Below are 144,179 nucleotides of genomic sequence, written 5' to 3'. Positions count from 1 at the left end.
ACGAGAAGCCCTTCTTTGTACTTTTTCAATGTCATACGTCAGTCCCACCTAATGCGGATCCCACACCGCACAGCAATACTCCAGAATAGGGCGGACAAGCGTGGTGTAAGCAGTCTCTTTAGTAGACCTGTTGCACCTTCTAAGTGTTCTGCCAATGAATCGCAGTCTTTGGTTTGCTCTACCCACAATATTATATATGTGATCGTTCCAATTTAGGTTATTTATAATTGTAATCCCTAAGTATTTGGTTGAAATTACAGCCCTCCAATTTGTGTGACTTATTGCATAATCTAAATTTAGTGGATTTCTTTATTCAGGGTCAAGTGCCACTTTTCTCACCATACAGATATCTTATCTAAAGCATTTTGTAATTCGTTTTGGTCATCTGATGACTTTACAAGCCGGAAAATGACAGCATCATCTGCAAACAATCTAAGACAGCTACGAAGATTTCTCATGTCGCAGGAGGGAGTTAGATCGACACGTTTTATACTCGGGCGTCGTACGTTTATCGATGTTCTCGAAGAATGGAAGGAGGTACAGGCAGCTTCTGCAACTCCGACCTCTAGAAGGAGTATGCTATTGCTAAAGAGAAGGATACATAACTCAGTGAGGAGTGGTTACTTATTCAGGGCAGAATTCATAAAATTCCTATAGCTTGACATCTGAAAAGCCCTACTGGCACTGCCTTGTAATAATTTTATCAGTTGAACCCCTTTATCTGAAACGTATCTCCCTGAATGGTCCGGAGCTGAGGCTTACGAATTGTACTAAGTTCCCATGTCTGCAGTAGACCGACGCTGAGTTTGGATCGTTATGCTCAGCAGATCTCGACTGACTACAGGCTCCTCCTGACCCCCTATTTATATTGCTTTCGTGCGTCACAGAAAGCTTCTAGAACATACTGTATCTCCTGCCGAGAGACTGACCACTTGCTTGGTGTATTTACATCATCATGTGATGTGTGAAAGCTACTTGGATCCCTGTTTTGAGTCTGGCCACAGCGATCATTTAGCCACGTAACGTTATTTGTCTCCTGGCACCACTTCATCGACGCTGGTCAGTATCACCTACAAATACTGTTGCAATGCTTTCTGGAGCTTGAGCCTAGCTGCTTTTCCAGCTGAATAAGTCATAATACATTTAATTTATAATCGCTGCTGATCGCAACACCTCCCTCCCCCAGGGGAAATTTTATAAGCTCTGTCCTCAGAGGTTATAAAATTTCTGAAACATCTGTTTCAGTGCAAGTGCAACATTTCACTTTTGTTTATTAGCTTTATACATTCTTACAATACCCATCCATCAAAATACATAGCATCCATTAGCATTGATTGGACACATGAAAATTCACTCACACATAATTTTACAATGTTTAAAATTGAATTCTCTTTTTCATTCATCACTTTCCTTTACACATAATACAGCACTTACCATTTATTTTTAATTACACATCAATTTAATTTTTCATTTTACACATTTTACTTAATACTCTTTCACTTCCTTACACAATTCCTTTTATTACTACAATTTACAAGTTTATCTATTTTTTATCTATGCATATTCTCGGCGATCACACCATGGCGGTGGTTGCTCTTGATGCTATGGACATGTTTGGTGATTGATTTTTCTCTCTCCATGCTCTGTTAACTGGAGTGGTTCAGAAACTTATAGTGTTCGTCTTCTGACTCATACTCAGGTTCAGAGGCCTGTGTGTGCTTATACCTTAGTATTTCCCTTTTTAGGCTCCTGCTTATAACATTGTTTGTTACTCAAATTTTCGCACATCTTCCACTTATTTCACACATGTGTCATCCACATTTTCGATAACATTTGAAATATATACATAAACAACAGATATAAATAATTAAAATTGTTATTACAGATCACAAGTATCCCCACATGGAATATGTACTCATTTACTGTCCTTGGAAGGTGGTCCACTGTTGATATTCTATTTCGTTTTGCAGGTCATCTATCTTATGTCATGCTGCTTTTAATTTATCTAAATGAAGTACTATATGCTCCAGTGGTAACATCACTGGTATTTCTGACACCTTCTGTTTCCCATCTCCCAGTGTACAACAATCAATATCTATATTTAAGGGTAGGACTACATCTTCTACCCTATTATTGATAAGAATTATCCTCTCTGACTGTAACATTATCGGAGCACCATATCTTTTGCATTCACTCTTAAAACTTGATTTTCCTGTTCCTTTTATCATGAGACAGGTGGGTGGCAAGTCATTACACAGTATAGTCAACCCATCCTCTTTTGGGACTACGAATAACCATTCATTTCTCTATGTCTGCGTCCAGATACTTTCGTTCAGTATAATATATTTCAGTTTGCAATATTTCGGTTTTGTTCTAACTGATTGAAGCATTCTGGCTTCACAACTCTCATGGTCATATGTCGAAATTAATACAAAATTCTGTTTACATTTTTGGTGCTTCATGGTTATCGTTTCACACACAAGTTGGTCTCCTGCCATTTGTGAGTATTGCCTCTTTCAATCATCAATTATGAGAAACTCTTTCTCTGGGGTGATATATGTAAATAACCTCTTATTACTATCATAGTCTGCAGGTAAAGACCATATTTTATATAAAGAGTACTCATTGCTCTCCACTAATGGTACATTTAATACATTACTTAATGTACTGCCAGCTAAAAATACATCTAACTCTATTACACGTAATAGCTGATACCCATGGTCTTCAGTGAGTTCGATCGGAAACTTTTTATCTCTCAATTTATTCTTAATTAGCCCCAAACACTTTACCACTTGAATAGGATATATTAAGTGTGGCTCTAATAATGTTTTCCGTTCATTTACAACTGCCGATATGAACAGATCTTATTCTCTTCCTAACTCATTAAACATCATTGTCAGCTGAACTAACTGTTCTGTGATTGCTACTAAAATCAATGTTAGTGGTATTTTGTTATCCATGCTATTTTCGAACTCCTCTATACGTTTGCTCAACGTATGTATTCCACTTTCTATAATATCCTCACTTTTAGTTACCGCATTTATTGTCTGATTGAACCCCTCTAATGATGTCCTTTCGATCGTCACTTGTTCCTTTGATAGCCTTAACAATTCTCGCTGCTGTTCTTCCAGAGCATCTATCTTAGCTTTAAAAAATTGTGTGTCTTCCTCATCTAATGTATGCCCTTGTAGATGCCTGATCTGTGCTTTCAAACTTATCATGCATTGTCTGCAAATTAAAATAACTTACTATTCGCCACGTTGTGCTGTATAGGTGTACAGTTCCTTGATTATCGTTATATGTACCAGCTTCTGACTGGTATCTCCGCACCTGCATCTCCTGTGGAAGTATCTTGTTTTCTGTTACACTGGCCACTGCCAAGCTTCCGATTATTATTACTCTCCAGTCTTTGCTGCCATCATCTGTAATTAAAAGAACTCTTTTAGTCTATTTGCATGCACCTTTACGTACTTCTTCATTTGGCCTGTTTATATCTTCAACAGTGAATGGTCCTCTACATTGACCATCTAGTTTCCTAGAAAACCCTTTTCTTACACTTTCGTCAAATAAAAGTACTCTATCATGTCTTCTAAACACTTTCGGATTCTGTGTCTTATCACATTGTTCTTTGCGTTTCTGCATGTTAGCCCTGGCCTCTTGATGTAATATCTGCATCTTTTGCCTTATTTCTGTCGCATAATCATTGTAATTATATATTACATTCTCTGGCTTCTTCTGTAATATTCCCAGAATATTGCACTTTCTCGTAAAAAAAATTCAAAAGATGTATAACCCGTTGTACTGTGCGGCGTCGTGTTGAATACGAAAGTTGCAAACGGTATCTAATTATCCCAATCGGTCTGATCTTTTGCTATGAAATTTCTTAACATTTCTGTTAGCATACAATGTGTGTGCTCCAGAGCCCCATTCATTTGGGGATGGAAGCTGGTTGTATTTTCTCAATCTTTAATAATTTGTACACCCGCTTCATAGTCTCTCTTAAAAAGTTACTTCCCATACCACTTAGCAGTGATGTTGGTACTCCGAATTTCTAGATTACACTTTCTACTAGTTTTCTTGCAACTGTATCCGCATCTTGCCGTTCTATTGGCTTTGCTATAACAAATTCAGTCAGAGAATTTTGGAACGTCAGGATGTATTTGTCTCTTGCATTCGATAGCTCATAGGACCTACTATGTCAACGGCACAATTCTCAAAAATAAACTCTGGCGTTGGCGTTATCTCCAATGGCTTTGTCTTCGTCTGTGTTATCTTATTCTTCTGGCAACTCGCGCAAGAGCGTATAAATTTTTCGATATCTGCCTTCATTCCAGGCCAACTGTGGTACTGTTTCACTGGCTTATATGTCCTCTCATTTCTTTATGTCCCCCTATCGGTGACTCGTGCATCTGCTTTAAAATATCCATTTTCTCTTCGTGACTCTATGCAATCTCTCAGTCTATCGGTGGCGTCGCTTCTTGCTCTGCCTCTTCTATGTCTTTTTGTTCCTCTTGCGCCTCCCTGGTCGCAATTTCTGTTTCTTCCAGTGCTTCGTCTTCCGTCTTCGGCACTGCCTCTGTTTTTCCTTCTCGCATACTCCTAATCCACTACTTTATTTTGTTTGCCATCTTTGCACAGTATTTGGTAATCATATTCTTCTAGCTTCAACCGGAACTTCATAAATCTCGATCGTGGATCTTGTATACTTCCTAATCACACAAGTGTCTTGTGGTCGGTCACGATTTTAAACTTCCCACCAAATACATACGGCCTAAAATATTTCACAGCCCATACAACGGCGAGTAATTCTCGTTCCACTGTACTATAATTTTGTTCCACGTTATTTAATGTTCGTGATATGAATGCTATGGGTAAATCCTTTCCCATTTGTCCCTGGCTTCGATAAACCCCGACCGCATGATTACTGGTATCCTTGGTTACTATAAATCCTTTTCAAAAATCCGGGTATTGCAATATTGGTGGACTAATCAGTTTCTCCTTCCTGAAATGCCTCTTCTTGGCTCGATCCCTACTCATACGGCATTCCCTTCTTCAATAAATCATGTAGTGGTTTGGCCATTTTGCTAAAATTCCTTATAAAGCACCTGTATTATCCAGTGAGCCCCAGATATGATTTCAATTGCTTTGATGTGTTGGGCGGCGGTTACCTTTTGATGGCCTCTATCTTTGCGGGATCTGGCTGTAGTCTTGATGCAGTTAGGATGTGGCCCAGAAAAGTTACCTGTTTTCTTAGAAACTCATATTTCTCTACTTGTAATTTCAAGTTTCCTTGTCTTAGATGCTCAAATACTTCTTCCAGGTGTGCATTATGTTCCTCTAACGTTGCGCCCACTACCACAATATCATCGAGGTAAATAGAAACCCTGTTGCCTTGTACTCCACTGAGTGGACTGCACTCTCTTCTGTCGATGCTAAATCAATTGCTTCTGACAAAGTGATTCCCTCTCCCTGTGCTCGAACTATTGTCTTCATCCTTTCGCTAAATAGCCCCTGCATAAAAACAGCTCTCCCTAATCCTCCTATCAATGCACAACTGCCTGAAATTTCGTCCGCCGTCATTACCCTCCTCATGGCTTCTCTGAAATGAAACTGCATAGAATCTACTCGGGCTCCCTATTGCACCACACCTTCATCCCTTGTATGCTGGCTATTAAAGATTTTGCACGCATAGAAATCTAATGTCCTAATATTTGCGTAATTCTCCGTGAGAATCTCCCTCACTTCTGTTCATGTTTCAGTGTGATCTCTAGTGATAAGTTTACTGCGGGCAGAACCCGTTGTTTCACGTATAATATATTTAAGAAACAATCTTTTAGACTTTGGTTCTACTAGTTCGTAATCACTATTGCAATTGACTGTAAATTCAGAGAGTTGCTCCTATATCGTTAACATAGGTCAGGAACAATAGAGGCCCTATAACACATCCTTGGGGAATGCCGGATATTACTTCTATTTTACTTGATGACTTTCCATCTATTACTATGAACTGTGATCTTTCTGACAGGAAATCACGAATCCAGTAACATAAATGAGGCGCTATTCCATAGGCACACAGTTTGGTTAGAAGACGCTTGTGAGGAGCGGTGTCGAAAGCCTTCTGGAAATCTAAAAATATGGAATCAATCTGACATCCCTTGTCGATAGCACTCTTTACTTCATGAGTATAAAGAGGTAGTTGTGTTTTACAAGAACGATATTTTCTGAATCCATGCTAACTATGGGTCAATAAATCGTTTTCTTGAAGGTACTTCATAATGTTCGCATACAGTATATGTTCCAAAACCCTATTGCAAATCGACGTTAGTGGTATGAGCCTCTAATTCAGTGGATTACTCCTCCTTCACCTTTTGGGTATTGGTGTGACTTGAGCAATTTTCCAGTCTTTAGGTATGGATATTTCTCTGAGCGAGTGGTTGTATATAAATACTAAATATGGAGCTATTGAATCAGCAAGCACACTATGGGAGGAACCTGACTGGTATACAATATAGACCCTTGTCTTTATTAAGAGATTTAAGCTGCTTTGCGACGCTGAGGATATCTACTTCTCTGTTTCTCATCTTGGCAGTTGTTCTTGATTGGAATTCAGGAATATTTAGTTTGTCTTCTTTGGTGAAGGAGTTTCAGACACCAAGTTTAGTAACTCTGCTTTACTGCCACTGTCGTCAGTGACTCAACCATTATTATCGCGAAATGAACGTACTGATTGCGTCTTGCCACTGGTGTGCTTTATGTATGACCAAATCTCTTTGGGTTATTTGCAGATTATGAGACAGAGTTTCGTTATGCAAATTACTAAAAGCATCTCGCATTGAAGTACACACTATATTTCGAACTTCTGTAAAGCTCTGCCAGTCTTTGTGATTTTGCGTTCTTTTAAATTTGGCACGCTTTTTTCGCTGCTTCAGCAGCAGCGATATGACATGTTTTGTGCACCATGGGGCATCAGTACCATCACTTATTAATTTATGTGGTATATATCTCTCAACCGCTGTTGAAACTATCTCTATGAAATAATTACACAAGTTTTCTATGCTTACATGATCAGATCGGAAGGAGTGAAGACTGTCTCTTAAAACGGCGTTTAGAGCATCTTATCAGATTTTTAAACAGATATACTCGTACTTTGCATTTCTTTTTGCTGATAGTAGGTGTTGCGGCATTCAGCCTAGCAGCAACTGTTTCATGGTCGCTAATCCCTGTATTCATCGCGATACACACTATTTGTCCAGGATTATTTGTTGCTAAGAGGTCAAGTATGTTTTTGCAAGCATTTATGCTTCGAGTAGGCTCATGAACCAATTGTTCAAAATAAGTTTCTGAGAAATCATTCAGTGCAATTTTTGATGATGCTTTATGCCTACCACCAGCTTTAAACGTATAATTTTTCTAGCATATCGAGCGTAGATTGAAGTCACCTCCGACTATAACTGTATGAGTGGAGTACCTATTTGAAATGAGACTTAAGTTTTCTTTGAACTGTTCAGCAGCTATATCTTCTGAGCTGGGGTCTCGGTAAAACGATCCAATTAATAGTTTAGTCCGATTGTCAAGTGTAACCTTTACCCACACTATTTCGCAAGAACTGTCTACTTCAATTTCAGTACAAGGCAAACTACTTCTGATAGCAATAAATACTCCACCACCAACTGTATTTAATCTATCTTTTCTGAACACTGTTAGATCGTTTGAAAAATTGCGGCTGAACTTATTTCTGTCTTTAGCCAGCTTTCTGTACCTACAACCATTTCAGCTTCAGTGCTTTCTATTAGGGCCTGGAGCTCTGGTACTTTTCCGACACAGCTACGATCATTTACAACTACAATACCGATCGTTTCTACAACTAACGTACTGTGTTTTACCTGTCCCCTTTCAGACAGACGCCCTTTCTGTGGTTCCCTGAGACCTTCTAACCTAAAAAACCGCTCAGACCCTTCCACACAACCCCCGCTACCCATGTAGCCTCTTCCTGTGTGTAGTGGACTTCTGACCTATTGAGCGGAGACTGGAAACCCAACACCCGATGGTGCAAGTCAAGGAATCTGCTGTCTACAGGGTCACAGAACCGCCTGAGCCTCTGATTCAGGCCCTCCACTCGGGTCTGCACCAAAGGACCACAGTCGGTTCTGTCGACGATGCTGCAAACGGTGAGCTCCGCCTTAATCCCGCAAGCAAGACTGGCAGTCTTTACCATTTCCACTAGCTGCCCGAAACCAGAGAGAATCTCCTCTGCTCCAAAGAGACACACGTCATTGGTACCGACATAAGCTTATTAATGGCCAAAGCTAAATTCATAAAGGATGTTCTTTACAACGATTGCACATTAAATTACTGGGAACTGAATCACTAGAAAAAGTGTGGCCTAAACATTTCTGAACATTGACACTAAAATATGCTAAAGAAATTATAAATGTAGCAACATATCTAACAAAACTGGAATACTATGCAGTCTTTTCACCTTAGCCACTGTTTCTTTTCTTTCGATGTACTAAATAACGTAAAAAATATCTGAATTTTTTTCTTGAATAGAGCTGACTATTCACTGGTAAAATACTGATTCATAAATTTTTGTTCTTATTTACGGAACCACACACACACACACACACACACACACACACACACACACACACACACTCCGTGTTGATTTTTTTCATCTGTGCTGCTACTGAAAAACCTACCTTGTATTGTGCATTCAGATACCTAGCCCGTCTTATGGAAGAACATTCAATAAAAAACCAACTTACCATAGAAAGTTAGCAATGTGCCAAGAAAACAAAGTATAATAATAAAATAAGAACTAGGGAGACGCAGATGTATGAAATCCAATACTGTAACATGACTGAAGCATGGTGAATGTAGATTAACTTGTGGTATTAGCAGATGACGACAGCGTCTTCATCGTCATCATTGTGCCCTGCTCCCTCCACCCTGCATCAGTGTCAATAATTTCTTTCTAAGAAACCTTGACATTGCTGTAGTGTTCCATCCCATCCACACTCTTTATGGATGCCATCTTGAAATACATTGTTCTATTCTCTCATGTGTGAGTCGACCTTTATGACAGTGTGTCTAATGGCCATGTAGTATTTGAGTTCTGTGGGATGTTCCTTTAATTTTTACACTTCCTGACAACACACTAGATTATTTGCAATTTATCACTCTACGTTTTTCAACCTCAATCGATATTACTGAGATCCCCTGCTATACCCACAGGACAGGACAGATAGTTTAACTTCTGGAAAGCGGCCAAAATGAGTGGCTGTCAGTTGCAATCGAACATATTACTTTATTCATTTTACAAACATTACAAGAGGAAAGGAAACATTAAAAACAGAGCAAGCCAAATATTAATTTTAGACCTTAATCCCGGATAAATGCGCCATTCAATCTCACTCCTCAAGGGCAAAACAATTTTAATTTAAAACCAGCTGAAGGACAACCACTTAAGACTCAAAAACAAGAATTTGAATTTCAAAAGGCAGAAGGCCTCATCTTAAAACACTTCTCTAAATTAGGCTGAAGGCCCAAACAGTCTTACGCCATAAGGGCAAAATAACTTTAATTTAAAATCTGCTAGAAGCCATACATAAACAAACAACAAGGACAAATAATGGTTCAAATGGCTCTGAGCACTATGGGACTTAACATCTGTGGTCATTAGTCCCTTAGAACTTACAACTACTTAAACCTAACTAACCTAAGAACATCACACACATCCATGTCCGAAGCCGGATTCGATCCTGCGACCGTAGCAGTTCCGGACTGAGCGAAGGACAAATAAGAAGAGGCAGCACATCAAATGGCGCTCAGGAACTCAAACACTAATGTGAAATAGTGTTGGCAGCGGTAATGTTACGGCTCGGAAGGAGCCAAGTAAATCTGGAGAAAGCATCGATAATTACTAGCACATATCGATGACACTTCTTAGTACGAGGTAATGGTCCTAAATAATCAATGTGGAGCTTGCGTGTCGGACAAGACTCTCGTTCAGAACTCAACAAACCCTGTTGAAGAGCATTCTTGGGTTTGGCTACATTACACAGGCGACATTGGGATATCATCTCTCTCACATTCCAATCCATGGAGGGCCAAGTTAAATGCTCCTTGATTTTTTGGTGGGTATTATAAGTACCTAAGTGGCCACCCACCAACGAATCACGAAAATAACGAAAAACCGCGTGCACCAAAGCTACAGGCAAACAGATCTTGCACTGTTTAGCATCGCCCACCCTCTTACAGAGAATACCACTCTTAAAAACATTCTCATCCGACAGCTCTCCTGCTAACACACGTTGCTTAATCGGGGCGCAAACAGGGTCCTGATCCTGATGCTCAGCATCAATCTCAAACAAGATGGGAATTTCACCCAACACCATACAATTAAGACTGTCCCCCTCCACCTGCTGGTTTCCCTTACTAGGTGTAGTTTCGGCGAACATCCGGCTTAAGACATCTGCAAGGATATTTTCAGGGTCTCTCACATGTTTAACTTCAAACTGAAATGCCGAAATACGTACTGCCCACCTGGCAATACGCCCAGTTTTACGCGGCCTAGCCAATGCCCGATTGTCGATTTCTAACTGGAAACCCTGATGTTCAGAGTATAAGCAGTACTTCTCTAATGCAAATAAAATGGCAAAAGCCTCGCACTCATAGACAGAGTACTTAAGTTCAACATCAGTTAACCAACGAGATGCGTAGGCTAATGGCTGTCTCTTCTCCTCAAACTACTGGAGGAGAACGGCTGAAATACCAGCATTAGAAGCGTCAGTGTGAACAACAAACCCTTTATTAAAATCGGGTACTCAAAGAACCGGAGGATGGGTTGTTACTGCCTTAATGTGCTCAAAGGCAGCCTCATGGGCTGGTCACCATTCAAAACGCGCGCCCTTCTGGCGTCGGCCTAATTGATTCAAGGGTGTCGCCAACTGAGCAAAATTGGGAACGAAACGCCTAAAGTAGTTCGCCATGCCTATGAATTTAGCAATTCCCCGCTTATCAGTAGGCGGGGGCAAAGCCCATAAGGCTTTAGTTCTCTCTTGGTCAATGCAAATACTCTGACCCGACACTATGACCTAAGAAAGATACCTCCTGCTTGGCTAGCGTCATCTTACTAGGCTTAACGGTCAGCCCGGCTTCCTGTAATCTTAAAAGAACTTGCTGTATATGCTTCAAATGGTCCTGAAACGAACGGCTATAGATGACTAAGTCGCCCAAATAATTATACACATAGACTGGCTTCAAGATGCCAAGGATATTATCCAGCAAACGAGTATGCACAGCCGTACTAGTGGCTAGCCCAAAAGGAAATGTGTTAAACTCAAACAAGTTCCAATCAGTACAAAATGCGGTAACATGTTTACATTCTTCAGCCAAAGAGATCTGATAATAGGCCTGATTCAAATCAAGGGCCGTAAACCAATTAGCGCCGGCAAACCAAGTAAAAGAATTATGCTGATCAGGTAGGGTACCGATTTAACGACAACCTTAGCATTTAAACAGCGATAGTCAACCACAGGTCTGAAATCGTGCCCCTGATCTTTAGGTACAAGGAATACTGGGGAAGCATAAGCAGATGTAGTAGGCCTAATCACTCCCTGTTGGAGCATGTGAGATATTTTAGCCTTGAGCATCTTCACCTTAGGGGGTGAGAGGCGATATAGGGACTGCCGAACTGGAATTTTGTCGGACAGGCAGATATGATAATCAACAACGTTAGTAAAACCCAAGTTATCACTCAGGACCTGGCGAAAACAGTGCAACAAATTGTGTGACCGAGAAGCTTGATGGTGCAATAGATGGGCCAGATCAAACTCGTTAGCTACAGCCTCAACAGCCAACACGCCAACAGTACGATGTACAATAGGTTTAGCACATTCGCAAAGGCCATACTTCTCCTCAGGAGCAAACTTAAAGGTAAAGGAGTGCCCGGAACAATCCAAGATCAAACTGGTTTTATTGATGAAATCACACACCGAAATTAGATCAACCGCCAGATCCTTAACCAAGGCTAAAGACATAGGCCAGGAAAAATCGCCGACCGATGTACTCCCCCGGACCGAACCATGCAGAGGCAACACTTGGCCATTGGCTACCCAACATCTCTGCACCGGCGAAGGGACTGAACAAAGTTTTGTAAGACGCCCAAATTCCGGAAACAACTCAAAGCTCAATAACGAAAAGGAACTGCCAGAATCCAAAAGAGCACAAACCGGCTCGCCACCTACCCAAGAACAAACGTAGGGCAAGACGGTGACGAGGGAGCAACCACACGAGTACGCCAAGGTCTGAATGCTCGATCCCAAGTTCGCGGCGCAGCCTGGCATCAACTATTGGCTCTGGGTGCACGAGGATGAGCACAAGAGCACTCCAAATGCGCCGTACTGTCGCACCTGAAACAACGCCAGGGTTCCCTTCTGATAGCTTCAATGGATGTAGGTACTCCAGAATCAGGGCTGACGACCGACCCCTTAACCTCGTGACATACATTGTTCTCGCGGAAGACAAAATGCGACTTATCCACTGCACGCGTTCCCCTAAGAACGATAGAGACCAACTCTTGTTCAGGTAAATCAATTAACAAGACCGAAGAGGCTGTCTGTACTCTATCGACATAATGATGTAACTGCTCCTCATCCCACTGTACTTCCCAAATGTAAAGACACTCAAGCTGTTTAGAAATTCCAGTTGTCAACCTTTGCCTAATTACGAACTCCCTTAATTGCTGCAGGGAAAACGCTTCTGCCATGGCTCGTAATAGGAGGTTCTGCAAGTCGCATCTAGCTAATGAGTACAACGATGACAAAATTACTTGGTGTGGAACACGAAAGGCAGCCATGTGTTATTCTAAGCGAACCAGTAGCAATAATATTTTTTCTACCTGATCAAGTCGCTCCACAACCAATTCAGTAATATCTCGGAAGAAATAGGCCAGAGGATTAGGCAACTTGGCAAATAAAGCATCTAACTTAAGAGAGAATGGAACAGTGCGACCCCCGGGCTGTCTCTCACCCTCTGCCTGAAAGCGCAAACCCTGATCCTTAATCCTCCTCCCATCCAACTCCAAACATGCAAGCTTAAACTGTAATGTGCTCACCCAAGTTCCCAACCCCACGGTTAATATCCAGTGATGATCTACCGAAGCTAACGTGCCTAAATCCGCTATCTGATTTGTTAAATGATTAACTGTGCCTGCACCCTATCCAACTGACTGTCACTAGGTTGGGTTCCATCCAACACACAGATAGTGAGTTCAAGGCCTGTAACAGCCTCAAACAAACCCACCACCGCTGACGTGACGTCAACCAGATGAAGAACGGCAGCGCGCATACGGGCTACTAATTCCGGAACACTGCCCTCAAATGGTTGGCGCCTTATTGCCAACTCGTAAACAAGGTGGTCTTTTCTGAGCACGTGGATCCCCAGACACTATCTGACTGCCATTACGATAAACACCTGAAACAAGTAACAGCCAAAATAATATGGTGCCACAGAACACAAAAACAGAACAAAAGTGAGACTGACAGCAACCAGAATGGCAAACACAAGCGAAACCATGCTCTGCTACGAGTGAGATCCCCTGCTATAACCGCAGGACAGGACAGATAGTTTAACTTGTGGAAAGCGGCCAAAATGAGTCTCTGTTAGTTGCACTCGAATATACTACTTTATTCATCTGACAAACATTACAAGACTAAAGAAATAATTAAAAACAGAGCAAGCCAAACATTAATTTTAGAACTTAATTCCCGGCTAAATGCGCCATTCAATCTCACTCCTCAAGGGCAAACCCATTTTAATTTATAATCAGCTGAAGGAAAACCACTTAAGACTCAAAAACAAGAATTTGAATAATAAAAGGCAGAAATCCTCAACTTAAAACATTTCTCTAAATGAGGCTGAAGGCCCAAACAATCTCACGCCTTAAGGGCAAAACAACTTTAATTTAAAATCGGCTGAGGGCCAATAACTTAAGGCTCAAAACAGGAATTTGAATTTAAAAGGCAGAAGGCCTTATCCTAAAAAATTTTAAACCAGACTGAAGGCCCAAAGAGTCTCACACCTTAAGGGCAAAACAACTTTACTTTAAAATCGGCTAGAAGCCATACATAAACAAGAAGGACAAATAAGAAAAGACAGAACATCAAATTTCCAAGGGTCGGCCTGGATCTCAAACACTAATGCTCGCTTAGGTGAGAGAGGCAGTTGGCCCAACAATTCTCAACCTGACGGCAACCCAACTGACAGACAGTCAACGGACCAAGCGACAGGATAAGTTCCGCTCCACCCAACCAGCACACAACGGGGAGTTCAATGGAACACGCAGAAGGTATCGCCGCCCACAACGAATTACATCTTCAACTGTCAAACTACACACTGTGCTGGGCAGCCACAACACAACGAGGAAAATACACGGCCTGAGTTTACGTCAACGGCCAGGGCAGGTAATGGGGTCGTTAACAGCCACAAGGTAGAAGATTCTGCTGGTGCACTTCCATTCAAAAATAATCAATTTAAGTTAAACTACACAGGAGGGCGGCTAGAATTTCGCCAACTTGAAAACACACGTCGTTGCTCGCGGGAATGTCCCAACAGCCCACTACGAAATCAAAAACACAATGTCAACAGTTGGGGCTGGCTGATAGATTAAGTAAAGACACAACTTTCGTGCCTGGGATCGGTGAACCACAGACCCTGTATCAATGGCAACAGCCCCTCACACTCCGACTGCGTGTGGACTCCGCCAGCAGGCCCAGCCAAACATGCACCACAGACTCTTCGTCGCTGCTCCACGTCAACCAACCAACTGCCTGCACGGGACAGACGGAAACTATAAGCGCGAGGCCAAAGATACTACAAGGGTGCGAATATCGATACACGCTGCTGCTGCCACTCGCAGAGAGAGAGGATAACAGCATGATCGTGATAACTGCAGGAGACTCGGCACAAAATAGCAACCAAGGTTTAATGCAGGGCATATGACAAACCAGCCATGGCTCATTTACATTGAGGCTAAATGCATTTGACAGTAAGTGGGCAAATTCTAAAGTAGTATTGCGCACCTGATAATCAGCAGCATGACTGAGTTGAAAATATATAACTTACCCACTGTTTCTTGTCACTCTTACAGCGAGTATTGTGGATTGGGAGGAACGGGATGTGCACTGAAAGTTTTACGTTGATACATATTTTGAAGATATTTTTAAACTTTTATACAAATTTATGTTGTCATAAGAGTTTTTTGACGATGATGACACTGATGACAATAGTGAAAGTTTTTAAAACCTTAACGGATTTTTTTACAGACGTTAAGATGAGGATACTGAATTTTATGATCATGAGATAAAAGCATATCTTGAACTGGTATCTTACACAGGCCAGTGAAGCCAAACTTCAAATGATTTAATGAAAATTGCTTCATAAATGTTTGTTAATATTTACGTGCAATTACACACACACACACTCTAGAGGTTTTCTCCTCTGAGCTGGTCCTGAAAATCCTAACTCATATTGCACTTCCAGATATCTAGCTAGCTGGAAGAAGCAGAAGATGTGCTTTGTTGATGCTGCACATTTTTCTATATTTCGACTGATTAACACATGCTGCAGTGTCCTTCTTCAGCACGCCAGGGTAGAAGTTGGCACAGAAACAGCTAACTTAAAAACCCGTGCAGTTAGCACGTTTATTTATACGTAAAGGTCGACTTCCGAATTTTCCTTTGTGTAACACTGAAGTGCCGAGTTGAAATTCTAGATTCGCATATCTTACTGATCACGTCAGTTCCGCATAATCTTGTATTGATTGTATTAATACCCGTTTGTATTGTGGTCTATAGTGAAATTTGAACATTCAAGAGTGTCACAATCAACGACTACTGTTATTGTTAATTGTGGGCTTAAACTCAATTTTGCACTTATAAAATTTTTGAGAACAGTAGGCCTATTCTTTTGAAAACAATCTTTCTCTAACTGCACTGTATAATTACTTGAGAAATACGTTAGTTGTGAGAAATTTCAGTCGCTTACAAAACTATGTTTTCGCAAGTTACAGGTACGAGTGTTCTTGGATGACTTATTTCGTAGAAAATCAGTCTTTGTCATTCACAGTTACTGCCGAAGAGTAGATCACCCCAAATTTCACCGTATATCGACGCAAATAAAAGTGCATTTTTGGGAATTTTCAGAAGCTACTTGTCCTGTGCATAATGTAACTTGTCGTAAATCAAAGTTTGTGATTTAGGTACTGTAGCAGACATATAGTTTTCTATTAAAGAACGTACATATTACCTACATTTATCATACATTAATTCCATTTTCAAATTTCCTAGTAGCTATAACTAAACTTAAAAAGTTTACTCTCTTGTCTTAATAGAAATATAGTTTTCTATATTTGCTTCAGTTCTTACGGGAATTAGTAACATTTTAGCTCAATGGACATAAAAGATAAGCAGCAGGCTTAATTTGAAGTTATTTGTTCACTGTCATGCAATACATTGCGCCAGCCAAAATTCAGCCCCGCAGCGAAAGCTATTCTCAAACATGGGATGAGCTGGTTGACTTTTGTAGGCAGCTGTAAATCGCCTTGACTACTGTCAAAGGACTGTCAGCTGCTGCGAATCAGTGTGGTGAAGAGTTCCTCCACAGTGTCAACAGGGACCATGGAGGACTCAGGGTGCTGTACTTGTACCCTAAATATCAATTTCGATGTGCTGTCTTTCACTGAAATTGAAACTGAAACTAAGGCAGTGGGACTCACTTCACCTGTTTTTGGGAAACCTGTTTTGTCCAGTGTCGGTAGGAGGTACATGCAGAAAGTTAGAGGTGTATTAACTGTTGGCAGATCAATTTTACAGGGAATGATGGTACCCCTTAGGGAAATGGCAGCAATGGACAGGAAAGGGTATGAGGTGCACCCAGTGTGTATATCTGGAGGCCTCATTCAACATGTTGAAGAGGCTATTCCAACAGCCATTGAGGTAATGAGGTGCAAGCAGCTGCAAATAGTTGCACATGTTGGAATAAATTAAGCCTGTGATCTGGGCTCTGAGGTCATACTGGGATCATTCCAGCAACTAATAGAGAAGGCTGAGAAGACCAGCCTTGTGCACAGAGTTTCAGCAGAACTCACAATTTGCAGCATTGTCTCCAGAACTGATTGTGTATCATTGGTTCCGCACCGAGTGGAAGCACTGAACCAGAGACTTCGAAAGGTCTGTGACAAACTAGGTTGCTACTTCCTGGACTTGCGCCATTGTGTTGAGAACTGTAGGGTGCCTCTAGATGGGTCAGGTGTGCACTACACATCAGAGGCTGCTATCCAGGTAGCTGACTGTATGTGGGAGCAAACAAAACTTTTTTTAGACTAGGCGACCTTCTATGCAATCCTGAGAACAAGAGTTGCAGTAAATCCACGAGTAGTGTCAGTGTAAGATCGAAACAAATGCCTCCCACAGGCGAGAGCATTAAAAACCTAGTGGTTAACAGCTGAAGCATTCGCAACAAATACCAGAATTCTGAGCACAGCTGAGAAACAATTAAGCCTCTATAATACAGAAAGCCATTTGAAACATGAAATTGATGGCAATGAGGTTATTGGGGAAAACTTAAGTGTACATCTAAAGGATAGGCTAATGGGAAATGTAAGCAATGTATTTGTCACAGTACACAAAAACTGAAATCCACTGAGATAGAAACTGAAGCTGGATGAGAGACTGATTGGGCAAGACTCAGTATCAGTGGTTGACATGAAGTGGTAATTGGATTCTCTACTGCCTACCAAACTCATCTCCTGATGTAACCAGAAACTTCAGAGAAAACCTCAGTTCGTTTCTATGTAAGTTACCCAGTCATAATGTAATCATTGATGGAGACTTCAGTCATTCAAGGATCAATTGGGAAAATTATAGTTTTGTTAGTGGTGGGCATGATAACAGTACTAAATACCTTCTCTGAAAACTACCTAGAACAGATAGTTTGGAACCCCACCCATGATGGAAAAATGAAATGTCGTGTGGCGGGGGCCTCCCGTCAGGTAGACCGTTCGCCTGGTGCAAGTCTTTCGATTTGACGCCACTTCGGCGACCTGGGCGTCGATGGGGATGAAATGATGATGATTAGGACAACACAACACCCAGTCCCTGAGCAGAGAAAATCTCCGACCCAGCCGGGAATCGAACCCGGGCCCTTAGGATTGACAGTATGTCACGCTGACCACTCAGCTACTGGGGGCAGACACTCATGATGGAAATATATTGTATCTAATGGGAACAAACAGACCTCACCTCTTTGAGGATGTCTACATCCAAACTGGTATCAGTGATCATGATGCGATTGTGGCAAGAATGATGACCAAAGTACAAAGGACAACTAAAACAAGCAGAAAGATATATGTATTCAATAAACTAGATAAAAAATCGGTAGTTTCATATCTCGACAGGGAACTTGAAACTTCCAGCACAGGGCAGCGGCATGTAGAGGAACTACACCTCAAGTTAACGGAATGGGTTCACCATACACTGGACAGATATGTACACAGTACAAAAGTTCTTAAGGGAGGCATCATCCATGGTATACAGTCACTGTAACGAAACTTCTAAAGAAACGGAAAGTACTGCATAACAGGTGTATAACAAGGAACAGCACTATAGATAGGGAGATATTGAAATGAAACACATTGCCTTATCAAGAGGGCAATGTCCTCAGTGATTACCTTTGCAGATTATTGTCAATGATCTTTCACAAAACCCAAAGAGGTTCTGGTTGTAAGTAAAGGCTGATTGTGGCACCAAAGTTAGTGTCCAGTCCCTATCGAATGAGACAGGAACTGAAACTGAGGGCAGCAAAGCAAAAGCTGAAATCCTTAACTCATTTCCAAATGTTCCTTTTCAAAGGAAAAACCAGGAGAACTGCCACAATTTAATCCTTGGGCAACTGGAAGATGAGTGAAATAAATTTTAGTGTCAGTGGTGTTGAGAAAGAACTGAAATCGTTAAAATTGCACAAAGCTCTATGCCTCAATGCAATCCCTGTCAGATTCTACATTGAAACTGCAGATGACTTCACCCAAGTTTTGCTCATATAGGGATCATGAGAACAGAATTAGAACAGTTACAGCATTCACACAGGTGTTCAAACAATCATTCTTCACACGCTCCATATGTGAATGGAGCGTGAAGAAACACTGAAAAGTGGTCGCACCCTTTGCCGTGCACTTCACAGTGGTTTGCTGATACGGATATAGATGTATATGTAGATGATAAACGATGTTTTAGTTACTTCAAAACGTTCCTGCGAAATAGCGGTAAATAACAACTAAAAGACTTCGGGCATCACTTTCAAAACACTTATTTCTTAGGTTGTAATTAAAAAAGAATGTTATGGGAGTAATCCGTGCCCTTGTTGGGAGAAAGATTATTTTGTATATTTGTCTGGTTATTACAATTGACATGGAAGAACTACATCAACGTCTGCGTGATTGCTCTGCAAGTCAAACTTAAGTGCCTGGCAGACGGTTATTCGAACCACCTTCAGACTATTTCTATAGCATTCCGCCCTCTAACAGTGCGTAGTAAAATATTTCTATATGTTCTCTGATTTCTCTTCTTTTTCCGATGACCATTTCCATCTCTGTACGTTGGCGACAATAAAATATTTTCACATTCATGGGAGAATATCAGAGCTTGAAATTTCGTGAAATGATCTCGCTGCAAAGAAAAGCGCCCTTGTTTTAATGGTTGCCATACAAACTCGCTTACCATATACATGACTGTCTCTCCACCATTTCGCGATACTACAAAACGAGCTGCCATTCTTTGGTCTTCCTCAATGTCCTCCGTCATTCCTCCTGGATAAGGATCCCGTAGTGCACATTAACAATCTGACAGAGGACGGAGAAATGTAGTGTAGGCAGTCTGTTTAGCAGATCCGTTGCATCTTCAAGGTCTTCTGCCAATAAAATGTGGTCTTTATTTGCCTTCCCTTCAATATTATCTATGTCATTGTTCCAATTTAAGTTGTTCGTAATTGTAATTCTTAGGTATTTAGTTGAATTGACAGCTCCTAGATTTGAGTAATTTATCATGTAACCAAAATTTAATGGATTTCTTTTCGTACTCGTGAGGATGACCTCACACTTTTCCCATCATGCAGATATTTTGCCTGAATCATTTTGCAATTGGTTTTGATCTTCTGATGACTTTACTCCACAATAAATAACAGCATTGTGTGCAACGATTAAGAGGGCCGCCCAGATTATCCTCTAAATAATTTATGTAGATTAAGAACGGTACAGGGCCTGTAGCACTTCCTAGGGGAAAATCACTTCTGTTTGACTCGATGATTTTCCCTTGATTACTACATACTGTGATCTTTCTGACAGAAAATCATGAATCCATTCGCATAATTGAGGCAATATTCCATAGGTACGCAGTATAATTAGAAGTGTCTTCTGAGGAATGGTATCGAACGTTTTCTTGATATCTAGAAATATGGAATCCATTTGAGATTTCCTGTCGATAGCATTTCTCTCTTCATGTGAATAAAGAGTTAATAATGTTTCACTGAAAAACATAAATTCTTTCTGTTTCAGTTTATTTGCTCCTCCTCTACTGCTTTGCTCTGTGTTTGTTGGTAAAAAATTTAATTTCGTCTAAGCTGAAGGTGTTTTATAACAGAAGTAGTCTTCTCTTTGTATTTTATATCTTTGTTCTTCTGGCAAGATCATTACTGAAAAGCTTTTCGTACTCGAAGCCTAAGATGTTTACGCCAATGTCGGTAGTATCTGTCAACTATTTTTGAATTCTCTGTAGTGTTGGAAACATAGTTTGTCTTTTTTCTGGCTATCAGTAATAGTCCTCAGATTTGTTGTATTTATTTCATCAAGCACTCTTTGGGAGTGAAAAGGACGTGTCAAGATTGCCTTGCAATCTATTCCTTTTTGAAATCTGCCATTTATCTGGGAGCAGTCTAGAAGGATAACAATTCTTCATCTACATGTACATCTACACCAATGCTTCACCATGCATCTTAGGCATGTAGCAGTTCTCTGTAACAAGTTTGCTTGTCAGATGAATATCGATGTTTTCCTGCAGGATATCACATTTTTCGTTTGTTGTTTCTTTTATTTACATGGTATACAAGTGGACTCAGTATACCTGAACAGTTATTCTATTTCAGAAATACGTACTAATGTCTCAGCACCAACTGCACCAGACACTCTGAGAATCTTTTGTGAATACAATACTCCACTCCTCTGAAATTAAACACATTCTGTTCTGTTGTGAGAGATCTTTCTCCATTCTTATGTTGAAGTATCTCACACAACAAGTGAAAATAATCACATATTTTCAGGTTTACAGTTCAGTGAGGTTTTTTGAATGAACAACTGTTTCCCACCAGTGTTGCCAGTAGTGGCTCGTGATCATATGTTCTGTGTGTTCACAAATTTATCGACTCATATACATAGTGAGACTATGAAATTAATAGTATTTTTTGTATAACAGTTATGCTTATCAACATAGTTACACAACAACGGCCGCTGCAAATAATAAGAACAGTAGTAATAGTAATAACAATAATAATAATAACAATAATATGCACAACTCGCCTGAAAAAATAATTGTTTTTCGGTGATTTTGTTACTTTGTACATAATTAAGTACAGTTTAGGGCAAGAACGAAATACTGTGCAAGTTTGGGTTACTCTCCGTTTCGCATTTTTGTGCAAATGGCAGTCTTCATGCTTTTTTATTTTTTCGGACAAATGTACAAGATCCCTATCACATGCATTAGCTAACGAATTAACTTGCAGTCTGAAAGCCAGACATTGTTACCTTATACCCACACAAATTACGTTTATTACACACTTCTTTGTTCGCTTCTAGTCACGCTTATTTGATTTCGTCACTTTCTAAGTCAAATGTTCAAAAATGTTCAAATGTGTGTGAAATCTTATCGGACTTAACTGCTAAGGTCATCAGTCCCTAAGCTTACACACAACTGTTTTAATTATTAGCTTTATGGCTACCTGACTGCAGTTGCACCATGGCCTTGCCTGGAGGGACGCACAGAGTCTGTGACCAGCTTAATAGGCAATGTCACAGCAGGGGTGATGCAGGGAGTCTCAGCAACCAGAATGAATGAGTTTTCTTGGAAAATAAACCATAACCAGGGGAGTGATGACATTGTCCTGGCCTTCTGAAAGAAGTTACTACACCATTAAAGCACTGTCAATGGTGTGAAGTTGCTGACATGACAGGTAAGATGGAGCAGTGATGCCATGGTCCCTCTGTGGTCAATCTCGACCCTGTCATTAATTAGAGATCAGGAGCGCTACCGTTTCCAAAGCATAGCACATCAGCTTATATATATATCGCCAAATTTCGTGTACGTCTTTGCTTTTGACAAATAAGTAAACAAGCTGCCGCCATTATAATTCTGGAAGATTATTTTTGGAAACAGAAAAAAACACAGTATTTCTTTTATAATGTGTAGAAACGAATAATTACAATTTCTTCTATGTCTGCTGCTGTTGTTCCTGCCATTTGCTTCACATCTTTATTGAGTTACATTATTTGTTATTTATATACCTCTGATTGTGCAGTCTGTCCAGACAGCCAAACATGTACATGTACTACATACAGGATTTTGGGAGGTGAGCCAACACTACTTTGAATTAGACTCACGGTGGGCTGGTAACGAGGGTATGGTTTTTAGGTGATTTTCCAGAATCAATTAAGTAAATTCAGGCCAGTTTGTATTGTTCTACCTCAGTTACTCATTAAACAAAAATTTAAAACAAAATGTTCTCAGGTTTTCACATGAAATTTACTCTAGATACAGACAGAGAGGATATACAGACTCAATACTGGGGGAATAGTGGCATCAGGAAGGGCACACAGTCACCCCCTGTCACTAACATTACCACAAACCAAACAAAAATGCCAACCCCATCTCAAAATGGGACAAGACAAGCAAGAATTAGAGAAAAACATGTAGTTGTGACTATGGGAGATAGAATGTTCATAATATTTAATAACAGCATTTGTAAGTTTTTCATGCTTGTTAACAGCTAGGGCTATAGTTGTCTTTTATATAAATGATCTGCTATCTCTTTTTAAACCTAGTTTCATAGGTTTTAAAATGAGCACACTTCATATGCCACCATCACAGTGTAGAAAGGATTTTCTCCAAGATGGCAGTCTTATGTTGCCATCATCTGATCTTCTGGAACTTGCTATAATATTGCCATGCTACATTACATGAAGTCAAAGCATAAAAGGCACTCTGCATGTATAAATTTCATGATGAAAATTTAGTTGATTAAGGACACACAGGTGGTAAAATGCACGCAAATGGTAAAAAAGCACACAGCTATAATCCTCATATTGTCCATGCAAGTGGTGGTGAACATTGTCATATAAAACTGCCTGCACTCTGATTGCAGCATATGAAGTGCGTTTATTTTCAGCCACAGTGCAGTGTGTGCGCCTCACACAATTGATTTTCACACAGCATATCTCTGTTTTTCGTTTTTGTGAGAAAATTTTATGTTGCTGTATACTGGGTGTTAAAAAAGTACTCCACTTTGTTAGATGTGGTAGTATGAATCAAAGCAAGGCAAGGCAAAAATGTACAGTCAATATGGACTTCAAAATGCGTACTGTAGGAACTATGAGAACTTGTTCATATCCTTCACTGTGAGACACATCAGCTCTTCTACTACACCCTTTGTGCTTTCAAACATGTTGATTGGTATGAAGTACCATCAATTCCTATCAATTTATTTGTCTGTACTGCTAGACAATGTAGCATTTCACCAATGACTAGAGATGCAGCACCAGCCCAGTTTCTGCTGAATGTATGCGAACACAACTTGGACAATGGATTTTATGAGGAGGCCTAGTACTTTGGCAAGCTCAATCCCCCAACTGAAATCCCTTGAATTTTTGTTTGTGGGGACACTTGAAACATTTGGTTTATGGACGTGTCATTAACGATGTTCAGACACTACAGAAATACATCATCAACTTCTGCCAACACATCTGTCACACACGAAAGTTTCTCCACAGGATGTGGTTACCCAAGATCCCCTAAGACATGGATAGAAGCTTGCCTTACTGTGAATGGACATCATAATGGACATCTCCTCCAGTGATGGCTCACAAATGCTGGCTGTATACATTAGCAGATGCATTGGAAGCTCTACTGTCCCACTATAACAGAATATGGTCGTCTGATTCGTTGAATTTACTCATTTGTTTACTACTTTCTGTAGACTGTTCAATTTGTTTGGTAGCTTTTGAAAAACAGAGTTTGCAGGAGAAGAGATGTTTCACAGTACGAAAATCAACAAATACTCTTATCTCTAAAGGGGGGATCTAGTGGATTTTGGTCCAAAAAATTGATTTTTTAAAAATATTTTCTTGATCTAAACAGTTTAGTCTATGTTGTGTGTGAATTTTATTGTGATAGCAGCTTCAAAAATGCCTTTAAATTGTTAAACTGATTAACTCTGCACTGGCAGCCACTCCCACCTTTTCCAACATTTGGGAAACTGATTGCTTCAGTGGAACTTTTGTCAGTGGGAAGGCTATTTTCTTTCGATATCTTCGGCTGACATCTATATCTTTGCCTGAAAACTTTCTTGCATGTGGTTTATTTACGTTTTGACAATATTAACACATATTAGTAGGTGTGGGTTGAATTCGCAAACCTTTACATGGAAATCAAGATTTATGCATAATGCGTGGTGGAAAAACAGTGTTTAGGAAATGGAGGTTTCATGGAAATCAGTTTACGAACAAAAAAGAGGAAGCAGCTCGAATTGAAGAACATAAGCAATCAGCTTCGTCATCGAAACATGGGACTGGATAATTGTACAGGTGAGTGATGTTGATATCGATTCCACTGGATTCAGACTTCTTGATTTAAGGCTTCTCTGCCAGGCTATAAAGTTTTCATGTTCATGTTTCTTGCAAACCCTGATTTATTGAAGAAGTGTCTTCAAGGAAAGACACAAAACGGAAACTAAAGTCTCAAGAATTTAATTTGGATTAGATGCTCAAAAAGGACATTCTGTGAACTTGAAGTACTCAAAATAGGTGTCTATGATGCAGTTTTATGTTACACCAGAACTGAAGTGATGAATAGAGCTGGTATAGATCCTGGCGTGTTTAAAACAAAAGCACTTTACACCATCGACGAGAGCTGGGTCAAGAAAGCTAACAGATCAGTGTCTGACCTGCAAATACAGGCCAGGGAGATTCGAAGAGAAGAGAAATCTGGAGGATGTATCAGTATGGAGGGTTTTAAAACTGAGGTAAGCTTATTACATGTAGAAGTATGAGAAGAAAATTTTTGAACCTCATTTTTCTCTGTTTTACATTTCTCGCGTTATTAGAAGCATTTTATCAAAAAGTATATGCGCTAATGCTATGAAATTTTCAGGAACTGTTTGGAGCGTGTTGCTGTCTCCCTGGAACTAAAAAATATGAGATCCTGCAATTAAATTCTGATTTTTAGATATGTAGAAAAAAGTTTATTTTGGATATGTAATATCAGAAACTCTGTTAATAATACAATTTGTACCATAAATAAATAACTGTAGTTCAGCACTCTTATAACCTTCTCAGAACACTAAAATAGAATTTTCAGATTAATTGCATGATTACAATTCCAGTTATGGCTTTTCATAAAAAAGACAATTTTAAATTAAAAATTGAAATTTCTGGCAAAATATTATTCCTGCATATTTTGTTATATTTCACTGTTGAAACACAGCTATTTTGTTTTACACATGGAAAATTTTAGATTTGTACATCAATAAATATGGCCGTAATGATTTTTTAAATAAATGTTTACATTTTCCATTATATCCCCCCTTAAGGAACAGCAAGTATTTTAGAGCCCATATCTCCTAAACAGTTTTTCTTGTTATGATATGTACCACTGCCTCCCAAAATATGGAATACTAGTTTCTAAAACACTTTTCACATTTGTTTTTGAATTTGTCCCCTTTTACTCCTTTCATTTCATTCTGTTGTGGACTAACAACCAGGTAATAAATTTTCAAATTTCTACCATTTTTGAACATATTGTAATTTTTGCACAGTATCATTCTATTCATGGGAAATATATTGGCACTTTGTACTTCTAATTAATTTTGATGCCCACAGTTGAAATAATTATTGCTTACCACATTTATCCTCGGTATCAACACAGCCTTTTTATTTGTGTTACTACTACTACTACTACTACACTATTTCTGAAGACCCCTCTCATTACGATTGTGCAAGTGTTTCAGCTATTTTCTTTTTCTGAGCATGTCAGTTCAACAGTTCTGGCAGATATGGAATACCACAACAACTATCCTGGGTCATCTAATGGCCAGCAAACCTTTTATTATGGACAGATTTTTTTTTTATTTCGTTACTGTAATATAAACCAAACTCAGTTCTGAAGAAACTCGGTTGCCCTGTAATTTTACGTCTCTAACAATGTCCCTTCACCTACATCTGTGGCCTATTCAAAAGGGTGAAAGGTTAAGAATGTACAACTGTGTGTGCAATTCCAAAAAAGGATCCCTAGATATTAATAATTTTTGTCTTTTCTTTTTACGTTACGGTTCCACCTTCTGTGCTCAATCATAATAGCTAGGTGCACGTGCTGGTACAGGGGAGTTGATTTAGACCGATGTTTTTTTATTTACATGTGCTAAAGCAGACATGGTTTGTGGCATCCACAACAGCCTCACTTGTGTTTTATCTGTGCTACAGACCAGGCGACCCATCCCTGTTGCTATCGAGACTGGCAACTTCATTTTTCCTGGATGGCCCAATATAAACTAGCACTGCAATAACTGCAGACTTCTCTGAATATATTTATGACTTTTAATTGGCCCTCACTCAACCACGCAACCATCGACTATCTTGCCCACAATCCACCTGGTGTTCTGCACTGCAGCAGCTCCTATATTCCCACAAATGATGCTGATACGATTTCATGCTAGGATTTCACTCGTTTTTCTTTTTGTTTAGGCACAACTCTTGTAGCTCATCCTTTTAGTGTTTGCTAATTATCATACACAGAGTACTAATATTTTCCACCATATTCTTACTTTCCCTGTTCTTGTCAGAAGGAATATCAAACTGGGTTTGTATTAAGTATGTTGTGCATCTTTGTACCTACAAACTGCTGAGAGTTAATGCTATGATTGTGGCATTCCATCTGGTTAACCACCAAAGGATACTTTACTAGGTTTATTTCGTTGCTAATATCACTGTACCAAAAGCTGTCTTGTCATGTGTCCTCCACTAACATATGAATAACCTTCTTTACACTGGGCATTAAAACCAAATGATATAGTTTTTTTCCCTTGATGTTACTATTGTCAGATTATTTATTTATCATGTCAAAAGTACAGAAACTTTAAAAATATATATAAGTGTTGACATAATTTTACACAAAAGGAGACCAAAAATTGGACACTTGAAGTGCATTTGGTGTAGGTCTCATAAGGTCATGCACGGTGCAGGTGGTTGGTTATGAGGAACAATGAGGGGAAATGCCTGTTAGTCTGCTCAACACCACACTGTCAAAGAACTGATTCCTCAGAGAAACCCCAAGTCTGAAGATTGGCTTTGCATCTCATTGTGTTTGATCGTGATCTATTGAGAGACCTCCATATTGACTACTTCTCCAAATATCCAGGAGGAAGTTTTTCCTTTGGAGCGATCCATTCTCCAAAATACCGACATTCCTCCCACCATCGCAAGATCCTTGCGACATGTGGATTCTCGACGAGAGCCTCAAAATTGTTGTCAAGAAGCTCTTTCTTCATTTCAGCCTCATATAATGGATGGGTTTCCCTTGTTGTGGCCTTACTTTTCTCATATCTTGCAGCTACCTAACGTCTCATTTCAGGAGGAGCTATGCTAGTGAAGCAATGGAGTTTGTCCACAGGAGTAGGTCTTGAGCAACCCATGATAATCTGGCAAGACTCATTTAGAGCCTCATCTACGTTCCTGGCATGATTGGACTTGTTCGATACTGAACATGCATATTCAGCAGTGGAACAACATAGAACAAGTGCACAGTGCATGGTTTATCACCCCATTATGTACCTGTCAATTTTCGCACTGTGTTATTTCTGGCTGCCACTTTGTTTCTGGCAATGCTTTCTATATGTTAGCCCTCTATCCAGTATTACTCCAAGATATTTGTGAGTAGAATTATTTCAAGAACGATACCCCGAGGATATATTAAAGGATCTATTTGCCTGTTTATTCTTCATGTGGAAAGCGCAGGTCTGGGTCTTGCAGGATAAGGTTTCAAGTAATTCTCATAGTAGTAAACAGTGAATTTTTCCAAAGATTTTGATAGCATATCAGCCATCAATTGTATCCATTCCTCTCTCTTTGCCTCAGATATTAAAGAGAGGACATTCTGTGCAAGGCTTGATGTGGCTTCACTAAAAGGATCTTCTTCAAACTTCATGTAGTATTCTTTAAGAAAAGAGGCCATTTCAGGGGTTATACCCTTGATATAGTTCATTCTGCATCCCCATAGAATTGATGCTCAGGAGGAGGCATTAACGACGTTAACAAAATTCTCATATTGATCTATCACAGGATCTGTAGTACAATTTTCTCAGCTAATAATTTTGAAAATTCGTGCCAATCTGCCGTTTTGAAGACGTACCTTCGTCTGAAAGGGATTTCTTGAGATCTTACTTGTGGGAGCACTTGACACATAATAGGTCGATGTGCATTCGGTATGGGCTTACAGATGGATTTAGTGGAGGTATGAAAAATACTTTGACTAACAGAAGGCAGATATGGATTACAGCCAACGTCCACTGTAGAAAGAATGAGGCAGTTTGCTGTCATGAAGGAGTGAGAGATGGAAAGTTTCAGCCCACATGAGGACAGCCTCACCATTTTGATCCTCTTGAGCATACCCCCAAACTTGGCTGTGACTGTTGAAATCAAGTATCACAACAGAATCTTTCCCTGTAATAAAATTTTCAGGTGGGATGAAGGGAAAATCTGTTGCTGGAGGTTTATATGATGATGTGACTCCACAGTTACGTAACAGTAATAATTTCAATATTGTTATCACCTGACTGACGAACTCTACAGACTTCAAGGTCAGGTATTGTAAGGATGGCGCTTCCACAATGTGCATGTTGTGTTTCAACAACCCATTTCATTCCAGGAACAGAAGGACGTCTCTGCTGGGTATCTCTATATATTTCTTGAACAAACAAAATATCACAGTGCTTAGTGTGGCACATGTCTTGCAAGAGTTGTTGCTTGCAGGGAGGTATTCCTTCAATATTCACGGATATTATAGTCAACGCTGGTCCAAAAACGACTGTTGATTTTATGTCTCTAATACTTCTGGTGTGAAAGGATTAGCCACCAGGTCTTTCTGAGCTGAACTCTGACATTGCCCACGGTACACCTGATTGCAATTCACGTCTCTGTTCAGGGCTATTACAAATGACTGAAGCGATTTCATAAATTCACTAGCTCCATTCATTGACATATGGTCACGACACACTACAGACACGTAGAAAAACTCAAAGTTTTGTTCGGCTGAAGCTGCACTTCAGGTTTCTGCCGCCAGAGCGCTTGAGAGCGCAGTGAGACAAAATGGCGACAGGAGCCGAGAAAGCTTATGTCGTGCTTGAAATGCACTCACATCAGTCAGTCATAACAGTGCAACGACACTTCAGGACGAAGTTCAACAAAGATCCACCAACTGCTAACTCCATTCGACGCTGGTATGCGCAGTTTAAAGCTTTTGGATGCCTCTGAAAGGGGAAATCAATGGGTCGGCATGCAGTGAGCGAAGAAACGGTTGAACGCGTGCGGGCAAGTTTCACGCGTAGCCCGTGGAAGTCGACGAATAAAGCAAGCAGGGAGCTAAACGTACCACAGCCGACAGTTTGGAAAATCTTACGGAAAAGGCTAAAGCAGAAACCTTGCCGTTTACAATTGCTTCAAGCCCTGACACCTGATGACAAAGTCAAACGCTTTGAACTTTCGGCGTGGTTGCAACAGCTCATAGAAGAGGATGCATTCAGTGTGAAACTTGTTTTCAGTGATGAAGCAACATGTTTTCTTAATGGTGAAGAGAACAGACACAATGTGCGAATCTGGGCAGTAGAGAATCCTCACGCATTCGTGCAGCAAATTCGCAATTCACCAAAAGTTAACGTGTTTTGTGCAATCTCACGGTTTAAAGTTTATGGCCCCTTTTTCTTCTGCGAAAAAACGTTACAGGACACGTGTATCTGGACATGCTGGAAAATTGGCTCATGCCACAACTGGAGACTGACAGCACCGACTTCATCTTTCAACAGGATGGTGCTACACTGCACTTCCATCATGATGTTAGGCATTTCTTAAACAGGAGATTGGAAAACCGATGGATCGGTTGTGGTGGAGATCATGATCAGCAATTCGTGTCATGGCCTCCACGCTCTCCCAACTTAACCCCATGCGATTTCTTTCTGTGGGGTTTTGTGAAAGATTCAGTGTTTAAACCACCTCTACCAAGAAACGTGCCAGAACTGCGAGCTCACATCAACGATGCTTTTGAACTCGTTGATGGGGACATGTTGCGCTGAGTGTGGGAGGAACTTGATTATCAGCTTGATGTCTGCCGAATCACTAAAGGGGCACATATCGAACATTTGTGAATGCCTAAAAAAACTTTTTGAATTTTTGTATGTGTGTGCAAAGCATTGTGAAAATATCTCAAATAATAAAGTTATTGTAGAGCTGTGAAATCGCTTCAATCATTTGTAATAACCCTGTATTTATCAAAAAACATTGCAATCTTAAGCGAGGCTCCTTTCATGTACCCCATTATTAGATGAGGCCTTAACTCTGAAGAGATAATTATTTGTAGCAATTCAAATACTTAAGAAATGTCCCATAGCATGGTTTATGGCAATATTTGTTGAAAATCGACTAACCTGAGTATAATTAAATAGACTTAACTAATGGAAACACCACAGGGGGATACTGGTGTATCTCAATCTGTTCTTTATGAGACCATGTATGAATTGCATAGATCACTCATGTGCTGCAGCCAAAGCTATGAAACTGCGTCAATGTGCAACTGCCTAGTTTCATCTTATACAAATTTATGGGTATAAATGTATGAGTGACTCACACCTGCAGTCCTATGTGGCACATTAGTTAACTTACCCTTAGTAAACGTAGCTACATTAAACTTAAACCATTAAAAATTCTAATAGCAGGAATACTTACACACAGAATCCAAATAAGTGGCATGAATCTGCAAACTATTTTCACAATTTTATATTTTAGTGAAAAGTGGCTTTTTTAGCTTTAAATGAAACCTGTATCATCTTCCAACAAACTCAATCCACTCACGTAATTTCAAACAAAAAGTACTCAAATTCTGCTTACAGAATATTTAGAATCATGCTTTCTTGATTTAGGATTCAGTTTGGACTCAAGTGAACACTATCAGTATTTGACAGATGTCTAACAATACATGTTTTAAAAAGAACCATTTTGGACAGGAGTGCAAGGCAACAATAATCGTGTCTAAATGATTTTCCTAAGAATTTTAATGCCACCCATATTAGCTTTAAGTGCAATGGTGATAATGTGAAGGTATTCATTACAGCCTTTACGGCATTTGCCAGATATATTTCAGCAGAAAACATCTAAAAGTGGTCAGGAACATCATATAATGATGGCATTAATAACCAGTTACTTATAATGACATTTGTTTTGGTCTTATTATGTAAATACCACATTACAACAATTAATGGCACTTTATTTTGACAAAGTACTATTGTCAATGTTGTTCTTTCCTTCTATTTTAAAATCCCATTTTAATACATCACTGTGGGATACTTAATTTCCATTCAGAATCTTCAGAATCATCACAACCTTATTTTCAGTGATGAGACTATTAAAATAGAAGAGTTACAATCCAGAATTTAAGCTTCATTTGAGTATAGCATTGCAAGTTTGTGAATTCAAAGCTCTGATCTTACTTGAATAATAATGGTAACGATTTTTGTCTCAGTAAGCATTACTGAGAGAACAAAATATTTTTCTGTCATGATTGAAGTAGACCATCAACAAAGAGCATAGTACCAAATATGCAATTAAGTAGTCCGACAATAGTGTAACAACATCACTATAAGGAGAATGACAGAATTTCAAATCCATGCAATTTCATGCCAAGTCACAACCAAAATTTCTTATCGAGTGTGTATGAGAACAAGATCCCACAAACTATAAATAGATCAGCATTCCCTAAATATTTAAAAGCCACTGCAGTATTACAGCCCCTATAGCAGCACACTATTATCCTGCAAGAACTATCATGGCAGATACGATCTCATTTCAGTAAAAAGCCACACAGCTCAAAGTGTCGCAAAACTCAAAGTGTCGCAAAACTCAAAAATGCCTATCACTTAATAACAACTGTTTCAAATTATTAAAAGTATAACAAAACTTAGTAAACAAAATACCTTACACCAATAAGAAATTTGTAGGAAATCGAAAAAACTGACAAAAAAACAAACATTATTATATATCAATCCAAGCATTAGTGAAAATTTCTGAAAACCTCACATTTACTCAGAGAAATTATGGAAAATACACACTATGAAATCATGTTTAAAGCAGATGAAAGGCAACTAAAATAATCAAATTAAAACAAAGTAATTAGAAAGAAACCACATTTAATAAATTAACTTATTACAATAAAAATTATGCATTTGGATTAAATTCATATTCTAGTAACCACACAGTTCTTTCAACAGTCCTTGTTTATACAAACAATTGGAATTATTATCTGACACTACATGATGACAGTTTTCCCATTGATGTTTGTACAGTAGTTACATGATATTTAAAAATAGACAAATAATTAAAAGATTTGAGGCATAAAATTAATCTTCACTACCTCAGAATTGTGTACAAGGCTCTGAAATAAAAATATTTTTCACATGAAATGTGTCACTTAAACCGACAATAGTGCATTGGCATAAATTTAACAAAGCATGAAAATTTGAATGACTACACATAAGACCCTTCTGTGTGTCAAGATACACTGTTGATCCAAATGATTATACCCACTTTCCTAGGAGGAGTGTGCCCTACCCAGTGGCACTGTGGTTATGTCAGACAGTAATGAAACTATAACCAGACATGAATGGGTAATCATTCTATGTACAGTATGTGTAAAAAAAAACTGGCATAAATAATTTGGCCAAAGAGCAGATGGTTTTGCCTGGTGCCTGAGTAAGTGCACCTCACAAACAGCGAATCTGATTGACTGCTCAGATGCTTGTATCATGAGCCTCTATGGAACATCGTTGACAGATGGTGAAACTACAAATTGACACAAGGTTGTAGGATGCCCATGCATTATCTAGAACAAGGAGATCAGAACCTAGCTGCTCTGTAAAGTGGGATAGATGACAATCTGTGTAGACAGAAGAAAATGCTTGAGCAGGCTGAAGAGTTTCAAGCTATTCAGCAGACACTGTTGAACATGAAGCCCCAAGATATATAACTGCTTCTTATTCCCATGTTGATCTAACAACATTGGCAGTTACAATAGCAATACAAATGGGATAATTGAGATTGGACTGCATACCTATAAAGATGTGTCACGTTGTGAAAAGTAACATTTCTTGTGGACCAGGTCAATGGTCATGCCCAGACATCCCATGATCCAGATGAACAATTGTTCAATACATGCACCACACAACAGGTGGAGGAACGTGGAGGCAATGTCATGCTATGGGGGATATTCATATGAGGTGCCAAGAAATAGCTGGTCATAATTGAAAGCATGATGACAGATGTGGAGAACATTATTGCAACATCTGCATCACTTAATGCTTCATGTGTTTCCTGAGAGTGACAACATCTTACAGCAGGATAACTGTCCAGATCACTAGGTCAGAATCACACTGCAATGGTTTGAGCAGCATGAGCACTCACACTGTTGCCTTTCCGACCAAGCTCATCTCATATGATGAAACGAATGTGAGATGCTAATGCACACAAACTACACTGCAACAAACCGATAGCCTACTATTAATGGGAACTGTGTGAGCTGTGTGTACACATGAAGTCCAATTTACTGCTGGAAAACTAAAGAATTAATGAGTCCATACCATACAGAAGCACTGTTGCATTCTTAAGATGAATCAAAACGCTACTAGGCAGATAATTATCGTTTTTGCCTTATCTTTGCATACTTGCCACAATCAGTTATTTCCTAATGGAGAACTAGCACAGAAAGTTCACATGTGTGCAGATTATTGATCACACAAATAGCATTACCATTAAGGAGGCATACCTCAGTAACATGTTTGCATAATCGACATTTTTTTATATTTCTCCATTGTTGAGATGAATAGCCTGAGTGATAGGTATGTAATAAAAATATTTGTGTTGTCGCCTGGGTAGTGCATACAGCTTCATGAACATTGAAATGGCAGCTTCTTTGAAATATTTAGCAACATACTGGTACATTCTCTTGAATATGGGGTCCTGCCTATTGCATGGAACTTCTACTCATGAGTAAAAGATCTCTCTCAATGCATCAATTTGTGGTAGCCAGATCATTAGAGCATTTACAACAAAAAATTGCAATTCTGTACTTCATAAGTTGTATTTTGCATGCAACTTCTTCCAATGTGAAGCTGCGAAAAATGGATTTCTCATTTTTTGTGACCCCTCTGTAGCACATGTGAACAATATTCATAACACACTTATAGTCTTTGAACATGTGTACATGTACTGACCACAACAGTACTTTCAGTGGTCTCCATGTATTATTGCTTGCTTCTTAAGATGATAAACCGGAGTAAAACATTTCCTACAAATAACATCTGTGTAGCCTTTTGTCAGTGTGTAGTGATAACTATATTTCGAGGTGACTAGTGATTAACAATTTTCCACAATTACCACAATTCTACGATGATTCACCGGTGTGTACTACTTATCTCTTCAGATTAACAGAGTCAGACAAATATTTGCAGCAAGTATCACATTTGTAGGGGATCATTCCTGCGTGTATTAATTTAGTCTTCAGATGACCCAGTACTGAAAACGATTTGGCACAAACATGGAATCTGTGTGGTCTCTGTTCAGTGTGTATTATTGTTCCTTGAGACTGCTCCATTAAGGAAACTACACTCCTGGAAGTGGAAAACAGAACACATTGACACCGGTGTGTCAGACCCACCATACTTGCTCCGGACACTGCGAGAGGGCTGTACAAGCAATGATCACACGCACGGCACAGCGGACACACCAGGAACCGCGGTGTTGGCCGTCGAATGGCGCTAGCTGCGCAGCATTTGTGCACCGCCGCCGTCAGTGTCAGCCAGTTTGCCGTGGCATACGGAGCTCCATCGCAGTCTTTAACACTGGTAGCATGCCGCGACAGCGTGGACGTGAACCGTATGTGCAGTTGACGGACTTTGAGCGAGGGCGTATAGCGGGCGGCCGGGTGGACGTACCGCCGAATTGCTCAACACGTGGGGCGTGAGGTCTCCACAGTACATCGATGTTGTTGCCAGTGGTCGGCGGAAGGTGCACGTGCCTGTCGACCTGGGACCGGACCGCAGTGACGCACGGATGCACGCCAAGACCGTAGGATCCTACGCAGTGCCGTAGGGGACCGCACCGCCACTTCCCAGCAAATTAGGGACACTGTTGCTCCTGGGGTATCGGCGAGGACCATTCGCAACCGCCTCCGTGAAGCTGGGCTACGGTCCCGCACACCGTTAGGTCGTCTTCCGCTCACGCCCCAACATCGTGCAGCCCGCCTCCAGTGGTGTCGCAACAGGCGTGAATGGAGGGACGAATGGTGATGTGTCGTCTTCAGCGATGAGAGTCGCTTCTGCCTTGGTGCCAATGATGGTCGTATGCGTGTTTGGCGCCGTGCAGGTGAGCGCTACAATCAGGACTGCATACGACCGAGGCACACAGGGCCAACACCCGGCATCATGGTGTGGGGAGCGATCTCCTACACTGGCCGTACACCACTGGTGATTGTCGAGGGGACACTGAATAGTGCACGGTACATCCAAACCGTCATCGAACCCATCGTTCTACCATTCCTAGACCGGCAAGGGAACTTGCTGTTCCAACAGGACAATGCACGTCCGCATGTATCCCGTGCCACCCAACGTGCTCTAGAAGGTGTAAGTCATCTACCCTCGCCAGCAAGATCTCCGGATCTGTCCCCCATTGAGCATGTTTGGGACTGGATGAAGCGTCGTCTCACGCGGTCTGCACGTCCAGCACGAACGCTGGTCCAACTGAGGCGCCAGGTGGAAATGGCATGGCAAGCCGATCCACAGGACTACATCCAGCATCTCTACGATCGTCTCCATGGGAGAATAGTAGCCTGCATTGCTGCGAAAGGTGGATATACACTGTACTAGTGCCGACATTGTGCATGCTCTGTTGCCTGTGTATGTGCCTGTGGTTCTGTCAGTGTGATCATGTGATGTATCTGACCCCAGGAATGTGTCAATAAAGTTTCCCCTTCCTGGGACAATGAATTCACGGTGTTCTTATTTCAATTTGCAGGAGTGTATTTACCTTTAACACTACATTTGTAAGGTCTCTTTCCAGCGTGTATTAGTTCGTGTCTCATTAGATTGCAAGACTGAGTAAAAGATTTTCCACAAACATTACATCTGTAAGGTCTCGTACCAGTGTGTATGAAAATATGCTGCTTCATATGGCTCGACGTAACAAACGATTTTCCACAAACATCACATTCGTGAGGCCTCATTCCAGTGTGTATTAATTCGTGTACCTTGAGATTGCTCGACTGAGTAAACGATTTTCCACAAACACCGCATTCGTGGGGTCTCTTACCAGTGTGTATTACTTCGTGTACCTTCAGATTGCTCGACTTAATGAAAGATTTTCCACAAACACCGCATTCGTGGGGTCTCTTTCCAGTGTGTATTAACAAATGATTCTTGAGATGGCACGACTGAGTAAACGATTTTCCACAAACATCGCATTCGTGGGGTCTCTTTCCAGTGTGTATTAACAAGTGATTCTTGAGATGGCACGACCGAGTAAACGATTTTCCACGAACACCGCATTCGTGGGGTCTCTTACCAGTGTGTATTAATTCGTGTACCTTGAGATTGCTGGACTGAGTAAACGATTTTCCACAAACATCGCATTCGTGGGGTCTCTCTACTTTGTGTATTAAATTATGTAACTTCAGATTGCCGGGCAGAGTAAAAGATTTTCCACAAACAGTACATCTGAACAGTCTCGTACGAGTGTGTATGAAAATGTGCCTCTTCATGTGGCTTAACTTAGTAAATGATTCTCCACAAACACCGCATTCATGGGGTCTCTTTCCAGTGTGTATTAACAAATGATTCTTGAGATGGCCCGACTGAGTAAACGATTTTCCACAAACATCACATTCGTGGGGTCTCTTTCCTGTGTGTATTAATTCGTGTAACCTGAGATTGCCAGACTGTATAAAAGATTTTCCACAAACAGTGCATTTGTAGGGTCTCTTACCAGTGTGTATTAATAAATGCGTCTTGAGAATGCCCGACCGAGTAAACGATTTTCCACAAACATCGCATTCGTGGGGTCTCTTTTCTGTGTGTATTAATTCGTGTGCCTTGAGACGGTCAGAAAAAATAAATTTTTTTCCACAAAAAGTACATTTGTAGGGTCTCTCACCAGTGTGTATTAAGACATGCTTCTTGAGATAACGCAATACATTAAAAGATTTGCCACAAGTATCACATTTGTGGGGCCTCTTGGTTGAGTGTATTAAGCTATGTGTCTTAAGATTACGTAACAGAGTAAAGAATTTACCACATACATCACATTTGTGATTTCTCTTTGCATTTAGCACAGTGTGGACATTAGCATTATCACTTTTACATAAAATTCCATCGTCATGACATCTTTCGAGTTTCTCTGCAACTTTCGTAACATTACCTGTATTATGTATGTCATTAAAGGATTTCTTTAAAGTTTTCTTGGTTTCCTTGCATGAAGATTTCTTCTCAATCTGTTCCACGATTCCTTCTCGTACACACTCCAAGGAGATATTGTTTTCACGGTTATCACCACATTCAGGTTTCTCACTGTTGGCAGCAGATAATGCTTGGTCGCCCTCACTCATTCTCAAATGTTCTTTCAGGCAGTCATCAGTGGGAAATACCTCACCACATGACTTACAAACATATGAAGGTGCCTGCACACAATCAATGTGGATGAAGACATGCATTATGAGTCTGTATTTTGAAGGGAAGCTCTGTAGGCAGAAACTACAGTTAAACTTATGGAATTCCTTTTCCCTGATGCTGCAACTTAATCTCGTGCCACATAAGCTGTCTTCTTGTGAAGTCCGTATTTTGGTATAGTTATAAGACATACTGAAATCTGTTGACTTCTCTGCATCTATCTCCAGCTTGTCATCGACTACTCCTTGATGTAATGTTTCTTGATATGAAATGTCACAGCTGTCACCAGCACTTTGAATTAAACTGAGAAAGGAGGAAAGAGGTGTTAAATGTTGATTTACATGATACAAAAAAACAGTATTTCACAATCCACAAAATCAGGTACTATAAACAGAAAGTTAAAAATGTATGGGCGTCACATACAACTTATTCAGTAAATGTAAGTGATTTAAAATTGTAATGACATTCTGCCTGAACGATAGAATTTTGTACAGTCCATCCTACCATAGTCTTTTGTGACAAGTAATGCTAGTAGGTGAAAGGTCTACCTGCGTGATATTTGGGTCCAACAATTCCACCTGCAGCTACCCCATTCCATCACAATGGAAATGGACATCTTTGAGCTTCCCAATGAGGTAATTTGAGTGTGGATATGGCTGTGGGTGCATAGGAGCATGCACATATTATTCTATCCTGATTGCTGCTTCTGATTGTTTTGCTTTTGATGGATTTATGGTTTCAAGTAACCAATGACAGTGAGAAATTACAGTTTGCTTTCATCGAAAACTGAAATTTTGCTGCAGAAGATGGCTATGCAAAGAAACATATTAAGAATTTTTTCTGACTTGAGTTCGCTCATAGATGTCTAGCCTTACAAGCTGTGAACAAAATCATGATCTCAATTGTGCTGCAGATTGTTGATCACTGTTTTCTTGGGTATACTGCAGATCACATAGTTGTGGTAAGGTTAGGACACGAGTTTAAATTCAAGGACAAAACATGTCATCTGCCACAGTTTAGTCATAGGTCACTTAAAATCAGCTGTGTTTGTGTGTTGCCTATAACCGAGCAGTAGCTGATAGTGGATGTAGCAACACTGCAGTGGCAAGTGACACATCAGCTATCAAGTAGTTTTGATCAGACTACCGTAAAAGTTTTTTCTTTGTGATTAATAAAAATCTTTGCAGTTAATTACTACATTGCACAGAACAGTTATACGCTCTGTCATTAACGCCATGTTTCTTCTTTCATGAAGAGAAACTCACAGTAAAATAGGCTTCTGTCTAGTATCTCCACATTATTGTAGAATATTATATCCCACTGACTACAGTAATGTATGCTGAATTTAAAATGATCACATCTTTTGTGTATGCCCTATGTAGGTATATTCCTTATACAGTTGCTTCCACATAGGACAGATTGTAAGAGTAGATACCTGGTGTCCCTTGAAGTGGCTGGAAACACCTCCCACTTTCAAAGCTTACAGATGGCATACATGGCAGGCACTAACTTTCCCCAAACACTCCAATGAACACATGAACACATATACAAGGAGTACACAGCCACAATTACACGTTTCCAACATATTATCGGATTAGGGAAAGCCATTCGCATTCTCAGCGTGGAGCAATATCCTTCACATGTACGCTGGATGTGAGTGCATATTTTCTTGGATTCTACAGACCAGGTATGCCACATGCTGATCGAACTTTTTTTGTAATTTGGCTTACAGTTGGTGTGGGCGACATTACAGTAATTATTGTGCAATGTATCATTTTCCCTTGGGTTCAGTAGAGGCGGCAAGATTGCTTTCTCACATAACGCTGAAATTTTCCTACTAGTTCAGCTGTTATGTAGCATTATTTGAAAATAAAAATTCTTATCTAGGTTTCTTGTGGGATTACATCCACACTGTCTGAGCTATCTCCTTTTCTCCCCTCTGGTGTTTAGATTTGTTCCTGCCTGATACAGCAGTTTTATGGGCTATCACAACAATAATAAATCCTCCTCGTTGCTACTCACATTTCTGTTGAGCCAGCTGATGAAAGAAATTATGTAGACAGCTGTTCTGGGCTAAATATTCACTGTAGATGAACAGTATTGGAACTATCACCAAGCTTGGCAGGAGGTGAATACTGTGAGTTGACACTTGCTTCCACAACAGGACAAGTGCTCCAACAGTGTGGTGAATCTACCTTGCAATAATCATGGTCTGGCAAGATGTAAGCAATTTTTGAATATCACTAGATGGTAAAACAATCCGCTGTTTGCTCTATGTGGTACTCACCTAAATGACCTTTTGACATGCCCATGTGTGTGGGTTAAAATTATAATGAAGCAGGCTTAGAGATAAGTTGTGAGAAAATAAGTAACTGTGCTGAAATAAATTCTAGCACTTGTATTCAGAAGACATAGCTTATCTCACAACCCACCACAAGATGCTGGCAATACACCTGCGTATTACTGACATTAATATCTCCTACAAATGAAATGATTTGTGTATTTTAGGACAATATTAGCAATGCTTCTTGCAAAGAGGATCTTGGCAAGTCAAAACAAAATCTACTGTTATTGTTGAATAACTGCCCTAAGAATTCATACAGCTAGTGTCTGATCTCAGCCCTCACTTATGCCTCACACACAGCAAATAACAGGTTGTCCATCCACCAGCCCTTACCCACCCCCCCCCCCCCCCCCAGTGTCAACCAGTCAGATACTGTGCCCTGACAGTATGTGAGTACTGGAACATTTATGAAGCGACTCACGTGAAATACAGTGATCTTCTACAACTAAAAAGTTTCATTTACTCTACATGTGCTATCAAACCATGAATGTTCCATTGCAGTATAGGAGTAATTAAACCAATGATAAGCTTTTGTGTTATTACTACAAGGCATTTGGGAGATGACAATTTGAGAGTTTTTGCTGTGGAATTTGGTTGTTCCACCAAAAAAGCATCAAAGTTTGCATCAGGGGCTGAGTCTACATGTGATTCATGGGTTAGGGTGTATGTAGCTGATTCTCTGAAAGTCTCAAGTACATTTATTCTGACAGTTATTGTTTCCTGTATGTTTTTTCTCCAATGAGTGTGGTGGTGGCTTTAGATTTCAAATATTTTCTACCTTGTTCTGTTGGGATAGTGTAGAACATCAAGTAACACCATTATCAGTTGCCACAACCCCCAAGCCACCATCAAATGTGTTTTTGAAGACTTTGCTAGTGGAAGTTCCAACACTGAATATACCAAGATGCCTCATTGGAACAACCTTCCCACAACAAAAGTGAATGACACAGCAAATTGCAACGCTTATGTTCCTGATTCATATGCAGCTTTCTGCTATTTCTCAGGGAGTTCTTGTCCTTTAAATGACAAAGTGAAATCCCACAACAAAGCTTGTGATGTTTGTGACTTAAGACATCATGTCAAGGCTCATTACATGAGCAGTTACACATGATGTTAACCCTGACGAACTTGAGTTTAATATATTTATTAACTGCAGCTTACCATTTTAGTTATTGTTGACTCAGTTCCACAGGCAAGACAGATAAAATGGCAAAACTATCCACAATTGTACAGGCACATAATTACCAGCTGTGTCAATTATGAAGAAATTGAAAGAATGTGTCAGCTTGTATCTAGATAGAATTTTGAACTGGTGTAAGCATTGCCAACTAACTTCAAACATTAGGATTAAAATAGTGTATTTCACATAGATGAGAAACACAGTGTCCTATCACTACTCTCATAAATTCTTGATTGTAGCTATATGTGGAGATACCAATGGAATCAACACATTGGTTCAGTTGTAGGTACAGCAGTCAGTCCATTGCTATGATACCAAAGAATCCATTGCTAGGATACCACAGAAATCCAATCATGCTATAAAGGTGATGCTTTCAAAACAACTGTGTGACTCGCCTCAAAACATTGCTGAAGGGTGTGTGATGCATATTAAATAGGTCTAACCATAGATATTAATCTTTTACTTCACAGTGCTTTTCAAGGAACAGATGTAGATCTAGACATAGCAGCCACACTCATCTGTGAGCATTTACTCTGTGAAAAATGGTAAATGTTTACCATGGATATACACAATAAATGCAGAATTAAATTATTTCCTAAAAATGATTTTGCAACCTCATGAGCCCAGGCTTCCTATACAACAGGTCAAGTGGATACTACAATTCCAACACCAGAAAAGCATAGCCACAATTTGGGATGAGAACATATTGTGCCAGGAACAAAGACCTTTACTGAACACAAAGGAAGATCTGATAGTGAACTACAGACAGTATACCAGAATATTTCACTATGCACAGTTTCTTGACTTTCGAAGTAGCTAGAGCTCTCTCTAACTTGCGAAAGATAATTAAGTCCAGGGAGTTATTTGTCTCTTGCTCTTACTTCTATTCAGTATTATGGTTTTTTTAGAGAATAAGATTACTAGGAAAATTATTAACACAAAGTTTAATTCTCCATCCACACTGTCTGCCTTGTATACCTATTGATAACATTTGCCCTGTAATTTCACTCTAATTCTGTGATGACAGTACTTTCCTCCTATGATTTGAACACAACTGATCAATATTCATTTTACTGTGATGGCCAGATAGATCACTATCAGTTTTGCTCCCAAATCAGCCAAGTTTTCAATGTGTGCATTGAGTTCTTTTGGGGAATTGTACTGTGTTACATTTCCCAAATGCAGACATTGGTGATTCTAGGTGTCCTTGGTTAGTAGCTTCTCACAAGTCGCAAAAGACGACTCACCAATTAAGTCTTCATGGTCTTACTAAAGCTGCCTACAGCTGCGTTATGAAATTTAAGATCATGATGGTGGCCTGTAAACTGTCAATGCAACAAGCTTATGTTTCCCAATTCACATTGCTGAAACAGTATTCAAAGACCTGTTCACCCCAACATTCATTAATCTGAAGGGGCTGAAACTTGACTAGTTTTTGGAAATATACCACTCACCCTTTCCTCTTACTTGTTCTACATGGCAGGACATTAGCTTTTACCCATCACATTGAATTTCTATGACTTCCATGTCACATTCAATTAGAATAGTTAGCACTATACAGCTGCTGAAACTTCACCTGCGCTTTTCTTTTTTGTATAAAAGAAGTACACTCTTAAGGAAAAGACACATAAACCAGCTGTTTTATAGAATGTGTTACTAACCCTACTGCTTTTTAATATTTTTACTTAATAATAATGAACAATAATGTACATGTCAAACATCATGCTTAACATGAAATCACTTAAGGTGAACATTTCATTAACACTAGCAAAATATCGGTACAGGCAATGATGTACATGGTATTATACGTTTTACTGGTTAAAAAATTTCAGTCGGCATGAACTGCAAACTGTTTTCTAGTCTGTTGCATCATTACATTTTTCATTAGACCTGAACTGTCAATGTTTTTTCCTAATGTTTCTCTAGCTGACCTTTGTGCATAAAATTGCTCAACAATCACCATCAACAAGGAAAAAAATTGTGACACCAACAGTGTGAAAAACTAGACTCCATCAACAAGTGCCATTCCATGTTGAGATGTGCTTTTACATTCTTTAAATAGGGCCAGTATTAGTAACATTGAGTTCCAAGCAGTAAAAGGGTTGTCATGCAATAGGAAGCACACAGCATAGATCAGCAAGTGAAACTAAAAATTCTGCAGGAAGCAGACCATAGTGTATTGAAAAACAGCACAATTGGCAGAAAGCTTAGACTCAGAAACTCTACATTATCCGCACTTCTTAAATGAAGAGTTCTTAATTCTGCTGCACTGGGTTCCAGGTGCAAATCAAAGTGACTTCACAGAGTTATGTATGAAGATGCAGAACTTTTACAGTGGTTCAGCTATATGTGCACTTCCAATGTATCTGAGTGGAACTATAATTTAGTCAACAACAAATGAGACTGCAGAAAATTTAGACATTCAAAACAGACTTCAGTTGTTATTCTTGTTGCCTGGGTGAGTTCCAAAAGAGAGGCCTAATTTCATGCTCAGTGATTGGCAATGAAATGAATAAAATTGATGAAGAAGGGGCAACCATCGGTTGCATGAATTTGACCAAGTGAGAGAAAAGATTGCTGTATCTTCTGTTAGCAATGCGGACAAAGCTACGATTTCTTTACAACTCCTGTAAAGTCAAACCCACAAAATAAAAGGTGACATGTGGCATGGAAGGGCCAGCAGTAAACAATGTTTAACTGCTGTACTTGTCTGTAATTCATATGACATAGATAAACAACATTCTTGGGTCATCAGTAAATCTGAGAAATTGATATGTTTCAAGAACATGTAATTAATGCTTTACTTTGCACCTACTCTCACTATTGGAAAGCTTGGATTGACAGTTAATAATAAATGGTTTCTTTTGCTTTAATATTAACTAATGTAAATGTTCACTTTTTACTTAAAATACATTAAGTTGCCTTCTGCCTTTGAATCAAGGCATTACTGCTGCTATGAAGACATTGTATCGCAAGCCACTTGCGCAATCTGTATTCTTGAAAACTAGATGGAAACAACAATTTGGATAGCATTGGATGCAATACAAGCTGGGAATCAGTTCCATCAGTTTCCTCATAACACTTACAGAAGTGTTTTAGCAATGCCTGGAGACAATATGTTGGCAAGTTAGATGGTAACAACAATATCACTTTGCCTGACAATGGAATATTTTGCAACACATTTCAAATACTGAACCTGATGTACAAACATTTCTGTCTGAGGTGCAAAATACATCACAAGAATGTGAGGAGGACAAGACCATTCTGCCTACCCACCATGAAGTGTTAAATGCCTTGGACAGTTTAGAAAGTTTTGCTTCAACATCTGACCTGATCATTCGTTTTACAGAAGTTCTTACAGCTGGCCATGATGTTAGCAAGCATTTTAGTTTCTTTCTGTGACAGCACAATGTGCTGAATGTTTGCCATTAGAAAATTATCTAAGAGTACAATTTTCAGGCATTTTTGTTCCTCTCTGTGACAGCACAACATACTAGATTTTTACTATTAGAAAATTATTTAAGTATATAATTTTTTCAATTTACAGTACAGTATTTAATGCGAGGGTTTTAGTTTTCATTTTTGCCATTTGTGTTGTTATTGCAAACCAACGTTATAAATGGGACTGATGTATGGTGTTATATTGCAAAGCTACTTTTTAATCTTCTGCAACAACAGAATAGTAGATATAGTAGTGTTTTCCCTGATAACATGCATAATATTGCTCTAGTCTGTATATACTATATATGTTTAATATATAGAAGAAATAGAACTCCAAAAATAGAACTTTTTAAGAATAACTTCTGTATTTTGGTCCCTAAGGGTTATTGTTTGTTTTCCTTTCACATGGAGTAAGTAAAAATTTATACTGCTCAAAAAATTCTACAGTGAATAATAAAAACGTACCTTAAACTATCAGATGCATTTCTTAACGAAGCTGCCACCTGAAACATTACAAAGAATTACTGGAGATTTAAAATTGATGAAACAGTAAACAAATAAAATTGTGTTACCAACCACTAACATCTGATTTTTCCAAACAATACTTGGAAATAATATTATCAAAGAGTGAGTGTGTGTGTGTGTGTGTGTGTGTGTGTGTGTGTGTGTGTGTGTGTGTGTGTGTGTGTGTGTGTGTGTTTGAGGTTTACGGGCACTAAAGAGCATGGTCATCAGCGCCCTAATGCATAAAAAACAGGAACACATGCAGTGAAGGAACTAAGACGAACAGCGAACAAGGAAAATGGCTAAAAGACACAGACCTGACGCAGTTCCAAATCCTCACATACAGAGGCAAAACAAGAGGAGAAGGAACACACTAAAAAGGAAGGGAAACAAGGAAAAGAGAACAGAAACCGAAGGGAAACAAGGAGGTAATCGTGACTGGCAGACCTCTTACCTAAAACCTGGGTGAGCCAGTCACCCAGCAGCACATTAAAACCCTCTCCCTAAAATCCGAGGCAACAAATTGGACAGGACACAAAACCGTAAGACCTTAACTACAGTCGTTACGTCATCTTGTAAAATAGAGGGCAAATCCGGTGGCAAGGAAACCACCGCCCTCTGGTCAGAGAATAAAAGACAGTCAAGTAAAATGTGGCAGACAGTAATCTGGACGCCACAAGCACTGCAGATTGGGGGTCCTCCCACCGGAGTAAAAAACCATGCGTTAAGGGACTGTGCCCGATGCGGAGGTGAGTGAGGAGAACCTCATCCCGCCTGCATGACTGGTAGGATGTACGCCATGGCCGCATGGTGGCCTTGACCAGACGCAGATTATTTTCACCGACTGCCAGCCACTCCTCTTCCCACTGACACAGAACGCGAAAATGCAGGAGGGAGGTAACAGCATGGAGGGGGACGGCACATGCAACAATGTGAGGGAGGGAACATGCATCTTTGGCAGCCACATCCGCCAGTTCGTTGCCCCTAATACCCACATGCCCCGGCACCCAGCAGAAGGAAACCTCCTTCCCCTGCCGTTGCAGGTGGAGTAGGGCATCATGGGTGTTCTGGACGACCGTATCCACTAGGTACAAGTGTTGCATGGTCTGAAGGGCACTCAGGGAGTCAGAACAGATGAGGAACTTAAGACCGGGAACACATCTCATCTGCTCCAATGCCCGCAAGATTGCAAACAATTCGGCATCGAAGATGGTAAACACCGCAGGAAGCCGTAACTTGACAACTCGATCAGGGAAAACAACAGCATAACCAACACAGTCCCCTGTTGAGAGCCATCCGTAAATACTGGTACATGGTCGGGATGCTGGTTTAAAATACCATAAAATAAGGAGGTAAAAACAAACACAGGAGTGCAGCTCCTCAGGTACTCCGACAAGTCTAAAAGGACGATGGGCCTCTGGAGGAACCAGGGAGGCAGGCAAGTAAAACCTTGTTGTTGGGGGGCCACGCGCTCCACACCAAGGGACTCAAGCAAATGCTTGGCACGAATCCCAAATGGTCTCGTTGCCCTGGGACGACTGGAAAAGAGACGTTCCATAGGCGGTCGGGCAATGGTAGGGTATGCAGGGGAGGTAGGACAGGCAAGGAATTGACACACCCGTCACACCATGAGGAGTTTCCGCAGGATGGCAAGCGGCGGTTCCGCTGCCTCAGCACATAGGCTGGGGATGGGACTGGTACGGAAGGCACCAGTGGCCAGCCTGATACCCTCATGGTGTACTGTGTCAAGAATCTTCAGATACGAAGGCCTTGCTGACCCATACACGGTGCAACCATAGTCAAGACGAGATCGGACGAAAGCCCTATAAAACTGCAGCAGACGCGCCCGATCTGCTCCCCAGGACTGATGGGCTCAGACACTTCAAAATATTCAGTGCCTTCAGGGCCCGCACCTTGAGGTCTTTAAGGTGAGGCAACCATGACAACTTGGAATCAAAAGTGAGGCCCAGGAAATGCACAGTGTTGCTAAAAGGAAGAACGGTGTCCCTCAGATGCAATTCAGGGGAGGTAAAAAGACGTCGAGAACGATTAAAAAGAACACACACACATTTGTTTGCAGAAAAGGTAAAACCCGTCTTCGCAGTCCATGCCTCTGATCGCTGTATCGTAAGCTGCAACTGCCGACTAGCAGTGACAAGACTGGAGGAAGAACAGAAAACAGCAAAATCATCCACAAATAAGGAGCATTGGGCAGGACTCCGGATAGTGGACGTGATACTGTTAATGGCAACGGCAAAGAGGGTGACACTTAAAACACTTCCCTGAGGAACACCATTCTCCTGCACATACAAATCAGACAGCACATTACCAACCCTATATCGAAAGAGGCGGTGGGAAAGAAAGTTTGAAGATGGGGAGACGGCCACGAAAGCCCCACTCATGGAGTTGATTGAGGATATGGTGGCGTCAAGTAGTGTCATACACCTTATGAATGTCAAAGAATACACATAGACAATGCTGGTTACGCAGGAAGGCCTGCTGGATGGCCGCCTCAAGCAAGGTCAAGTTATCTATAGTTGAACGACATCTCCGAAAGCCACACAGAGGGGCTAAGGAGCTGCCTGGTCTCGAGCAGCCAAACCAGGCAACAGTTGACCATGCGTTCCAATGTCTTCCCAACACAGCTCGTCAAAGCAATACTCCGATAACTACTGGGATGCGTTCGGTCCTTCCCTGGTTTGAGGAGGGGAATCAAGATCGCCTCCCACCACGAGTCAGGGTACGTGCCGGATAACCATATCATATTAAAACAATTCAGGAGAACTTCCTTGGAAGGCAGTAACGAGTGCTGCAGCATGCTGTACCGGATTTGATCATGACCAGGCGCAGTATCATGAGCCACAGACAGCGCCGAATCCAGTTCCCACATTGTGAAGGGGCAGTTGTAGGGCTCAGAATTTGGAGACCGGAAGTCCAAGTGACCCCTCTTGATGGCAGTGCGGTAGCAGCAGAAATCTGGATCACAGTTAATAGTGGCGGTAGATGCCGCAAAATGCATGGCCAGTGTCTGGGCAATGTCTCTCGGCACCGTGAGAAGACTTCCCTGATGCAGCAATGCCGTGACAGGTAGTTGGCTGCCTTTCCCGGAAATCCTCCTGATGGCTTCCCATACTTTCGTAGAATTAGTGGAGCGGGAGATGGAGTTCAAGAACGATTGCCATGACCGTCGTTTGCTCTCTTTAATCACGCGCCGCGCTTTGGCCCTTGCCACCCGAAAGGCCACAAGATTGTCAGCTGAGGGACGGTACTTGAAGCGGCGCAGAGCTGCACAGCGGGCTCGGATGGCTGAGCGGCACTCAGTGGTCCACCAAGGGACAGGACGCCTCTTGGGATGACTGGATGACTGTGGGATTGACAATTCAGCAGCATGGGAGATCACGGCTGTAACATGGTCTACCCATTCGTGGACGCTGGCACGGTGTTCCAAAACAGCCAGTTGGCTGAAAAGTGTCCAGTCAGCTCAGCAGAGATGCCACCGGGGCGGCACTGGTAATGCCATAGCCTCATCCAGGAGGCGAATCCAAAGGGGGAAGTGGTCACTAGAATGGAGGTCAGCAGCAACCTCCCACAGAGCAGAATCCGCGAGTGCTGGAAAGCGAAAGGAAAGGTCAATAGCTGATGACGACCCAGAAGCAGTGCAGAAATGAGTGGGAGCACCAGAGTTGAGGATGCACAGTTCTTCAGACATCATGAGGCTTTCCAGAATGCGACCCCTGGGGCAATAAGTCGAAGAGCCCCATAAGACATTATGAGCATTGAAGTCCCCCAGAAGAAGAAATGGGTGGGGGAGTTGGCTAATAAGGTCTGCGAGAGCCTCAGAGTCTATCGCATCCTGAGGTGGTAAGTAAAGTGAACAGACTGTGAGCCTCCGACCCACAAGAAGGTCAACTGCAACTGCTTGCAAGTCTGTAACGAGAGGGAGCTCAGATGAGGGGTGCATGTCACACACAAAAACCGCAACAGCACCCTTTGCCCTTTCCCCCGTCAGATCATCTTTCCGATAGACGGTATAGCCCCATAAAGAATGAGCATCAGTGATCTGAAAATGTGTCTCTTGGAGACATAAGCACAAAGGGCACTCTCGTACAAGGAGTTGTAATTCGGCCACATGCGTACTGAACCCACTCAGGTTCCACTGTAATATGGGAGCCAGTGATCAGGGAGGCTGAACTCTCACCCTGCCTCTGTGCTTTGGAGGAGAGCCCGTACTGGCCAGAGATTTATTCCTGGGGCGAGAAGATCGCCCCCAGTCGACGTCAATGCCCATCAGCTCCGATGACGACCCACTGGGAGATGTCAGTGCGATGGCCTCGTCATCGAACCGACCCTGACTAGTCTCCTCAGGTGGCAAAACCTTCAGCTTCGGCGTCTTTGTCTTGGGGAGCTTAGAATGCAGAGCCTTGTCAACAGGTGGAGCATTACTCGCCTGGGCAGGCCCCATATGGGGAGAGGGAGGAAGTACCCCAATGTCAGCAACCACAGCCTTGTCCGACGTTGCGGGGAGAGCCGCAGGTTGCAAAACGACTGCAGCAGCACAAGTGCACTGGCAAACGCAGGTATTAGTGCTATCATTAGCAACCTCCGTTTGCGTAGTAACAATGGCCAGTTGTACCGGTTTTTTCAGAGAGGAAGCGAAAGATGTAGTAAACACAGGACGTTGCATGGCCTTAAAGAGCTTCTTGGCCTCACCATAGGGGATGCGCTTAGATGTTTTAATCTCCTGTACCTTCCGTTCGTCGAGATAGATGGGGCAGACCCGGCTCCAGACAGGGTGACTCCCAGAGCAATTCACGCACTTCACAGGCGATGAACAATCAGCTCCTTCATGGGCAGGCTGACCACATTTACCACAAGTAGCTATCCCATTGCACCCCAACGTAGTATGCCCAAAGCGCTGACACGTAAAACAGCACATTGGGTTGGGGAAATATGGCCTTACTGGCAAACGTAAGAACCCCGCTTTAACATGCTCTGGGAGTCGTGGGCAACTGAACGTGAGAATAAACGAGTCGGATTTGACTAGGTCCCCATCGACTCTTTTCATAATATGCTGCACGTCAACAATACCTTCATCAGCCCATTCAGATTTTAACTCATCTGTGGGGATATCCACCAAGTCCCTACATGTCACAACACCCTTACTATAGTTCAGAGTGGAGTGGAGCTCGGTCTCGATAGCGTACTCACCGAGACAGGTTGCTTTCCGAAGAGAAGCGACTTGACGGGAACTAGATGTCTCGACTAACAGAGTCCCATTGCGCAGTCGCTTCACAGATTTAAGTGTTCCTGCAATTCCCTCAAGACCCTTGTGGATGTAAAAGGGAGAAACCCTCTCAAAGCTACCCTTCGTCGTTTAATAATCAAAAACACATTCTGATTATCAGCATGTGCTCTGTTACGACAGTCTGATAAACCTCGATCAACACTAGGCGCTGGAGGACTCGCAGCACGAAGTTGCTTCTTCGATGGGGTGTGTTTTCCTACCAGTGGCCCACCCAAGCCACTGGTAGGGGGAAATGTAGAGGTCGAAGGGTCCATTGCGGTCCCACAAGCAGCTAGGGAACTAAAGGTCCGCTCAGACAGAGCCCCGCGTGCCTGAGTAAGCCTTATACAACTGGGGTGCGGCAGGTGCCCCAGAGGTTGCCCGCTTGCGACTGTTCCACCTCAACAGCCATGCATCTCATAGGTGCGGAGCACACCGGAAGATTGAGGGGTTTTTATAGAGGTTGGCCTTCCTCGCAATCCAGGCGGTCAAGCCAAGATTACCATTCCCCGCAGCACACAACATTCCACCGCCGCGCCATACGGTGGTCGCTGAAGCATGTCCGGGGGTTAGGGTCACAGGAGACTGGCGGCACTGACCAGTCCCCAGCTCAGGACCCCGGGGTCGCCAAGCCTGTACTCAGCAAATGAATGCTGAGCCCCTGGGGGCAGTATTATCAAAGAGAGACTACATAACTGTACCAGTTACCGAAGAAATTATAAGTAAAATTAACACTTCATTTCAGCACTTGAGTTTCAGCTGTGTAAATAACTATAAAAACATTGATTCATTTGAAATCAAATTTCCTACTTGATACTTCAAAATTTAAAGCCTGAAACATCTTTAACGTGCCATGCACATACAGTAAGGCGAAGTACCAGAGAAAAACGTAAAAAAATCGTCCGATTTTTATTGATGAAACTGGTAAAGAAATGAACTGAAAACATTTCTATCTGAACTGCTATTAAATGTATTTTTTCACAATGGCAGCATTGAATATTATGCCATTCTCTTGAGATAGCTCACTGCATGGAACACCAAATTCGTTAAATGTCACATCAGTTTCATCCACAGAGGAAACTAATGGGTACAGCATGACATGAAAGCGATAGGATTTATTACATGAAGTGCTGTTATTTTATAGGCATATAAATGACAAATATTCATATATTATATAAATAGGAAATAAACAACAAGGTCAACATGAGGATGGTGTCCTCTTCAAATGAATGAATGTGCTTTCATACATTTCATAGGAGTGGAGGGGTTAATACAACTGCAGATAAATTCACGTGCCGAATTATGAAGAGCCAGTATACAATGAATACATATGAAGAAGCAATCAGAATGTGGACAACTACAATAGCAGTAAAACAAGTCTGTTACTGGAGCCTAGCAGAAGACCTTTAACATCATGGATAATCCAAAAATTCAGTCATCAAACCCAGAGATGACACCTAATGAGAAACGTGTCGGATTAAACAAACTATTTCATATTAACAGTAAAGACTGAGTCATCTCTGACAGCAAGTTGAATTAAGGTAACTAAATCAGTCAATTGTCTTTTAAAAAGTAACAACTGCACTGAAAATGAGTAATAACAAAGATAAAAGTAATATATTGTGAATTGTAAACAGAAACCATTTCTTGGTGGTGGTCATGATTTGTTATTCAAATTATGTAATTTAATGAAGCAAGACTTCCATGATATTAATAAAGAATATGATCAGTACAGCAAGGAATGTTGCAACACATGAAATGTAGACATAAATAGAAATAACAAAAGGTTTCGAGATAGATGCAAAGGAAACTATCCAGAGGAAAAAAAAACCATTTTTCAACAGGATGGAGCATCACCACACTGCCACCTGCATGAAAGAGCACTTCGTAACAATAAGCTGCCTTATTGAGGTATCAGCCATAAGGGGCATACACGTCTCACATTCAGCTGCTGACCTTGAAATTTGTCTGATCTTGCAGTATGTCATTTTGTCGGGGTTTGTGGAAGGCTCCATCCATTTGTCTTGCCATGCAACGACTTAAGGTTCACTAAAAAAACACCTTTGAGCACAAGATCTCCAAATGTGCTTCAATAAGTATGAGACAAGTCGATTGCCTCGATGTCTGTTGCGTGTCCAGTGGAGGGGACACTGAATGTTTGTCAAAGGTGAATGGAAACATTGAACTTACACCAAATTGTGAAACATACCACATACATGCATGCATGTCGTCGTCGTCATCTTCAGTCCTGAGGCTGCTTTGATGCAGCTCTCCATCCCTACTCTATCCTGTGCAAGCTGCTTCATCTCCCAGTACTTACTGCAACCTACATCCTTCTGAATCTGCTTAGTGTATTCATCTTTTGGTCTCCCTCTATGATATTTACCCTCCACGCTGCCCTCCAATGCTAAATTTATGATCCCTTGATGCCTCAGAACACGTCCTACCAACCGGTCCCTTCTTCTAGTCAAGTTGTGCCACAAACTCCTGTTCTCCCCAATTCTATTCAATACCTCCTCATTAGTTATGTGATCTACCCATCTAATATTCAGCATTCTTCTGTAGAACCACATTTCGAAAGCTTCTATTCTCTTTTTGTCCAAACTGTTTATCGTCCACGTTTCACTTCCATACATGGCTACACTCCATACAAATACTTTCAGGAACGATTTCCTGACACATACATATTTACTCTATGTTAACAAATTTCTCTTCTTCAGAAACGTTTTCTTTGCCATTGCCAGTCTACATTTCATATCCTCTCTACTTCGACCATCATCAGTTATTTTGATCCCCAAATAGCAAAACTCCTTTACTACTTTAAGTGTCTCATTTCCTAATCTAATTCCCTCAGCATCACCCGACTTAATTCGACTAAATTCCATTATCCTCGTTTTGCTTTTGTTGATGTTCATCATATCGTCCTTTCAAGGCACTATCCCTTCCGTTCACCTGCCCTTCCACGTTTTGTTGTCTCTGACAGAATTACAATGTCATCGGCAAACCTCAACGTTTTTATTTCTTCTCCATGGATTTTAATACCTACTCCGAATTTTTCTTTTATTTCCTTTACTACTTGCTCAATATACAGATTGAATAACATCGGGGAGAGGCTACAACCCTGTCTCACTCCCTTCCCTACCGCTGCTTCCCTTTCATGCCCCTCGACTCATAACTGCCATCTGGTTTCTGTACAAATCGTTAATAGCCCTTCGCTCCCTGTATATTATCCCTACCACCTTCAGAATTTGAAAGAAAGTATTCCAATCAACATTGTCAAAAGCTTTCTCTAAGTCTACAAATGCTAGAAATGTAGGTTTGCCTTTCCTTAATCTATTTTCTAAGATTAGTCGTAGGGTCAGTATTGCCTCAGGTGTTCCAACATTTCTGCGGAATCCAAATTGATCTTCGCCAAAGGCAACTTCTACCAGTTTTTCCATTCATCTGTAAGGAATTCACTTTAGTATTTTGAAGCTGTGACTTATTAAACTCTGTACAGCCTCTGGTTGTTTCAGTTTATCCAGGTCCCATCTCCTTAAATTCCCAAGTTTTTGCAGTTTCTTCAGTTTTAATCTACAGTTCATAACTAATAGATTGTGGTCAGAGTCCACATCTGCCCCTGGAAATGTCCTACAGTTTAAAACCTGGTTCCTAATCTCTGTCTTACCATTATATGCTCTATCTGATACCTTCGAGTATCTCCAGGATTCTTCCATGTATACAACATTCTTTCATGATGCTTGAACCAAGTGGTAGCTATGATTAATTTATGCTCTGTGCAGAACTCTACCAGACGGCTGCCTCTTTCATTTCTTAGCCCCAATCCATATTCACCTACTATATTTCCTTCTCTCCCTTTTCCTACTCTCGAATTCCAGTCACCCATGACTATTAAACTTTCGTCTCCCTTCACTACTTGAATCATTTCTTTTATCTCATCATACATTTCTTCAATGTCTTCATCGTCTGCAGAGCTAGTTGGCATATAAACTTTTACTACTGTAGTAGGCATGGGCTTCATGTCTATCTTGGCCACAATAATGTGTTCACTATGCTGTTTGTAGCAGCTTACCCGCACTATTTTTTTATTCATTATTAAACCTACTCCTGCATTACCCCTATTTGATGTTGTGTTTATAACCCTGTATTCACCTGACCAAAAGTCATGTTCCTCCTGCCACCGAACTGCACTAATTCCCACTATATCTTAGTTTAATCTATCCATTTCCCTTTTTAAATTTTCTAATCTACCTACCCGATTAAGGGATCTGACATTCCACACTCCGATCCGTAGAACGCCAGTTTTCTTCTCCTGATAACAATGCCCTCGAGTAGTCCCTGCCTCGAGATCCGAATGGGGGACAATTTTACCGCCGGAATATGTTACCCAAGAGGACGCCACGATCATTTAACCATACAGTAAAGCTTCAAGACCTCGGGAAAAATTACGGCTGTAGTTTCCCCTTCCTTTCAGCTGTATAGAAGATGTACTCTTGATAAATTTAATGGTTCTTCTGGAAATAAAAGCTTTATAGCGATACATCTAAACATAAATTTATCCTGCATTTATATCTTTGTGTCCAGGATATAGCCTTTTGGAACCTACACAGGTTCTGGTTACACAGCTATCACTTCCCTTTCAGTAGGATAGGGTAATCTTAGTCTGTTTTCATGTGCTGAAAGCATTTCTTAATTTTTTTATTTTCTTTGTATATTTGATTTCTCTTTCAGCGTGAAATCACACTGTAGCCTATATCCTGGCCAGAAAGAGGGTGTGAAGGTTATTCATTCATTGGTTCACTTTTTCATTCATTCTTAGATCCACACATTGTGTTCTACAAATCATATCGTCTCGAGGGTTGCAGAATGTGACACATCGCATATTAAAAAGTAGAAGCTGCTATTGCAAATTACTTCTGTAAGGTCTACTGACAATCAGCATCATCATCATCATCATCATCTCATACATAAACATTTAAGAGATCGTATCTAAATTTAAAATTTTCTTATTTCTACATCCTTACCAATTTCTTTAAATACACAATGTGATCAAAAATATCCAAACACCCCCAAAAACATAGGTTTATCATATTACGTGCATTGTGCTGCTTTCTACTGCCAGGTACTCCATATCAGCAAACTCTGTAGTTATTAGACATTATGAGAGAGCAGAATGCGGCACTCCGCGGAACCCACAGACTTCGAACTTGGTCAGGTGATTGGTATCACTTGTGTCGTGTGTATGCCAGATTTCCACACACCTAAACAATCCTAGGTCCACTGTTTTCGATGTGATAGTGAAGTGGAAACGTGAAGGGAGATGTACAGCACAGAAGCGTACAGGCTGACCTCGTTTGGTGACTGACAGAAACTGTCGACACTTGAAGAGGGTTGTAATGAGTAACAGAGAGACATCTATACAGACCATTACACAGGAATTCCGGACTACTACATTATTCACTGCAGTTATTATGATTGTTAGGTTGGAGGTGAAAAAACTTATATTTCACCATCCAGCACCTGCCCATAAGCCACACATGATGCAGGTAAATTCAAAATGACACCTCGCTTGGTGTAAGGAGCGAAAACATTGGACAATTGAACAATGGAAAATCGTTGTGTGGAAACAAGAATTATGGTACACAATGTGGTGAGTTGATGGCAGGCTGTGGGTATGGCAAATACCTGGTGAACATCATCTACCAGTGTGTGTAGTGCCAACAGTAAAATTCGGAGGTGGTTCTGGTGTTATGGTGGCATAACGTTCTTCGTGGAGGGGGCTTGCACCCCTTGTTGTTTTGCATGGCGCTATCACAGCACAGGCCTACATTGATGTTTTAAGCACCTACTTGCTTCCCACCGTTGAAGAGCAATTTGGGGATGGCAATTGCATCTTTCAACATGATCAAGCACCTGTTCATAACGCATGGTGTGTGGTGGAGTTGTTATACGACAATAACATCCCTGTAACAGACTGGCCTGCATAGGGAACTGACCTGAATCCTTTAGAATACCTTTGGGATGTTTTGGAACGCTGACTTCATGCCATGCATCACCGACTGACATCGATACCTCTCCTCAGTGCAACACTCTTAAGAATGGGCTGCCATTCCCCAAGAAACATCCAGCACCTTGTTGAACATATGCTTGCAAGAGTGGAAGCTGTCACCAATGATAAGGATGGAACAACACCATATTCAATTCCTGGATTACCGATGGAAGGCGCCACGAACTTTTAAGCCATTTTCAACCAGGTGTCTGGATACTTTTGATCACATGGTGTATGTCCTCTGTGGTCTCTCTTGTGGTCTTCCAAATATTTATATCCATTTCCGTTTTCCTCGTGTTGCTATTTAAGTATGTTTCATAGTCTTTCTAGACTCTTTTTTGATTTATTATGTTATCTCGTAACAGTCCAACTTCTTCTATACCTATGACCCATTTTGAACTGTTTTTTTCTAGTGATTGCTACCTCAAAGATCTGTCTTGTGAACCTGTCGTCGGTCATCCTGTGATGCATCCACAGAATTTCATCCCTCTATATCTAAAGGTGTCCGTTATTGTTTCTGTCTATCTACAGATCTCTCCTAAGGGTCTCTTTATCCAAATTCATTCACAGAAAACTGGTCCAAATATTGTCCTGAGAATTTTTCTTTCCTGCTTCTCAGTCAAGTCATTTTTGTGTGACAATGAATTACAATACTTTCTGCAGCAGAGTGTTATTAGAGTAGTAGTTTTGCATTGACAAAAACAGATTTTCTGTTACAATGACTCCGCATCAGCTGAGAAGCTTTTGAGCCAGAAACTCCTGTAGTTAGTTTGACAATAAGCAAGGATCTCATGATTTCAGCTGCAAAACGTGTGGACAAATGATGGCAGGATAATGGTGAAGACCTAAAATAGGAATAATCAGTCTGCAATGCAGGTCAGCTCGATTGTCTCGACTTTAGAACCCAAAAATTTTGTCAACTCTTGTTGCCTCTAATTTTGTGTGTTTACTTTCATGTCTTTTTTTGCAAAGAAACAATTTGTTTTACTAATATTATACTTAAAACAGTTTCCCCTCTTATTATTCTCTATTTGTCTAGGATTACTTTTAGTACCAATTTTCTGCTGAATTATCATACCTCTAACATCAATACTATTCATTAATTCACTATTACTTCAAAACGCTCATAAGACTGATTCAGATGATAATTTACTGTCTTACTTCTACTTTAATAATTTATCATCATATTACTCTGGTTACTAATCACTAGGACCAATAATAAGACACTGCTTTCATTCAGTTTATCTCACTTTCAGTATTGCTGTGCATAGATTATTCTAGCTTTGTTCAGTAACTTTCTCCTCCTGTCTTCAGTTGACAATTCACTGACCAGTGCAAAGCCTGCTGGCCTTTGCCACAAAACCTCCCTCCTCCGGGAGAGATCTTCCACTTTCACTTCAAGGAACCTTGCTCCCCTACCACAATGCAGTCTGGTATGCTTTGTTCACCGGCCTAAAGTCACTACTACTTCATACTGCACACGCTAATGTTCGATCTCTGCCACCTCTTCATAACAAAGTCTGTCACATATTTCAAGACATGGACGTACATATGATACTTCCGTCAGAGATGTGGCTCAAACAAAGTATGTCCAGAAGTTCCATAAATTGAGAAGACTACATCTTTTTAAGAAGCAACAGATGTAACTGACAACTGGGTGGAGTAGGGGCATACACATGCTCTGATTTATCACATAATGTGCTACACACATCCAATAATCATGAAGATAAACAAGAGGAATATGTTCAGAGAGATTACATCCATTAACAGAAAGTCACCAATGTGCGTCCTCTACAAACGTCCTGAAGTAGCCAGGTTTGGCTGCTTTAAATTGCACTTTGAACCGACATGTGAGCATATAATTATGCGCCACTCAGATCTTCCCCTTTTCACAGAATTCTTAGCTGGTGAAGGCTTCTTAAATTTCCTTTCCATGGAACTCACTATATCAGAAAACTATCTTGTACATTTACAAACCCTTTTATACCTGCCACTGTTATTGTCGTCGTTACTGCTCTTACCACCACAATTATTAGTGGCAACAACTGTAATACTACTAGTACTGTCATTATTAATTTTTTTTAGTTTATAGTCAGTATTACTTACATTGCCACTTCAGATATTCAAATCATTTTAATACTATTTGTCATATTAAAATTGTTGTTTCTTAGGTAACTATGATATACTTGTGAAACCCTGGTCCGATGCAAAAGAGAACCTGATGGCTCTTGTCAGACTAGCATAAATAAATAAATAAATAAATAAATAATGTCTTGCTAATTGGATGATCTCTGCTGGATATTTAATGTATGTATCTTGTGACACTTCCTCATACCATGTTATAATGGAGAGATTATCTGTAGGCTTCCTGTCCAATACCGAGTTTTCTCAAGATTAATTTTAGACCGTTTTCTGGGACATTTTATGAAGCTTTTCAAGGTCAAGTTTGACTTCTCTAGAGTTTCTTAGAATAGTGAGTGTGTACTAAAGCCATACACCTCATGTTGTTTCCCTGCTCTTTTTTAATTTCAATTTGGCTTCCCTTATCTCCTTCACCTATGTCTTCATAACTTTTTTCAGAATTATTTTAAATTGGAGGGGGTCAATTTAACATTTAGGGTTGTACTCATTAATGTCTGTTGGATAGCTGCCACTGTTTTCCTGTCCCTTTTGAATTCCTCTGAAGTACTGAATCAAGATTTTTCTATCAAATCTTAAGCCTTTCTGACACTTGGCATAAGTTGCCACAGTATTTACAAATCATCATCTTTGCAAAATTGACTTTGGTTCCCATATCTGTTCTCTACACGATTGCCTTTTGCAAAATCATGCCTTATACTCAACTATTAATTGGCCTACTCGTTCATCCAGTTGACTTCACAGGGCTTTTTAAAGAACTTTGGACATAACAGGATGCAGCGAAATTCCCTGCAGTTATTCAGACTGCTTTTATCTCATTTTTGTGAAGAAGATCAATTAACGCACATTTCCACTCTTCAGTAATTTTTTTTCACTTTTTCAAATGTGTAACATAATTCTGCCAGTTGCCTGTGTGAGATTACTGTTGCTCAGTATCCATATCTCGGTACTTCTGCTATGAGTTTATGTCTTCTGTAGATGACTTGCTATTTTCCAAAGTACTGATTTCCTTCAGTTCTTCAACAGATGATTTTTAATCTGAATTGTTTTGCCTCCAAAATCTAGTTCTTTCAGAGGCACACAGTCAAGATCTGAGTGAAAGTAATGGACTAAAATTGTTATTTTTTGTTGGTTTCAAGTGACCCAGTTTACACTCTTTTATAGCCTTGAACATTCATTTCTGTACTTTCAAGAATCCGTGCCATTTTCTGGGGTTTGTAACTATTTAAAATTTTCAATGCTTGTTCCCTCGCATCTACTACACACTGATCATATGCAATGTTCTACTACCTGTGTTCTCTCCTCCTTTGTCATTAGCTTAATTTCATAATGATTTTTAGTATGTCTGCAAGTTTCTTACAATTCATGGTATATGAACGAATAATTTGTTGAAAAATTTTTTACTCATAATATGAGTGTTAATGGATTAATGATGAGTGATTTATTCGTGTGTGTTTCTTATATGCAGGAGACGTTGATATCAGTAAAAAATTCCTTTCTTGTTCTTACACTGAGTATTTTTGTATCCTTATTGGCTATAACAACATGGTATATCTGAAACTCACATAAAGTGGAGTTAAGAAAATTTCATTTTTGTAGGTTCTTCGCAGGTTTAATTTATGTGGTAGTGTTTTTGATCTCATTCTCCCAGCTTTATCTCACCATTTTCATATATTCTCTATTGAACTCCTGTTTTCCATAATTTTCTTGTTGGAACATATGCATGACATCCCACCAGTCAGACACTGAAGCAGTTCAGTGGCATGCTTTTAGATTTGCTACTATTAGCTTTGATTAGCACACAAATGTTATGGGTATGGTTCAGGAACTCAAACAGGAATCCTTAGAGGGAAGATGTTCTTTTCGAGAGTCAATGTCGAGAGGATTTAGGGAACTGGCATTTGAGGCTCACTGCAGATGTAAATGTTGATCAGTGTGTATTGTAAGGGAAACATAATGAAACTTTGTGTGTCTGATTTGGATACTACTGTTTGCCTATAATATAATGCATCACACTTTGTGTATCCCCCAGAACTGTCAGAGACAGACAGTTTTATTTTTCTGTTTACTGTTTTTTCATCTAATGTCTTTTGTTAATGAAATCACCTGTTTGTGTATACTGAAATTGAAAATGATTAATAGGATTTAGTAATTTTAATATTCCGGACGAGTGAATTTTGATGTGTGCCATAAATAGTGAGTTTTGATGTAACAATGGGAAGAAATCAATTATGTAAGGTTGCTGTTGGGCAGTATAGTCATGCATGGCGAACTTGTAAACATAGACAGATACCTTTTTTCTGGTGCACTGTGGATTGTAAAGATAATGGACAAACTGGAATTAAAGTTATGCATTCCAGATTAATTTTCCACATAATAGCATGAAGGCAGCAACTTGGAAATGATGCAGAGGCATGTTTACTAATGGAAAATTTTATGAAGCACAATGCCAAAAAACTAAGTTAATAGTCCAAAATGTCGATTTACCGCTTATTGTGGACTGATGTAATGTGGGAAAATATCAGAGCAGTTACAGTAAAGGAACATATTCGCTAAATGAATTGATTTCAATATTGAACACATTCTCCTAACTGAATTCCATATGCAAAACTACTATGCCTGTGCCCCACAGGAAATTATTATTGCACCATGCATATACAACAGAATGAAGGCTAACAAACAAATGCTTAATTTGGGAAGAGAAAATGTGATGCAGGAACCAGTTATGCCAGATTCGCTCTTTTTTTAAATACCATATGCACTGTCCCCAGCATGATAAATTTTTTCCTTAACTGGTATGCTTGCACAATCACCAGGCATCAATGTGCCTGATGGTCCTTTACAGACACCATCAAGACAATAGAAATTACAGCTTGTATGGAGGCAACAGACAGTTGCTTTTCCCTCACTCTGCTTGCCAGTGGAAAAGGAAAATAAATGACTGACAGTGGTGGAACATACCCACCGCCATACGCCATGAAGTGTCTTGCATAGTATGTTTTCTAATTTAGGTTTTTCAGTCCTCTTCCTTATATTCCCGAATGTTAGTTAGGTTTTATTCCTGTGAGACGTTTATGAGTCTAACCATCCACTTTCTCTTACGCAAGGTGGACAAAATTAATACAACAACATTTTATTTTACTGGGTTAAATTTTATGCTTCATACAAGCAGACCTTATCAAAGTTGTAGGTTGTGGCAAGTAGATAATTTATTTGGATCTGCTGTGACTTCTGTTGTGAGGAAATACACGTATTTATCTGCATGGGCCCAAGAGTTTTTCTGTGACTGACAAATCTATAAGTAATTCAACATATACCATTGACGTAGCCATACTGTAACTATTTTAAGATCAATGCATCGAGGATGATCTATCACATACAAATACACTCCTGGAAATGGAAAAAAGAACACATTGACACCGGTGTGTCAGACCGACCATACTTGCTCCGGACACTGCAAGAGGGCTGTACAAGCAATGATCACACGCACGGCACAGCGGACACACCAGGAACCGCGGTGTTGGCCGTCGAATGGCGCTAGCTGCGCAGCATTTGTGCACCGCCGCCGTCAGTGTCAGCCAGTTTGCCGTGGCATATGGAGCTCCATCGCAGTCTTTAACACTGCTAGCATGCCGCGACAGCGTGGACGTGAACCGTATGTGCAGTTGACGGACTTTGAGCGAGGGCGTATAGTGGGCATGCGGGAGGCCGGGTGGACGTACCGCCGAATTGCTCAACACGTGGGGCGTGAGGTCTCCACAGTACATCGATGTTGTTGCCAGTGGTCGGCGGAAGGTGCACGTGCCTGTCGACCTGGGACCGGACCGCAGCGACGCACGGATGCACGCCAAGACCGTAGGATCCTACGCAGTGCCGTAGGGGACCGCACCGCCACTTCCCAGCAAATTAGGGACACTGTTGCTCCTGGGGCATCGGCGAGGACCATTCGCAACCGTCTCCATGAAGCTGGGCTACGGTCCCGCACACCGTTAGGCCGTCTTCCGCTCACGCCCCAACATCGTGCAGCCCGCCTCCAGTGGTGTCGCGACAGGCGTGAATGGAGGGACGAATGGAGACGTGTCGTCTTCAGCGATGAGAGTCGCTTCTGCCTTGATGCCAATGATGGTCGTATGCGTGTTTGGCGCCATGCAGGTGAGCGCCACAATCAGGACTGCATACGACCGAGGCACACAGGGCCAACACCCGGCATCATGGTGTGGGGAGCGATCTCCTACACTGGCCGTACACCACTGGTGATCGTCGAGGGGACACTGAATAGTGCACGGTACATCCAAACCGTCATCGAACCCATCGTTCTACCATTCCTAGACCGGCAAGGGAACTTGCTGTTCCAACAGGACAATGCACGTCCGCATGTATCCCGTGCCACCCAACGTGCTCTAGAAGGTGTAAGTCAACTACCCTGGCCAGCAAGATCTCCGGATCTGTCCCCCATTGAGCATGTTTGGGACTGGATGAAGCGTCGTCTCACGCGGTCTGCACGTCCAGCACGAACGCTGGTCCAACTGAGGCGCCAGGTGGAAATGGCATGGCAAGCCGATCCACAGGACTACATCCAGCATCTCTACGATCGTCTCCATGGGAGAATAGCAGCCTGCATTGCTGCGAAAGGTGGATATACACTGTACTAGTGCCGACATTGTGCATGCTCTGTTGCCTGTGTCTATGTGCCTGTGGTTCTGTCAGTGTGATCATGTGATGTATCTGACCCCAGGAATGTGTCAATAAAGTTTCCCCTTCCTGGGACAATGAATTCACGGTGTTCTTATTTCAATTTCCAGGAGTGTAGTATCACAATTCATACCTTTGGCACCTTTGAAAATTTTTGGTTCAAACTGACAAATATCAATGATTCACTGAAAACATGAATCATGTCCAATGTATTCTTCTGCAATCCATTAATAATAAGTTAATCAAAGGAGGAATACTTTTAAAATGACCTACACTCTCAGAGTTTAAACTTATACAAAATGTTTAACATCCAGAAGGGTCACTGAAAACATGGTTAAACATATTGCTACAAATTCTGTTTGGATTCTACTCAAAACAATATGCAAGTAACAGTTGCTAATCCACATCAAGTGGAATAGCACAAGAGTACTGTAAAATTATTAATTGCACTTATGTTAAGGAAACTCAATCTGTGCCTGTCCCACGGTAATGCATTTCTTACATTAAGCAATTACGCAAATACATTTTTATCACTCTACATGCAATGAATCAGAGATGGGAGTGCTTACAGTATTCTCAGTTTCATCCACCTCCAAATTTAGTTCAGGATCCTCCTTGATAAAATCATTTGGCCAAGAGGTTCCCAAGTTATGTTCAAGACACTGAAAGAAAGAAAAAACTCACAGTCAAAACAGCTCGTACCCTTCTGTACTTATGACATGGCTCTTAACATTCTTTTTTTATGAATATCATACAAATTTTCAGAGATTTGTATCATGTACATACACAAAAATTTAAAAAATATAATTTATTGAGCAGGTATTCTGCCAACATGTATCACTGTAATTTCACACAGTGCCATACTGCACTAATTTTACATATAATCAGTCAGTACATAGTGTACTTCATAGTGCTTGCTGGCCCTTATCCTTCATTTGGTAACCTCAAAGTTTGCCCGTACCAAGAAGAAGGGGGAGTGTGCTACTCCCTGTGGACAGTAAAGGTGGTAAGCCCAAGAACTGCAATGAAATGAATACCCCTAGCTGCACACAGGTATTGATATAAGTGAACGGGGACAGGTGAAAATGTGTGCCCCATCCAGGACTCAATCCTGGGATGTCCTGCACAAATGGCAGATGCTCAATCCATCTGGGCCACCCACGACACAGAGGATAGTGTGACTGCAAGGACTTATATCTGGCATGCCTACCATGAGACCCACATTTCCAACCTATTGTCCTGCACTATACTCATAGTGCCCCTGCCCATTATACTCATTACTCGCAGCTTATATATATATATATATATATATATATATATATATATATATATATATATATATACACACACATATATAAAGGCTCACTGGCCATTTGACAATCTTCTTCCACACAGATGCACAAACAGTGCCCATACTCTTATGGGTATGGGCAAAAAGCCGCGTCATGACGACGAATCCTCGCATCTGCTTGTTTTCTCATCTTGTCTTTTACTAAGTTCTTTTTACTATCATAATCTAATTCAACTCTATCTGGAAATTCTAGTAGGTCTTCTACTAGACTTTTACTTCTCGTCTTTTTCAGGATTTCTTCTGGAGTAAATCCAGTGCTCTCGTTTGTTAATGAATTCATGATTCTTCGAATTCACTCACATACATGCCCCACTTCTTGTGGTTACTATGGCAGTACGTCCTAAATAACCGACCTATCTCACGCATATATCTTTCTGCCGGATTGCTTGATGGGTGATAAGCTGAGATATGTACCACTTCTACCTGTTTCTCAGTTATCCCATCCTTCCACATTTTTGAGCAAAACTGAACACCATTATCTGATAGTATTCTCTTTGGCTTCCCTACTTTCACAAAATAATCACACACCATTTTATCATACACAGCTCTGGCAGTAGCTTTTCTCAAGGGATATAGCTTTATATACTTTGAGAAAAGTTCAACTGCTACAAATATGTACACAAAACCCCCCATGGTTTTCGGTAATGGTCCAAAGATATCTACTGCTACTATTTCTAATACTTCATCAGGTTTTATTGATTGCATGGGCCCTTGATTAGTTGCATTTGTTACTTTCGCCTTTTGGCATAGATCACAAGATCTTATCCTCTGTGCTACCCTTCGTGCCATGTTGTTAAAGGTAATGCATTCATCTAACTTATCGGTACACTTCCGTGCACCACAATGGCCATATGCCAAGTGAACATAATCTATCAGCACTTCAGTGTGTTGTTCCGGCCAACATACTCTCCACTTCCCTGGATTATTTAATCTTTGAAGATACAGTACACCTTTATGTATTTTATATGAAGCCCTTATGTTAGTTGCGTCCGGATTGTCAAACTTGACCTTTACCGACTTGAGTGCATCATCATCACTTTGATATCTTCGCATATTCCGACATATTTCCCTAATTTTTTCTCTTCCTTCCGCTTTTTTGAAGTAATTCACCTCAAAAACATCTTCCCTATTCTTTACACTTTCTAGTGTCTCACATCCTATCGGTAATCTCGACAAAGCATCCGGTACTGCATGTTCTTTCCCTTTAACATACTTGATCTCTATATCAAATTGTTGTAAAAACAGCGCCCATCTGGTCAACCTGTTATGTAACAATCTGCAATCCTTCAAAAATATTAAAGCTTTGTGGTCTGTATGGACCACAGTCTTATGCCCCCATAAGAAAAGTTGAAATTTCCTAAAACCCCCTACTATAGCTAAAGCCTCCTTCTCTGAAACCGTATAGTTTCTTTCGTACTTAGACATGGTTCTACTCGCAAATGCTATTTGTCTATGAGTTTTTTCCCCATCTATCATTACCTCCTGAAATATGGATACTCCCAATCCATAATCTGAACTATCTGTTGCCATGTGGAATGGTTCACACAGGTCAGGGTGCCATAACTTTATGTTTTTAGCCAAATTGTCTTTTAGCTGGTTGAATGCTGTTTCACATTCCTCAGTCCACATATACACACTGTTCTTCTTAAGTAGGTTGTTCAGATGTGGGCTATTGAACACCTGATCATCCACATACTTACGATAAAAGGAACAAAGTCCTATAAACGACTTTAGTTGTTTTTTATTCTTGGGAGCCGGACAATTTCTTATTGCTTTGACTTTATCGGGATCCTTTCCAATTCCCTCTGGTGTTACTATGTGACCTAAAAACTTTATTTCTTTCTTCACAAACTCGCATTTTTTCAGGTTCAGGGTCATTCCTCCTTTAATTAAAGCTTTGAACACCCTGTCGCATAACTCCATGTGCTCTTCCCATGTCCTTGTAGCAATTAACATATCATCTACATAAACCGTGATTAGCGAACTAAGTTCATTCCCTAAAATTTTGTCTAAAGCCCGAATGAACACTGAAACGGAAGTATTTAGGCCAAATGGTACCACTGTGAAATGGTAGCATTTGCCATTGAATAAAAATGCCGTGTACTTCCTAGACTCCTCACTTAATGGGATTTGCCAGTATCCTGCAGTTAGGTCTAAACTAGTCATGTACTTTACACCATTAAACTTCTGCAATAAATTATCTATGTTCTCTGGACGATCCAACTCCCTCTTCACTACTTTATTCAGAGTACGAGCATCTATCACTATTCGTACACTTCCATCCTTCTTACCTACTATCACCAGTGGGTTATTATATGGGCTAGAACTCCGTTCAATGACCCCACATGAAACCATTTTATCTATTTCTTTTTGAACTGCTTCTTTCGTAGACAAGGGTACATTATATGGTGGTTTAAAGAAAGGTTCATGCTCCTCTACCTCCATGCAGTACTCATAATTTATCACTCGTCCCGGTCTGTCCGAAAATACCACCTGATTTTCTTTCAGAATTTGCCATAGATCCTCCCTTTGGGCATCAGATAATCCTTCCGTTTTATCCACTACATTTCGAAGGAGTGTCTCCTTATTTCCATCTTCAACTATCTGCCTCACGAGAAACCAATCGAATTTTTGACCTATTCCTGAATCATGATCATCTCTAAATTCTACCCATCTCAGCTGGTTCTCTTCCATTACTCTAGATGATTCAAATGGTATTTCTAATACCGCACTATCAACTTTACAAACTATTATCCCTTTGTCACAATCTATAATTACTTTCTGTTTTATTAACCAGTCAATGCCTAAAATGATCTCGGCACTGAGCTCTGGAACTACTAAAAATGCATTCGAAAATAGCTTGTTTTTTATCTTAAATTCCATCATCACTTTATGTTTAACAGGTTTACTACATTTCCCTGTCGCCCCTATCACTTTAACACCTGTTACTGGCATCATGACTACTCCTCGTTGCTCTTTGATCATCTCAAAAAATGCGTGCGAAATAGCACTTATTTGAGCACCCGTATCCAACAATACATATAAATCGTATCCACATATATTAATGGGTAGGATTGTTTGCATCCTATTGTCCTCTTTCATACTTTCTTTATCTTCCCATAATAAATCCTTTTCCACCGCCAAGTCTTGCCATATTATTTTTCCGGTTTTTATACTGACCATTCCATCTGGAGGTTTCTTTCTCCTTTTCATCCTAAATTCTTTCACCACTTTTTCCAATAGTCCTTCGTCTAGGCTCTTTAATGCCATCTCGTTCTCATTCGAATCTGTCATGCCTGAACTCTCGGTTGCGGAATCGGAAACTTCCTCTACTTCCTTTTCTCCCTGGATGCTTTCTGATGATTCTGACGATAATTCCTCCTCCTTAGAAATATGACCTTCTTCGGATTCAAATAATTCTCGCAAATTCTAATCCATTTCTCTACTTTCCCTTTGTTGGATAGTGCATTCGCCACTCTTACTTTCATTATTTTCCCCTACTAATGGAATTCCAGTCTCACTCAACTCATTTGCTTCAGTACTACAGGGATCACAACACTCTTTCTCTTGGTTAGATACACTTTCTCTAAAAGAATCTTCATCACAGTCATGTACTCTTGCTGTCACTAGGTACACATCATAATCGGTATGGCTCTCTAACACTGTCATATTCGGGTCCAAATTAATCACTTGAGTGGAAGATCTTTCTAATTGTGCTGGCTGGCTTTTGAGCTGATGTACATATTCTGCATACGAGGTAATTTCTGAATCGGCATGCGTCTCTGCACTATGCCCCTTTTTCTTATCCACCCTTTCCTCTTTAATTACTTCTCGATGCGATTCGTCGACTATTCGTACGAACCTTTTACCATATATCACATCACTCCTACCTTGCCCCTGCCTCTCTGCACAGTTGCCATCCCTACCGACAAACAACGCCTTCTCCGACTCTTCCATCATCAATTCGTCACTCTGACCTCGAATTGTACTTATTTCATTCACGTGAGCCTTCACATCCGACCGATATTCTTTTCCTACTTCATTTCCCTTAATAATTCCTCTCTGCTCTCTCTCCTCTGTTTGTATCCCTGCATTATACTTCGCAAAGTTTCGTTTATGTAACTGCTCTTCAGGCGAACGACGCACTATCCTACTATAGTACTGACTACTCCGATCTTCCCTATATTTGGGCCATTTCTTCCTTTCCGCGCGCGTTAGGCCCTTGACCTGCGCGGTATTTAGTTTTCCTGATTTTGATAATGCATCCTGTTTCCCTGATAGTTTCCTCTCCCTCGCTGAGAGTTACCTCCTCGACCTCTTCCTCTCATCATGTTAATTTGCGGTTCATTCCTACCACCTTTTACTATTCCATTCTGATTTCTGAAACCTCGAAACTCTCTAGTTTCACGCCACCTATCTTCATTCTCGATTTTTTCTAAAAATTCATCGAATGTTCGATGAGTGCCTCCTACATAACGCTTTGAATCGTCAGGTAGCTTTTTCCACAACTCCCACACTATCTCCGATTCTGATCTACGATCTTTAAGATACTCCAAACGCTTGAACCATCCTTCACAGTATTCTTTCATGAGCCCACGCCCATGTTCTGGCATTCTGGCGACCACGAATTCTCTCCACAACCTATCTCTCTGTTGTGTGCCCCAGAATTCCTCAAGGAACTTTTCTTTGAAGTCTGTAAACTTCAAATTGTCGATATCCAAATTCAATCCCCAACGTTTAGCATGACCTGCTAAAGCGTCTATTACTAAATTAATTTTTTCTTTATCCGACATGTCTGTTGGTAAGACACGTTCACAATTTTTTATAAAATCCATTGGATGCCATCCACCTTGTTTCTTTTGAGGATCGTATTTTTCCTCCCTACTCAGTATTTCCGATTTTTGCATTACCAATGGGATACCACTACAGTTAAGAAACGTCTGATTCTGAACTTGCTGACTTAACAATTTTATCTCATTACGCAGTGTATTTTCCTGCTCCTGCACACATGCATCAAAACTCAACATGGTATTGCGCAGTGTTTCAATATCAGCTGCCGTTTCTTTAACAATCTCTTTCTTTACAACTGGTACTATCACCTGTAATTTACTTTCAATTATCGGTTCTAATTTTTCACTAACCAAAGGTTCCACTGATTTCTCTATTCTCTGAATTTCGGTATCAAATCTTTTCTCTATTTCTGTGACTTTTCTCTGAACATTTGTTATTTCAGCCCTAATACTATTTACTGATTTGTTTACCTCTGTGATACGTTGGCTTTGCGTATTCAAAATATCTAAATTGGCTTTTATTTTACCAGATAGGTTTTCCTCCAATTGGGATATATGACTAGCCATTTCTGCTTTCAAACTAGCATTCCCTTCTCGAATTTGCGCCATCATACTATTTAACAAACTTGTTAATTCCATATCCTCTCCCTTGTGACTTGCATCCACAGATACATTGGGTTCACTTTTCACTACCTTTGGTTTCACTTCCCGTTGCTGCTGTTTTGTGGGTGTGGAATCATCTATAGGATTTTCCAACCCTACAACAGTATTTATGGTCCCTAACTCTGGGTCTGACCTTGTAATGTTTTCGTCTTGCTTGTTACTATTCGACTCCATCTTAAGCTGCTGTATTTCGTGCCTAATAGAAATGTTTATTAAACCAAGTATTACTTGTTTAACTCCTACTATTGGACTTTCTTTTGCTGCTTTGCAGGTTGTCGTCTTGAACTTACCAATTGTGGTATATTTGTCTACAACAGAATTTTAAATTTAAAATTTTCTTGAAACTACAAGTTTATATAAACACTTTTATTGCAGCCATTATTCTACAAACTTGGCAAGTCCTGTCACGGTCGCCACATGCGACCGAACCGCCGAATCTTTCCATCAGTAAATGGGGTATGTTCTCAAGTGACTCCGTTGTTTTAACCCCTCCACTGACAGAATGACCCGCTTCCTACTTCCGTATGTATAAAGCCAATACGGACTTGTAGCTGTCACGCCTTTGCGCTTACTGCTACGTATTTTAACCGTAAATAGCTCAGCCCTAATGGTAAGAGTTAGTAGTGAATTCTGGCGTTATTAATCTTTGAAGACAGCACAGCTGCCACAAGCTCAGCTCACTTTTACTCCACTCCTACCCTCGCCATTACACCACATTAACTAGGTGCTACATAGACCTTGCTAAATTCACTTGCGTATACATTTCTGACCGTTACTCGCCAGTATTTACCTATTGGATTAGTACACTCCTAACCGGACTATTTCTCAAAGAGCTGTGATGATTGAACGGGTTCGATCCACGGCCTACAGTGCCCTACAGTTCACATGGTAACACTGCCTACCTGACCCACTTAACTTGGTAGTGAGCTTATGTATCCAATCACCACTGCTAGCAGCAGTGGGTAATCCTATCAGCACGACGAGAGCAGCAGACTTACCGTCGAATCCTCCTGAAAATACTTATAACTACGGTCGCCAGCTCTGAAGGAGCAAAAGAATAAATCAATTTTTTGGCTCGTTTCAAAGTGAAACGGCTTGAGTTGAATTTTAAACTTGATTCTGAATATTACTATTTCTGATCATTCTAGATGATTCTACAAAGCAAATACTCTCTCAATTTCTGTGAGTTGGCTTGGTAATTACCACCAAGACAATTTATGCAACTTAGGTTAACAAAATTCTATCCTTCAACTTATTTAATGACTTTGGGATATTACTCTCTGGACAATTGCTATAGAATTAGTTAAGTGACTTTACTTGAAAGGTTACTCAGAAAAATTTAAGTAACTATAAATAGGCGACTCATTGCTCTTTTCTGGTTCTTATACGCTAAAGTATTCTACACCCAAAAGAATTGTAAATGAAAGAGGCGATGGTGGCCTCAGTCTGATTTCACTACACTATGTTTCAGGTTACTACACTTTACAAGGAACAACATGCGTCGTAATTTTACTCATTACTATATTCTGTCTTCTGCACTTGCACAAAAGAAAACTGGTATTCTCCTTTTACATGTATACAAAGTTCGACTTAACAATTTCAAGCAGTCTTGCCTTGAGTAGACGTGTCGGTGCTGGTGGTGAGATGCAGATGGCTAACGCCGCTCTTCACGCCTCATGCCCTCAATGGCGGCTGGAACCACGAGCTGTAGCACTCGTATAAGCTACTGCGCGTCCCCCATAAAATCTGGGCGCAGGAACTCTTACAATCAGCCCCAGTGGCATAGAGACGGCTTCAACAACCATTCGTCGCGTTCCACTCCACAAACGGCGACGATATTCGCCTCTTCGCTGTTGCACAATCACTTTTGCGTGAGCACAGTTACGCACGTCCATTCACGTCAAGCCTCCCCAGGCCATTCCATTGTTCAGTCCCTGTGTCTCCAGCTACCTCCAGCTACGCTCGTATCACCAGGAGTGGGGGCGTTCCCCTACCACCTTTTTACCGAAATCATTTAGTATTTAAGAATATTTACATTTATTACCCTGGAGTTCATACCAGTCATAATAATTTACTACTAGCGCTTTATAACATTAAATCATACAGTAATAACTTATAATTACCAAGAAAAAGAATACATTTGACTCCGAGAGCGTAGTGCATTGCCTGAGAGCCAGCGCTAATTCCCAGTTTCGCCAATAGATGGCATCAGGGTGCACTCCCTGGCAGTCTCACACCAGCGCGCCCGTTTCCGACGCGCGGGCTCCAAATTACTGTCAGCCCACCATCATTTCAGTTCCGTTACAAGTTGAAGGCTGTGATTATGAGGAGGTGCTGAGAGTTATAGTTACTGGTATTTATAGAAGAAAACGAACAAAACATGTCCACGTTTTTTGATCCAGTGAACCGATATGGGTGAAGAGAAACTAAGGGTAAATATTTTGTATGTCTCCAAAAACTAAAGTAGAATTTAAAAATGGTTGACAGCAATTCCTCAGAAAGACAGTCTGGCAGTTGTTGTGTGTGTGTGATTCACATTTCAGTGAGGAACAACAAATCTATCACCAGTAAACAAGTTGAAATTTTAAGACAAGGGTGGTCTCTTAAAACCAGAGCAGCTCAGTGGTTCATCGTGTATTTCCCAGTTTACTGAAATATCTAACGAAAATATTACAGGAAAGAAAATCGTCAGTAAAGCACTTGCTTAAGGGAAGCTGTTGAAAGAAGACAGTAAACAAGCTGCAGTTTCAATGTCTGCCAGTGCTTTTTCAGCTGAGGAAAATGTAGGGAGCTGATCAGTACTGGACGGAGTAGTAATCACATTACAACAATGTTGATGTGCCAGGAACTGGAAATTGTCAGATTACGTGATAAATTAAGGACAGCAAATGCCGAAATCAATCTCTTCCAAAAACAAGTCTCAGATGAAAACCATAAGATAGCTCAGACAAATGTCCTAGATCATTGTAAACTCAGTAAAAACAGAAAATCATATTTGTCACTATGTTAAAGAAATGCCAATTTAAAAACAGCAATAGAATGCATTATGTGATGTGACAATGAATTTATTCTGGATAGTATGCTCTCGAAAAATAGTAGCTCAAAGGATAATTACAGGTATTGTTTGAAGCACACATTGTTGCAACAACCTTCTGAAACATCTCCAAAATTAAATGATCTCAAATGCTCATGTGAAATTAACAAAGAGCCCATAGAACAATTAGGAATTATTTTCGGAAAGGACAAAATGAAAACAAAGATACGCTGATTTTGGATGAAGTAAAGCACAAGGAAAGCTACATTTCAATAACACTTTGCTGAAAGTTTGTTTCGTCAATTTATGGGTATATACTTCAGACGATTGTAGTAATAACTTTGCCTTTCATTGCTCTGGTGTTCATACGTGTTGCTCTGATTCATAACCGTATTCACCCTATTTTAGTGTACTCCAGTCACAATGCCACTCCTAGCGATGTCTAGCATAAATTGATGCAAGTAATTATCTAGCTAGAGCAAGCCAGAATGACACTTGTTTCATTCCCTTCTTATGGTACAGTACACAACTGAATAAAAAGGTCCAGCAGTGTCTAGGAATTACTGGCATAGAAAATAAAGTTCCTTGCTCAATATCAAACGCAGTTGACATGACACATTAACAATTACTATGGCAGGAGAGGATCCTACAGCATGATGTATGAGAAACCATGCATACAATGACTGTGACTGGCTGGATGGTACGGTACATATTAGACCACAATCTCTGTAACAATGTACGATTTAACAAATGGTCTCTAGCATGGAAATCATGCATTTCTGGACAGAAGACCTTTTCTGGTTTGTATCCTCTCCTCAAACAATCCCTGTTTGTAAATGGTGGAGAAAACACCCTATATCAGGGTTGGCCAAACGCTGCACAGTGTGCAGACGTGCGGAAGTGCTGCACACTTGCACACGTGTGCGACAGCGACATCTGTTATTAGACATGTGTCCTAATTGAACGGCGGTGGCTCCACTTCCCTGTTTATGTGGTACAAGCAAGAGCGCAACATACCCAGTCTCGTTTACCCCTGGTAACCGTAACCTTAACAGAGAAGTATTGAGAAATGGCAGGTACTGTGAAAAAGCAAAGGACGGGAGATCTATGTTCTCAGTTGTTTAAAAATGACTGGGAACTGCAATTCTTTTTTGTAGCCGTTGGTGAAAACTCAGTGTTTGCTATGCTGCCGAATAACAAGCGGCCAGCGTAAGTTTTCAATCGAAAGACACTACAATACATATCACAAAGACGAGTAGTGTACTCAACAGTGAAGAACGACAAGCAAAATTAAATGTCCTTAAGAAAATGGATGAGACACAACTCGATTATCATTTCTCATGACCAGTGATAAACGTGTTTGGATTTATTCCTTTCATACTTAAAAATGATTGTTTACTAACTGTGCATTAGTGCCTCATTCTGCTCCATGTTACATTAGTATCAGGGAAGTTGGTCATTAAACCGGTTGTTCCAATGTATACTTACATTTAGGGTTTTTTTTTTAATGTGTGAAGGGCTACGCTCATCTGAAGTCGATAAAACGTAACATTCATCGAATTGTCGGTTATTATGCAGAATTCAGACGGAGCTGATGAAAGATGTAGCAATAATAGTATTGAAATAACAGGTGATCATCGAGAGGTCTGCGGTTATCATTCTGTTCGGAGGTCAGTGAGACAGAAATTATGTGGGTGTAGCTGAGGGCACCGAGAATTAGTTATAGTAAACCTTGCATTAGTTTAATGTTATTTGAAATCATGAATAAGGTTCGTTGGAAGTCGCTAAGTGCTCTCTTTCTTAAATACTAGATCAAAAACATTACTCTTATCTACCTGCCGTCAGTCAAGCTGCCTTAATAAAAACCCACGGTTGTTAACTGTATTACTTGTCTTACTGGGTTAAACTGTTAACATAAAACTAGACATCTCAATGAGTAGACTGTGACAGAATTTTAAATGTTTAATACGCAAAATACCTTCCCATGGTTGGCTTGCAAGCTGTGGAAAGAGCACTAGAATGCGCTAGTACAGAGTATCCTAGCAAGTGGATAAAGCGAAATCTATGGGTAGAAACATGCACTACATGAACGCTGACGGCTGCGGCGTGCATGCTGTGACCCGGAAGTTGTACATGTGCAGGAGCACCGCACGCGTGCAGAATTTCTGGCCGGCCCTGCCCTATATAGTGGTGTTATGTTCAGATTATTAAATCAATGCTCACTGCATGTATTATGTGAGCTATAGTGTAAAGCACAAGCCTTAAAGCAGGGCTGAGAAGTACTTAGTTTGTAAATGTGACAGTGTTGGTGGGAAAGGGACTGGATTGGTAAATGTGTCATGTTGTTGCTGCCTACTGTTTAAAGCATGTTGTAAAGCTGTGTAATTATGTTGCTGTCACTGAATTAATGAATCATCAGAACGTTGATGTTATTTCTTGTAACATTATCAGTATTTTTATAGTGTTATACTCGCATAATATTTATATTGCCTGCCCTCATTCTTACTTTTCCAATTTTTATATGGGGCTGATCTGCAATTCCCATGAAAACTGATCATCTTTATTACAGAAAATAGTGATGCAGATGGTGGTTTCCATTCATTATACCAATGATGATAATGCTTTCATGAGGTGCAAACAATTATGAACGAAGTATCTGGTTGATCTGCAACCAGTGCCCAGTGACTGAAATTTCTCACTTCCAGGAGATTAGAGATGTTTGTCAGAACTGAAAAAAATTTTCCAATATTAAATATTTCTTATGACATTCTTAACACATACCATTGTTCTTCCCCTCATTAACGTGTTGTTAAAAATTCCTTTCAAATAACCAACTCTTTCTCCCTCTCTCACATTAATTGTCTCACTGTGTTAAATAGCCACAAAAGATTCCCATGCATATAAAACAAATCAGCATTTTCCGATCTCATAAGGCATCAAATACATTCCTCTGTAGTTCTCTCATGTTCATATTATACAGTGTTAAGTCAGAGAGTCACCTGTACTGGATCATGATGGCACAGTTTAATTATTGTATAAAAGACAGGAATTCGAATTTGCTGCTTGCAGGTCATTTGTGATGCTGTTTATGTTTTGTGGCCCTATACCGGAAAATGCTGCATGAATGGTCAGTCACAGCTGGATAAGAATTCAAAGTGGTGCAGAGATTGTCAACTTGCTGTAAATGTCCAGAAAAAAAATATATATTTATATTGTGTGTGTGTGTGTGTGTGTGTGTGTGTGTGTGTGTGTGTGTGTGTGAGAGAGAGAGAGAGAGAGAGAGAGAGAGAGAGAGAGAGAGAGAGGGGGGTGGGCGGCATTGAATTCCTAAGTGACTAAACTGCTGAGGCCATCGGTCTGTTCAGAAATGTAAAATTGCACTTTTATAGCACACTTTGATTCACTGGTAAAATGCAACCAGTCCACGAAGGAGATTGCTTATAAAACATTTGTACAATCCATACTAGAAGCCTGCTCAGGTGTGTGGCACTTGCACCACATATGATTGTCACAGAATACTCAACATATACAAAGATGGGCAGCACAAATTTTCACAATTGACAGTGTCGTGCAGATGCTAAGAAACAAGACACACAGATGCTTTAAGATCTGCAAACTATCCTATGAAATACTATTTACAGAGATTTAAGAACCAGCTGTAAGTGAAAAATCTAGAAATACATATCATCCTATTACGTATCACTTCCCTGGGAGCATAAGGACAAGACTTGATTAATTACAGCATGCACAGAGTCAATTTCACAACAATTTTCCTGCACTCTGTATGTGAATGGAATGGAAGAAGCCCTACTTACTGGTGCAGTAGGAAGTACTATCTGCCTTGTAACTCTCAGCAGATTCAAGAGTATGGATTTTAATGAGGACATGGATGTAGATGCTGTTCACTCTTTTTCCATTTTCCCTTCCATTCACCTATAATAATACAACACAACATCTCCAGCTGAGTTAGAATCTACACTTTGAGTGTACTAAAAGGGTGTCTGCTGTACTTGCAATCAGTAGACTGCACTTCCACCCTTCCACCTTCCACCCCCCTCCCCCCCCACACACACACAGTTCCCTTCCCTTTTGAGTAGTGGCATGTGAAGAACTGCACTGCTAATTGTCAGTAACAGTTAGGAGATACAGATGAAAGTCTCATGCTGCCCCTTGAGACTACTTGTGTGTGCATGGATGGCCAGAGACTGATCTAGCAGTGCTGAGATTATCTGGGCACAGAAGTTACCAATTCTCTTTGTGTATGCCCTGATTCCTTTTATTTTATCATCATTTCTCCTGATGTAGTTGGGTGTCAAAACATATTTTGGCATTCAGAGGAAAATAGTTGGTGATTGAAGTTTTGAGGAAAGAACTCAATACAAAGAGAAACGCCTTTCTTCCCCTTACCACATCAACTCATAATGTACACATGACACTTTTCCCACTACTTTGCAATAATACAAAACAAGCTTTCCTTCTTTGAACTTTCTCGGTACCCTCCATTAATCCTATCTACTAAGGATCCCATACTGTACAGCAACCATTAAATCTGTACGATTTATCATGTAAACCAAAAGTGGAGTTCTACAATTCTGGTGTGGGGGACCTCACATCTTCTATTGTTCAGTCTCAACTACCACTTTCCACAGACTTGATGGCAACAATCAGTACAGAGCTGTTTACTGCCAATTTTTTTTTACTCAACGTGCTTATGTATTTTATACAGGTAGTTGGTTATTAGTGTGTTTAACTGCCATTTCATTATGGGTAGAAATTGTTGCCTTGAAAGGAGAGTTGTAAAAACTTGCAAGTTCTACCTGGCGAGCATGTACGTTTGCCGTAAGTTAACTGGCACAAATTTGTAGAATTTGTTATTTTATATATTTTGGAAATGTTAATGTTGTTAACTGTGAGTGTGTCTACATTCACATCTTAATTCTGCAGACCACTGTGATGTGCATGGCAGCAGTAACATCCCACTGACTTTTTCACTATTACCTAATTTTTCTATATTTCTGGGTTATGTATGATCCTCGATATTTTTCTACATACAGATAGATTGTCATTTGCAACTGAATTATGTTCCTGTGAGTTTGGTTGACTAATCAGCAAATCTCTACCTATGAAGCAATTTTGTTGCACCACAAAATTTCATGTCCATTTTGTAGAACTCCACTCACAAGCTCTACTTCTATACTTTAGCTCTCCTCTGCCTGTGCCAAGGTGAAGGCTCCAATAAGAATATTTTTTGATTTTATGATGATCTCAGCTCCGTATTTTCTGACCTGTGTTATTCAGTGGAAGATGATAGGGTACCTCTGCAAAGCCCATGAGAGCACTATGGTCAAGAGGAAACAAAACACGTAGCAGGCTACATGCAGAATGGATTTTTAGGTTAGAAAACCACCTGTGAAGACAGTAAATAGATAAATGCAGATCTAAGTTTGGGTCACCTAATTTTGGAACTGAGGAAAATACATGTCAAATGTCACAAAACCTAATTAAACCCAAGGTAAAAGTAAAGCTTTCAACAACCTGGAGGTAGTTATTAACACCTTAGTGCTCTATTAGGCATTGTCTTACTGGGTGCGGTAGGCCACTGGCTTCCTCCAACTTCTGAACTCACTGACACAGTAAGTTACATGACGACCTTGAGCTTCACACTGGAATGGAAACTCGTTTTCCACATATACAATTTCCATGTGAAAAAGTTACAGGTGATGCTTGGGACTGAACCCAAAACACTTGAATTTGCAACCTCACTCCCATTCAATACGCAATCCTCTTACTCTTAGGAAAGTGTGTAAGCATTCAAGACAAGATCCGGAGTTTCATTAACTAACAGTGGGATTGTACACACAACACTGGAAGGAAAACTAGAAATAATTAGCTACAAAATCTGATATTCCATACAGAGGACCCACTAGAAAGATGCACCACAGAGCACAGGCAGTAATACATTTATCATCATCATGAAAAATCAGTACTGTACAATGAAATAAATATGCATTTATCTCATTGCATGTAACTGAAATTTGAAATCTGCATGCAGGTAAGTATCAAATGTGAGGAAAAAATAATTTTAAAGTGTCAATTGTGATGTGGAAAAAATAACCATCTGAGTTCCAACATCCACCCACCATAGTACATTAATGCTTAAAAAATAGTCTGGTAAATATTGTATACAAATCAAATTCCTGTATCATACTGCAGTGACAGGATATATATACTGGTCAATGCATGCATTCAAATGGGGAGAAAGATGTGGAGGAAAATTACATCAATAATGTACAACATGACCTGAGGTTGAGCAAATTTAGACATGAGCCATGGCCTTTTATCAGGAGATGTTCATCCATTTCCTTTAAGAGATTTTGAGAATCCATGGAAAATGTAGATCTAAATTTCAGAGGACAATCTGAACTCATTCATCTCAAAATCATGTCCTGTGACATTAGCACAGCTGCAAGAACAAAGATTCCTGTGAAAACTCTACAAAACATGTTTTCCCTAAATTAACCTCTAACTGTTTAGAAAACCCACACAAAAGGAAAATATTTATTCTGTTAGCACTAGACATGCCAAAAATAATAAATTCTCTAAATACAGAGATTGGAATATGAGCACTGGACTACTGAAGGATCACAGGTTGCTACTGTTAAAAAGAAATTCTGAAAGACAGGAACATACTTCTCCCTAACAAACCTGGTAAAGTGATCAGACATGACGTAACAGCCAATACAAACAGCATGGGGAATGTTGTGGATGACAGTGAGGACCAGCAAATGTTAACATTACATAGTTACATGACAGCAAGTACCTGTACAGCAAACCCAAATCAAGCTAAATCCCCCGAATCCCCACGGCCAACCGAAAGTTGAACATATGAGAACCACCAAGACAGCTTATATAAGAAGCCTTCCATTAATTTCTAAGCAAGATCATATCTTGCAAAACATGAAAAAAAAAAAAAAATGAAAACCCCAGAACTTCTGAACAAAAATGTTAGAAAGGGGATCAAGGACATCTCTACAAATGATAGTTGACAGTGATGCATATGGTAGCAAAACAGAAGACAGTAACAGAAAAGACATAATTACAATGCTTTGCCTTACGAAGTTTCTCCATTATAGAACATAAAAATTCATTTCAAATTTTTTACTACAGCATAGATACTAAAACGACAGATACATAATTGACTAAGGTGGGGACAAGAGGGAGAAGGAAAAACATAACTTATTCTACACAGTAGACCACTATACCTAAAGGGGCAGCCAACAAATTAAACAAAACAAGTGGATGTTGCAGAACCACCTCTGGCAATGGAACTGTTACTTTATGGAACACGGGCTTTTCAAGGGAATAGAAAAATGCACAGGTCATTTCAGATTGTAAGAAGAGGCACAGGAAACATGTTTGGGGCTGAAGACCTAAACAGCAGGTAATTTTGTTCTCCTATATGATTTTGTAAAGAAAATAGTTCCTCTGCAAGAATTAAAATGGATCCTACAGTCATTGCTCTATTCACACACAGTTCGCTGCAATTGTGAATACCAGAAGATTTAAGCTAATCAGTAACATTCACATAGCAATCTAATGACTGCCTAATATTAGAGAATCCTCTATGTAACAACAGACGTAAAAATTTATTTGGGCTGCACTGATGAGTTAAACCTGGATTTCTTGCATTTTATGGGCTGTCACCTTAAGCATTATGGGCACATCCCTGTGACATTAAGAACTTAACTGAAAAGGGGATCTTGCAGATCATCCTCTTCAATTTCTTTCAGATTTACAGTATTTGGAGTTTAGTGCTGGAACATCAATTTCCTAAACCAGCACTATGCAGTTACCAAACAACTAAAATAATTTTACTTTAAGATCAGAAGATTTCTGAGTGCTGTCTACCACAAAATATTTCCTATTTATTAACACAACTGCTGATAATTTAGAGTATAGCATAAAAGTGCCTTAATGGGGAAGTTCCTGGTTTGAATCTCTTAGTAGGAACTACAACTTTTTAAAAACTTCCAAAACTACTAAAAACTGCAAATTTAACGAATACTGAATTGTAATGGTTTGGTGAAAATTACATATTTTTCCATCATTTGACATATGAAAAGAAATATTTTGATGAATTTATGTGAGATTTCTTTATTTTCCATTTGATGCTCTTCATTTTTGTACCAAAATGTAATTTCTCAAGAGTACTTGCATTTTTATGTAACTTTTAATTAAAAATAGGTATTAAAAAGTATGATTCAGCATGAATTAAAATTACCATTCGTTTTACATATGGAAGGTAAATAAAACTAAAAGAACTGGTAGCACTTAGTGTGATCTGAACCACCAATTTCATGATTATTATACTATTGTCCTATGCATTCAGCTACAGACAACTATAAATAAATTTTTTTATACTTACCAGCACTCACAAATCACCCAATTGCCAAATGCATTCCTTGTTTCTACTTTCATGGAGAACTGTGTCATACAAAATATTTGGCTGGTCACTGACCTTCAAATCCTCAACATAAGATGAAAATCTATGAGGACATGCAAGTGACATTCCCTTGGCAGCCCTGGAGGCATGCTTGGTTAGGGTAATTGTTGAAGTAACTGATCCTGAAACTAGGAGTTACAGCCTCAAATCAGAGACATAGCAACAGTTTTCATCTGTTAGTTTGTATGGGTGCCAATGCGGTCTCACAGAATTGTTATATTCATATAGATAATGAAGTAATTCTACAGATCTACATGCTAAAACTAGTTCTCCTGCTCAAAGACAGCACTTTAAACAACAGTGCACAGGCCCCACCCCAAATGAACCATGGACACTGCTCGGGCAGGGTTGCTTGCAAGTCAACAATACTGTAAACAGTGTTAGGTGCAAACACAGGTAAGTATTATCTGAGGAGAAATCAAGCTAACACATGGTTCCTCAAGAGGGGGCAAAATCCTTTTCAGCAGTTGCTAGAGCAATGGTCTGGATGATCAACTGACCTGGCCTTGTAACATTAACCAGCTTCCTGTGCCAATACTGCAAATTGATGAAAGCTAAGGGAAACTGTAGTTGTGTATGTTTTTCTTCTGAAGAGCATGCAGCTCTATTGCACAAAATTATCTTAGGCAAAATATTCTGGAGGTAAAATAGTCCCACACTCAGATCTCCAGGCAGAGACTACTCAGGAGGATGTTATCAGGAAAAGCTGGCCAGGCAGTCTATATGTCTGTGTGGAGTATTACATACCTTAGTAGGGTAGGCATGTATCGCTAGGGATAAGATAGATACTGCCTACAGGAAAATTAAAGAGACCTGTAGAGAAAAGAGAAGCACTTGAATGAATATCAAGAGCTCAGATGGAAAACCAATTCTAAGCAAAGAAGAGAGAGCAGAAAGGTGGAAGGATTATATAGAGGATGTACAAAAGGGTGATGTACTGGAGGGCAATATATGGAAATTGAACAGAATGTAGATGAAGATGAAATGAGAAATGATACTGTGTGACAAGTTTGACAAAGCAGCGAAAGACCCGAGTCTAAACAAGGCCCTTGAAGTATACAACATTCTATTAGAACTACTGATAGCCACTACCATGTGGTGAGTAGGATGTAGGAGATAGGCAAAATACCCTGACCTCAAGAAGAATATAATAATTCCAATCGCAAAGAACAAAGGTGTTGACAGACATGAAAATTACCAAACTATCAGTTTAATAAGTCGTGGCTGGAAAATACTAACACCAATTCATTACAGATGAATGGAAAAACTGGTAGAAGCTGACCTTGGGATAAATCATGGATTCCATAGAAATTGTTGACAACATGAGGCAATACTGACCCTACAACTTATCTCAGAACACAGATTAAGGAAAGGTAAACCTACATTTCTAGCATTTGTAGACTTAGAGGAACCTTTTGACAATGTTGACTCGTATACTCTCTTCCAAATTCTGAAGGTGGCAGGGGTCAAATACAGGGAACAAAAGGCTATTTACAATTTGTACAAAAACCAGATGGCAGTTATGAGTCGAGGGGCATGAAAGGGAAGCAGTGGTCGGGAAGGGAGGGAGACAGGGTTGTAGCCTATCCCTGATACTATTGAATCTGTATATTCAGCAAGCACTGAAGAAAAAAGAAAAATTTGGAGCAGAAATTAAAATCCAAAAGTTTCATATCAGCGCACACTCTGCTGCAGAGTGAAAATCTCATTCTGGAAACATCCTCCAGGCTGTGGCCAAGCCATGTCTCCGCAATATCCTTTCTTTCAGGAGTGCTAGTTCTGTAAGGTTCGCAGGAGAGTTCTGTAAAGTTTGGAAGGTAGGAGATGAGATACTGGCAGAAGTAAAGCTGTGAGGACCGCACGTGAGTCTTGCTTCGGTAACTCAGATGGTAGAGCACTTGCCCGTGAAAGGCAAAGGTCCCGAGTTCGAGTCTCGGTCGAGCACACAGTTTTAATCTGCCAGGAAGTTTCGTATCAGCACACACTCCGCTGCAGAGTGAAAATCTAATTCTAAGAACTTTGAGGTGTGCCAACGACATTGCAATTATGTCAGAAACAGTGAAGTACCTTGAAGAACAGTTGAACAGAAAGAATAGTGTCTTGAAAGGAGGATATACGATGAACATCAACAAAAGCAAAATGAGGATAATAGAATTTACTCGAATTAAATCAGTGATGCCGAGGGATTTGGATGAGGAAATGAGACACAAAGTAGTAGATGAGTTTTCCTATTTGGGGAGCAAAATGATTGATCATGGTTGAAGTAGAGAGGATATAAAATGGAGGGTGGCAATTTTTTTTTTTTTTTTTTTTTTTTTTTTTTTTTTTTTTTTTTTTTGTGTGGTTTTAGGGCGCACAACTTCAATGGTCATTAGCGCCCTGACTACTCTAAGAATGCACCGCGAGGCACAAGTTGACAACAACAACTAAAAGGGAAAACACGATAAAAGACACATGGGCAGAACGGCGCCAGCGCAGCCGTCAGCAGATGGCGATGGCTGAACCGGCAGTGTCCAATTCTTAACCGGGCTAAAACTACCTCCTCCCGCCGAGAAGGGCGTGAGGAGGACGTCCAAGCCACGGGAAGAGGTTTTAAGGCCCGAAGCTTGTTGTCGGTAAGTGCAGCCCAATCGGCATACGACAGCGATAAGATGCGCCGACAAATGACCCTGCTAAAATCGGACGAAGGGACACAACAAGAAGCTGTCCGAGGCTGGAGGACCGCAGCCTTGGCCGCAGCATCTGCAGCTTCGTTCCCAGGGATACCGACATGGCCAGGAACCCACATAAAGCTAACCGGAGAACCGACGTCCACCAGCTGCTGAAGAGAGCGTTGGATCCGGTGTACGAAAGGGTGAACCGGGTACGGATCACTGAGGCTCTGGATGGCGCTCAGGGAATCTGAGCAGATGACATAAGCAGAATGTCGGTGGCGGCAGATGTAAAGAACAGCCTGGTAGAGGGCAAAGAGCTCAGCTGTGAAGACCGAACAATGGCCATGGAGCCGGTATTTGAAACTTTGTGCCCCGACAATAAAGGAACACCCGACCCCGTCATTGGTCTTAGAGCCATCTGTATAAATGAAAGTCATGTTGATGAACTTCGAACGAAGTTCCAAAAAACGGGAGTGGTAGACCGAACCGGGGGTGACCTCTTTTGGGAGCGAGCTGAGGTCAAGGTGAACGCGGACCTGAGCCTGGAGCCAAGGTGGCGTGCGGCTCTCGCCCACTCGAAAGGTTGCAGGGAGTGAAAAATTAAGGTGTTGAAGGAGGCGACGAAAGCGAACTCCAGGGGGTAGCAGGGCAGAGACATACAACCCGTATTGACGGTCAAGAGAGTCGTCAAAAAAGGAACGATAAGACAGATGGTCGGGCATTGACAGTAGCCGACAGGCATACCGACAAAGCAGTATATCGCGCCGGTAGGTGAGTGGCAATTCGCCAGCGTCAGCATGAAGACTTTTTTTTTTTTTTTTTTTTTTTTTTTTTGTGGTTTCAGGGCGCAAAACTTCTATGGTCATTAGCGCCCAGCCCGTGACTTAAGACAGTAAAAAACCGAAATTGAAAACCAGCAGCAATGGGAACAAGGTCAGAAAATTGGAGAAACTAAAAATAGAAGAATGCTTAAAATTGTCCCCAAAAAAAGCTTCAAATGACTGACGTCATTTCACTGTCACTAATAAACTGGAGAACGCGGTCAGCTGAGCGCGTGTCATCTGCTAAAATCGACGATAGATCAGGCGATAGCTGTAGACGGGAGCGTAACGGATTAAAATAGGGGCATTCAATTAAAAGGTGTCTTACCGTCCACAGCTGAGAGCAGTGGGGACAGAGTGGGGGAGGATCGCCGCTTAAAAGATGTCGATGGCTAAAACGACAGTGCTCTATCTGGAGTCTAGCTAAAATAACCTCCTCCCGACGACGCGTTCGGGAGGAAGAGGTCCAAGCGCAAGGAAGGGCTTTCACTTCCCGCAATTTATTACGGGGAAGTGCCGACCAATGCGCATGCCATAAATGAGCAACTTGGCGACATAAACCGCTCCGTAGATCGGTAAAGGGAAGCGACTGAATAGCTGACTGAGGAAGAGAGACTGCAGCCTTGGCCGCTATATCGGCCGCCTCATTCCCACAGATACCAGCGTGTCCCGGGAGCCAGAGGAACGCCACCGAGACGCCCCCCAGGTGGAGCAAGCGCAGACAGTCCTGAATCCGGTGGACCAGAGGGTGCACAGGGTAAAGAGCTTGGAGACTGAGGAGAGAGCTGAGAGAATCTGAGCAGATAACGTACTGTATCCGCTGATTGCGGCGGATGTAGTGGACAGCCTGGAGAACAGCGTAAACCGAACACTGGTCGGGAAGCCGAAAGCGATTTGGGGTGTCGCAAACAATATAGGCACTCCCTACACCTAACGATGTTTTCGAGCCGTCAGTGTAAATAAATGTGGCGTCCGTCATTTCTGCACATAGAGCAGCAAATGCCTGACGATAAACAAGTGTAGGGGTACCATCCTTGGGAAATTGACAAAGGTCACAGAGCAGGCAGATCCGGGGACGGAGCCAAGGCGGTGCTGTACCCCAAGTTGTCAAGAAGGTTTTAGGAAAGCGGAAGGAAAGAGAATGGAGAAGTTGACGGAAGCGGACTCCCGGGGGTAGTAGGGAGGAGGAGCGGCCTGCATACCCTACATCAAGGGAGGCGTCGAAAAAAAGGTCGTGGGCTGGATTAGCAGGCATGGAAGACAGATGGCTAGCATAACGACTCAGGAGGACTGCTCGCCGATTGGACAGCGGAGGTTCAGCAGTCTCAGCATAAAGGCTTTCCACAGGGCTAGTGTAAAAAGCTCCAGACACTAAACGTAATCCACGGTGGTGGATAGAATCGAGACGCCGAAGAATAGACGGCCGAGCAGAGGAGTAGACTATGCTTCCATAATCCAATTTCGAGCGCACTAAGGCGCGATAGAGGCGGAGAAGGACCACTCTGTCCGCTCCCCAGGAGGTACCATTCAGGACACGGAGGGTGTTAAGCGATCGCAGACAGCGAGCCGAAAGATAGGAAACGTGGGAGGACCAGCATAGTTTTCTGTCAAACATAAGACCCAAGAATTTAGCGACGTCTGAAAACGGAAGGTTGACAGGACGTAGATGTAAGGAAGGCGGAAGAAACTCCTTACGTCGCCAAAAATTGACACAAACGGTCTTACTGGGTGAGAAACGGAAGCCAGTTTTGATGCTCCACGAGTGGAGGCGATCGAGACATCCTTGAAGACGTCGTTCAAGAAGGCTGGTCCGTTGAGCGCTGTAGTAGATCGCAAAATCGTCCACAAAGAGGGAGCCCGAGACATCAGGAGGGAGACAATCCATAATTGGATTTATGGCGATGGCAAACAGTACAACACTCAGCACGGAACCCTGGGGTACCCCGTTTTCTTGGGAGAAAGTACGGGAGAGAGTAGTGTTCACCCGCACCCTAAAAGTGCGCTCTGCCATAAATTCGCGAAGAAAAAGGGGCAGCCGGCCTCGAAAGCCCCAAGAGAATAGTGTGCGGAGGATGCCTGTCCTCCAACAGGTATCGTATGCTCTCTCCAGATCAAAAAATATTGCTACCGTTTGGCGTTTCCGGAGAAAGTTGTTCATGATATAAGTGGAGAGAGCAACAAGATGTTCAACTGCAGAACGATGCTTTCGGAATCCGCATTGGGCAGGTGTTAAAAGACTAAACGGTAATTCACCATACGCTCCAAAACCTTACAGACACTACTCGTGAGAGAAATGGGGCGATAGCTAGAGGGGAGATGTTTGTCCTTTCCAGGTTTCGGAACGGGAACGACAATAGCTTCCCGCCACCGTCTAGGAAAGGTACTGTCGGTCCAAATTCGATTATAAAGGCGAAGGAGGTAACGCAGACTACGGGTTGATAAATGCAGCAACATCTGGACATGGATTCCATCCGGTCCTGGGGCGGAGGAGCGAGAAGAAGAGAGGGCATGTTGGAGTTCACGCATGGAGAAAACAGTATTGTAGCTTTCGTGATTTGGAGAGGAGAAAGCAAGATGTCACACTTCTGCTGCACGTTTCTTCGGGAGAAACGCTGGCGGGTAATTTGAAGAGCTCGAAATCTCAGCAAAGTGCTGACCCAACGAGTTAGAAATTGCGACGGGGTCCACTAAGGTATCATGCGCGACAGTGAGCCCAGAGACCGGGGAGAAACTAGGCGCACCTGAGAACCGTCGAAGCCGACTCCAAACTTCCGAGGAGGGAGTGAAGGTGTTAAATGAGCTAATAAAGAATTTCCAGCTTGCCTTCTTGCTATCGCGGATGACCCGACGGCATCGCGCACGGAGCTGCTTATAGCGGATACAGTTGGCCAACGTAGGATGGTGGCGGAAAATGCGAAGAGCACGTCGCCGCTCACGTAGTGCGTCACGGCATGCCTCGTTCCACCAAGGAACTGGGGGGGCGCCGGGGCAATTCGGAGGTGCGTGGTATTGAACGTTCCGCAGCTGTAAGAATAACGTCGGTAATATGTGTGACCTCATCGTCGACGCTGGGAAAGCGACGGTCATCGAATGTCGCTAGAGACAAAAAAAGTGTCCAATCGGCTTGGGCAAATTTCCAGCGTCGCGAGCGCATATATGGCAGTGGAGACTGCAGTCTAAGGACACATGGAAAGTGGTCACTCGAGTGTGTATCATCAAGGGCGAACCATTCGAAGCGCCGAGCTAGCGGAACAGTACCGACCGCAAGGTCCAAATGAGAGAAATTTGTAGTGGAGGCAGACAAAAATGTGGGGACCCCAGTGTTGAGGCAAACTAGATCCGCTTGGTGGAATACGTCTAGCAATAGAGAACCACGTGGACAAGGATGTGGAGATCCCCAAAGCGGGTGGTGGGCATTGAAGTCCCCAACCAGCAAATAGGGGGGTGGAAGCTGACCAAGAAGATGAAGGAGATCAGCTCGTGCCATTGGTGTGGATGATGGAATGTATACAGTACAAAGAGAGAACGTGTATCCAGAAAGGAAAAGACAGACGGCGACAGCTTGGAAGGAAGTGTTTAAGGGGATTGGGTGATAATGGAGAGTATCATGGAGAAGAATCATGAGTCCTCCATGGGCTGGAGTGCCTTCAACAGAGGGGAGGTCATATCGGACGGACTGAAAGGGAGGGAGAACAAAGCGGTCATGGGGACGCAGCTTTGTTTCCTGAAGACAGAAGATGACCGGCGAGTAGGATCGTAAGAGGACCGACAATTCATCCTGATTGGCTCGAATGCCGCGGATATTCCAGTGGATAATGGACATGGGGTGAACAGAAAATGGAGGAATGTGACCAAAGCTGCTGTCAACTCAAAGACTGCTCGGAGCTAGCAACCGACAGCATGGAATGGCATTCAGCCGAAGGCAGAAGATCCTGATCCATAGGTTGGTCAGGAGCAGTCCCTGCCACCAGCGATCGGCCGGTTGACTGGCCACCAGCAGTGCGCCTCGGCGACACAGAGGACGGCCGAGGGCGATTTCCGCCAGGTGGTGCTGTAGAGGGGACACGCCTTGGCGGAGAAGGAGAGGAACTGGGTTTCTTTGTAGCCTTCTTGGAAGAATGATGTTTAGATGAAGGAGGAACCGATGGTTGTGAAGTTGCGGTACGTAAAAACTCTTCACGAGTATGCTCTTTTTTCGAAGACTTGGCGTCCGACTTTTGGGCTCGAGATTTAGCAGAACCCGACGAAGGGTGAGCCATAGAGTGGGCAGGCGAAAGTGGTGAGGTTGAACGAGCGATCTTTGCGCTGGCCGATCTGACGACCGTGGTACTAAAGGTGAGGTCGCAAGTCTGCGTGGCCGCCTCCTTTGTTGGCCGAGGAGAAGCAAGGACAGTGCTGTATTTTCCTGTCTGAGGCACGGTGGGCTTGCGACTGGCGAATAATTTTCGAGCAGCAAAGGTCGACACCTTTTCCTTCACTCTTATTTCCTGGATGAGCTTTTCGTCCTTAAAAACGGGGCAATCTCGAGAGGAAGCAGCGTGGTCACCCATACAGTTGATGCAGCGAGGGGATGGAGGTGGACAAGCACCCTCATGGGCATCCTTGCCACACTTAAAACATTTGGCTGGATTGGAACAGGACTGGCTGGTGTGATTGAACCGCTGACATCGATAGCAACGCGTAGGGTTTGGGACGTAAGGGCGAACGGAAATTATCTCATAGCCGGCTTTGATTTTCGATGGGAGTTGAACTGTGTCAAATGTCAAGGAGACAGTGCGGGTTGGAATGATGTTCGTGTCAACCCGTTTTATTACTCTATGAACTGCCGTTACGCCCTGGTCAGACAGATAGTGCTGAATTTCTTCGTCAGACAATCCATCGAGGGAGCGTGTATAAACGACTCCACGTGAGGAATTTAAGGTACGGTGCGGTTCCACCCGGACAGGGAAGGTGTGGAGCAGAGAAGTATGCAGCAATTTTTGTGCCTGGAGGGCACTGTGTGTTTCTAACAACAGGGTGCCATTCCGTAATCTGGAACAAGACTTTACAGGACCTGCAATTGCGTCGACACCTTTCTGAATAATGAAAGGGTTGACCGTGGAGAAGTCGTGACCATCAGTCCGAGAAACAACAAGGAACTGTGGCAACGATGGAAGAATCGTCTGTGGCTGAGACTCAGTATACTTACGTTTGTGAGCAGACATAGTGGAAGGTGAGGAAACCATTGCGGAAGAATCCCCCATGATTACCGGCGTCTCCGATGGCGCGCTCCTCCCTTGTGGGGGCCCTCTCTGAGGGCGCTCCCGCCTTAGGTGATTGTTCACACCTCAGGTCACACCTCCCGACAAACGGACGGAGGGACCAATCGGCATTTTCGGAAGGTATCAGCTCGGGTAATCACCCCTCCCTGGGCCTGGCCGTTACCAGGGGGTACGTACGTGTCCTACCTGTCTATCCGGGGCAGGGAATTACGCGTTACCCCGTCACCGGCTACGCACGAAGGGCGTGGGTCGGCCTTCAGACACGCACAGGGAGGAAGAAAGAGAAAGGGAAAGGAAAGAAGAGAGGTCTCAAACGCCGCAGCGGAGAAAAGGGAAAGAGAAGAGGTAAGGAAAAGAGAAGGACAAAGGAAGGAAGAAGACATAAAAGCAAGAAAGGCGAAGAATGCAGTACATTTACGAGCGTCCGTCTCCGGACGTAGGCACAAACCATACTCCCAGATGGGGAGAAAGGGAAGGAAAGAGCCAGAGGTGAGGGGAGGAGGGGCGAAGATAGGGATAGGGAAGGATGCGGAATGGGAAGGTATGCAGCCCGGAAAGGAAGGAAGGCCACATTAGCTCGGGGTCCTGTGCTCGCTACGCACGTATCCACAAAAAGAGTTGTGGACCCCCTGGGGGGAGCATGACGACTCTCTACGGGACTGGTATAAAATGCTCCGATCGCAAGTCGTAAACCCCGATGTTGTATGGAGTTGAGGCGGCGTAAGATGGATGGCCGTGCAGAGGAGTATACGAAGCTCCCATAATCCAGCTTGGAGCGGACGATCGACCGATATAGACGAAGTAGGACGGTTCGATCCGCTCCCCACGACATACCACTAAGAACATGGAGGACATTTAAAGAACGGGTACAACGGGCCGCCAAATATGACACATGTGGAGACCAGCTAAGTTTCCTGTCAAAGGTAAGGCCTAAAAATTTGGTTGTCTCCACAATTGGGAGAGCAACGGGACCGAGTCATAAGGACGGTGGGAGAAACTCTTTGTAGCGCCAGAAGTTAATACAGACCGTCTTCTCGGCAGAAAAACTGAAGCCATTGGCGACACTCCAGGAGTAAAGACGGTCAAGAGAACGCTGAAACCAGCGCTCCAGGACACGTGTACACTGCGCGCTGCAATAGATGGTAAAATCGTCCACGAAAAGGGAGCCTGATACATCAGCTGGGAGGCAATCCATTATTGGATTGATCGCGATGGCAAAGAGAGAACGCTCAAAACTGAGCCCTGTGGCACCCCATTCTCCTGGCAAAAGGTGTCCGACAGGACAGAACCCACACGTACCCTGAACTGTCGATCCATTAAAAAGGAACGAATAAAAAGAGGCGACCGCGAAGGCCCCATGTATACATGGTGTGGAGAATGCCCGCCCTCCAACAGGTGTTGTAAGCCTTTTCCAAATCAAAGAACACAGCCGCGGTCGGGTGCTTCCGCAAGAAGTTATTCATAATGAAGGTCGACAAGGTAACCAGATGGTCAACAGCAGAGCGGCGCCTACGAAATCCACATTGTACATTGGTAAGTAGGTGTCGAGACTCGAGCAGCCAAACCAATCTAGAGTTAACCATTCGCTCCATCACTTTACAGACACAGCTGGTAAGGGAGATAGGTCGATAACTGGAAGGCAAGTGCTTGTCCTTCCCCGGCTTAGGAATCGGGACAACAATAGACTCGCGCCAGCATGCGGGAACATGTCCCTCAATCCAGATGCGATTGTATGTATGAAGAAGAAAACCTTTACCTGCAGGAGAAAGGTTCTTCAGCATCTGAATATGAATAGACTCAGGCCCTGGAGCGGAGGACCGTGATCGGACAAGTGCGTTTTCGAGTTCCCGCATGGTGAATGGGGCATTATAACTTTCGCGATTCGAGGAGCTGAAGCTAGGTGGCCTAGCCTCCTCTGCCTGTTTGCGGGGGAGGAAGGCAGGGTGGTAATGAGTGGAGCTCGAAACCTCTGCGAAAAAGCGGCCGAAGGCATTGGAGACAGCCTCAGGGGCCACAGGGACGTCATTCGCGACCTTCAAGCCAGAAACTGGTGAGTGGACCTTAGTGCCAGATAGCCGGCGCAGGCTACCCCAGACAACAGAAGAAGGAGTAGAACTGTTGAAGGTGCTTGTGAAAGCAGCCCAGCTGGCTTTCTTGCTTCCTTTAATAATACGACAACACTGAGCACGTAATCGTTTATAATCGATACAATTTGCCACTGTAGGGTGGCATTTAAAGGTGCATAAAGCACGTCGACGAGCACGTAAAGCTTCTCTACATGCTGCGGTCCACCAGGGGACCGGTACGCGACGTGGAGAAGAAGTAGGGTGAGGGACGGAATATTCAGCAGCAGCGAGAATGACTTCCGTGAGGTGTGCGACCTGACGATCGCAGCTTGTGAAGGTTTGATCCTGAAAGGTCGCCCTGGAAGAGAAGAGCCCCCAGTCTGCCTTGGAGATGGTCCAACTAGAGGAGCACGGAGAGGGGGTATGCTGCAGGAGATGGATAACACACGGGAGGTGGTCGCTCGAATATGTATCAGAAAGGGCATACCACTCAAACCGGTGTGCAAGTTGGGGAGTACATATAGAGAGGTCTAAATGGGAATAGGTGTGAGATGTGTCCGAAAGAAAAGTAGGGGCGCCAGTATTGAGGCAGACAAGATTGAGCTGGTTGAAAAGGTCTGCTAACAGGGAGCCCCTCGGGCAGGATGCTGGAGAGCCCCAAAGGGGATGGTGGGCATTGAAGTCTCCAGTTAACAAAAATGGTGCAGGTAGCTGAGCAATAAGTTGCATCATGTCTGCCCTGGTAACAGCAGATGACGATGGAGTGTAAACGGTACAAATGGAAAATGTAAAAGTGGGGAGAGTAATGCGGATGGCAACTGCCTGCAGGCCGGTGTGCAACGTGATGGGATCATGGTAAATATCATCCCGGACCAGCAACATAACCCCTCCATGAGCTGGGATACCTACCACAGGGGGTAGGTCAAAACGCACAGAGGTGTAGTGTGTCAAGGCAATTTGATCGCATGGGCGTAGCTTCGTTTCCTGGAGGGCTACGACGAGCGGACGGTGCAAGCGGAGCAGCAACTTCAAGTCCTCTCGGTTGGAGCGAATGCAGCGAGTATTCCAAAGAATAAGTGCCATCGTAAGAAAAGGAAGATGAAAGAAGGGGTCACCTCGAAGGCCGCTGAGGGCCTGGCTTCGAGCGAGCACTGCCACCGCTATCAGTAGGCGGACAGTCATCGTCCATTGGGTCTATAGGTTCATCGGCCATCTTGGGAGGATGGCCGGGAGGGGGAGCTTCCTCCGCCGGTGAACGGCCAGATGTTCGGCTACCAGCGGTGCGGCCAGGCGAAACGGATGACGGCCTGGGGCGGCAACCGCTGGGCGGCGCAGGAGAAGAAATGCGCCGTGGCGGAGAAGGAGAACTGTCCTTCCTATGGGCCTTCTTGGAAGGACGTTTGGTGGAAGTACCGGTCGAAGGCTGGGAGGTCGAGGTACATAGGAAGTCTGCACGGGATGGTTCCTTCTTGAAGGCCCGTGCATCTGACTTCTGGGTCTTCGTCTTAGCAGAAGCTGATGAAGGGGCTGGTGTTTGTGGGGTGATGGGAGGAAGAGGAGACGTCGACCACGCGACCTTAGCACTGGCCGAACGGACGACCGTGGTGCTGAAGGTCAGATCGCATGTCTGGGTTGCTACCTCCCGGGTAGTCCGAGGAGAGGCGAGGACAGTACTGTATTTCCCCGCTGGGAGCAGCGTGGACTTCCTACTAGCCAACAGCTTGCGAGCAGCCGAGGTGGACACTTTCTCTTTGACCCGAATTTCTTGGATACAGCGTTCTTCCTTATAGACAGGACAGTCGCGGGAGGATGCGGCATGGTCACCCTGACAGTTCACACAACGAGGAGACGGAGGTGGACAGCCACCCTCATGGGCATCCCTGCCACAAGTGACACATTTAGCCGCATTGGAACAAGACTGTCGAGTGTGATTGAAACGCTGACACTGGTAGCAGCGCGTAGGTGTCGGGACATAGGGGCGAACAGAAATAACCTCGTAGCCCGCCTTGATGCGCGATGGCAGCTTAACACTATCGAAGGTCAAGAAAAGTGTCCAGGTCGGTACAAGGTCATTGTTGACCTTTTTCATGACCCTATGGACAGCCGTCACGCCCTGCTCAGCGAGGAAAGATTGAATCTCCTCGTCAGTCAATCCGTCGAGGGAGCTAGTATAGACTACACCACGAGACGAATTCAAAGTTCGGTGGGCCTCCACCCGGACAGGGAACGTGTACAGGAGTGTGGCCCGAAGCAGTTTTTGTGCCTGAAAGGCGCTCTCAGTTTCTAGTAATAAGGTACCATTACGCAACCTGGTACAAGATTTGACAGATCCGGCTATGGCATCTACGCCCTTCTGGATAACGAAAGGGTTGACAGAGGAAAAATCCTTTCCGTCCACAGATCGAGAAATGACGAGGAACTGTGGGGCAGGCGGTAGTACTTTTGTCACTGGTGGCTGGTCACGTTTCCGTTTTTGGGCAGAAGTCGAGAGAGATGGAGTGGAATCCATTGCGGAGGAATCCCCATGATTGCCAGCGTCTCCGATGGCGCGCTCCTTCCTTGTGGGGACCCTCTCAGAGGGCACTCCCGCCTTAGGTGAATGTTTACACCTCAGGTCACACCTCCCGAGAAACAGACGGAGGGACCAATCGGCATGGTCAGAAGGTATCAGCTCAGGCAATCACCCCTCTCCGGGCCTGGCCTTTACCAGGGGGTATGCGCGTGCCTTACATGTCTACCCAGGGCGGGGAATTACGCGTTATCCCATCACCGGCTACGCGTGTGAACGCGTGGGTCGGCCTTCAGGCACGCACAGGGAGGAAGGAAGAAGAGGAAAAGGAAGAGAGAGAGGGAGAAAGAGGACAGACTGTCTCAAACACCGAGGCGGAGACCAGAGAAGGCAAGGAGAAGAAGGCAAGGAGAAGAAGGCAATGAGAAGAAGGCAATGAGAAGAAGGCAATGAGAAGAAGGCAATGAGAAGAAGGCAATGAGAAGGCAAGGAGAAGTCAAGGGAAAGAATAAAGAAGACAGTGAGGTGGAGAAGAGCAAAGAAAGGAACCAACAAAAGGAAGGAAGAAACGAGAAGTGAAAAACCAAAAAGACCAAAAAGACCACAAGTATAGGTCGTGGGACCGTCCGTCTCCGGACGCAGGCGCTAACTACCCCCGTGAGGGGGATGGACTCTTTTTAGTCGCCTCTTACGACAGGCAGGAATACCTCGGGCCTATTCTAATCCCCGGACCCGCAGGGGGGACAGACATTACTGGAATGGTGTTGACAGAACATGCAATATAGCCAAACAAGAATGGTTGTAAGGCAAAGGGGAACAAACTTGCTCTAGAAAGAGGAAAGGAAGTAGTTGTAGACAAGACTGGAGGTGTCATAAGATGAGCAGAATTTGATACAGCACTGAAAGAGAGAACTAGTAACAAGGCCATTGCAGTTGATGCCCCTCAGAATTATTGGGATACTTGGGAAAGCCATCCATGACAAAATTATTCCACGTTTGTGCAAGATATGAGAAATCTGATGTACAGTCATACTTCAACCAGAATGTAATAATTAAAATTTGAAGAAAGGCAGGTGCTAACAGGTGTGCATATTATCAGACCATCACATTAATATGTCATGCTTGCAAGAATGGGAAAGCTTTTAGAGGGTTAACCTTACATAAGATCACTTTGGGTACCAGAAACATGTAACACGAAGCAATACTCATTGTATGGCTTACCTTAGAAGACGAATTAAAGAAAGACAAAATTGTGTTTACAGCTTTTGCAGATTTACTAAAATGCTTTTGAGAATGTGGAGTTGACTGCACTCTTTGGAATTTGGACAGCAGCAGAATAAATAGACAGGAAGCAAAAGTTTGGTTGCAACTTTCACAGAAACCAGGCTCCAGTTGTAAGAGTTTCTAAAAGAAATGAAAGGGAAGCATTGAGTAGGAAATGAGACAGGCTTGTACCCTATATCTGACATGCACCCTGTACGAGGAAGACATGAAGGAAATCTGGAAGAAATTTATGAAGGAAAGGAAATTGTGTGTTTACCAACAACAACGTAATTCTATCAAACAAAACAGGCATCTTGAAATTGTCAATGAAGCAATGTGTGGGAGGTAAAAACTGGAAGAGTAAAGTGGGATAGTATCACTAGAAGAGATTGTATGACAAACATCAATAAAAGCAATGGAATCTAGCTGTAATAAATCAGGCAATGTTGAGTTCCGACTAGAAAATGAGACACTAGACGTAGTAGACAAAGTTTGCTATTTGGGCATCAAAATAACTGACAATGGCCGAAGTAAGAAAGAAATAAAGTGCAGACTAGCAATATCAAGGACCATGTGGCTAATAAAGAGGCCTGTTCATATCTAATATAAATTTAAGTGTTAGGAAGTATTTTCTGAAGATATTTGTAGTGCAGCCTTATATGGAAGTCAAATATAAATGACAGGCAATTCAGAGAAGATGAGAATGAAAGCATCTGAAATGTGCTACAGAAGAATGCTGAAGATTTGATGGGTAGGCGAAACAAATGAGGGAGGAACATAGGGACCAATGTCACTAACACAAGGGACGTGTTAATAGCACAAATTGTGAGTCAAGTTGGTAATAGAGGGATATGTGAGGGTAAAAAGTGTAAAGGGAGACTATGACATGAAGACAACAAGCAAGTTCAGATGGATGTAGTAAGTGACAGTCAGAGATTAACGGGTTTATGGAGGGTAGACTATCATGGTCAAGTACATCAAGCCAATCTATATTATGTTCACCAAAACTGAGCCACAACATTAACACTGCTTAGTTTCATACAGTCACACAAATTCTAGAATTACCTGTTGGTCCACTTGCTCATCCAATTCTTCTTTTACTTTCATGATCGATGTGTGTAACTGTACCTGTGGTGAACAGTTAAAAAAAACAGCAAGGAGTTTAAGAAGTCAATTTTACCTATATTACAAAAAAGTATCACATATTTTAAGTCTGACACTTCTACAGAATAAATGGCTCATTCTTTTCAGAAAGTGGCCTTCTCAGTGACAGTCAGTAAGGTGCATTTCAATGGTGGTGATCTAAAAGTTATATGAATGATCAGTGACAACATATTTGAAAATTTCACTTCATTTTCCTATGCTTCTATTTTCAATCATATTTCCTACTCCCATAATCATTATTTACTTATCATTAACTATTTTATAAGAAATGTGTTTCATCATATAAAAAAAAAAAAACAGTAGTGTAGTGAAATCAGTGGGTACAACTAGAATCTTTAATACTGCAATCAACAATACCCACATCACACAACTAATTGTAACTTGGGTTTTGAGGCCATTCACTTTGTGAGAGTTTCCTGTTCTTGCTAGCCTATGACTTGGGATGTGGATGTTTGTATTATTTACAGTATCTTGCTCATGAACTGCTTTCTGTCAACCCATTCTTTAACATTCTTCCAGATGCCAACAGCAGAGTCAGAGGTATCAAAAACTGTTAGTATTCTAAGCCTGGTAAACAAGATACAGACAGCACTATATGTTCCGCCTAGCCTTTCACGCAGACTTTTTTTTAATGTTACTGATATCAGGGCAATAAACATGTATCTGACAAAGGAACCAAAATATGACATACAGAGAGTGTTACAACCAAACACTCCTCCCAGTTTACACATGAGGTAGAACAATCTTGAGGACTTTTCTTGCAGATTTGGTTGGTGTGTTTTTCCCAGTTCACTTTCCCATCGACATGAAATTTGGCACATTTACTTTCTATACTGGCTCTCAGACAGGTACAATGAAGGAGTATTAAAAACTTGAGCTTCTGGACAAAGCCCTTCTGAAATAGAAAACACATTCAAAGGAACACACACATGGCCACTGTCTCCAGGAACTGGGACATGACCATCTACTTTTGGCATGAGCAACAATCTGTTAGGGTGGGTTGTGAGGTATGAGGAGGCGCAGGGTAGGGAGAGAGGGATAGCAGTGTAAAGGGGGGAGGAAGGGTGGGGGGAAGATAATGTGTTCTATGTGATAGCATGCAAGGATGTGGCAGAGACATTATGGGTTGCTAAAGGCAGTTTTGGGAAGCTGTACTGTGGGAGGGGAAGGGGAGGAAAGAAATTGAGAAGGGGAAAATAGTACTTTCACTGGGAGGAAAGAAGTGAGTGTGTGTGTGTGTGTGTGTGTTTTGCTAAAGTGAGAGCAGGGAAATGGATATGGGTATGGGTAGAGGACATAGACTAGCATGGGTTGAGCCTAGAAGGGTTACAGGAAATAATATGTTGTGTTAGAAGGTAGAATCCAGATAGCGCCAGCTGTGAAGCAGTCACTGAATGTAAGCACATCATGCTGGGGGCACTTTCAGCAAGTGGGTGGTCCAGCTTTCTTGGCAACACTTTGGCAGTGGTCACTTCTGCAGACAGAGCATGTTAGTTGTCATGCCTATATAGGGAACAGCACAGTGGTTGCAGGCTGGTAGTTGCCAATCACAAGGTTGCTTTCACAGGTAGCCCTGTGTTTGTGTTGGAGACATCTGACAGGGCTGGAGGAAACATGCATGTCCTGCATGTAGTTCTGTTTCAGGGATATGAGACATGAGGCAAGAGGTTGGAAGCAGGGCTGGAGTGGCAGGGTAAATCCTGGAAGAGAATGTGATTCAGTTGCTTCAGTCATGGGTGGTATTGATTTTCAAAGGGAGTGCTCCTTTATGGGTATGTGGGAAATGGGGGTCGACCAAAGCATCTAATCCCACATGTCGGCTTTGAGCCATGATGTAAGGCTGTTGTGGTGTGTGACATCATGGTGATGCGGAATTTAGTTTGTGAGAGTTGCATGTTTGTAGGTGTTTTGATGTGATCAATGGTGCTCTCTGGTGGTGTGTTTATGGGTAATGTGTTATGTAGCATATGGGGTTCATTTGTGTGGTAGTGTTGCACGTGTGTGGTATTTGTAGTGACTGTGCTTTAAGCAGAATATTTTTCAGGGAGTTAACAATTTTGGTTTTATGTCGACGTTATTTTTTTGTTCGTCATGTGTGAATTTTGGTGAACTGCTTTTTTTATGTCCTTGGTAGGTATGGATGACTGACAAGGTCAACAGTTTTTGGTTGTCTGTGATGATAGGGGACTGTGTGTTGTCTCTAATAAAAATTTCTTCTACTATTCGATTTTTGGATGAGGTCGTGAAGTGTTCAGTGTGTCGCGAAGAAATGCAGCTTACTAAGGTCTGGCGTCTCAGACCAGGGACGGCTCTATATGGAGATGTCTTATGAATAACAGGTCAAGGGAAGCGGTTTGATTTCAATTTGTGGAATCGGGAGCTACTGTTGAGCTATGTACACTCTTTGACATAAAACTTGACCGGCGGCCGGCCACTTCAGAGGCTAAGTCCGCGCCGATCGCGACATGGGACAAAAAAACTGGCCAACTCGCTAATTCTCTAAGTCCGGTTATCTGCACAATCTGGCAACACTGTAGACTGCGGCACTTCCTGGAGGAAAACTTGTCCCATGACAGAGAAACTCTAGTCTGATTACGCCTGTGGTCTAGCGGTAGCGTGCGTTGTTTCTGTTCATAATGTCAGTGGATCGAGAGCAGCTGGCATAAAATATTTTTATAGCCTCTTCTGTCTGAATGCTGAAGACGTGAATGTAATGGTAGCGCAGATTCAATCTATTTCGCTTTGTGACACACCGATATCAAAATTTTATCCAGTAACGATTTTGCGGCAGATTTCCTGCAGACTGTCCTCCTCTGGACGCCGTATGCGGCAAAGCTCCGGGATCCATTTGCTGGCTACTGGCAGCGGCCGTGGCGACAGCAGCGGCGCTACACTCCCCCGTTCTTTATCGAAAGCGCCTGCTAACGCTCATCGCTTTTGATGATTTAAAACGCTTTATTATTAAATGTTGCTCCACAGAAAATTTCTACAATTTCCATTCACGCTCAAAAGCAACGGAGACAGACGCCCTGATTAGTAGGCGGGTATTATATTACATTAATCGGCAAGAGCTGAGTATGGCCCGAAATTAATTTTATAGACTGGGACGAAATTAAGCCACCTCACTACATTCGATGAATTTATAAATGCTTCATACCTCGTTTCTTTTCCTTTCAAACTCAATTATTTGTGCAACTTTTGGTCAATGTTTGGATGTTTTCGTCAAGCCAGAGTGAGCGTCTGTGGTGTAAAGTGTATTACAGTTCTTGTTTCATTCCTTATGGTAAGTCTATGCGCTAAACTGTGTGAATACCTTGCAATGCCTGCTCTGTAGCAGTGCAGCAACACTGCACATTTGGAGTTCCATGTATGGGTTCATGAAGTATTTATTGTTGATCGGAAGTGATAGTTAAGGTCATCAGATTTAAACCAGAAAAATTTGTCGTTTTGAAGGTTTCAGAGAACGGAAAGGAATTGCTAACGCCGGTGTTAGAAAACGTCTACAGTTAAATGCTATTGCAAAAATTTAGAAGAAGGGAACTACATTAATGAACATGTGCACTTCATAAACAACCTTCTGACATGTTAGACCTATATGACGAACAAAGCTCAAATTTATATCGTTGACAGTCGGTTTGAATCTTTTCAGGGTCTATTTTACAGTGAAGCACCTTGGAATTCGCAAAGCAGAAATCCATGATATTAACTTAATTTACTAAGTCGAAATCGGACGAAGATTGATGTTTAAAGGCATTCTTCAGATTTCGCATAAGAAATTTTTACTAGCAGTTTGCAACTCCATTAATTAAAATGGAAAATAAAAGGTTGTACTCAGCGGCTTCTACCGTGATTCGAACTGCTATGTCTTATAGTACAAGCACTGCAACGCACAAGGGAACCTCTGAGCTAACGACACACTGGTGGCCAGAGGCGGAATATAGTCACTGCGATGTTGCCTGAGCCTCAAAACGCAACCTTAAACACACGAACAGAGGAGGTGGAGATTACTGTTTTAACGTCCCGTCGACAACGATGTCATTAGAGACGGAGCACAAGCTCGGATTAGGGAAGGATGGGGAAGGAAATCGGCCGTGCCCTTCCTAAGGAACCATCCCGGCATTTGCCTGAAGCGATTTAGGGAAATCATTGAAAACCTAAATCAGGATGGCCGGGCGCGGGATTGCACCGTCGTCCTCCCGAATGCACACACAAACAGGTGTTACTTATGTGAAGAACGCCGTTCTTGGAGTCCAGAAATTAAATATACTTTCTAATTGTGTCATCTTGCAGTGGATTATATCGTACGAGTCTTCGATGTGGAAAACGAATGTCAAGTGAATTTAGCGAGGTAACGCCGACCTACACCCGGAAGTAAATGCACTATCAGAGTGTTGACAAATACTTGCTACGACGCTGCCATTTCTAGGCTCTCTGACGAGGCAGCTCTTCAGCGAAATGCTTGCCGTGATTCTCCGATACGGTTCTTCAGAGTGGAGACGCGCGTGCACGTTTGGTTTTTATGCGGCGTTCTCCCCTGATGGTTTCTGACGTCGCCTTCTGGGCTATGTATACATATGACACATTCAATTATCATTAATCCAGAATGATACAAGTTTCAGCTTCCAGTGTGGAAGAAGGCTGTTGACGCCGACATTATATCATTTCAACGTAGGGAAAGCAAAACGGATCATTCAATGTTTCTCATTCAACATAAAGCATGTGAGATAATTTTCCGTAACGTTCATAATCATCTAAAAATACAAACGAAGTAAAAATACACCGGAAGCTTATTCGAATTGAATATAACGCTTTGCACCTCGATGTCGAATTTGTCCACTTGCAATCTTTTGCAGCATACACATAGAATGTCATGATTACCACGAGAATGAAGAAATATGTTGGTAAGGATGGAAGCAAGAAGAGACGCAGTCAACAAATATTCTATTCCTCATGCCATTCATTTCATTTGACACGTAAGAAGAGGTAAAGCGGGAATTTACTTTCGTTAACACGAAAGATATGCCGCACATATTGATAACGAGGAAGTCTGCGTCTTCATACGTTTCCTCCTTGAAATCTGTATGCTCTATTATATACTAAGTAGCCCGATCATTGTTTCAGTAATGTTACCCTCTTGTTTGACCCCGTAACGATGAACAGATTCCAAATGCATGTCTCCCTTCCTGGGTTGTTTTTTGTGTTTTATTGCTTGGAATTCCTGAAGCAGACCACTGTGCCTTCCCCCCTCGTGGGTTAGGTCTCAAAACTAAACCGCTTTGTATCCAATGGCATAATTTATTCAGACAGCATCAGCATAAGACTATCAAACAAAGCCTTCCATTTACAGTTGCAGCACTCTAACCAGCACTGACCAAAGTGTAATCCACGGTCATGGTCCTAAATTACCAGCTGTCTGCTACTGTGGCAAAGTCCGTACTACACTGTCGATTCCGCAGCACTATTTTATCTGGTAACACTGTGTAGTTGCACAGTTGTGCTACCAGGTCTGTCCACACACTGTCAACTTTATGTATCTCACTTCTCCTGTAGCGTAGATCACGAGGAGCCGAAGTAAATGAGTGTATTCTGCATGACGTAACATTCAGTATTCCCTTCTTTCATAGCCACTCTTCATGTGCATCGATACCAAATAGGAATGCGAAAACTCTTGCGAGTGAGAGAATGACAATAACAATCGTAACAAGAACAAGCAAATAATGAATGATGTTTATTCCAACGCAGAACGAGAATGGCTTTAAATATAAAAATCTGTATCTATATCCATATCTATTGATCTTTGAGTTGGCACAATGCAAATATATTCTTAGCATTGAGTTACTGAATTTAGTTCTGGATGTTTGCAGAGAAAAGGAAAAGTCGGTACTTCTCGCTAGTGTAATATAATGTGAACCAGCAACTACCCTTTCCTTAGAACACGACTCAAGCAGGTCCTCAAGTAGGTAGCAAGGCACTGCTGCATTCTGTTCCCTGACGTTGCTCTGATGACGGTTAATGCAGATAGTTCCGATTATGAAATACAAAACGTATTGCAGGTTAGTTCCTAGGATAGTAACATTAAATTTGCGTTGTAGACGGCACATGAACGTGACGACTATCCATATTACTCATCAATATAAAAAGACAATATTTAGGGAATTTAGCAGGATTACTCAAAATGAATTCTGAAATTGGGTGACTGACTGCACAGGTGCTAAACGTCGTCAAGAGTATACGATGTCCTAATCGCATTAGGAATATGAAGATCGTCTTCGACAGCTCGCAACTTTCACATTGCTATCTCCACCCTACTCCAGACAGCCCTCGGTGGAGTTGCACTAAGTTGCCGATGTTATGGAAGGCCTTCAAACCGACAACAGACCACATATTGAAAAATACAAGCGAATTCTCTTGCAGCGTAAGCTTATTGTAACTAATCTAAAAATTATTGGAGAGGAACATTGTCCTATTCAAAAAAAGTAAAATGTTACACACTGTTGACGTCAAACGGACATTATCTATGTCCTGTCTTGTGTCCTACTCATCTATAATATCAAGTGTACTACGAAAATGATTATATATAATGGATGATAGGGTAATGCATTGATACCAGATGGTGGGGGCCGGCCGTTGTGGCCGTGCGGTTCTAGGCGCTTCAGTCTGGAACCACGTGACCGCTACGGTCGCAGGTTCGAATCCTGCCTCGGGCATGGATGTGAGTGATGTCCTTAGGTTAGTTAGGTTTAAGTAGTTCTAAGTTCTAGGGGACTGATGACCTTAGAAGTTAAGTCCCATAGTGCTCAGAGCCATTTGAACCATTTGAACTATTTAACACAAAATGACATTAAAAATTAAAGTTATTCACGAGCAGCTAGTTGAGAATATGTATGAACATTAAATGACACGACGAACTGAAATAATATGACGAAGAGTTCAGCGCTCACTGGGAATAGAGCCCCACACATATCATTGTTGACTACACACATAGAGACGTCAGCTACCGAATTTTTCTCCACCAGCTGCTCAGAATAGCATCTTGAACTTACAGTCATCTCGCAAATAGTTCTGTGTCTCACTGGGAGTTAAAAACGTCAGATATCGTTAGTGTTGACAACGAATGAAAATACATTAAAAATCAAAATTATTATCCACCAGCAGATAGGTGTTCTCATGATAGAGCTTGATAATACATAATTAAATCTTTAGTGCCGGGCCAGGATTCGATCCCATTCACGCGTAATATGTGAAGGTGTTGAGGAATCTGCAGTTTTGAACAAACAACAAATTGTAGCCGAGCTGTATTGCCACGAAGGGATCAAATTCCGCGTTAAGGGCGGTCTGAGTTGCATTCCCAGTTTAGAACCAATTTTATCGACATACAGAAGCTCAAATAAAAGATGGAATAAGTGTCCTGTGACCATACATAGCGTTTGTGTCGTCACTTGAAATAAATAACTGGTATAAGAAAGGTTACTGGGGATAGAGTTTCTACATGTCGCCACTCCAGACTTTATTGTGGTTCAACCTACCGCCTACTTGGTAAAGAAGGAATATCATCTTTAATGTGAATTTTCAGACCACGCACCCATTATATCTCCTCACTTGGTGTAGCCAGGAGAGAATGGAATCTGTCTCTCCCTATCTAAAATCATTGACGGAAGTGGGAATCGAACCCAGACCATAGGTATTACAACCTACCATCCGTCCAACAGACCACGAAATCCTCTTCTCTGCGAGTCATTTTTCTATCGTAACGCAGTTGCGCCACACTGGATGAGTATTCTGACACACAGGCTCCCTGTAGTAATTTGCAGCACGTTCAGTAAATTCATTTACTTGGTTGACCGAATCACCATGAACTAGCTGCCTCGGCTACCCAGTGCATACATTCGACTATTTTGTAATCACAGAAATAAAATCACGTAACTGCCACCTACACACAACTGCGAACAGTGTAGGATGCAGAAGTTTAAATAGGAAGTGTTCCTTTCCACTTGAGCTATTCTATTGCGCTATCTGTTACTAGAAAACGTCGTTCAGTCCAAAAGAAAAGCTGTAACTGTTTGTCTCTCAGAAGTCAAGACCTGGCCATATGCATAATCTCACAGTGCTGTGGAATCCAAAAGTTCTGGAGGAATAGTTACCGAGCTCTGGAGCTGCTGTAGCTACGGTCAGCTTGTAGCATAGATAAGATGTCGCGAGTTCGAATACATTCAGTGCTACATTTTTTAAAACGCAATTCTGCTCTCTGCTGAAGGTATCAATCTAATGGAACTTTGAACATAATTCCCTTCACTTCTCAACCCAAGGTAGTCGCATGTGGAAAAAGGGCTAACTACTGTGACATTTTGTTCTATTCAGGTTTAATAGACAGCAGGCAGCAGATGCATCTCGAAGATGTGCAGGGAGAGCGCATCGTGCCATAATACGTCAGAAAAGTATTTTTTATATTAGCCGTCGTGTGGTAGTGATATTTTATTCTTCTTCAAACTTTGTTTGACAGCTTTAACTCAGAACAAGTTCTCTACATGCATGTAATCAGTAAACTGCATGTGCATTGTCAGACTGTCATAGGTAACATCTGAGAATTCGCATATATCGTTGATGATTAATTTCTCTCTCATGTTTACTATTGTTTTAACAACACTAAAGGAAACCTTACGAAAATTGTCCACTGTATTATAAGAAATGAAATAAAACTAACCATGGTAACCTTACGACGAAAGTATCTGTAAACAAGCATGCCTCTATCGACACGAATTAGTAAAATACTACTCACTTAGATTTTGATTGGGTCTGTGTTTAATTGGTATGCTGTGTCATACTCAAGAGGTATGCAAATGTGGCATTTCATAAATATAGTTACGTATTCCTAGAAACCCAAAATTTGCTTGTCAGCAGCGGAAAGAGGCCTTACCTGTTGCGCAGCATTGTAAGTTTTTCAACATTGCACTATGAGCTGAAAGCATTTTCTTGCGATTTCCTTATTGATGTTTGATCTGACTGCTTGTAGCTCTTTCACAGAAGGGATAAAAACGTTACAGTCAGTGAGACTGGAACTGCGAACCGTAACAGACGCTTTTTCACAGCTCAGCACGTTACCACAGAGCTGGCGAGGAGGTATGGGTCTTAGCTTCCTATTACGAGGACAATAGTAACTAGAACTCGTAAACCGCTATTTGAATGTCGAGATTAGTTGCGGTTTCCACCTGCAACGACCTTCCTGGGCTGGAAACCGTAAATTTTCAATCTTTTGTTACCCTGCAAGCGATAATAACTCTGATTATTCAATGGAAATGACAGGTAAATTTAAGTGAACTTTGAGGCTTAATTCCGTGCACACCAGGAAGTAACTCGTCGATCACAGAGTTGCCAAACATACGTTGCCTTGTTGCCAAATCTCAGTTACAGTACCAGCAGGAAGAAGACGAACCGATGTGATCCTACAGCGGTCTGGGAAGTGACCATAGCTGGTGTCTCCAAGTCACGGCTGCTACGGCCTGGAATACGTAATGCGTCTGATTCGCTTTCTGTAACTAGGTTTAGGGACTGGAGCGTAGTTACTAATAATACTCAGAACTGACTGCAAACTGAGCATCATAAATCAGTAACTCTCATTGTTGTTTTTATATATCTTTCGTAAGTGTACTCAAAACTAAGAAAGTCATTCACAGGCGTTTCTGTGCCTCGCCGATAGTCGAGCACAACATACAAATAAAAATAAAAAAGAATGTGTGTGTGTGTGTGTGTGTGTGTGTGTGTATGTGTGTGTGAGAGAGAGAGAGAGAGAGAGAGAGAGAGAGAGAGAGAGAGAGAGAGAGAGAGTGAGAGAGAGAGAAATAAAAAGCAATGAGAGAGAGTGTAAAAAATTGTTGTAAAGAAATTGAATCAAGGTATTTAAAGAAATCTTTCATTAAAATGACACGTTCCATATCATTACGAAATGTCATATTCATGATCTATGGAACAAGAGTTAATCTAATGTAATCTAATCACATCATATTGATGATTAGCCATGAAGAGTCATGAATTACCGAAATTTTGGCCAATACCAGTAACCAAATCTAAACTAGAAAATAAAAGACGACAATTTTTGTAATAAACCGTAACTCCTATCAAGACCCTTTCGTCCCTGTTATCGAACCACGAAAGATGTCTGATATACCTCCATTCTGAAGTAACAAAGTGTGCATGCATTTAAAGATGAAGTGCATGATGTGAAGTTCTGTGACGGAGATACGAACCCAACACGTAATCCGATTGTTAACTAAGAAAAATCAAATGTTACAAATGTTACGTATCGGTTTTTCTTACGAGCCGCTAGGTGTCTGAATCTAAAATAAGGATACAAACTTTTGTGCCTAAGCGACAATCGAACTGCACACCTACCGTGCATCCACGAATATAGCTTAAGTTTCAGTTGCTTACTCATGAACAGTAAGATGTGTGCGTGTTTGACCAGAAATAACGACACCTGTTGCCATTGTTGGAAACACATGAACAGATATTGAAATTGCGCGTTAATTTTCACTAGCAGGTGGGTGTGCACTTGATAAAGCTAGAAATGAAATTATGAATATTTTTGTACTGGATCAGGTTTCAGACCCATATACTTACCTTTGGAGGAGACCTAGAGAAGATTGCAGTCTTGGGAAAAGGAACGAAATGACTGAACTATACTGTTCCGAGAGATTCAGATCCTCGAAAGAGGAGATACGAATTCGAATCACAGTCCAGCACCAAATTTTTAAACGTCTCTAGTTCAATCAAGTACAAGTAAAATAAGAGCCCTGTCCCTTTAAACGGCTATCGGTTCATCAAATAAAATAAAATTTTCTAATGTAAGTAAGCTTACTGGCGACTGTATTTCTGTTTACCATGACTTCCGCTGTGTCATTTCCCAACGTAAACCGGCTCTGCCCAGTTGGTAATGAAGGAACGTGATGTTCAATGCGGATTCTGGATTATAACGTCTTTCTCTTGAGGTTACCAGAGGTAAAATAAATCTGTTTGTGCCTCTTAAAAGTAAATGCCTGAACCCACGCATTGCACCTGTGATAGCTCGTTCCACCATACCATTGTGGCCACATTACCCAGCCCCAAGAGTGTGCTGTAACGGATGATGTGCTTAGCTTACAAAATTAGTCACGGTGGAAAAAATGCGAGTCTATTAAATGGTCGAGTAGAAGCAAGCTTCTGACGCAGAGATTATGCTATTCTCATGTCATCAGGATGTAAAGACTCTTCTAGGCATCATAGGCTGGATGTGAAGCCATTTTGATTTTTCACAAATTCAGCAAATTTCTTAGTTCGAGAAAATCCACTGTGAAGTGTGAAGTTGCCGGATAATTCGATTATTACTGTTATTATTACTATCATTTTATTCAAACCGCTGCTGGAACACGACCGTAGTCTTCAGGTAAAACGCGAGACCAGCTAATATGACGTCTGGCGACCCAAAGCACATATCGACAAAATATTTATCGCCCCTTTCCTCTCGGTGCTGAAGCTATGAGTGTAATTCAAGCGAATCTACAATATCATATTAGCTGGTCTCGCGTTTTACCTCAAGACTACGGTCGTAGTCAAGAGTAATGTACTAAGACTGGAGTCAAGACTTCCTCTGGGAAGTGCCGCAGTCTACATGTTGCTAGATCGAGCATATTGCCAGACATAGAATTCTGAGAGGAGCACGACTGTATTGTCCACCTTACGTGAACGACTCGGCGGTCAATTTTTTGGTCTGAGACTGTATCTACAACACATATTGCACGCTGAAGACCCAGAAGAATTAAAAAAAAAAGTAGTTTATGAGAGCAACGTTAACCATAGCGTTCGAAGTATTCATAGTATTGTATACGTGTGTGTAAACGCCTTCCAATGACCACTCAAGAAAGACAAGGATACACAGTCTAGCTCCAATATTATAAATATGCCTCAGTTTGTGGATGAACTCAGACTTAGGTTGATAATAATTGTGAAAATTTAGCAGCACTGTACCCATTGGTGTTAAACTCGTTTTCAACCAATGATTCCCACAGCTACAAGGATACTACTTGTGATACCTCTTAGACAAAATACTTAAGCAGTGTTATCAGACGAAAAGATCAACCTGACACAAACTGTGGGAAGTTTGTTTTACAACCTTCGTACCTGGATATTCAGCTTTTTCCTATTTGAGATATCTGTGATTGTTGCTGCTTAAGACGATTTAAGCAGAAACTAAATTCCCTCAGTTTCGACAATGTTTAAAGAAATCGTCTTATTGGCACTAAATCGTGGTTTGTGAATTGTTTACCGGCCGTACTCTGCCGTATTTTGCCGGTTGGAAGGCAAAAGCTTACTGACAAATTTCACACAGAAATTACTGTTACAGTGTACTTATGGAGCCAAATGAGTGAATTGCGTATTTTCCGGTGAGAAAGAGCACTGGCAAACAGTCTTCACTACATTAGGTTATTTAAACTGGTGTCACTCTGAGCTAGAATTTATGGTCAGCAACTAAGTGTAAGGTCAACGTTTCGGATGCGAGTTTTGCGACTGTGAAATACTTTCCTACATTATAGAAGCGAATATTAAATTTGAACTAATATTGCGAAAATTTTGTACTTGGGCAGCTTAGAATGAAAATACTTCTGTTTATTTCAAAGGGAAACAATAGATTTTCTAAAACACTGTCTGTCATACACAACTTGAAACAGGTCATGTCGACCAAATCATGTGGAAGAACTAACAGCAACGTATATCGGAAGGCAGTAAGATCTCTTGCCTTTTGGTTTGTCAGTACTCGATAGCCATTTCTAGGCGAAAGTAAGTGAAGAAAGGCAGTGCGTTTTTGTTACCAAGTAACGTCTTCGTCAATTACTTTAGTTTTAAAGTAATCTACGAGTAATTGCTGGTGTTTGATATTAACATGAAAAGGATTCCATAGACAGGGAAAGAATCTGTTCATGGGAAACTACATCTATAGTGACCAAAAGGCATTAAATGATGTTCAAGCACTTGTGTTACAGCAGCGGTATGAATAAAATGATATTAATAATAACAGTAATAATCGAATTATCCGGCAACTTCACACTTCACAGTGGATTTTCTCGAACTAAGAAATTTGCTGAATTTGTGAAAAATCAAAATGGCTTCACATCCAGCCTATGATGCCTAGAAGAGTCTTTACATCCTGATGACATGAGAATAGCATAATCTCTGCGTCAGAAGCTTGCTTCTACTCGACCATTTAATAGACTCGCATTTTTTCCACCGTGACTAATTTTGTAAGCTAAGCACATCATCCGTTACAGCACACACTTGGGGCTGGGTAATGTGGCCACAATGGTATGGTGGAACGAGCTATCACAGGTGCAATGCGTGGGTTCAGGCATTTACTTTTAAGAGGCACAAACAGATTTATTTTACCTCTGGTAACCTCAAGAGAAAGACGTTATAATCCAGAATCCGCATTGAACATCACGTTCCTTCATTACCAACTGGGCAGAGCCGGTTTACGTTGGGAAATGACACAGCGGAAGTCATGGTAAACAGAAATACAGTCGCCAGTAAGCTTACTTACATTAGAAAATTTTATTTTATTTGATGAACCGATAGCCGTTTAAAGGGACAGGGCTCTTATTTTACTTGTACTTGATTGAACTAGAGACGTTTAAAAATTTGGTGCTGGACTGTGATTCGAATTCGTATCTCCTCTTTCGAGGATCTGAATCTCTCGGAACAGTATAGTTCAGTCATTTCGTTCCTTTTCCCAAGACTGCAATCTTCTCTAGGTCTCCTCCAAAGGTAAGTATATGGGTCTGAAACCTGATCCAGTACAAAAATATTCATAATTTCATTTCTAGCTTTATCAAGTGCACACCCACCTGCTAGTGAAAATTAACGCGCAATTTCAATATCTGTTCATGTGTTTCCAACAATGGCAACAGGTGTCGTTATTTCTGGTCAAACACGCACACATCTTACTGTTCATGAGTAAGCAACTGAAACTTAAGCTATATTCGTGGATGCACGGTAGGTGTGCAGTTCGATTGTCGCTTAGGCACAAAAGTTTGTATCCTTATTTTAGATTCAGACACCTAGCGGCTCGTAAGAAAAACCGATACGTAACATTTGATTTTTCTTAGTTAACAATCGGATTACGTGTTGGGTTCGTATCTCCGTCACAGAACTTCACATCATGCACTTCATCTTTAAATGCATGCACACTTTGTTACTTCAGAATGGGGGTATATCAGACATCTTTCGTGGTTCGATAACAGGGACGAAAGGGTCTTGATAGGAGTTACGGTTTATTACAAAAATTGTCGTCTTTTATTTTCAAGTTTAGATTTGGTTACTGGTATTGGCCAAAATTTCGGTAATTCATGACTCTTCATGGCTAATCATCAATATGATGTGATTAGATTAGATTAGATTAGATTAGATTACATTAGAGTAACTCTTGTTCCATAGATCATGAATACGACATTTCGTAATGATATGGAACGTGTCATTTTAATGAAAGATTTCTTTAAATACCTTGACTCAATTTCTTTACAACAATTTTTTACACTCTCTCTCATTGCTTTTTATTTCTCTCTCTCTCTCTCTCTCTCTCTCTCTCTCTCTCTCTCACAAACACACACACACACACACACACACACACACACACACATTCTTTTTTATTTTTATTTGTATGTTGTGCTCAACTATCGGCGAGGCACAAAAACGCCTGTGAATGACTTTCTTAGTTTTGAGTACACTTACGAAAGAAATATAAAAACAACAATGAGAGTTACTGATTTATGATGCTCAGTTTGCAGTCAGTTCTGAGTATTATTAGTAACTACGCTCCAGTCCCTAAACCTAGTTACAGAAAGCGAATCAGACGCATTACGTATTCCAGGCCGTAGCAGCCGTGACTTGGAGACACCAGCTATGGTCACTTCCCAGACCGCTGTAGGATCACATCGGTTCGTCTTCTTCCTGCTGGTACTGTAACTGAGATTTGGCAACAAGGCAACGTATGTTTGGCAACTCTGATCGACGAGTTACTTCCTGGTGTGCACGGAATTAAGCCTCAAAGTTCACTTAAATTTACCTGTCATTTCCATTGAATAATCAGAGTTATTATCGCTTGCAGGGTAACAAAAGATTGAAAATTTACGGTTTCCAGCCCAGGAAAGTCGTTGCAGGTGGAAACCACAACTAATCTCGACATTCAAATAGCGGTTTACGAGTTCTAGTTACTATTGTCCTCGTAATAGGAAGCTAAGACCCATACCTCCTCGCCAGCTCTGTGGTAACGTGCTGAGCTGTGAAAAAGCGTCTGTTACGGTTCGCAGTTCCAGTCTCACTGACTGTAACGTTTTTATCCCTTCTGTGAAAGAGCTACAAGCAGTCAGATCAAACATCAATAAGGAAATCGCAAGAAAATGCTTTCAGCTCATAGTGCAATGTTGAAAAACTTACAATGCTGCGCAACAGGTAAGGCCTCTTTCCGCTGCTGACAAGCAAATTTTGGGTTTCTAGGAATACGTAACTATATTTATGAAATGCCACATTTGCATACCTCTTGAGTATGACACAGCATACCAATTAAACACAGACCCAATCAAAATCTAAGTGAGTAGTATTTTACTAATTCGTGTCGATAGAGGCATGCTTGTTTACAGATACTTTCGTCGTAAGGTTACCATGGTTAGTTTTATTTCATTTCTTATAATACAGTGGACAATTTTCGTAAGGTTTCCTTTAGTGTTGTTAAAACAATAGTAAACATGAGAGAGAAATTAATCATCAACGATATATGCGAATTCTCAGATGTTACCTATGACAGTCTGACAATGCACATGCAGTTTACTGATTACATGCATGTAGAGAACTTGTTCTGAGTTAAAGCTGTCAAACAAAGTTTGAAGAAGAATAAAATATCACTACCACACGACGGCTAATATAAAAAATACTTTTCTGACGTATTATGGCACGATGCGCTCTCCCTGCACATCTTCGAGATGCATCTGCTGCCTGCTGTCTATTAAACCTGAATAGAACAAAATGTCACAGTAGTTAGCCCTTTTTCCACATGCGACTACCTTGGGTTGAGAAGTGAAGGGAATTATGTTCAAAGTTCCATTAGATTGATACCTTCAGCAGAGAGCAGAATTGCGTTTTAAAAAATGTAGCACTGAATGTATTCGAACTCGCGACATCTTATCTATGCTACAAGCTGACCGTAGCTACAGCAGCTCCAGAGCTCGGTAACTATTCCTCCAGAACTTTTGGATTCCACAGCACTGTGAGATTATGCATATGGCCAGGTCTTGACTTCTGAGAGACAAACAGTTACAGCTTTTCTTTTGGACTGAACGACGTTTTCTAGTAACAGATAGCGCAATAGAATAGCTCAAGTGGAAAGGAACACTTCCTATTTAAACTTCTGCATCCTACACTGTTCGCAGTTGTGTGTAGGTGGCAGTTACGTGATTTTATTTCTGTGATTACAAAATAGTCGAATGTATGCACTGGGTAGCCGAGGCAGCTAGTTCATGGTGATTCGGTCAACCAAGTAAATGAATTTACTGAACGTGCTGCAAATTACTACAGGGAGCCTGTGTGTCAGAATACTCATCCAGTGTGGCGCAACTGCGTTACGATAGAAAAATGACTCGCAGAGAAGAGGATTTCGTGGTCTGTTGGACGGATGGTAGGTTGTAATACCTATGGTCTGGGTTCGATTCCCACTTCCGTCAATGATTTTAGATAGGGAGAGACAGATTCCATTCTCTCCTGGCTACACCAAGTGAGGAGATATAATGGGTGCGTGGTCTGAAAATTCACATTAAAGATGATATTCCTTCTTTACCAAGTAGGCGGTAGGTTGAACCACAATAAAGTCTGGAGTGGCGACATGTAGAAACTCTATCCCCAGTAACCTTTCTTATACCAGTTATTTATTTCAAGTGACGACACAAACGCTATGTATGGTCACAGGACACTTATTCCATCTTTTATTTGAGCTTCTGTATGTCGATAAAATTGGTTCTAAACTGGGAATGCAACTCAGACCGCCCTTAACGCGGAATTTGATCCCTTCGTGGCAATACAGCTCGGCTACAATTTGTTGTTTGTTCAAAACTGCAGATTCCTCAACACCTTCACATATTACGCGTGAATGGGATCGAATCCTGGCCCGGCACTAAAGATTTAATTATGTATTATCAAGCTCTATCATGAGAACACCTATCTGCTGGTGGATAATAATTTTGATTTTTAATGTATTTTCATTCGTTGTCAACACTAACGATATCTGACGTTTTTAACTCCCAGTGAGACACAGAACTATTTGCGAGATGACTGTAAGTTCAAGATGCTATTCTGAGCAGCTGGTGGAGAAAAATTCGGTAGCTGACATCTCTATGTGTGTAGTCAACAATGATATGTGTGGGGCTCTATTCCCAGTGAGCGCTGAACTCTTCGTCATATTATTTCAGTTCGTCGTGTCATTTAATGTTCATACATATTCTCAACTAGCTGCTCGTGAATAACTTTAATTTTTAATGTCATTTTGTGTTAAATAGTTCAAATGGTTCAAATGGCTCTGAGCACTATGGGACTTAACTTCTAAGGTCATCAGTCCCCTAGAACTTAGAACTACTTAAACCTAACTAACCTAAGGACATCACTCACATCCATGCCCGAGGCAGGATTCGAACCTGCGACCGTAGCGGTCACGTGGTTCCAGACTGAAGCGCCTAGAACCGCACGGCCACAACGGCCGGCCCCCACCATCTGGTATCAATGCATTACCCTATCATCCATTATATATAATCATTTTCGTAGTACACTTGATATTATAGATGAGTAGGACACAAGACAGGACATAGATAATGTCCGTTTGACGTCAACAGTGTGTAACATTTTACTTTTTTTGAATAGGACAATGTTCCTCTCCAATAATTTTTAGATTAGTTACAATAAGCTTACGCTGCAAGAGAATTCGCTTGTATTTTTCAATATGTGGTCTGTTGTCGGTTTGAAGGCCTTCCATAACATCGGCAACTTAGTGCAACTCCACCGAGGGCTGTCTGGAGTAGGGTGGAGATAGCAATGTGAAAGTTGCGAGCTGTCGAAGACGATCTTCATATTCCTAATGCGATTAGGACATCGTATACTCTTGACGACGTTTAGCACCTGTGCAGTCAGTCACCCAATTTCAGAATTCATTTTGAGTAATCCTGCTAAATTCCCTAAATATTGTCTTTTTATATTGATGAGTAATATGGATAGTCGTCACGTTCATGTGCCGTCTACAACGCAAATTTAATGTTACTATCCTAGGAACTAACCTGCAATACGTTTTGTATTTCATAATCGGAACTATCTGCATTAACCGTCATCAGAGCAACGTCAGGGAACAGAATGCAGCAGTGCCTTGCTACCTACTTGAGGACCTGCTTGAGTCGTGTTCTAAGGAAAGGGTAGTTGCTGGTTCACATTATATTACACTAGCGAGAAGTACCGACTTTTCCTTTTCTCTGCAAACATCCAGAACTAAATTCAGTAACTCAATGCTAAGAATATATTTGCATTGTGCCAACTCAAAGATCAATAGATATGGATATAGATACAGATTTTTATATTTAAAGCCATTCTCGTTCTGCGTTGGAATAAACATCATTCATTATTTGCTTGTTCTTGTTACGATTGTTATTGTCATTCTCTCACTCGCAAGAGTTTTCGCATTCCTATTTGGTATCGATGCACATGAAGAGTGGCTATGAAAGAAGGGAATACTGAATGTTACGTCATGCAGAATACACTCATTTACTTCGGCTCCTCGTGATCTACGCTACAGGAGAAGTGAGATACATAAAGTTGACAGTGTGTGGACAGACCTGGTAGCACAACTGTGCAACTACACAGTGTTACCAGATAAAATAGTGCTGCGGAATCGACAGTGTAGTACGGACTTTGCCACAGTAGCAGACAGCTGGTAATTTAGGACCATGACCGTGGATTACACTTTGGTCAGTGCTGGTTAGAGTGCTGCAACTGTAAATGGAAGGCTTTGTTTGATAGTCTTATGCTGATGCTGTCTGAATAAATTATGCCATTGGATACAAAGCGGTTTAGTTTTGAGACCTAACCCACGAGGGGGGAAGGCACAGTGGTCTGCTTCAGGAATTCCAAGCAATAAAACACAAAAAACAACCCAGGAAGGGAGACATGCATTTGGAATCTGTTCATCGTTACGGGGTCAAACAAGAGGGTAACATTACTGAAACAATGATCGGGCTACTTAGTATATAATAGAGCATACAGATTTCAAGGAGGAAACGTATGAAGATGCAGACTTCCTCGTTATCAATATGTGCGGCATATCTTTCGTGTTAACGAAAGTAAATTCCCGCTTTACCTCTTCTTACGTGTCAAATGAAATGAATGCCATGAGGAATAGAATATTTGTTGACTGCGTCTCTTCTTGCTTCCATCCTTACCAACATATTTCTTCATTCTCGTGGTAATCATGACATTCTGTGTGTATGCTGCAAAAGATTGCAAGTGGACAAATTCGACATCGAGGTGCAAAGCGTTATATTCAATTCGAATAAGCTTCCGGTGTATTTTTACTTCGTTTGTATTTTTAGATGATTATGAACGTAACGGAAAATTATCTCACATGCTTTATGTTGAATGAGAAACATTGAATGATCCGTTTTGCTTTCCCTACGTTGAAATGATATAATGTCGGCGTCAACAGCCTTCTTCCACACCGGAAGCTGAAACTTGTATCATTCTGGATTAATGATAATTGAATGTGTCATATGTATACATAGCCCAGAAGGCGACGTCAGAAACCATCAGGGGAGAACGCCGCATAAAAACCAAACGTGCGCGCGCGTCTCCACTCTGAAGAACCGTATCGGAGAATCACGGCAAGCATTTCGCTGAAGAGCTGCCTCGTCAGAGAGCCTAGAAATGGCAGCGTCGTAGCAAGTATTTGTCAACACTCTGATAGTGCATTTCTTCCGGGTGTAGGTCGGCGTTACCTCGCTAAATTCACTTGACATTCGTTTTCCACATCGAAGACTCGTACGATATAATCCACTGCAAGATGACACAATTAGAAAGTATATTTAATTTCTGGACTCCAAGAACGGCGTTCTTCACATAAGTAACACCTGTTTGTGTGTGCATTCGGGAGGACGACGGTGCAATCCCGCGCCCGGCCATCCGGATTTAGGTTTTCAATGATTTCCCTAAATCGCTTCAGGCAAATGCCGGGATGGTTCCTTAGGAAGGGCACGGCCGATTTCCTTCCCCATCCTTCCCTAATCCGAGCTTGTGCTCCGTCTCTAATGACATCGTTGTCGACGGGACGTTAAAACAGTAATCTCCACCTCCTCTGTTCGTGTGTTTAAGGTTGCGTTTTGAGGCTCAGGCAACATCGCAGTGACTATATTCCGCCTCTGGCCGCCAGCGTGTCGTTAGCTCAGAGGTTCCCTTGTGCGTTGCAGTGCTTGTACTATAAGACATAGCAGTTCGAATCACGGTAGAAGCCGCTGAGTACAACCTTTTATTTTCCATTTTAATTAATGGAGTTGCAAACTGCTAGTAAAAATTTCTTATGCGAAATCTGAAGAATGCCTTTAAACATCAATCTTCGTCCGATTTCGACTTAGTAAATTAAGTTAATATCATGGATTTCTGCTTTGCGAATTCCAAGGTGCTTCACTGTAAAATAGACCCTGAAAAGATTCAAACCGACTGTCAACGATATAAATTTGAGCTTTGTTCGTCATATAGGTCTAACATGTCAGAAGGTTGTTTATGAAGTGCACATGTTCATTAATGTAGTTCCCTTCTTCTAAATTTTTGCAATAGCATTTAACTGTAGACTTTTCTAACACCAGCGTTAGCAATTCCTTTCCGTTCTCTGAAACCTTCAAAACGACAAATTTTTCTGGTTTAAATCTGATGACCTTAACTATCACTTCCGATCAACAATAAATACTTCATGAACCCATACATGGAACTCCAAATGTGCAGTGTTCCTGCACTGCTACAGAACATGCATTGCAAGGTATTCACACAGTTTAGCGCATAGACTTACCATAAGGAATGAAACAAGAACTGTAATACACTTTACACCACAGACGCTCACTCTGGCTTGACGAAAACATCCAAACATTGACCAAAAGTTGCACAAATAATTGAGTTTGAAAGGAAAAGAAACGAGGTATGAAGCATTTATAAATTCATCGAATGTAGTGAGGTGGTTTAATTTCGTCCCAGTCTATAAAATTAATTTCGGGCCATACTCAGCTCTTGCCGATTAATGTAATATAATACCCGCCTACTAATCAGGGCGTCTGTCTCCGTTGCTTTTGAGCGTGAATGGAAATTGTAGAAATTTTCTGTGGAGCAACATTTAATAATAAAGCGTTTTAAATCATCAAAAGCGATGAGCGTTAGCAGGCGCTTTCGATAAAGAACGGGGGAGTGTAGCGCCGCTGCTGTCGCCACGGCCGCTGCCAGTAGCCAGCAAATGGATCCTGGAGCTTTGCCGCATACAGCGTCCAGAGGAGGACAGTCTGCAGGAAATCTGCCGCAAAATCGTTACTGGATAAAATTTTGATATCGGTGTGTCACAAAGCGAAATAGATTGAATCTGCGCTACCATTACATTCACGTCTTCAGCATTCAGACAGAAGAGGCTATAAAAATATTTTATGCCAGCTGCTCTCGATCCACTGACATTATGAACAGAAACAACGCACGCTACCGCTAGACCACAGGCGTAATAGGACTAGAGTTTCTCTATCATGGGACAAGTTTTCCTCCAGGAAGTGCCGCAGTCTACAGTGTTGCCAGATTGTGCAGATAACCGGACTTAGAGAATTAGCGAGTTGGCCAGTTTTTTTGTCCCATGTCGCGATCGGCGCGGACTTAGCCTCTGAAGCGGCCTGCCGCCGGTCAAGTTTTATGTCAAAGAGTGTACATCAAGGGATGTATCTGATTCCAGAGTATATTGTGTTTAGTGGAATTTGGGGAGTTTTGTGTTGTCGGTTTTTTTGGCATTTTGTGTGGTTTAGTATGGTGGTGTGTGTCTAAATTTGTTTCTATTTACTTTGTCTCAACCCAAAAATCCCCAGTTTCCCATGTTTGTCCCGTTAGTTTCATTAGGTTTTTTGTGGAACACGTGTGTTAGTTTTTAATTGTATTTTCATGTTTAGTGGTCATGTTTACGTAATATTATATATAAAAACAAAGATGAGGTGACTTAACGAACAAAAGCGCTGGCAGGTCGATAGACACACAAACAAACACAAACATACACACAAGATTCAAGCTTTCGCAACAAACTGTTGCCTCATCAGGAAAGAGGGAAGGAGAGGGGAAGACGAAAGGAAGTGGGTTTTAAGGGAGAGGGTAAGGAGTCATTCCAATCCCGGGAGCGGAAAGACTTACCTTAGGGGGAAAAAAGGACAGGTATACACTCGCACACACACACATATCCATCCACACATACAGACACAAGCAGACAGAAATATGTCTGCTTGTGTCTGTATGTGTGGATGGATATGTGTGTGTGTGTGCGCGAGTGTATACCTGTCCTTTTTTCCCCCTAAGGTAAGTCTTTCCGCTCCCGGGATTGGAATGACTCCTTACCCTCTCCCTTAAAACCCACTTCCTTTCGTCTTCCCCTCTCCTTCCCTCTTTCCTGATGAGGCAACAGTTTGTTGCGAAAGCTTGAATCTTGTGTGTATGTTTGTGTTTGTTTGTGTGTCTATCGACCTGCCAGCGCTTTTGTTCGCTAAGTCACCTCATCTTTGTTTTTATATATAATTTTTCCCACGTGGAATGTTTCCTTCCATTATATTGTTTACGTAATATCATAGGCGCCATATTAGAATCATAGTGTATGGTAGTTTCCCCCATATTTGTGACGTCATGGGTCGAAGCAGATGGGTGGAATCTGACGCTTATGTATTTGTGACTGACAAGACAAGTCACGAGAGATGCGTTTCTGGGAAAAGATTCGAAAGGGAATTTAGGCTGTGCTGGCCTCAGTGTGATCCTTAGCATATTCCTTCAAACCACCTTGCTTCCCAATATTCTTAACTGGTCGAGTCTCCTTATATTTCCTTTCCCCATAACACTGTATCAGAAAAAAATCAACCTTGAACACCTACAAATTCTTTCATCACCACCACTAGGTTGTAACGGGCTGAAGATGGTGTCCCATAAGAGCAGAGATTCTCTCTTTGTAATCACATTAAAAAATGCATGCATATAACAAGCTTCTCTAAATTGTGCAAATGGAAGCTCTTCCAACAACGTATCACTCATCCCCATAACCCCCCCCCCCCCCCCAGCCTCATCGTTCACTAGTCTGTATGATCGACCCCACCTATTCCCTACCCTGCTCTCATTCTAGCACTGGGCACTGCACACACCTACCCCACAACTCCTCCTCCTCCCCCCCCCCCCCCATGTCCCATACAGCATCCCAACACTGCACCTAGCAGCCATATTGTCCCCCCTCCCCCCCCCCATGTCCTTTACCAATCCCACAGGCAGCACACCATCTGCTATCCCTCACTTCCCACCCCACAGCACCTCTTTACGCCATCACTCACTCCAACAGATTTCTGCTTGCATTAGATGTGTCCTTGCCCTAGTGTTCTGTACTTCATATAAATGACTTTGTCCAAAAGCTTAAATATTTAGCAGTCAATTCATTCTACCTACCTGCAACCAAAGCCCTTCTCAAATGTGTTGAGTAGGAATGTATCCTTTGTATATCATTATTCTATCCTGACATTTTCCATGTTTGATTTTACTTTCTCTGTTCTTTGGAAAACATAACAGAGGCAACTGAGTTGTCGACAACCAAGTCTTGCTTGTCACCATTGGACCAGTTCAGATACGTCACATGAAAAGCTTGAACAGCAATTGCTCAGTTACATAGCTTTGAGCAAGTGGACAAACAGATACACTTACAATACAGATGTAACACATGATATGAAGGTGGAACGTAGTCCTCACTTCTGCAGTTGTTCCAAAAAGAAGTGATAAGAGAAGATTATAACACCAAACGCATGTGTGCTAAATCTGCTGCTATTTGCCTTTACCAACTGCTTACATTTTGAGATCAATGGAAGACCTACAATACCACTAGAAGAGTGAACATCCTGAATATGAGCAGGACACTAGACACACCAAGTTCATAGAAAGAAAGGTAAGTGGGGTGGGGGGGGGGGGTGAGGAAGGTCCTACTTGACGCAGACTGGCAGTTGACGCTAACAAAAGCCTGTCAAGGCTACTTTTATAACATGACATTGTCTAGCATCGGTATACATTTCTGTTTTCACTGCTTCTAGAGAAACCCTCAAGATGAATGATTCAGAGCAAATGACATCTTTACAGTATCACATGAGTGTTTTGATCTAGCTACAAAAAACTAATTACAGCACTTTGATGAAGAAAGAAATTAAGGATATATTTTCAAAACAAGCTCAATGAGGAGAGAATTCTCTGTAAAATGTTGATGGCCACACACTGGAAACTTCAAAATCCTATTCTCAAAAATACTGAATCAAGAAGTGAGCTCTAACAGTAACTTTAGCATGTTTTAATTTGCCAGAAGCTGGAAGTGACATTCTGCTATAATTACTTCTTTTATGAGCACCAAACCCATAGGCATATGTTGTGTGTTACATGTGTCATATTTGAGCCCACACAGTATAACTCTGATTATAGTAACATTTAAGTAATTTATGTGATACCAAATATTTAGAGTGGTAATGTGAAGATCTACTGGTTAAAGAGCACTGCAAACATTCCTTAGTTAAAACAGTAACACTCCTTTATTCTTTTAGTATCAGCATTACTAACATTTCCTTCTAAGGGTTGTAAATTATGCTACCAACTACACTTTCATTTAATAGTATTTAAGCTCCTCAAAGGATTTCAATAACAATTTTTGGTCTCCTAGCAATCCCCTGTATTTAATAGATTCTGAATACCTACTGACAAAACAAAAACAGAACAAGAATGGTAATATTGCTAACAAGAACTCTGAGGGTATAAAACCAAATAGTTGAGCAATAGCAAAAATAATACACCAGGAAAAAAATATTGTAGGTCATGAGTTTAGATTTCTCCATCAGGCACCATGACGAATAGACTGCCAAACATTGTCTTTGCAATAAATCCACATATATACCCCTCTTGTCTGAGAAAGCAACTCTGGTCAACTTAAAAATTGACCACAATTATAGCATCTGATCAATTCGTCCAGCAAGCCATACAACTGATTTAAAGTAGTAGCTAAACCATCTGCCCTCTAGCAAGTAAAGTCCTACACATATTTAACTTTATCGTGTCCATTAATAACACCACTTTCTAAAAAAAAAGGAACAACTCTAGACATTTACAACACACCAAACTAAATCTCGAAGTAGAAAATTAATTTGTAACAAGTGATTGCTAACACCACAATAATTCAAGAACATGTGACAATTTCCTAGTAGACAACAAACCTGTAATCATTAACTACCGGCATGCCAACATCACACTAACAATAAGCTACAGAAATTTTGAAACAAATTAAATATTGGAAAGCAGCATCATACACATGACACCAATCCATTGCCAATATGTTGCACAGCCAAAAGTTACAACTTCATTTGGTCAAGAATCAAAACCAACTGCCAGTACCAAATTTTTCATCTGACAAGGAGCAGGACATGTAATCTGCGTGTTTACACACCACACTGCAGAGAGAAATTAATGAAACAATGGTAAAAAATACAAGAAGCTATTTACCAAGGAGCCTGGTTCAGCATATACTTCATTCTTCTCTTTTTTCAGCCAACTAGTTCCCTTGCAGTCCATGATTGCCCTCCTAAGCCACTGAAAACAAGAAAGCAGAAGTGATATTGTTCACATAGTAACTATTCGACGTAGTATTTTCTGGCTGCAGCAAAGGAGTCATCGCATATGAAAAATTTAGAAATAGCTGAGGAACAAAGAACCTGATAAAAAAACTGATTTACAACTTGCTGGTTATGAGGACTCTGCAGCCTCACTGTCATTAATGGAAAACAAAATTCAATTTGAGAGAAAACAAAACCACACACAATGGATCGAAGCGTGTCAATCGATCCTGCAAATTCCTTAATACACAGAACAATTTAAGAGATTTATAATTATGTCCTCAGCAATGTATGCAAGGACAGAAAAGAATTATTTCTCAATCATACTGGCTGCACTTTCAATCAATCTATAAACACATATTTGCTCATGGTATTTAGAAAAGCACAACATGAAAATCCACCTATACAGACAGAACTTTCTTTTTTACAGTCCATTTAGTATGTATTTTTAACAACTGTTTCCTTATAGTCATATTCAACGTTATCCACCCAGTATACAGCAACGCTGGAATCTCTACCCAGTCACTAAAACACACACACTGCTGCCTCCATGTTGCATAGAAAAATAAATCATTCTTGACTGTCAAGATTTAATACCGATTAAATTTGTCTAACAAGACTTAGCAAAATTACTTTCTCATAAGAGTACCCATGACAATGTTCTGTGATGCTTTTGTCGGTGGCAATTACACATACCCTTTAGGCCTTACAGAGTCAATTACATTTCCCATATCCTTCCACAGTTTTAAACGTGTACATTACTACAAACAGCAGTTAACACTATTTACTGAACTATGGACCACGTAGGCACATTGAAAATCCATGGAAAACAACACAATGAATTCTCTCTACAGCATTCTCTTTCATCCCAACATTAAAAATCTCTGATACTCTGTATTAACGTGTGCTAACAAATCTCGTGTATCGGCGGTACAAATGTTTGCGCTACAACCCGGGCGAACTACAGATCAGATTACAGTAAACTCTTACTGTTCCTAGTCGTTCCTTTACAAATATTGTTAGCGAAGGTCGCATGCACAACGCAAATCAATATAACGATATGAATGCAGAGGGTGTGTGAAATTCACTAGGGCCTTTTTTCGTCAATCAAAGTATTTCACATGGACGTTCACTTTCTCTAACTACCACAGCATACAGACACTTTTCCGGTAGTTACAGAAAACACAAACTTTCAGGCGGTTCTTTTGCTAAATCACGGGAAACATTTAGCAATTTTACCGGACAGGACGAAAACAGCAAGCACAACACATACACACACGTCGATCTGGTCTTTTTCGTACTTGACGAACAGCACAGGTACGTAATGTGCACTAATATGTTTGTCTAATTACTAGTCACCTCCTGCTCGCAATGCGGAAACACAAGCTCACTGAAAATAACAAGTGCTTTGTTCTAATACACATAACCTGAAATAATTACTTATGAAATTCTAAGGCTATCTCAAACCATAACTAGAGGTGCCAAAGTTGATACAACAATTAATGCGGAACAAACTTATGGATCTAATGTGCCCAATAAACGACACGAAACCAATATAATAATTATACGAACAGTTATTATAGCATCATTACAAGGCATTGGCAAACTACTTCATTCGAGACAGTTAGCTGTAATAATAACTAAAATTAAGTACTGGCTTAGTACCAGACTCAATATGCGCCTTTTTTTGATTTCCTGTCCCTCTCACCAAAGCACTTACATATTAGACGGACAATGCAACGCAATTCCCTACAAAAGCACGATACGAACTGCTAAACTCTACTGCTATCTGCTACTGTGGTCAAAGTTAGTAAATGCGGAAGAAAGAACCTATCACGGAAGTCGTTCTAACATTCTTGGAATCAGAGCTGCATATCTGCTACGTAGAGAAATGAAAGTTGTTTGTTGGTTAATTTGGGGGAGGGGACCAAACAGTGAGGTCATCAGTCCCATTGCATTAAGGGAAGGTTGCTGAAGGAAGTCGGCCGTGACTTTTCAAAGGAACCGTCCTAGCATCTGCGTGAAGGGATTTAGGGAAGTCACTGGAAACACAATCAGGAGGCCTGGACTCGGGTTTGAACCGTCGTCCTCCGGAATGCGAGTTCATTGTGCTATAACTGCGCCACCTCGCTCGGTCATCAAAGTCGTATGGGAAACTATATGTTTTTTATTAATTTTTTTAATAGTTGAAAGTATGGTTTCGAAATTATAAATAAGTGTACAGTATTTATGGCTACTGTGGTTACACAATTTTTTTAAAAAATTATTCACCGAATCGGCAATATAACAAAACTTCAACTAAAACAATATTCCGAAAAATATGCCATACTTACTAAATTTTAAAAATAATACTACTAACGAAAACAGAGAGTCTCATGGTTTGAAGTGTAATGTGGAACGCATGATATGTCAGCTTAATGCTGTAATAGGAACCATCTAACAGATTTTAAACAAATTAAAATAAAACAATGCTTTATACAATTTTAGCATTCAGAGAATCCATCATTCCTAACTTCAGAGCATATCAACATGAACAAAAGTGAGCCGGCCGCGGTGGTCTAGCGGTTCTGGCGCTGCAGTCTGGAACCGCGGGACTGCTACGGTCGCAGGTTCGAATCCTGCCTCGGGCATGGGTGTATGTGCTGTCCTTAGGTTAGTTAGGTTTAGGTAGTTCTGAGTTCTAGGGGACTTATGACCTAAGATGTTGAGTCCCATAGTGCTCAGAGCCATTTGAACCATTTGAACAAAAGTGCATGTCTGAGAGTTTTCTTAAGTTAATAGTGCTGTATGTGAAATAGTTCGTAGTAAATCATCGTTCATGACACCCCAGATGATGGAATAGTGGAGTGACCCCGCAGTTGCATGTGTAAACACAGTTTTCAGTTACACAACACAAATTAAACAACATTTATCTTGTAACAAAAAGTTCAACTCCATTCTACTTTGTGACTCCACTTACCATTCCCACCACTGCATAGCGTCATTTGGCTGCGTCCTTTTGACTGAATTTCAAAGCACCATCGCTGTAATTTGGTTTCCATTTCGTCAATTCGTCTTGTGTGTGATGTGCGTTCTGGAGTGCCAAAAACGTTTAAAGACCTGTCGTTAGCAACATTATTACAGATCCTTGAACTGTATGGAACGACCTTTTTCTGGAAGTACAAAAACCATCACTAAAAATACAGAAGTTTAGACATCAAGGTTGCTTAAAATTATGGATGGTTGAGCCTGAAAATATTGGCAGTGAGATTTCTGGGTAAAATTTAAGTGTATACCGAAAGAATAGGCTAATGAGAAATGGAGGTGGAGTATTTGTTGCAATAGTCAAAAACCTGAAAGCCACCATGATGGCAGTTGAAGCTGCATGTGAGAATGTTTCGCTTGAACGAAATTTTCAGTGTTCAAATGTGTGTGAAATTTTAAGGGACTCAACTGTTAAGGTCATCAGTCCATAAGCTTACACACTACTTAACCTAAATTATCCTAAGGACAAACACACACATCCATGCCCGAGGGAGGACTCGAACCTCCGCCAGGAACGAAAGTTTCCAAATCATACTGTACTCATTGGGGGAACTTTAGTAATCCAACAATCAATTGGGAAAATTACAGTTTTGCTAGTGATGGGTGTGGTAAGACACCCTGTGAAACATTACTAAATGCCTTCTCTGAAAACTATCTAGAACAGACAGTTAAGAACCTCACTCATGAGAAAATATTTTGTATCTAACGGCGACAATAGACCTGACCTCTTTCAGGATGTCCACACCAGTGAACATGGTATAGTTGTGGCAACAGTGACTAACAGAGTACAAAGAATAACTGAAACAAGTGTATATATATATATGTTCAGTAAAGTAGATAAAAAAAATTAGTAGTGTCATATCTCAATGAGGGACTGAAAGTTTAAGCACAGGGCAGCAGTACATAGAGGAACTCTGGCTCAGGTTTAAAAGAGTAGTTGAGCATGCACTGGATAGACATGTACCCAGTAGAACAGTTCATAATAGAAGGCACTCTCTACAGTATACAGTTACTGTAAAGAAACTGCTAAAGGAAAAGAGACTACTGCCTAATAGATGTAAAACAAAGCTTAGAGCTGTAGATAGAGAACTGCTGAATAAAACGCATTTGTCTGTCAAGAGATCAATGTGTGAAGCTTTCAACGACTGCCATAGCAGAACATTGTCAAACGTTCTGTCAGCTGCCACCGTCGATTATCGATGCTGTGACTCTGGAGTGGAGCTGTGAAGAAATAAACACAGCTGAAGCGAGACCAGGCAGACCTCACCCACTGATGGGCAGGAATTGATGTCGAATGATATTTCACAAAACCCAAAGCATTTCTGGTGGAATGTAAAGATCTAAAACTGAGTGTAGCAAAGCAAAATCTGAAATACTTAACTCTGTTCTCAGATTTTCCATTCCAAAGAAAAACCCAGGAGAAATGCCGCAATTTACTCCCCATAACACTGGAAAGATGAGGGAAATAAGTACTAGTGTCAGTGGTGCTGATAAACAACTGAAATCGTTTACTCTTGAATAAAGCTAGAGGGCCCAATGGAATCCCTACAGATTCTATGCCGAATTTACAGCTGAGTTAGCCCCACTTCTAACTAAAATCTGTTGTGGGATGCCTCAAACAAAACATGTTACTTAGTAGTTGGAAGAATGCACAGGTCATGCCCATCTATAAGAGGGTAGTAGAAGTGATCCACAAAATTACAGTCTCCAGTATCCTTAACATTGATTTGTTGTAGAATCTTAGTACATATTCTGAGTTCAAACATGATGAGGTATCTCGAACAGAATTACATCCTCCATGCCAGCCGGCAAGGATTCCGAAAATATCAGTCATGTGAAATCCAACTCATTCTTTTCTCACATGACATTCTAAAATCTTTGGATCAAGGCAGTCAGGTAGATGCAGTATATATTTATTTTCGAAAAGTATCTGACTCAGTATCACACCTGTGCTTGTTATCAAAAGTACGTTCATATGGGGTATTAACTGAATTTTGCCACTGATTGAGGTATTTTTGGTAGGGAGGATGCAGCATGTTATTTTGGATGGACAGTCCTCGTTTCATGTAGTAATAACTTCAGATGTGCGCCAGGGAAGTGTGTTAGGATCTTACTGTTCATAGCGTATATTAATGACCTTGCAGACAATATTAACAGTAACTTCAGACTTTTTGCAGATGATGCAGTTATCCATAATGAAGTACTGTCTGAAAGACTGTGTAAATTTTCAGTCCAATCGTGCTAAGATTTCAAAGGCATGTAATAACTGACGACTTGCCCTAAATGATCAGAAACATAAAACTGTGCACTTCAACACGAAAAAGCTTAGTATCATATGACTATAATACTAATGAGTCACAGTTAGAATAGGCAAGCCATACAAATACCTGGGTGTAACACATTGTAGGGATAAGAAGTGGCTCAGTCGTTGGGAAAGCAGAGGGTAGACTCCAGTTTATTGGTAAAATACTGGGGAAGTGCAATCAGTCTACAAAGGAAATTGCTTACAAATCTGACATGTGATTGGTTCTAGCATATTTCTCAAGTGTGTGGGACCCATGCCAGACAGGATTAACAGGGAATATTGAAAGTATACAGAAAAGGGCAGCATGAAAGGTCACAGGTTTGTTTGATCTTTGTGAGAGTTTCACAGAGCTACTGAAGGAGCTGAGCTGCAGAATTTGAAGATAGACATAAACTATCCTAAGAAATGCTATTAACAAAGTATCAAGAACCGACTTTGAATGATAACTCTGCAAATATATTACGACCCTTATGCATAGCTCACATAGGTATACTGAGGGCAAGATTAGAATAATTACAGCACATGCAGAGGCGTTAGTCTACTTCCCATGTTCCATGGCAATGAAATGGGAATAAACACTAATAACTGGTATTTGGACATACCCCGTGCCATTGACTTCAGGCTAGCTTACAGACCATAGATGTAGATATAGGTACACGGGAAATTGTCTACAGTTGTCATTTATTTGTGCCAAAAGCTAAAATAAAAATTAATCACTATGTCTAAATCAATGAACATAACAAATTGTTAAGTTCTTAGAATAGTGGCGTGTGTACAGATTTATCTGGCACCTAAAAAGATTGTTTTCCGAAAATGTTTGGGACTACATGAAAAAAATCATACTTCAGAAACATATTATTTTATTTTATGTGTGTTTAGAAAAGCTGCTCACGGAAATTGACAATGGCTGGGAGAGTGGTGTACTCACCACATGCCCCTCCATATGCACATCTGTCGATGCCTAAAGATTGAGGATGACACGACGGCCAGTCAGTACTATTGAACCTTCAAGGCCTCTTTGGATGGTGTTTGTTTGTTTTTTGTGTAGAAAACAATCTGTATTTTCTTTAAAATATGTTGTGGTAATTTGCGAAAGTTGGGTAGAAATACTGTTATTACTGTGCTTAGCCAGTGTGACAACAAGAAGATATGAAGTGTGGTATCACTCTGTAGGTTGAGTACAAGGTGAGTACCAAGCAATTCTTACAACATGATCTGTGTGTTTTTAGTTAAATTATTTCAATAGGAGCATATATCAACTTCCTACTTTCGAAGCTGTTCATAGGTAAAGTTCTTGAGATTGCAGATATGAGCACAAATGGTTAATCTATATGGTGCAAATGTATCATATCTGTGCTACCTGGTACATAGGTAGGTTCTGATTGTGTGTAAGCATGTGTAATTGTGTAATTACTGGAAGGCGATTTGTAGTTTCACTGCAGCTCACTGAATTCTACAAATGTTGAAAATCAAAACAATATTGGCAAATGTATTGAGATCATAGTACTGGCGACATACATTTGAGCATCTATCTAGTGAATTTCAGAAAGGAAGTAAAGAAGGTTACTGATGGCAATATATTTTTAACTTGACGCTAGCTTTCAATACGGGAACATGGATATTCAATGTTCAATTATATTATAGTCACTTGAACAAAGCATAACTCCAAAATTTATTATAGAGTAACATTAATGTTTTGTCATTTTTAACTGACATTGGGTGCAAGGCTGAAAAAATAGTAGCTCTCAAATGTGTTTTCTGGTCATAGTAAACAGCATCCAACAGAACATGCCGAAATTTAAAAATTTGTATTTGGGGACATGATATAAATATTGGAGGGACGACAGGTAAATGCCACATGTGAAATATCGAAGTGTCATTTGCGGTTTCACTCGAACTTATAATGCATCTTTATTATGAGTGTCCAATATGCAGCTCTACAACTGTGCAACATTTTTTCTTGTTATTCGAAAGTGGTTCACAGATAAAAATTTTATTATGATTGCTACGTCTGTAATCAGCATCCAGTATCTCATATAAGTACCCTAAAACTGTATTTTTGAGGACACTGTAGATGCACTATAACGCTGACATGCCAGTATATATCACCTGCAGTTTCAGGCAAACTGGGTTTCCATTAAAAATTTGTGTTCCTCATCTTTAAATGGAGCTTGATACATGATTCAAGAAGTACTCTAAATTTGTTTTTGTAATTCAGAAATGATTTATAAAACTATTTTCATGTTTACATGGTAATTCTATTAAAGGTGAATTTGTAATTTCCATTTTATTCCTGTATGAAATCCGTTTTGGTATCCTTTGCATTTTCTTTCACGTGTAATTAATTCTTAACTCAATCAATTTGAATGCCACGCTGTGTACTACTACATAACACCCGCCTGAATAATTTCAGTTGACACTGCTGCTACAATCCTGGAAATTGAAATAAGAACACCGTGAATTCATTGTCCCAGGAAGGGGAAACTTTATTGACACATTACTGGGGTCAGATACATCACATGATCACACTGACAGAACCACAGGCACATAGACACAGGCAACAGAGCATGCACAATGTCGGCACTAGTACAGTGTATATCCACCTTTCGCAGCAATGCAGGCTGCTATTCTCCCATGGAGACGATCGTAGAGATGCTGGATGTAGTCCTGTGGAACGGCTTGCCATGCCATTTCCACCTGGCGCCTCAGTTGGACCAGCGTTCGTGCTGGACGTGCAGACCACGTGAGACGACACATCATCCAGTCCCAAACATGCTCAATGGGGGACAGATCCGGAGATCTTGCTGGCCAGGGTAGTTGACTTACACCTTCTAGAGCACGTTGGGTGGCACGGGATACATGCGGACGTGCATTGTCCTGTTGGAACAGCAAGTCCCCTTGCCGGTCTATGAATGGTAGAACGATGGGTTCGATGACGGTTTGGATGTACCGTGCACTATTCAGTGTCCCCTCGACGATCACCAGTGGTGTACGGCCAGTGTAGGAGATCGCTCCCCACACCATGATGCCGGGTGTTGGCCCTGTGTGCCTCGGTCGTATGCAGTCCTGATTGTGGCGCTCACCTGCACGGCGCCAAACGCGCATACGACCATCATTGGCACCAAGGCAGAAGCGACTCTCATCGCTGAAGACGACACGTCTCCATTCGTCCCTCCATTCACGCCTGTCGCGACACCACTGGAGGCGGGCTGCACGATGTTGGGGCGTGAGCGGAAGACCGCCTAACGGTGTGCGGGACCGTAGCCCAGCTTCATGGAGACGGTTGCGAATGGTCCTCGCCGATACCCCAGGAGCAACAGTGTCCCTAATTTGCTGGGAAGTGGCGGTGCGGTCCCCTACGGCACTGCGTAGGATCCTACGGTCTTGGCGTGCATCCGTGCGTCACTGCGGTCTGGTCCCAGGTCGACGGGCACGTGCACCTTCCGCCGACCACTGGTGACAACGTCGATGTACTGTGGAGACCTCACGCCCCACGTGTTGAGCAATTCGGCGGTACGTCCACCCGGCCTCCCGCATGCCCACTATACGCCCTCGCTCAAAGTCCGTCAACTGCACATACGGTTCACGTCCACGCTGTTGCGGCATGCTACCAGTGTTAAAGACTGCGATGGAGCTCCGTATGCCACGGCAAACTGGCTGACACTGACGGCGGCGGTGCACAAATGCTGCGCAGCTAGCGCCATTCGACGGCCAACACCGCGGTTCCTGGTGTGTCCGCTGTGCCGTGCGTGTGATCATTGCTTGTACAGCCCTCTTGCAGTGTCCGGAGCAAGTATGGTGGGTCTGACACACCAGTGTCAATGTGTTCTTTTTTCCATTTCCAGGAGTGTATATTGGAAACTGTAACTATGCAGAAATTGCAGCACCCTGATTACTGTGGTATCACGCAAGTGAAGCAACTTTTAGCTATGCCATAAAAGATAAAGTCGTTTTAATTGTTTGGCACCCCTTTCCTTCACCCATACTAATTAGTGTCAGAAGTAAATCGAGCAATTGCCATTAAGGTTTCAGTGCTTCTGAAGCTAGTATGCAGTACTGGTAGCTTTGATATTTATACCTGTGTATTAGGATAATATGCAGATTCAGTTTTACACCATATCAAAGATCTCTATAAAAAATGTCGGTTTTAGTACTATTTGTAGTGCTAGAGCCACAGGAAGTGGTGTGTCTGCCAGTCCAACTGGCACCCATAAAGACTGATTTCTAAAAGTTATGTTGCAACTGTATAGTTGTAAATGAGTTACATTATAGCCTACTTAAAGTATTAGTTAATCTTATGTGCATTTAGAAAAATATCCTACATTTTCATTGAAATACAGAGAGATAGTTGTGAAAGTTTGATCACAATAGTAATGTTACCGTACTTAAGCAAAAAAGAAAAAAGAAAAATAGATGTGGAGTGTGATTTCATTATTGATGAGTACCAAGTAATTTTGGCAACATCATGTGTGTTTTTATTCCAAACAGCATGTACCCTGACTGTGACTATATGGTATGTATTTTAACAGGAATATAATATTAACTTCCTACATTTAGGGTTGCTAGCAATGAAATGTTTGGCCACTGCAGTTGGCACATGTCATTGTTAATTTATACTAATAATAATAATAATAATAATAATTTTTTTGTTATTCGGCCATTACAGCAATAGACAACGTCATATACATACTAAAATACAATTAATAGTTTGAAAGAAACGCAGGTTTGTTGTTAACATTGTAGTATTATATTGCAGTTGATATATTCTCTTTTATTAAAGAATGTTTATGATGTTCCATTATATAATGCACAGTTAAGATATCTGTCTAAGTAAGTAAATATTACTGTATAGTTAATGGAAGGTGATTTGTAGTTTCAGTGCTTTCAATCCTTCCCACACCAATGGCCAGTGCTTTCAATCCTTCGCATTCCAATGGCCAGTGCTTTTTGTAGCTCTTACATGCGCCATTCTCGAACCTGACAGCTTCCCATTTAGGGAAGTCTGTGTTAACTCATGTCGAACTATATCCATAATGTTGACAGACAGAAAAGTTGTAATTACCATGTTCAAGTAAGTAGGTGTAAAATGGCTAGTTCTTCATATACATTCCTTTCTGAGGTAGAGATTGTAGAGCTTTTACAGAAATCTTAAAGCATAAACAAGAACAACAACGATTTCCATTACCATACTCTCTATAATGACAGTGATTCACTTGTAAATAATTCGAGTAAAATGATAGCGGAAACAGACCACCTGGAAGAGATCAAAACGTATCACACAATGAAAAGTTCTGGACTGTAATGCTTATGTAAATATGCTTGCATGAAAGTGCACTTCTTGTTTTAACATATATCCTATTAGTTGGTCAGTGACCTTATTGTTTCCACAAAGAGGCTTGTGCAGTTCTCTGTGGCACGCTCTCCCCAAGGTGGTGGCGATTTAAATATGAGTGCAAACAGATGCCCTGTGTCTCCATTACAGAGTACAAAGCGTTAGACACTGACCTAGTGGATTTGAGGAAGGACGTAAGGAGGTTGCAGTGACAGTATAACTTCAGATTAAGTGTAGTTTTTAATAAAGAAAATGAACGATATTAGAGAGATTAAGTGTAGTTTTTAACAGTGCAAATGAATTGTATCAGAGTGTCTTTAAGTGCACCTGCACAAAGCATAATTCCAAATTCGTTATAGAATAACTTTAATATTGGCTCATATTTAACTGATGTGGGGTGCAGGAGTGACTTGCAACCAAAGTGACGCCACTGCAAGTGGCATAACAGAAACTGTATGAAGTTTCATCTGTTGGTAATTATAATTATTCTTCGATTGATTTAATTTTGCTTCAGGAAGCGATTAATAGCATTCAAAATACAATTACTTCATGTAAACCTTTTGTTAATAATTGTTACAAGTAATGTACGTATTTACATTGAAAAGTCACTTGGAACTTCGATCCTTGGGAAAAAAATAAGAAGATAAATGAAGCTTAAATGTCCTCTTTAAAAAAGGTGCTAACAATGACAGAAAACGTTAGAATGTAGAAAGAAAATAATTGTGTTAAAGAAATGTGCAAAGTGCATTAGATGAATATTTAACTGTCCATTTTCACATTTATACTACAAATTAGTTTAGAAATAAAAGGAATCCAGAAGGTAAAGTCACACTCAGTTTGTGCTTTGTTCCTCTCAGAGTCTATGTGTTTTATTAACTTGAGCGTCTACTGTAAGCTTTATACTGGTAGAAGAAAGTCTATGTCAAAAGTTCATCAATTACTTTTTACTCTAATTTGATAATGTCAATTAAGAAGACTCCACTTTCAAAAGTTTCCTTGTATTGAAAAAGTACTACAGCCAGTTATCGGTTTCTACATAACTACATCTCAAGCAGGTGTACAAAATTTTTGTTTTGTTTGTTCACAAAATTTGTTTTCTGATGGCACCTTTGTGATACTTCACCCCGTATTTCCAGCAACCTGCTCATTATGCATCTGTTCCCCAAGCTTAAACTGGCACATAACTTCTCTGAAGTTTCTTATAATGAGAAATGAGAATCAGAGATCTCTATGTACTTTAAAGAAATATTCTATAGGCCAGATTTCAATCTCAACTGCTTTTTATTGACCAGTTTCAACAGCTAAGTTTGTCACCTTCAGATCTTTAAAAACTTGTTAGGGTCTACATCATGTTCCATTGTGCATTCATCACTCATGTGGTATTCACATTTGAATGGAAATCGGATTCCACATTCCACACAGGTTTGTCAAAAAGTTTATTACAAATAGATTTGTCACAAGTAAAAACATACACAGCTAAAATGCACCTTGTGGAACTTTCCGACACAGCACTCTTTTGATGCTTGTCAGTTGTTAAAAGTCATAATGCATAGTAAAAGTGCAGACTTATGCCATTGTTTACATTTACGTAAAGAATGAAGGACATGTTGGAACCTTGCGACTCGAAATTCATAGTGGTGTTTAGCATCTCTGGCTGCTTGTGGTAAACATGTCACAACTAGTTCACTTGGTCTCTGCCACATGACTCTCAGGCCAACACGTCTTTCTCCACAAACGCACTGTAGAAAAATGAAAGAATAAAAATGTGTTAGGCTCTTCATATTAGCTTGAGCTGCTCAAAAAAATTATCAGTACCTTAAGGCTGTCTAGTTCTCTAGTACATCATTTACTGGTGTCATGCTGCTCATGACTAATACTCCTGTGAAATTTTTCACTGTCAGATATACACATTATCTGCTATGTATTTACTATCAGATAGGAATACAGAGAAATTTAATTATCACTGTGTAGCATACAAGCCAAATCCAATTTTTCAAAAATTGGTTTCTCACGTTCTTTCATGCTAGTCTCAGGAAGAGTTAAGTGCATTTCTCATCCTTCTAAAGAACTTTAAACCGAATTTTCTATTTTATGCCATAATGTTACGTTCTCTATGCTTCTAAATCTGTCCAAGGCAGTTTCGCTGTATATTACCAATTACATTGTCAGCGACCATATTAATCCTTCCTTTCAACTCTTCCAAATTAAGTGGCAATGGAAGCAGGAACGTGGTGATCTTTGACTTAACCCCATAAGAACATATCATATGAAGCTAAGGGAAGTGACCGTGGGGACCACTGGAGAAGAGGGTCACGATGTGCATTTCGACACTGAGGCAGTTTGGTATCGAGATAACCATAAATGTCTTCACGAAAGTAAGGTGGAGCATTGTCTAGCTGCAAAATGAACTCTTCACTTGCCTGCTGTACTTCTGGCATAAGCCACAGCTGCAGTGTGTGTAGGTACACGAAACCAGCCACAGTTTTCTCCAGGAATAAAATTAGTCTGTAAACTTTTGAAGAGGACATGGCACAAAAGACGTTAATGTTAGGTGAACCGCGAATTTCTTCTGTAATGTTGTGTGGTTGATTGACCTTTCAAGACACACAAAATTTGGCTTCATCACTGAAAACCAACATTATCAAAAACTGTCTTCCACTTGTAGTCTCTTGAAGTCGTTACTTGTAGCTGGTATTGTTTTAAGCCTGTATTACATGATGTATGTAATATGTAGTCCTAGGCCTATGCAGCAGAGCCCCAAGCGTACATTGGTTAATGTCACTTGATTACATGATGCAGACAGAATAGTCCTGGTGTGAGTCCAGGCATTCACACTAGATGGTAATTATGCGCAAATCTTGAGGTGGGCTGTCTGACTTCTTGTAAAGGTGTTCATTCAAATTAAAAATGTCTGAGAACACGAAGTTTCTATTTACTGAGTAATTGTTTCTATTTCTCGTCATTATTATTTATTAATTAACTGTTGTTCTCTTATGTAACAATCATGGAACTATATCTGTTCTCAATTATGGGTTTAACTGTTCGTTTTAAGTTATGACATATGGCATCACAAGAACATGTTTGTCTGAACTGTGCTGTTACAGCATTATGCACATGGAGGATGCAGTTGTTTTTGGAACTACTGGACAGGCGGTGTTTGTCACTCTTAGGATTAGGGCAGTATAATGATGAGCACAAGCCAGATATTGTTAGATTCAAACCAGGCTGGGAAAAAGGGAGGAAGGTGATGGTATGTATTCCCTACTGATGAAGGAACTGACGCAGATCTGCAGGAATTCTGGAACTTCGTGAGAATGGGGCGGCTTATTTCGACAAGCAGCTGTCAATGATACAGGAAGTAATTCACTCAACTGATATAGTAATTTCACCATTGTGACATAATCGCGTACACAAACAGTGATGCAATGACGTCAAATGCCTTTTATTCCAGTCTCTGATCACAATATCAATTCTTTAGACAAAGACTGGTTACCATCCGTAATGACCATTCTCAGATCTCTTTTACACCATGTCCTAAAGTGATAAGACCATAATGCTGTCGTCAAAACATATAAACATTTAAATATGAGTAGCCAGTTGCAATAATCACTATGTGGACGATGTGGCCTATTCTACACCTTATTTTAGATCCATGTGATGATGCAGTGCTGATTATATTTATATGTTTTGATGATGCCGTTATGGCCTTATCGCTTTAGGGCATGGTGTAAAAAAGATCTGAGGATGGTCATTACGGACTGAAACCGGTGATCGTCTAAAGAATTGATATTGTGATCAGAGACTGAAATAAAAAACATTTGATACAGTAATGTTAGAGACACCTTCATCTAGTCAGAAGTAAGACTTAAACCATTTAATCATTTTTTTCTCATTTTTTAATCGAGCACTCTCACCTACTCTTGCCAGTTTCTCGTTCCTGGCATGTTGAAATATAGCAAAAGATGAAATCAAATGAAACATGACCTTTCAGCAATTATGGCACTACGTATAGAAATCGAAAGTACAGATATAATGTTATATACTTAATTACTCACAACTAAACGTTTGCCGATGACTTTAATGTGATACAGTGGGTTGTGATGACCATACAGACACGTTTCCTTACCAAACACATGATTTATACCACAAAATGCTTGTTTATTTCTTTCTATTTGCAGGATACGAAATAATCAGTACAAAGACTCTTTTCCGGTAACAATTTGTGTAAAAGAAAGTTTGTTGGCAAAATATAGCTTTTGTTTAATTATTACATTTATGAAAATTTAATCGCTGAAAACTGTGGTAAATTTACACTATGGAAACCTGAAGTGTTAGTGCGTTTAAAATAAGTTGCGACTCTCAACAGTTCAGTATGGACCGAGTGGAGAGAAGTGCAGCTTGCCGGTGTGTCCTGGGCGGGTGAGCAGGTGACCCCAGTGTAATGCCAGTACAGACCTACTCGGCGCAGAACCAGTTAGGCTCCCTTAACTGCCGCGCCAGACAATCTGCGATCTTTCTGAAACGATTTTAAAGAAACTATTCGGTAGTAAACGCTCATTGTCGTGCATCTTATAACTTAATGCGCCAGTTTCAAGATGAAACACCTAGCATTTCGTTAATGGTCATATTTATTGTGATATTTCGCTAGTAGGTGAACTACGCAAGAAATTCTTAGTTTGCAGTGAAAAATAGGTACCGCTATGAATCTGTGTTTGATTCTTGTCAGATTACATGTTGCTGTGTATTAAATGTAGATAATATATTGAATTATTCTTTAAACTTGGAAGTATATCGCTGTCTGTTTCCAGTCTCGAGAAAATAGAATGTATTTAAAGAGCTCCATCACGACCTCGTGTGTCAGTGAAAACTTCCTCGTACATCACAAATGGTCTGAGATATCGAAACAAGATTTTGTCAAATGATAGCACTAGAGTGTTTTGGCATGTGATTGATATGTGAAACTTCCATTTCTGCCTCGCTCTTCAAGCGACTCCAGGCTTTTTGAATGAAATAATGTAATTATTGAGAACCATAGATAACTTGTGAAACGAGAACTGCCGTAGGTTTTGTAACAGTACAAGTAAAGAAGTTACAAGTTTATCTCTATACTGGGACTCGGCTGTTCCGCAAACTATTGACCTGACTTGCACTTAGTTGTTAGTTTAATAATCCATTATGTCATTATTCTGCCGCAATTTCAAATGTATTAGTCCAGTAACCGGGTGCTTTTGCTTGCAAAAGCTGGGATAGAATATTTAATTTTTCCATTTTGTGCATATAGTTGAGAGCATGTATAATTCAAGTTTTCGACTTCTAAAACCCTCTGGACAATTTTTGTGGACAGAAAACCACGGAATTTTGGTACTTTTTTCGGGTTTTCACCTTTACTCGGTCACTATGGGTGCTACTCAGAATTTTACTATTACCAAAATGAAGGAGCATTAAATTTTACATCGAATGATTATGTAAATGCCAATATCGGTGTAGCAATCTGGCTGCAGTAAGTTGTCAAAGTTCGTTCATTTTTAGCAACTGGTCTAAAAAGTCGTCTTCAACTCCTGTAACTCAAAAATGCCTACTCCAAATGGAAAACGTCACCAAAGTTGTAGAGCATGAAATTTCATATTACGAAAGCATCTAGTTTTGCTGTTTTAGGCGCTATAAAGTGTTCATACTATTGAACCCAAAGGTATCTCTTTTTTTTTATAAGCAAAGTTATTCAATGAAATGAATTTCCCGCGGGAAGACGGCTCTCTAATGAGCACATATGTGCTTCTACGTACATCTTTTCATGTTTCTTCATTCGTGTGTATTTTTATTCATTTTTATCCATCACTTTATTGGTGACAGTGGGTTCCTAAAATGAAAACCAAGTACGTAGTAATGGCCAGTTTTTGTTTACATACGAGTAATACACAAGTATGTGCAAATGAACAAATAAAAGCGCATGAGAGTATTTAAAGAAGCACAATTTAAATAACAGAAGTTCACATTGCATCAAATTTCAATTCTATCGAGGTAGTTTGGGAGACTGCAGCAGTTACCGGTCCAGCGTCCGATCTTCAGGATCCATTACGACACGTTCACCACTTCCTTGTCCTGTAAGTTATCTTCGATCTCTTCTTCAGCCCTGTTGAACGCAATTTTTGGGGCATTCACGCAAGATAAACCACAACAGTATTTGTATCTGGAGGAGTAGTTCTGTCCATATTTGCGACATCCAGGATTGCTGTGCATCCTGTTTTGCAAGTGTAGGAAACCATCTTCAGTAGCGTGAGTGCTGCCGCATCTTTCCTCATCGCCATGGGAAACAAGCCTGATAAGTTTTCCTTCCAGCCCAGCTGGCATGGATCGGTTTTCTTCCCCAGTCAAGATTGAACCTGATGGTGGGATCGCAATGTGTGGCGCCTTGCTGCGTCCGATGCTGCCAGTAGCCTTTCAAGTTTGGGAGATTTTCTCTGAGAAGACTTTATGAAAAGCTCATAGAAAGATACACAGTTGGAATTCCCATACAGTGCTAACGTCAGCTGTTCTCCTACCTGTGCTATAACGTCTCGAGAGACTAATGTGTTAACGAATTCAGCACCTTGCACTTTGATGTGTGGCTGTTGCTCCATAAGGCTTATTAATTTCCTTTTTCATTCGCCAAAAACAGTAGAAGGTGTGGTACCGCATCTTGTAAGGCATAACTTAAAAAGCAGATACAGGATACAAAGTGAAAGAATTACTGGAGTACCACACTCCTGCTTAATTTCCCTCTTCCCTGTTTATGGAAGCACAAGTTGTTGTAGTTGTTTTGTCGACCCATTAGGAGAACAAGCAAGTCACTGTACAAGCTCACGACTGCCACACTGTCAGACTCAGCAACTTGGGAAATTGCGGTTTTCACAATTAATGAATCCACATCTTCTGCCTGTTGCATTTTAATATCTCCGTCCTCAAAATATTTCATATAGATGATTCCAATCTTTTCTTTGACGTGCCAAGCAACCTTATGGTGCTGGTGACCTCCATTCACAACAAGGCTTTTTATTTTGTGTACATCATTCTGTTGGAGAAGTGTGAATGCATCATAGCAATATGATTTGGTACACTTATTGAGACCATCTTCTGTGAACAACGACATGGGGTATGGGGAAAGTTCAAATTAGGAACAGAACTTCACATCTTTATCAGATTGCTTGGTAACACATAGTCTGTAAAATAATGTTAATGGGTTTATGGTATAAATTCTCCTCTTCCCTATCTTGAGTGCTGTAGTGCAGGACGCAAGTGATGTAAGGCACCTTGGTGTTCCGTTGAAATAAGATGTTTTTCAAGTTCTCTCTTTTAATTCAGGTGATCCGTTTGATTTCCTCTGCTAATAACTCATGAAAGTTTACCCATTCATCACCAATTACTCCACTGTTTATTGATGTAATCACATTACATTTTGAAAAAGATGGATAACAGTCAATTATTCAGATTGTCATTGTCTGCTACATTTCCATCTGTGCGTGAAGCTCTTAAATCTACATGTTACTCGCTTCTTCCTTATGATATACCAGAGAATTTTTCATTTCTTTACGAATCTCCTGAAGTCGAGTTTGAGAGCAAAGAATCTGAAAACTGACATCCGTGAGTTGAGCCACCTTTCGCTTTCATTGTCCTCATTAAAGTTTGCTCTACCGTCATTTCAGACCATATGCCACACTAAAATTTAAAACTTCACCTAATGGTGAAGTAGCCTGCAGCTGTAAATGTTTTGAATTAAGCAGCATCCATTCTGTCTTCCAATATGAGCATCTCTTGGGAGTAAAGTCGCAGCGCCTTTTGTTTATTTATATTGTCAAAGAAGATCTAATTATGTTTGCATTCTTGTGCTCCTCTGACTAGAGTGCACTTCACTTTCAGCTAGCTTCAAATCTTCGATCATACAAGAAGGTATTTGATTTTAATAAACATTGCTTTTGTTGTGGTGAGGAAATTGATGCCCACTGGGAGAAAGAAAACTGTCGTTCTACGGATCAGAGCGTGGAATTTCAGATCCCTTAATCAGGCAGGTAGGTTAGAAAATTTAAAAAGGGAAATGGATAGGTTAAAGTTAGATATAGTGGGAATTAGTGAAGTTCGGTAGAAGGAGGAACAAGACTTCTGGTCAGATGAATACAGGGTTATAAATACAAAATGAAATAGGGGTAATGCAGGAGTAAGTTTAATAATGAATAAAAAAGTAGGAGTGGGGGTAAGTTACTACAAACAGCATAGTGAACGCATTATTGTGGCCAAGATAGACACGAAGTCCATGCCTACTACAGTAGTACAAGTTTATATGCCAACTAGCTCTGCAGATGATGAAGAAATTGATGAAATGTATGATGAGATAAAATAAATTATTCAGGTAGTGAAGGGAGGCGAAAATTTAATAGTCATGGGTGACTGGAATTCGACAGTAGGAAAAGAGAGAGAAAGAAACGTAGTAGGTGAATATGGATTGGGGCTAAGATATGAAAGAGGAAGCTGTTTGGTAGAATTTTGCACAGAGCCTAACACTTGGTTCAAGAATCATGAAAGAAGGTTGTATACATGGAAGAACCCTGGGCATACTAGAAGGTTTCAGATAGATTATATAAAGGTAAGACAGAGATTTAGGAACCACGTTTTAAATTGTAAGACATTTCCAGGGGCAGATGTGGACTCTGACCACAATCTATTGGTTATGAACTGTAGATTAAAACTGAAGAAACTGCAAAAAGGTGGGAATTTAAGGAGATGGGACCTGGATAAACTGACTAAACCAGATGTTGTACAGAGTTTCAGGGAGAGCATAAGGGAACAAATGACAGGAATGAGGGAAAGAAATAGAGTAGAAGAAGAATGGGTAGCTTTGAGGAATGAAATAGTGAAGGCAGCAGAGGATCAAGTAGGTAAAAAGACGAGGGCCAGTAGAAATCCTTGGGTATACAGAAGAGATACTGAATTTAATTGACAAAAGGAGAAAATACAAAATTGCAAAAATGAGATCGGCAGGCAGTGAAAATTGGCTAAGCAGGTATGGCTAGAGGACAAATGTAAGGATGTAGAGGCTTATCTCACTAGGGGTAAGATAGATACTGCCTACAGGAAAATTAAAGAGACCTTTGGAGAAAAGAGAACCACTTGCATGAATATCAAGAGCTCAGATGGAAATCCAGTTCTAAGCAAAGAAGGGAAAGCAGAAAGGTGGAAGGAGTATATAGAGGGTCTATACAAGGGCAATGTACTTGAGGACAATATTATGGAAATGGAAGAGGACGTAGATGAAGATGAAATGGGAGATACGATACTGCGTGAAGAGTTTGACAGAGTACTGAAAGACCTGAGTCGAAACAAGGCCCCGGGAGTAAACAACATTCCATTAGAACTACTGACGGCCTTGGGTGAGCCAGTCCTGACAAATCTCTACCATCTGGTGAGCAAAATGTATGAGGCAGGAGAAATACCCTCAGACTTCAAGAAGAATATAATAATTCCAATCCCAAAGAAAGCAGGTGTTGACAGATGTGAAAATTACCGAACTATCAGTTTAATAAGTCACGGCCGCAAAATACTCACGCGAATTCTTTACAGACGA

At 41.1% G+C, this 144,179-nt stretch overlaps 1 protein-coding gene across 3 annotated transcripts; it reads right to left on the bottom strand.

The window, feature by feature from the left end:
- Nucleotides 1-36,543: 36,543 nt before the first annotated feature.
- Nucleotides 36,544-125,733, bottom strand: LOC124720080 (zinc finger protein ZFP2-like). Of its 3 annotated transcripts, XM_047245356.1 has the most exons (7): nucleotides 125,647-125,688; nucleotides 123,817-123,903; nucleotides 98,064-98,133; nucleotides 97,897-97,940; nucleotides 64,486-64,578; nucleotides 45,714-45,751; nucleotides 36,544-38,586 (listed from the first exon to the last, which is right to left on the bottom strand). In XM_047245356.1, the coding sequence occupies exons 3-7, from the start codon at nucleotides 98,071-98,073 to the stop codon at nucleotides 36,627-36,629; spliced, it is 2,145 nt and encodes a 714-aa protein (XP_047101312.1). In that variant the 5' UTR covers nucleotides 98,074-98,133; nucleotides 123,817-123,903; nucleotides 125,647-125,688; the 3' UTR covers nucleotides 36,544-36,626. The 3 variants fall into 3 exon arrangements, with proteins under 3 accessions (XP_047101312.1, XP_047101310.1, XP_047101311.1); XM_047245354.1 differs by lacking the exon at nucleotides 98,064-98,133 and having other exon boundaries at nucleotides 97,897-97,959; nucleotides 125,647-125,733; XM_047245355.1 differs by lacking the exons at nucleotides 97,897-97,940; nucleotides 98,064-98,133 and having other exon boundaries at nucleotides 125,647-125,733.
- Nucleotides 125,734-144,179: the final 18,446 nt, after the last annotated feature.

This window comes from Schistocerca piceifrons, chromosome 11 (genome assembly GCF_021461385.2).
Source record: "Schistocerca piceifrons isolate TAMUIC-IGC-003096 chromosome 11, iqSchPice1.1, whole genome shotgun sequence".
Lineage (NCBI taxonomy): Eukaryota > Metazoa > Arthropoda > Insecta > Orthoptera > Acrididae > Schistocerca > Schistocerca piceifrons.
The sequence above is the reverse complement of the archived record's forward strand: the minus strand, read 5'-3'. Positions and strand labels throughout refer to the sequence as shown.

Excerpts from the sequence above, each read along its gene's own strand:
- LOC124720080 (XM_047245354.1), bottom strand. The coding sequence starts at position 123,885 with ATGGACTGCAAGGGAACTAGTTGGCTGAAAAAAGAGAAGAATGAAGTA. Across the intron at positions 64,579-97,896 it reads ATGAGCAAGTGGACCAACAG|TGTCTTGAACATAACTTGGG; the intron begins GTAATTCTAGAA and ends TCTTTCTTTCAG. Across the intron at positions 45,752-64,485 it reads TGGATGAAACTGAGAATACT|GTGGCAGCTTCGTTAAGAAA; the intron begins GTAAGCACTCCC and ends GTAATGTTTCAG.